Genomic DNA, 144,179 nt, shown 5'->3' with positions numbered 1-144,179 from the left:
GCTTCACGGGGCCCGGTAGACACGGCGTCCATATTTCATGCAACTCGACAGGAAAGGACCTCTTTGGGAAAGGGGTCCAGGTAAATGTGAGACGAGCTGACCTAATATATTGACCCTAATGAATCATTCCAGCGGTGCTGAGGGCACTCTTTCGGTGATTAGCAAGAATTAGGACTCTGCTTTAGCGAGTGGGATCGAGGATCCACCTTCTCCTAGTAAGGAAAAATAAATAAAAAGTCAAATGTTTCGCACCGCACTTAAATGTTACTGATAGTACTGTAAAGCACTATACATAAATGCATTACTTCTACGCTAAACTTTCATTTTGCAGGTGTCAAAGACGAGCTGACCTAATATATTGACCCTAATGAATCATTCCAGCGGTGCTGAGGGCACTCTTTCGGTGATTAGCAAGAATTAGGACTCTGCTTTAGCGAGTGGGATCGAGGATCCACCTTCTCCTAGTAAGGAAAAATAAATAAAAAGTCAAATGTTTCGCACCGCACTTAAATGTTACTGATAGTACTGTAAAGCACTATACATAAATGCATTACTTCTACGCTAAACTTTCATTTTGCAGGTGTCATTTATTGACTGATCCCTTTGTCATTGCCCGCATCTCGTGGTCGTGCGGTAGCGTTCTCGCTTCCCACGCCCGGGTTCCCGGGTTCGATTCCCGGCGGGGTCAGGGATTTTCTCTGCCTCGTGATGGCTGGGTGTTGTGTGCTGTCCTTAGGTTAGTTAGGTTTAAGTAGTTCTAAGTTCTAGGGGACTGATGACCATAGATGTTAAGTCCCATAGTGCTCAGAGCCATTTGAACCTTTGTCATTTCCCAAGAACACTTCCAATAGTTTACGTCACTTCCCATCTAAAATTACGTAATGTTCACTGCTCGTTTATGTGGTCTATGCACAATGGAACAATCTCGAATTACATAGCTGACAAGTTTGTAGTTGTGGCCATTTCCCGCAACATGTATATAAATAATCGTTTTACAGATTCAAAAGCCTTTTTTGCTGCAATATAATTTCAATTTTTCAGAAACGTTGCACCTTATATATGAAAGGTACCTGCAGTGTATTTTAACATGCAAAACTCCGCGTTTCTTCACATCAGATCAGAGGTGAGAGCAAACACCGATTTAGGAAAGACTGAAAAATAATAGTCACTGATCATTTTCTGAATATTAAAGACAAAACTCATTCACAAAGAATGTAATATATTGCAGCAAGAAAAAGGCGTCTGAATTTTAAAAGGAATGTAATGTTGTTAATATGTGTGGCCATTCTTACTCAGTTGCCATTTCGATGTTGTTTATATTCTAGAAAAATGTTAAGTATTATAGTGCATAGAATGTGAAACATTAATTTTTATGGAACTAGACTGATTGCTCAACACAACACTCGATTATCAGTTTCAAGAAACTTTCGTTGTGATCAGCTAGTGTCACTAGAATGAAGACAACATTAATAGGATGTAAGACCCAAGCCGAAGAAATTCACCCTAGGTGCAGTGCAAGGTATAACATTATACAGAATTTTTTGCCTGCCTAATTTCTTTGTTCTCTTTTTCATCAATTATAGCAATGGTTGATGTGTATAACTAGTATCTAACATTTGACACCTTCGGTCATTGTCATACGGCTTTTATGAGTTTCTACGACGTTCCTATGATGTTTATGCCATACCTATTCCCACTCACATACCAAAATTTTGCGCCTACGTCTTTAATATATTTCTTCGATTTTTTTTTTTTTTTTTTTTTTTTTGCTCACTTAACTTTGTCAAGTTGTTGCCAAATTCTGGCTCCGTGGGGGATATTTATATGCATTTTACTGTCAGTCCTGATCACGAGGGAAAATGAGAGGAAAAATTCGTGTAGTTGCAAATCTTTCTAGGTACAAGTAAATGCCAGGGGCAACACATTATAAACCATAACCGATGAGGTGTGAGCACTGGTGCGGGGAATGGGATGGGGCATTTGCAAGACAGTTTTTAAGTTGTTATTCAGTAACTTGAAAAAGACGGCTTCTAACGAAAATGTTTCCCAGTACAAAATTAAAATACCTGACATTTACTACAAAAATGTCCTGTTCGTGTTTTTCTCTAGGACTAACAGTTTCAACGTTGATTATTATTTTATCAGTACGAATTATTTAATGTTTATCTCTATATGGAGTGGGATACAGCAAATATTAAATGTGTGTACCACGTCTAAGTGCAATGTTAAGGGATAAATTGTGGTCCAAGGGAATAACAGGGTGAAGGGGGTGAGGGGTGGGGAGGGATGTGTGGCGTAGAAGTGCGAGGGAAGGTAGGTCTCAGATTGTGTTCGTACATTCTTTTCGTTTATAGGTCTGCGAACAGAGGATCGAGCACACAGTTCCCCACTAGGCCACGAGGAGCAACTACGGAATATGTATACAGTATGTAGGTGTAGATGTTTCAGAAAATTATAGGAACCTCTACTGCACGCACTGTGAATCATTAGCAACGCGGTGTGTAGTCATGCCCACTGGGGGATATTTTCCACAAAATGAGTTAACACAGCCGGCCGGGGTGGCCGAGAGGTTCTAGGCGCTACAGCCTGGAACCGCGCGACCGCTACAGTCGCAGGTTCGGATCCGGCCACGGGCATGGATGTGTATGATGTCCTTAGGTTAGTTATGTTTAAGTAAGTCTAAGTTCTATGGGACTGATGACCTCAGAAGTTAAGTCCCATACTGCTCAGAGCCATCTTGCGTTAATACTGGATGGAATGCAGATATAAGTTACTAACACCATTAAGGCAAGTTATGCTGTTCTACTCCGTGTGAGGGGTCCACTTGTACGTGGAGCCATATTTTGTATTGTTGTTGTTGTTGTGGTCTTCAGTCCTGATACCGGTTTGATGCAGCTCTCCATGCTACTCTATTCTGTGCAAGCTTCTTCATCTCCTAGTACCTATTGCAACTTACATCCTTCTGAATCTGCTTAGTGTATTCATCTCTTGGTCCCCCTCTATGATTTTTACCCTTCACGTGCCCTCCAATACTAAATTGATGATCCCTTGATGCCTCAGAACATGTCCTACCAACAGATCCCTTCTTTAAGTCAAGTTGTGCCACAAACTCCTCCCCAATTCTATTCAATACCTACTCATTGGTTATGTGCTCTACCCATCTAATCTTCAGCATTTTTCTGTAGCACCACATTTCGAAAGCTTCTATTCCCTTCTTGTCCAAACTATTTATCGTCCATGTCTCACTTCCATATATGGCTACACTCCATACAAATACTTTCAGAAACGACTTCCTGACACTTAAATCTATACTCGATGCAAACAAATTTCTCTTTTTCAGAAACGCTTTCCTTGCTATTGCCAGTCTACATTTTATATCCTCTCTACTTCGACCATAATCAGTTATTTTGCTCCCCAAATAGCAAAACTCCTTTACTACTTTAAGTGTCTAATTTCCTAACCTAATTCCCTCAGCATCACCCGGTGTAATTCGACTACATTCCATTATCCTCGTTTTGCTTTTGTTGATGTTCATCTTATATCCTCCTTTCAAGATGCTGTCCATTCCGTTCAGCTGCTCTTCCAGGTACTTTACTGTCTCTGACAGAATTACAATGTCATCGGCGAACCTCAAAGTTTTAAAGTTTTTATTTCGTCTTCATGGATTTTAATACCTAAGCCGAATTTTTCTTTTGTTTCCTTCACTGCTTGCTCAATATACGGATTGAATAACATCGGGGAGAGGCTACAACCCTTTCTCACTCCCTTCCCAACCACTGCTTCCCTTTCATGTCCCTCGACTCTTATAAATGCCATCTGGTTTCTGTACAAATTGTAAATAGCTTTGTAACCTCCCCTTTACGAATCGGCCTATTTTGTTTGCGATATAAAATATGACCGTGGATTGCGTGTATACCTGATGGAATTTTTCTAATTGGATAAGGCTATCTTTTGCGAAGAAGTAATACCGATAAGTAGGGTGAAAGTGTACAACCGATCATTCTGACAGAAAAGTCTACTAAAAATAAAAAAAGTAATTAAACGGAACAGGGTTACAGTTTGGAAAAACGAAAGTTATTTTGTGCTTTCACTCACGAACAACACTGCACAGAAAAGGGGTACCACTGATCATGAATCCAGAAGTTGGACGAAAAGGAAATAATTACGGTCGCCAGCCCACTAGGCCGGTCTACATCCAAAGTCATGTACAAGATGATGGGAAAGAAAAACATTTATTACTAAACACTGACGTGGCGACTGAAGTTTGTCAGGTTTTTTGACACTAATTTTAAGTGATTATGTAATGATAAAGAAAACTGAGAAGTGAATTTTACGTTAAGTTTGTCATTAAATTTTGAAAAAGGCAATAGGGTAATGATTTGAAAATATCCACTGAAACTGTATATTAGTATTGAACTTCGTTACGCGAACAATGACTTTCAGAGACCTCAACATAACGTCATCAAGGAAATTTAGAGAAAGGCAAACACTTTTTACTTTGCAGTTACTTAATTTTCAATTGAATTTCATATCATTGTCTGAACAACTGAGCCTTTTTTACTGACTTGAACAGAATTAAATTTGTACTAGAATACGTACCAAACCAAACAGCCAATGCTCCAAGCTATATGTAAAATAAATAAAACTTCCGCACTCGTAATTTATGCAGTGTCTTTAGATTTGGATTTTTTCCATTGATAGATTCTCAAACTTCGGTTAGCATATAAGGAAAAAAGGGTACAAGGACCTTGCTTGGTAACAATGTCTGAGGTCAATGAGGACGCAATCGCCCTGAATTTAACTGATTATTGTTTAAATAAAGTTCATTAATCAAATTATATTCAGTTGTGCTGCTGGGTTAGCCGTTAATACTTTCTACCAATGAACAATCTTACATCAGTGCTGTGCGTGCGACGAAACTCGCAGCCGACGAGAAATCTGTGTTGCTGGTACTGATGTTGTTGTTGAAGACGGTAGCATCTTGTGGGGCCACGGCTAATTACAGGAACGGGCAATCGTAATTAATACAGCCCCTTCCGCCCGTCCACTGTCCTTCCACCTGCTACTAGACATCTGGCCGGCGTGCGTACACGATGCCGCCGATATGGTACTCACTACTGCCAGAGCGTTAACACCACACTTCGGCACATTAAAAGCACTGGAACCCGTCTCCCCTCTCTTCGCGCGCTCTGCGCAACAACTCCCTGCCCAAAGATTTTACAACGTACAAGCACTGCTATTATCGTTGCTAGTCGATGCAAATAACAATTCCTTTGGCTTTTTCCCAGAGCTTATAAGTTTCACAGTAAAATGCAGATAAATACAATAAAACGTCAACAGACTTCTGCCTAAATGTAAACATACAGTGAAGCAATGCCCTTACTTATTAAAAGAAAGCATTTAAATTACAAATATTTACATAAAATTTTTAAAAAATTAATTTTCTGTGGTACAGCCTTATGCTTCCTATATTTTACCGCCGCCACCTTTAGAATTTGAAAGAGAGTATTCCAGTCAACATTGTCAAAAGCTTTCTCTAAGTCTACAAATGCTAGAAACGTAGGTTTGCCTTTCCTTAATCTATTTTGTAAGATAAGTCGTAGGGTCAGTATTGCCTCACGTGCTCGAATATTTCTTCCCCGAGGTCGACTTCTACCAGTTTTTCCATTCATCTGTAAAGAATTCGTGTTAGTCTTTTGCAGCTGTGACTAATTGAACTGGTAGTTCGGTAATTTTCACATATGTCAACACCTGCTTTCTTTGGGATTGGAATTATTACATTCTTCTTGAAGTCTGAGGGTATTTCGCCTGTCTCATACATCTTGTTCACCAGATGGTAGAGTTTTTTTCAGGACTGGCTATCCCAAGGCTGTCAGTAGTTCTAATGGAATATTGTCCACTCCCGGGGCCTTGCTTCGACTCAGGTCTTTCAGTGCCCTTTCAAACTCTTCATGCAGTATCATGTCTCCCATTTCGTCTTCATCTACACCCTCTTCCATTTCCATAATATTGTCCTCAAGTACATCGCCCTTGTATAGGCCCTCTATATACTCCTTCCACCTTTCTGCTTTCCCTTCTTTGCTTAGAACTGGGTTTCCATCTGAGCTCTTGATATTCATACAAGTGGTTCTCTTTTGTCCAAAGGTCTCTTTAAATTTCTTGTAGGCAGTATCTATCTTACCCCTAGTGAGATAAGCCTCTACATCCTTACATTTGTCCTCTAGCCATCCCTGCTTACCCATTTTGCAGTTCCTGTCGATCTCATTTTTGAGACGTTTGTATTCCTTTTTGCCTGCTTCGTTTACTGCATTTTTGCATTTTCTCCTTCCATCAATTAAATTCAATATTTCTTCTGTTATCCAAGTATTTCTACGAGCCCTCGTCTTTTTACCTACTTGATCCTCTGCTGCCTTCACTACTTCGTCCCTCAAAGCTTTGTAATATATTTCGTGAAAAATGACATGAAATGGTTATTCCATGTACAAGAGATCGTATCTTTGACACCACTGAACCAAAGATGTTGCCTGACTGGCAGAATCGAGTTTAAATAGGGGCACGCAGAGCGTAGTAGCAGTTGCCGTTGTGTTCTGTTGAAGGTAGGATGAAAGACTTTAAGCTATTGACTAGCTGTGAGAATTTTTACATGTTGGTCTATGGACGCAGCATAATAAAATTTTGTAAGGTAATGAAATTTTTGTGTATTTAGTTTTAAGTATGGAGCAACGCAAAGTGGAAAAGTAAATTGGTGGTAAGGTCATATGGGACCAATTTGCAGAGGTCATCGGTCCCAAAGCCTACACACTACTTAATCTAACTTAATAGACAACACACACAACCATGTCCGAGGGAGGACTCGAACCTCGTATGGGGGCAGCCGCACGGATCGCGACAAGGCGCCCTAGACCGACGCTGCTACGCCGAGCGGCTCGTAATGTGGATTTTGCTAATTCTAACAGTACTGACCCGTCAATGTAGGGACCAAGTATTTGCCATCAGATTTAATGTACAGGTTGATTAGGCATACCTGATTTGTAATATTTTGTTTGTTTTGTAATCCTGATACAGACTAGTTAAATTTTGGAATCTATTTTGTCAAACGATGACAGACCTTTTGTCATGTAACAACCCAAGTATTGCTAACTACGCCAGTAAGTGGGAATTGTAAAACAGTAAAGACGTTGACTGATTTTGAAGTTAATATAAAATGTTTCATATTAGATTTTGCAAAGGAGAAACATTTTTTGAATACAGTTTTCGAAATGAAGAATTCTGTTGTAACATATCTTGTTATCAGTACCTCATCCTCTACCATAACGTGTGACATTCTTTGTCTGAAGCTATTTTACGGCTGGCAATGAACTTCGCTGAGCCAAGATTGAATATTTTGTATGCCTGCTGTGGAGAGAACAGAATACCAAGATTACATCCGTTGCGACTCAAGAGCTAATGAACGTGTATTTCATTGCTTATTTCAATAGGGAATGTTGTCAGTTTATTGCACAGGGTTATGGAACTCGGTGCTCACGAGACTGAGTAAATTTCAGAGGGATTGATTTCATTTTAGGCAGTACATACTGATTTACGAGAACAAGTTGTTTAAATTTTCTTTGGATTACAGTAATACTGATTAGGCACACCATTTGCTGAACAACACATCACACAGTAGATTTGGATAACACAAAGTAATTTTTAAAGGACGTTACAACTGCTGTACGGGAAGAATATTCTTAGTCATCCTGTACAGCAGCAGCAGTAGTCTTCCGGCAAAAGCGACTTCCTCCACCAACAACGATACTCGAGTTTCAGTTTACAGGCAGACTACACCTCTCCAGCGTTTGCTTTTCTGTTCTCTTATCTGAATAGACAAAACAACTTAACTGAGCAACTGTTTATATAGTACAGTTACTTTCAGTTTACTGTTGAACTGGGAAACATTTTCACTAGAAGCCACAGTTTTTGAGTCATTCAAGAAAAACATAAAAAAGTAACCATTAAATGCCCGACCCCCACAACGGTCACAATCCATCGGTCATGACTTTTAGTATGTTGTTCAACGCGCTCCCACCCGTCGTTGCACAAAAATTTGTGGCTACACGATATTTTGCACCCCCCTCCCCCCCGGCCGACCCTTTTTATCCTACATTAAATCGGCAAGTAAGACTTCGATGAAATGAGATTGGTGATTTCTGAGGAATACATATGAGCAACTAAGTTAGAGGGCTGTTCTCGGACAGAGAGAGTCTACCTACTGTATCTTCGAATGAAATACTCCAACGTTTCAAGTGATTGGGATATTGCCAGAGCTGGTCTCGGTCAGTGACGTGACAGTGAAGTACCAGAGGGACAAGACGTGCCGTATCACCCCATTTCATAGCAGCCGGTTCGTGGGTGTCCGATTCATGGGACAACCCACCTCGGCATGTTGGCACCGGACCTTGGAAATGTCATTGTATCAAGTGCATAGGTGAGTACCTCGCTTGAGGGAAAAACTGCCACCACAAGGTTCCACTGCCAACACTATCTTGATGAAGTGGGTCGCTGTCTGTAACAGCGTGTAGACAGACAGTAGTGTAACGAAACACTCTGCAGTTCAACGCTGGACAACAATAAGGTATGTTCAGGGAAATGGAATGTAGTCGAATTAAGTTAGGGGATACTGAGGGAATTAGATTAGGAAATGAGACACTTAAAGTAGTAAAGGAGTTTTGCTATTTGGGGAGCAAAATAACTGATTATGGTCGAAGTAGAGAGGATATAAAATGTAGACTGGCAATGGCAAGGAAAGCGTTTCTGAAAAAGCGAAATTTGTTAGCATCGAGTATAGATTTAAGTGTCAGGAAGTCGTTTCTGAACGTATTTGTATGGAGTGTAGCCATATATGGAAGCGAGACATGGACGATAAATAGTTTGGACAAGAAGAGAATAGAAGCTTTCGAAATGTGGTGCTACAGAAAAATGCTGAAGATTAGATGGGTAGAGCACATAACCAATGAGTAGGTATTGAATAGAATTGGGGAGGAGTTTGTGGCACAACTTGACTTAAAGAAGGAATCTGTTGGTAGGACATGTTCTGAGGCATCAAGGGATCATCAGTTTAGTGTTTGAGGGCACGTGGAGGGTAAAAATCATAGAGGGAGACCAAGAGATGAATACGCTAAGCAGATTCAGAAGGATGTGGGTTTCAGTAGGTACTGGGAGATGAAGAAGCTTGCACAGAATAGAGTAGCATGGAGAGCTGCATCAAACCAGACTCAGGATTGAAGACGACCAGAACAACAACAACAGCGAAATCATTCGATGGCCCTCTCGCTATGGGTTGAGGAAGCCAACGCTCCACACATGTACGTGACGGGCCTCTGAAACACCACCAGTATATGTTGGAAGTGTGTTGACATGTTGATGGCTAAATACCACTTTAAATACCACACAGGGCGATGCATCACGCTTCACGACTCGTCAAGTTTACAACTACTGGCAGCAACAGCGTTCAAACAGATTCAGTGTAGCTGCTCGGTGAACGTGTGTTCGGTATTGAAGATTAAAGCATTTAGCCATGAACGACGGTGAAGATATTTCTGGTCTACCAGGATCATGTGCAATTACGACTTCCCGAAGAGTAAGGAAAAACAAATCACGATGTGACAGGGGACATGGAGTTAGATTTTTAATAAATGCTTTATGTGTCATTTGCCTTCTACTCATGGAGGTATATTGCTGCTGCACCGATTTAAGTTGATATTCATTACTACAGATAAGCAACACATTTAAAAATGAGCTCTCTATAATACGGACAAGGCTTAACTTATCTTGGTCTTACTATAGATCTCCAAGTTTGCTGATGTCCGAAACAAAAGACAATCAATAAGAATATGGAGATGGTATCCGTTCTTTCGGATATGTCCGAAAGGACAGATACCATCTCCATATAGTTGAGGCTAGCCTGCCATTGACCTTCTTCTTCTGTGCGGATGCACACGCATTGGCCGAACTCTTACGTGACTCGGTAAGATTGTCTGCCGCGAGTAATGAGTGTAGTGGACAGGGGCACTACGAATGTAGTGTGTGGACATTAAGATGAGAATGGGGAGCGAGCAGGGGATAAATCCCTGCAGTCGCACAATCCTTGTGCCCCCGGTGGCTCAGATAGACGCCGACACGGTAGCTCAGCGTGTTCGGTCGGAAGGTTAGCAGCCCTCTGTAAGTAAAAAAACTGAGTGAATGGAGCAACAACGAATTTCAACGGGTGTCATGGGACGTCCGCCTCGATCAAGGGAACTAACAAAATGAGACGAAAAAAAAAAAAACGGATAGAGCGTCTGCCATGTAAGCACGAGATCCGGAGTTAGAGTCCCGGTTGGGGCACACCTTTTCAACTGTCCCCATTGATGTATATCAACGCCTGTCGACAGCTTAAGGTATTGATTTAATGAACATTTCAGTCAGTAACAAGGTTAGCAATATGTACCAATCACAACTAAGGAACGAAGGCAAATTTTTATATTTACGTTGCGATTTAATACACTTGTATCGTTTTAAATCACCGGTTCCTACATCTTCAAGTGAAGTACAGGGTGCAATTCCACCACGTTCCGAGCGAAAATAAGCCCTGGGTGGTTCTACAAAAAAGACACACGTCAAGAAGGTTTCTGAAATATACGACCTGTGTCTTGTTTAAGAGTGGAATTAGGAGACGATACAGTCTTAATATTTTGTGGCGTATATCTTGTAATTCATGGGAACATTGAGTCTGGTCCTTGCCTGTGTTAAGATTCAGTGTCTGTGACTCTATAATGAATTCTGGGACTCGTCATTTCTTTTGTTTTCCTTCTTTCCCTTAGTCGCTTTCAATTCGGGAGGTATGTACCGTCTATGCAACTAATTGAAGGCAGTTTGTTTATCGCCATATGTGTTTGGCTTGTTCAATTGGGAAAGCATCATCAGTGGCGATTTCCAGCTCTGATAACTCATGTGTGTGGTCTTGGAGATGTATTCGTTAGTTTCCATACTCACGCTGGCCGATTTCTGACGTTCTTTCACTCGCACATGTGCAAATCGCCACTCGTGATGCTTCCCAAATAGAAGAAGCGAAACACGTATGGCAATTAGCTGCATAGACGGTACATACCTCCACGAATTCTGAGACAGTTTCTAGTCTTGAATAAACGGAACACCAAGAAAGAAAGCAAAATGAAATATAGGAATAAAAGAAGAAACTGGTGGACAGGGAGCACGTACACTATGAACATTCGTAGCTTTTAATGCAATCTCTCGAAGTCAACTACATACGGATGCGTGTGATCCCGAACAACACATATGAGACGAAAGCACAATAACAGGCCTCGTACCGTTCCTCGTCTACTGAAAGACCTTATTGAACATCATATATGTATTTCGCACCTTACAAGAACTCATTCATATACACTCCTGGAAATTGAAATAAGAACACCGTGAATTCATTGCCCCAGGAAGGGGAAACTTTATTGACACATTCCTGGGGTCAGATACATCACATGATCACACTGACAGAACCACAGGCACATAGACACAGGCAACAGAGCATGCACAATGTCGGCACTAGTACAGTGTATATCCACCTTTCGCAGCAATGCAGGCTGCTATTCTCCCATGGAGACGATCGTAGAGATGCTGGATGTAGTCCTGTGGAACGGCTTGCCATACCATTTCCACTTGGCGCCTCAGTTGGACCAGCGTTTGTGCTGGACGTGCAGACCGCGTGAGACGACGCTTCATCCAGTCCCAAACATGCTCAATGGGGACAGATCCGGAGATCTTGCTGGCCAGGGTAGTTGACTTACACCTTCTAGAGCACGTTGGGTGGCACGGGATACATGCGGACGTGCATTGTCCTGTTGGAACAGCAAGTTCCCTTGCCGGTCTAGGAATGGTAGAACGATGGGTTCGATGACGGTTTGGATGTACCGTGCACTATTCAGTGTCCCCTCGACGATCACCAGTGGTGTACGGCCAGTGTAGGAGATCGCTCCCCACACCATGATGCCGGGTGTTGGCCCTGTGTGCCTCGGTCGTATGCAGTCCTGATTGTGGCGCTCACCTGCATGGCGTCAAACACGCATACGACCATCATTGGCACCAAGGCAGAAGCGACTCTCATCGCTGAAGACGACACGTCTCCATTCGTCCCTCCATTCACGCCTGTCGCTGCACGATGTTGGGGCGTGAGCGGAAGACGGCCTAACGGTGTGCGGGACCGTAGCCCAGCTTCATGGAGACGGTTGCGAATGGTCCTCGCCGATACCCCAGGAGCAAGTGTCCCTAATTTGCTGGGAAGTGGCGGTGCGGTCCCCTACGGCACTGCGTAGGATCCTACGGTCTTGGCGTGCATCCGTGCGTCGCTGCGGTCCGGTCCCAGGTTGACAGGCACGTGCACCTTCCGCCGACCACTGGCGACAACATCGATGTACTGTGGAGACCTCACGCCCCACGTGTTAAGCAATTCGGCGGTACGTCCACCCGGCCTCCCGCATGCCCACTATACGTCCTCGCTCAAAGTCCGTCAACTGCACATACGGTTCACGTCCACGCTGTCGCGGCATGCTACCAGTGTTAAAGACTGCGATGGAGCTCCGTATGCCACGGCAAACTGGCTGACACTGACGGCGGCGGTGCACAAATGCTGCGCAGCTAGCGCCATTCGACGGCCAACACCGCGGTTCCTGGTGTGTCCTCTGTGCCGTGCGTGTGATCATTGCTTGTACAGCCCTCTCGCAGTGTCCGTATGGTGGGTCTGACACACTGGTGTCAATGTGTTCTTTTCTCCATTTCCAGGAGTGTACTTTGACGTGATCTACAAAAACAATTAGGTATCATGTAATACGTTGTACATCGTATACATGAATACATAAAGCAGACTGACATTGTCACGTACGTCTTGTTAACGCTTATTGCATGAAAGGTGACGGAGTGTCTTTAATACAAAAACGGCATAATGAATGATTGTCTATACTAGTAGAGGTGGGAGATGAAACAGCAGGCACAACTCAAGATCTGGTTGGAAGGCCCGCACAGGCGTTGGTCCTGCTTAAACACAGGAAGTAGCTTGACGGACGTCGTGGCATCTGAGCTCTGGTGCACAATAGAGTGACGGCTGGCCGCTATTGTAGTAGTAGCCGGAAGAATAACCGGATAATACTTCCGAACGCTGAAAGTCTTGGACGCAGGTGAGAGAACGAAGAAGCGGTACTTCGAAAACCACGCAGGCAGGGTTATTTCCAAGGATTTTTACTCAGAAGCGCACCATTGTACGAGTATAGGTTTTTCCTCGTAAACTTTCCGCACTGGATGACAAAAGACTAAAATATGGTTGGTCGGCGTTCGGAAGAATCTGTAGAGGGCGAGAATATTCCGTGGTCTCGGGAATATGATTTGTTTTCGGAATTACGATGGTGGGAAGCCGAGCCTTGCTGGGAAGCCAGCGCTGGAGAGACGTGGTCTTCCATTGTGAGCGCCAGTGTGTGACGGTCGCTTGACATCAGCTTTGTTGGTACAGACAGACTTGCTGTCTCTGCTCTCTAGAGGGTTTATAGTTAGAACAGTCAGGCAATGTACTGTTGCCAACCTATACGATTCTGGACCGTCACCTCCGGGTTGGAAGTCGTCGTTGAGTACCCAGCGTTCAGTAATTGAGAGCATTTCTTCTGCCTATACTTATGCTGAGACGTTATCTGAACTCCGTCTTTGTGGCTGGGAGTTCGCGTTTCTCGTCTGTAGAACACAGATAGGAGAAGACAGTATTAGAGTATACTAGTCAGAGGACCGCCTTCTGCCGTTCTAGTGTTTGAAAGAGTTCATTTGTGGCTGGAGTTCTTCCATCGTCGCAGATGAGTACGAGAACCATCCCTTCGACGCACCGACAGAGTACATACGGTGATATCGCAAGTTGCTTCGGCTTATTGGGGCTATAAAAGCTAAACAGCTGTGATCACGTTAATTTATTTCCACCGAGGCTCCATACCACAGTAGAGCATCTTTGAAAGTAGTGTCTTCTAGTGTTTGGTACGTAGATGATGCCATTCATATCGCGTTATTAATATTAGATCGCGCAGTCATAATAGCGGGCGGAGTTGGGCAATTGGTTAGTAATTTCACTTATGAAATATAAACTTTGAATTATAAAGGTTTTTTTTAATCTTCAATAAATATATAAGCAGGAACAATGTTTATCGTTTAGTAGGTTTAGTTGCCTTCATCATTCATTTACGTTTAGATTTAATTTATGGAGCTAAGAGATCCTAAGATCTGCCGCAGGGGGTAGTCAGACAGAGCCAAATCTTCATTTTAGAGTTTATTATTCCTCGTTGCGCACATTCGTTTTACACCCGCCTGGAGTAGCGTCTTGGATATGTCTTACCCTGCCTGGATCCTACATAGACTCTTGTGATAGTAATCATAAAGTGTTTTGAAACCTCGGAAATTTTCAAAAACTGTTTTTCCCATTTAATGTTTAGGTGTTATTGAGAGAGCTCACCAGCTTGCGTGTATAGTTTGCAGTGGTAAAGTCACGCGATAACATTAAAATTATATTTGTGTATTTATTGTATTTGTTTTCAGAGGCGTTGCGCTTCAGCACACTGGCTGCAATTTATTGATTTGTGTTATGTATGTGTCAGTGCATTTTGATGTATTGTAATGACACTGCTCGTTCACGACGTTGTCATTATTTTAGCTTCTTTGTTGTAGATATTTATCTTATGTGCCATTACGTAATAAATGTGGGGTTGTAAAGTGAGTGTATTTTAAGAGAGAATTGTTATCAGGCATCAGTCCATGTTAACTAGGGCGAAAGCGCGCTTAGTAGCACAATAGAGCACTAGTTGTTACAGTGTAGAAATGGCAGGTACACGGGTTAGTCAAGAAAGCCTATGGGATGAGAAAGGGTTAGCTTTGTTAGCAGTACAAAGCACTGGAGAGGAGAATACCGATCCAAGAGAATTTTTTGAGGATGATGGACACAGTCAAGCCCGTGGTGGGCAATCTGATAGCGAAGATGAGGAACAGCGACACACTGAGGCAATTGTAAAGATACGGGATTATAATGTAGGGAGTCCAAGTGAACGAAGAACAATTAAGAATTGTGGTAGATCGCCGTCAGACGCATCGTCACGAGGCAGCATATCAGGGGCACGCGGTGATGACTTTCTTGGCTACCAAGAAATGGAAAGGGGAAATAGGAGAAGATCACATAAGAGTAGAGGAATGGAAAGTCATAACAGGAGAGAAGATTTAGATAACACAGTGTGTTGGACATCCTCACATACCTAAAAGCAATGGGAAATGAAATGTGAAATAAAATTCAAAACGTTAGTGCTGAATTGCAGAAGGTCAGGTCTGAATTGGGAAAGCAAATAAAAAAGGGGAATGATGAAGTACGCTCTGAAATGGGAAGTAAAATTCAAAACTTTAGTGCTGAAATTCAGTCGATAAAACATGATACGAGGGAAGTGAAAATTGAGGTAGTGACGCTCCGAACAAAACTAGAACGAGAGGCTGCAGAGGTCAGAAGTACTGCGAACGATGCACGATAACTAGCAATGGGCGCAAAGCGGAATGAAATTGAAACATTAGAGAAGACAGAAAACACGACAAAGATAGGTAGAGGTGCATTAACGAAGTTTCAGAGGCGCGTGAGACAAGTATAAATAGCGCAGCTGCCAAGGACAGAAATTGCACCAAATATGGCATTGACCGCGAAGTTCTCCCAATTTAAACAGAATATAGAAAGCGAAATTAAGCAATTATCTAAGGAAGTCAGGTCGCAACCAAGGCAAAAGTCAACACTCACAAGCCGGCCGAAGTGGCCGTGCGGTTAAAGGCGCTGCAGTCTGGAACCGCAAGACCGCTACGGTCGCAGGTTCGAATCCTGCCTCGGGCATGGATGTTTGTGATGTCCTTAGGTTAGTTAGGTTTAACTAGTTCTAAGTTCTAGGGGACTAATGACCTCAGCAGTTGAGTCCCATAGTGCTCAGAGCCATTTGAACCAACCAACACTCACAAAAGAAGTAGTAAGCGATTTGGAAACAACAGAAGTGCCAGTTCAAACTCTACACGATCATGTCCAAGCCCAGACGACATTAGAATGTGCTCGAATGTAAGAGTTGCTCGTCAACTACAGACAGAAAACGTATCTGCAGAACAACGAAATATCGCTACAGATATGGACCCCGCGTCTACAAAGGACACGACTGGATCGCAAATTGCGAATACCGAGAACAACAATGAAATATTTTATATGCGTAACTGTTATCCGATAATGAGCACCACGGATAATTTTTCCAGTGAGGAAAACGTGACAGGTAATAGAAGAGGGGATGCCCAAGGTAACAGTAGACAGGGAACGTTAGCGCCAAGTGAGAATGTGATAGACCGAGCGAGGAGAAACTCTAATGAAATTTTCGATTTTAAGCATTTTATCTCTGTACGAAAATGTCAGCATTACAAAGACGAGGGTAATGTTTTACACCCGAAAACCTTTATTGGTCAATTTCATTTATCATTACCTCCCCACTGCCCTCTGATGTGCAAACCAGACTTCGTATGTTCACATATCGAGTGAACAAGGGCCGAATGCATGTGCAACATTGCAAAAACGAGAACGTCCTACGAAGAGTTTCATGACGCATTTTTAAACAAATACTGGTCCAAGGAGAGACAGGACAGGATCAAACAGGAAATAATGAATAGAGACTTGGAGAGTTCAGGGTTCCGTAGTCCGGTGTAGTTTTTCGAAAACTTGACCAAGAAGAATAAGTATTCGGACGACCCATCCACACCGGGTGATATCATAAATTGTGTTACATGAAGTTGCCAATTTCCTACTAGTAAAACTCATCGGCCGATGTGTAAGTGATGTAGAAGGATTTAAGAGTATCCTAAGAGAGTTAGAGTTCGCTTTCAACGAGCAGCAGCTACGAGAAAAACGTAGGCAGAGAGACGTGAAAGGTGAAAGAAGGGAGAACAACGGAGGGAATAATAGAGGCCATACTTGGCAAAACAATGTAAATCGTCCGCCTCACCAAAACGTGGAGCAGAGAGATCGTAGCGGGAATAATGGACAATGGAGGAACTATGGCAGAGAATATAGGCAGCAAAATGACCGGAGGTGGGAGCCACAAAATAATGGCGCATCGTGGGGAAAAATAGATAAACTCGTCACCGGTCTGACCAAGGATGGGGTGGAATGAACAACAACAGGAATGGTGAATAATCGATTGAAATTAGACCACCTAACCCTGGGAGAGTACGCCAAACTAAGGTGGAAAATGAACAGTGACTAGGCCACACGACGGGCACTTGAGTAAATGCACCCGTAAACCGTCTCGGACGTAATAATATAAATATTACAGAATATGAGGACATGAGTGAATTATTACTTGATGAAAAGGAAACGTTACCCAAGCAGGAGACCTATCCGGTGGTAAAAGTACAAATTGGAGGAATTAAGGGTAGTGAACTCTCAGCTATTTCAGATAGGCTGTTCGCTAAATGCAAAGACTCAGTTAATCCACCGGTGCTCACGCGACAAAAAATAAAGGTACGAGGTGCGTTAGTTGAAAAGGATATGGAAATATCGCAACAAACACGTCTAGACATTGATTGACAAGGACACCATATGGCTGCAAATCTGTTCGTAATACCGAAACTAACAGCTGATATAATAATCGGTGTAGATTTTCTTTCAGCGCAGAAAGCTACCATCGATCCAGGAAGAGGGGAGTTAACGTTAGGGAAAGAGAATAAAATAAAAATCACATTTGATGAGAAGGCAATAAAAGCTCAAATTCCGGCGAGCTGTTTAAAACAACTATCCACCGGCCAACATGCAGTTCAGAGGGAAGAGTGTAAAAAAGATAATTGACAATAGAGCAGAGTGCAAGTCAGAACGCGAACGTATTAATGAAATTAACAGTATGATTGATTAGAAACTTGAGAATCTTGATAACATAGATAATAAGGACAGAAAAGGGTTGGAGCTTCCATTCAAAAATAACGCAGAGGTCTTCGTACCCAAAACCGGAAGCATTAAGGGGTATCAGTATAAATTGGAGCTAAAGAAACGTAGACCATTTCGGGTACCTCCTTATGCCATCACATGATCATACCGGGAAAGGTCTCTAAGTGAACTACGAAGAATGAAGGATGAAGGTGTTATTGAGGACGCGAGATCTGAGTATAATAGTCCACTACGCATAGTAGACAAAACGGAAGGTAGTATTCGAGTTGTGTTAGACTAACGGCAAATAAATACCATTATTATGCCAGAGACGGATCGCCCTGAAATTCTTGAGATCTGCTTCAAAGATTTCAAGGAGATTCGGTGTTTTCCTCACTTGATTTGCGCTCCAGCTTTTGGCAGATAGAGCTCGATCCAGAATTCCGAAAATTCACGGCCTTTATTGCCTTCGGAGGGTGATTTCAATTCGAAAGGCTCCCATCTGGATTGAATATATCTTCAGCTGCATTTATCAGGGGTTTTATCAAAATGTTGAGAGAAGAGTTAAAAGAGAAGCTCACGTCTTATAGAGACGATATATTGATAGCAGAAAAGATCTGGGAGAGACATAACAAACTCTTAGAGGAAGTGTTAAGCAGTTTGAAAAGATATAGGGTGACCGCAAACATTGAGAAGTCTTGTTTTGGGAGCAGTAGGGTCAGCTTTCTGGAACACGTGATAACAGGAGAAGGGATTAGTCCCGACCCAGAGAGGATGGCAGAAATAACAAAGTTTACCACTCCTTCAACTAGAAAACAACTGAGAGGGTTTCTAGGAATAATAAATTTCTATAAGAAGTTCATCTACGTGGAAACATTAGCTAGTCACCGACTCTGCCAATTGACAGGAGAGGGAACACCCTGGGTGTGGGATGAGTGTGCGGACCGAGAATTCAATAATTTGAAGGCGGTACTCGTCAAAGCTCCTATTTTATCACATTCTGACTTATCACAAGATTCTTGTATGGCCACTGACAGCGCGAAGAACTGTCTGGGAGTTAAGGTGGTTCAGGAGTTTGAACAAGATGGCAAATTAGTACACAGAACAATCGCCTTTGGTAGCAGGGTACTATTCAAAAGTGAAAGAAATTATTCTGTTACCGAACTTGAAACCCTTGGAGTAGTATGGGGATTTAAAAAGTTCAGATACTTCCTGTTTGGTAGAAAAACAAAAGTCTATACGGACCATAGGTCCCTAGAGTTTCTCCTAACCACCAAACTTCCGCATGGAAGACTAGCGAGATGGGTAGCTGTGCTTCAGGAATACCAGTCTTCAACGGTCTACGTACCTGGTCAGACAAACGCCATCACTGACGCTCTGTCCCTCTCACCTATTGGCATAACAGAAGAGATAGCTGAAGCATTACAACAAGAACACTTTTCGTTGTTTTGCCTCAAAGGCGTGGCATTTGAAAACATTGTTACTGGGACGATGCGGAATATCCAGAATGAGCAGGACAAGGATCCAGATTTAGTCAGAATGAAAGAAAAATGGAAGGATCGGACGCAGGCGTGCATAAGACAGCACTATCTCTTGAGAAAAGGGATTCTGTTTTATAGGGCAAACGTTAATGATTCGTTGTGAGTGGTGTCCATACCAAATGAGTTAATAAATAAGCTTATATGGTATACACTCCTAAGTTACGCACATTTCTGTCCACGAAAATGTTTTATGAAAATGAGGAGTGTCTGCTACTTTAAAAACATGGAGAAACGCATACGGAAAGTAAAAACTGCCAAAAGGCGAAATACATAACGGTAGGAAGGCAGGCTCCTTTATATCAAATTATTACTGAGAAGCTAAGGCCTATGGGAGCGACGGGTTTAATGGGACCATTACCCAAGATACCAAGGGGCCACCAATATATATCGGTAGTATTAGAGCTGACTTAAAAAATTTTTGACGTTGACACCACTAAAAAGGGTGACTGGTGCAACTGTAAGTAGAGCCTTTTGTAGAGACTTCATACGCCCAGTGGGAACTGTAGACTGTATTATCTCAGTCTATGGACCTCAGTATAAATCTGCGGTATGGGAAAGAACACTAAGGAGGTATAAGATAAAGCCCCTATTTATTAGTAGGTTTCACCCGAATTCAAAACCCGCATGTAGAACGATGAAAGATTTGGGCAATTTATGTAGATTATATTATGGAACGAATCATGCTACCTGGGATGAGTTTCCTAATGATTTTCAGGATGTGATAAACGAGCTTCTCCGCAGCACTACACTGATGCCACCTATGATCGTTCTGAAGAATAGGGACCCTCCAGATAAATTTCGAGCACTGATCGATTTTCCACAAAGGACGCGCCGACAGCATAAAGTCATAGTGGAGGAGGCTTTGCGCAATATTCGGGTCGCTGGTGAGAAGCGCAAGCTACTCGCAGACCAAAAGGCGCACGTAAGGGAATTTATAGTTGGACAAAAAGTCTTACTTAAGTCTTACAGGTTGTTCAACAAACAAATGAAGCTGTGTCAACAGTTCTTCAGGAGATACAGAGGCCCTGTACGTATAAGAAGACTAGCGCACGCAAATGCGGTTGAAATTGAGTCTGTGAAAACAGGAAAATCTTTGGAACTCCATCATGTGAGCATCTCAAGGGAGAATTGAAAGGAGCTTTTATGGCAAAATTATAGTACTGTATACAGTTAGCAATTAAGTTAAGTATTACACTGAAGGGATCTGTAGATTTATAAAATTTGCTAAAATATTATCATGTTAAAAGAAGTAATACAGTACATAAAAGGGCAGGATACAGTAAGTAAGAAAATTAGGGTATATTTCGTTGTGTAGGCTATAACTATGTGCAAGCAAGCTGAGTGTACAATTTCAGAAGGAGTTTAGAGTTTAAGATGTGCTATCTGTCCATGAAGGAATAAAGTGAAATAGGGAAACGTGTGGTACTGCAAAAATGTTTAAAGATGTGGGAATAAAAAAATAAAAAAGTTATTGCTAAACAGTTGATGTGGAACGTATTAGGAGAGAATGTCAGTAGTTAAAATTTTTAAAAATGAGCGTCTATTTTACATGTTTAGCAATAGGATCATAATTGAGTGACTTGCTAGTAGGGTTTGTGGTGACACGTAGGTGTGTCGTCCAAGTATGATTTGTCTCCATTCAGAGAAACGGGAGTTCAATAGGTGGCCAGCTCCACGTGACTACGCGAGAGTGCACCGTTATTTGTATGGGACGGTTGTATTTATGCTGTCCAAAGAGACGGAATAATTCTGTACATGGTGGGCAGTTCTGCGGAATTCCATGTGAGCGCACCGAAATATTAACTGAGTGTTAGAGGGACATGAAATGGAAGTATAATAAGAGGATATAGACACGTAAAATGTAATAAAGGAAAAGTACGAAGCTGTACGTTCAAAGCACAGGACACAGAGAGTAATACATAAGGACATGGCAGTGATTTTTTATAATGTACTAAATCTTTATATTTCCAGGCACCACAAATAAAATAAAATGTAACTTTATTAGGATGAAAAGAACAGACCACCAGAGAAAGGTATCAGCAGCAGATCCGAAAAGGGGGACAGAGAATAGAAGGTATTACTGAGTAAAACCATGAGGAAAGGTATGTGCAAGCGTGATTAAAATAAAACATATCAGTAATTGCACTAAACTTGCTGTGCAGTACGACAGTCCACAGGAAGCACGCCAGAAGCATGAAATGAAGAAGAGCCCCACCTAATCATTCATTTGTGTATGTTTGTATGTGCAGACGTGCACTTTATTGTTCACAGACATACACGATGACATCCAAAATGTAAATCAAGAGCTATGAGATCAGACGATCTTGTGATACCCATGACAGTGTAGTAGTTAGACTTACGTGAACATCCTACTGGCCAGTAGTTAACGGTAGTTTAACAAGTAGTTTAACAAGTAGTATTTCCAACAGTTAACATTGGGTTTGGTGATGATTAATTGTATTGTATGAACAACTAATGCACATGTATTTTTGTAAGTATACAGGTGCCGACAGATATTTAATAATTCATTGACTTAGGTAGAGGCGTATTCATTTACAAGTAACATTAACTTTGTACATAAAAAAATTTATCAAATCAATAATAGTAAATATGTGCCTTGTCTAATAATAGAAATAGAACAATAATAAATGTAAAGGTAAATGACCTCACTAGTGAGTTCATCTTAAAATTTTATATTTCATAAATGTCAATAAATCGTGTTACTTATTGTATAGTATTTGTAGTAAATCGGAAACTAATTTAGGGCATTAGTGAGCATATGATGTGCAAAAAAACCTTGCGATACACACTGGAAGCAAAAACATGGTGGGCAGACGGAAAGGTCCAGAAGCAAGGGGCACTGTCAGTCATGTAGCGGCAGATCTGATGACGTGGGCTATTCATCGGCTGCCTGAAGACCTCGCCCGTGTGGCAGACAATGGTACCAGGTAACGTGGCCAGCACAGCAGAGGTGGTATTTAAACAGCCACTAATGACCTGTCTCCACTGTTGTACTACACGATGGAGACGAGATAAACCAGTTGCACACATAATTCAGTCAGTTAAGCCTACAGCAGAACTGCTAATAGCTGTACAGAACAGTGAGCTATATTTGCTTGTCTTCTGTGGTCCTCCACCAGACAGAGGTTGATAACATCATCAGCTGTAGCAGTCAGTCACCTGGCATTGACTTATGAGGAACATATGTCACACACGACTCAAGTTCCATGTATAGTATCACCAAACAAATAACCTACCAGTCCACAATTACCGATATACTTATCCAAAATACAATAGTTATATCAAGAGAAAGTAGCGACATGCAGAACAGAAGAATAGGAACACAAACATAGTAAAAGAAGAAACAGGAAGAACTGAAGACTAGGCACAATTACACTTCTCTTAACCGACACAGAAGAATTCTAGGTGATCTATAACGATCCTAGCTGACTGTACCTCCCTCATACTGTGCGCAAATTCGACGATAACTCGTCTGTTTCAAACATACACCCACGTACCTGGCTGTATAATCCGAGGGTCCTTCCACATCATCAATTCTGCGAGAGAGTGGTGACCTGACGGGACCAACAATCGGAAGAGGGTCCCAAGACTGACGTGTAAAGGCAACATGTCCAATCTCCAATGTTCTTTGCGTCCTAAACTTCACAAAAAAGCTGTAGTTTCCATCCCCATACACAAATGAAGATGAAAGTGTGTTGTGATATCCGAATCAGTGTGTGACTCTTGATAAAAAAAAGTGCATAATGTTGTGAATACTGAACAATTACACCCACAGACTAACAGTTTCCGATATCTACCACTGTGTAAACATTTTGTATTTATTTTTCAGAGTAGTCTTAAGAAAATATTTGTGTATGTATTCATGTAAAATAATGTTTGACATTTTCTTTGATAATGATGTGATGACCTTCGCTGTTTTTATATATTTGTGTATTTCCAGAATTTTACTGTGTATGTATTTATGTAAAATTATTGTTTGTCATTTTCTTTGTTAATGATGCTATGGGTTTGAATGTTTTTAATTTATTACATTTTACACACTGTGAACAAACACCTTAAATGAAATTGGTGGTTGATCTGAACTCTTATTGCAAATATTGTCACAGTAAACGTAAATGCAGTTTTCAAAGAACGCTTTAGAACATTAGATTTTGGTAAAGTTTAAAGGTTATACACGTCGAGGAAAAAACTAGTCTTGGTCAATCAGTTTGTAAAAGGCTGTTTTCTTTAGTAATGTAAGCCAAGAGCATAAATAAGACAAAGTGAAATTACTTAGGATGTTTCCAGGATTTTATATAATTGTATAATGACCAATAGATGACCTCTTGAATAATTGATGTAACTGCTTGTTTTGCATATCAATGGCTAAGTGAAGAACATGTAATTTATTAGACGACCACTTTGGAAACATTAGGATACTTTACTTTAATATTCCTTGCCTCAACCTATGTCTTAGGGATGGATGACTGACAGAGAGCGTGGTCCTTAAGTTTAAAGAAAGATGGGAACTGCCATTTTTGATTGCGAATAAAATTTTGTAATGTTATTTAAATTATTTTGATATTGTGTATTCCAACTGTCACGTCTTGGAACAATGTTCCTAACATAAGGGGTAGACAGAATACAATAAACATGTAATAAGTAAATTTATGGCAGTGAACCCATGAATGAATGGAGAATGACTATAGAATTACATATCATAATTCAAGTGTTCCTCTGCCCTCGTATTCTTATTAGTACGCATGTTCTGACAATTGATTAGGGTATGCAGATGATCTAAACATCATTAGCGATAGGAAAGAATCTGTAACAGCAAATGCGAATGCGTTTATCAAGGCAAGTGAAGATGTAGGTCTAAGGATAAGTGAAGACAAAACTAAATACCCGGTTACTACTAGAATGCCAACAGCAGTAGATCAGGAAATGTTAACAGTTGGAGACATGCAGTTTGAAAAAGTGGACACATTTAAGTATCTAGGCGTGGACATCACTTCGAGAAATGAGATTGAATCCGTACTGAAGAAGAAATTACGGGCGGGAAATGCGTGCTACTTCTCACTGAATAGATTACTTTCATCACTGATATTGTCTAGGAATTTAAAGATTAGAATGTACAAAACTAATATTCTACCAGTTACGCTGCATGGGTGTGAGACTTGGTCTCTCACTGTGCAAAATGAAAAGATGTTTCGAGTATTTGAAAACAAAATGTTGAGGAAAATTTTCGGAAGAAAAAGGGATGACATTAGCAGAGAGTGGCGAAAACCGCATAACGAAGAGGTTCACGAATTCTATTCAAACCCTGACATAATCAGTATTATTAAATCACGTAGGCTGCGATGGGCGTGTCACGTAGCTCGAATGGATGAGGGCAGGGCAGCGCGCAGAGTACTGGTAGGGTACTTAGAGGGAAAACGTCCTGTGGGGAGACCGAGAAGTAGATGGGAGGACACTGTGAAGGCTGATTTGAGAAGCCTAGGTATTGAAGGTGAATGGAAGGAAATAGCCTAAGACAGGGACAGATGGCGAAGATACGTTGCTGCGGTAATGGACTCTGGAGTCAGGTATGACCAGTGAGTGAGTGAGTGAGTGAGTTCTGACAATTCATGGTTATATGATTTTGTACTGGATGAGATAATACTGTAAGAATTACCCCATTCTAGTACTAAATAGTTCGTTAGGTGGGGTATTGTCAGTGGCTATAATTCCGCACCTTACAAGAACTCGTACCATTGTACGAGTATAGGTTTTTACTCGTAAACTTTCCGCGCTGGACGACAAAAGACTAAAATATGGTTGATCGGCGTTCGGAAGAATCTGTAGAGAGGGATTATATTCCATGGTTTCGGGAATATGATTCGTTTTCGGAATTACGATGGTGGGAAGCCGAGCCTTGCTGGGAAGCCAGCGCTGGAGAGATATGGTCTTCCATTGTGAGCGCCAGTGTGTGACGGTCGCTTGATATCAGCTTTGTTGGTACAGACGGACATGCTGTCTTTGCTCGCAGGAGAGATTATAGTTAGAAGAGTCAGGCACTGTACTGTTGCGAACCTATACGATTCTGGACGTCACCTCCGGGTTGGAAGTCGTCGTTGAGTACCCAGCGTTCAGTAATTGAGAGCATTTCTTCTGCCTATACTTATGCTGAGACGTTATCTGAACTTCGTCTTTGTGGCTGGGAGTTCGCGTTTCTCGTCTGTAGAACACAGAGGGGAGAAGACAGTATTAGAGTATATTAGTCAGAGGACCGTCTTCTGCCGTTCTAGTGTTTGAAAGAGTTCATTTGTGGCTGGAGTTCTTCCATCGTCGCAGATGAGCACGAGAACCATCCCTTCGACGCACCGGATAGAGTACATACGGTGATATCGCAAGTTGCTTCGGCTTATTGGGGCTATAAAAGCTAAACAGCAGTGATCACGTTAATTTATTTCCACCGAGGCTCCATACCACAGTAGAGCATCTTTGAAAGTAGTGCCTTCTAGTGTTTGGTACGTAGATGATATCATTCATTTCGCGTTATTAATATTAGATCGCGCAGTCATAATAACGAGCAGAGTTGGGCAATTGATTAGTAAGTTTAGTTATGAATATAAACTTTGAAATATAAAGGATTATTTTTAATCTACAATAAATATATAAGCAGGAACAATGTTTATTATTTAGTAGGATTAATTGCCGTCATCATTCATTTACATTTAGATTTAATTTATAGAATTAAGAGATCCTAAGATCTGCTTCAGGGGGTAGTCAGACAGGGCCAAATCTTCATTTCAGCGTTTATTATTCTCCGCTGCGCACATTCATGGAGTAGCATCTTGGACACATACATATTAAAGCCAAGGGCCCCCATCACTCATACCTTAAAAGTCCCTCTGTAAAATGTATTTGCCTGAAACACTAATTGTGATGGAAATGCACTAAATTTTTATGGACGAGTATCAAATTAATGTGTCCCACAAATCTTACTGCGAAATGTTCAATACTTTCAATATATCATTTGAATATCCTCGATTTGACACCTGTTCCACTCGTGACTTGTTGGTGAAGAGGGTAAAACCTGTTATTGTTGGTCTTATAGGAAACTGATTGTGCAAAAAGAACCCTTGAGAACAGTTAAGATAGTATGCTTTCGATGTTTGCGATCTTTCCAGTGATGAAGCCATAACGTATGCGTATAGTGAATTAACTGGCAAGAGAGAGCAGAACGAAGTGCCTTTTTACTATTTCATCGGTTTCAAAATACGTAACATTCGGAACGAAATTTAGTTTCAATTACAAACTGAAGCGCTGTTCGGAATAAAATTTTTGCTGAGGTCTACATTCTGTACACGCAGATGCATAACCTAAAAATGTTCACCAAATGTCTCTCTCATGATAGGCCTAACGATCATAATTTCTCCTCGGTTTCACACAGAAAACACAATCTGTTCATTGAGATTCCTGATGACTGAGATGCAGCCATTACTTCTTCTCGACTATATCCTGCTCCTTTCAGCATCTGAAGGTAGACCAGTAACTGATATTTAACTTGAAAGACGTTATTGATCACTACTTGAAACCATATGCAAAAACGAGGGGCAAACGGAAAGCGTTAAGAATGTATAAATTAGAGATATGCAATAGCTACATTTTTGTGTGGAAAAGTTACACAGGACCCAGTCAAAAGTGGTTCCAAGTCGAAACAAAGCGAAGATTCAACATGGAGTGACTTTCAGCCAGATTTACAAATATGTAGTAAAGATTGAGAACTAAAAAGATCAAAATCTCAGGGCTCGTTTTTCGTTCTTACTTACGTTTTAATCTGAGACCAGTGGCGGAGCGGACCAATGAAAGGTATGGGTTGTTCAATTCTGTGAATCTTTAATGTAAATCTTCCTTTCTTTAACACATTAACACACGCGGAAGTTAATAAAATACAATTTGTGGAACTCATTATACCATTCCTTCGTACTTCCAGCTAAATTAAAAACGGCCTGCGTCAGTGAGGAACGTAAAAAAAAATTCCTTTTAGCTAGGCTGAAAGATAAGTTACTGTAGAGAATGATTATGTGCGTCTAGCAAATGCTGTAAAATTTTATAGAGGATTAGATAATATAAAAGGATTTACAGCGTTTTATCGCGCCACTGAAAAAGGTAAATATTTTACAGTGGCTGTTTTATAATCAATTCTATGCTCGTATTTCTTCATGTCTTAGTTTGTTCCTTCAAAAAACTGTCTTGATTCTCATTTGGATCATATCTACAAAATAGAACAACATTAACGAAATAGCTTTGCCGACAGTGGACAGTTTTTGATTTTCGTCGAAATTCATTTGTTCTGCACTATAAATTCTTATTTTCAAAATCACCTATCGTAGCTTATCAAATTGTTAGATAAACTACTTTCAAGGAAATAATATTGACAAATTCTAATGATTCAAGACTAATTTAGAGCGGTGGTATCGTCTGAATTTTCTTCTTCTATGTAGTTGTCTTACAACAGTAGACCTACATTGGAGACAAAAGTAGACAGCATGGAACTTCGTGATTTTTTTGGTTGACTATAAGGCTAGAAATCAGTTTACGATTTATGTACATTGAACAAGAAATGAGGATTCATGTCCAGTTTAATTCAGCGATTTGACATGATGTTTAGTGAATAATAATGCCACTCATCTTACAAATTATATGAAATTTACGTTTCTTCAATAGAATTGTTCGCAAATTTAAAATATCTTCTTTATTTTTTGTCGTATGTTTAAAGTAACATTTGCACAAAAAATTTGCAGTTCCGCTTAGATAGGTCAGTGTTTTGACATTGAGCGCCACAAACAAAAGTTGTGAAAACACTGTGTAATAAGATAGGTCGTTGTGCGTCACTGAGCTATGTGAATAATAACACGAGACACTGAACATCAGAAAAGCTTTACAGATACGGAATCAATTCCGTACCGACACGGATGTTGCATATTGTTCCTTTGATCACCAGTATAGTTGTTGACGTCGCTACGATTTTCCTTGGAGCGAGCTTTGGGAAAAAAGTTACGTTTGTTTCCCGCCAATAGCACCCAAGATCTTTCTCGAAACAAGGCTGGCGCTTTGAGGTCAGAACTGGGCTCTCTCGTTTCCTTCTGTTGACATTGTAAACACGTTCGTGGCCAGACAAGTTGGAAAGACAGTAACGAGAATCGTGTGTGTGTGTGTGTGTGTGTGTGTGTGTGTGTGTGTGTGTGTGTGTGTATGTGTGTGTGTGTGTAGAAGAGATCGGTGTTGGCGGCCCTGGAAACAGGATCACATTCTCAAGTAGATGGAAAAATTTTGTTCGACTTGAGATTTTCCTTTCAGAAGAGCATGGTGAGGAATTTGACGAGACTATAGTGACCTTTTGCAAGTACAGGTCCACATCTTTCGTGTAGTTCTTCCAGGAAGTCATGTTGCTTTACCCGGATGCATGTGTAGAATATGTCATGATTTAATGATATATCTCAGTTTTTACTGCGGTCGTAAGGGAGCAAAGTTGGCTAATTTCTGAATTGTGACGTAAAATCCATTTCAGAATACAGCAACACCGTATAGAAAAAATGATGCCATCAGAAGACTATAGTGGAGTTTATACACGAGATATTCTCATAAAACCATAAGTGTTATGGCATTAAAATTATGCTGAATCATACATTCTAAATTTGATATTTTACAGCATATTGCTTACTACTCTCAATGTCAAGGAACTGCCATTTCGAATGTATCTAACAACAGTTCTTACGTTAAACAGCAGATTTTGTTTCGGCAGACATTAAGTCTTAATTTAGTATTACATTTTAAGTGCTTGGCTGTGTTACAGTAATATTTTATTAGTATGTTTTGATCGCTACACACTACAGTTTATTATCTAATTCAAGACATTGTTAAGCCGATCACTAGAATGAAAAGGCAGAATATTATAGCACTTTATCTATATAATATGCATAAGTCCCAATCTGACTGCTGGTATACTTACCTAAAACATAAATACACTGTCAAACTGTCAAATGTTTACAGATACACTTGCGAGCAGTCGCGTTAGCGACACCTTTCCTAGTAGCGAGCAACTCATCACTGCGTCCTCCTGCTCACAGAAAACTGCAGTGACATGGACAACATGAGACACAGAAAGCAGTTTGATGTCATCCTGATCCATTACCACCCATCCAAAACTCACAGAGATTGGTCGCTGTTACGTCGAATATGCTCAAGCTAGTTCGAACTGGAGCCTGTCCCAGAAGTGATGAATAGGATTCCGGGCCAATTGTCTTGTGGCGAAGGGGGCGAAAGGAGATAGGGAACGAGAGAGCCTCATACAGTTTTGGATCGACGGAATGGTACACTGCCTTGCTGAGAGTGCAATGTGCCTATGGTGTGTCATAGCTGCACTAACGGACGTACATAACAAGACCGTACATTGCTACGTAATTGTACTGAGAGAAATAATTGCAGACATTTCAGAACCCCTTTTCGTGCCACGTAAACTCCTCCTGCACAATGATACTTATACTAGATACCTAACTCCATGTCTCATGCCATATAGTGATTTGTTTATCCTATCTCTTAGGCAAGTTATAATTCTACGTGACCCCGATTGACCAGGAATATCTTCATATTCATTCATCTCTAAACCTTAATCGCTAGTACTAGATACACGTTCACCAAGCAGCTACAGTGAAACTCTTTGAACGTTGCGGCTGGTGACAGTTGAAAATTTGACGTCATTGTCATGAAGGCTACCGACTTGTGCTGATATGTATCGAGCAAAACTAGGGAGCAAAGCGACACTGCTACGGAAACATACGGTAGCACATGTTATTTGCACTAAATCTTGGGGTTTTATTGTTTTGATTATAACGAACTGATTTAAAGACTTGAATTTCAGAACGGTATTATGTAAAAAATGATTTCACTTTGTAAGTTTTATCACAAGTTTTCAAATATGATTCTTATGGTTGGAGGGGAGGAGTTGTATGTTTCCTGCACCTACAATTTAGCAAATTAAGCAATGAAACCACCGTATCTTTGCGCTGTAGTAATTCAGGACAAGGGCTAGTTCTGCCAGATTTGCTTCATGCCAGTGATGAATATTGGGCATGGTTTCCAAATGTGATGGCATCATAAAAATGAGGAAAACTGGTCTTTTCTTTTTTTCAGTGAAGTCTTAAACTGGTGGGCTCACTTCAGGGAAAGTCTCTCAGAAGTATTGTGAACCCGTATTCGCAGTATTATTTTTTAATTGATTTGGTGTAATATGTTTGTGACTAACAGTATCTAAAAATTTCTAGGATGACCAATTTTCGGCTTTTGTTTTGTATTTAAAGGATTTTAGGTATTTTTCATCGTCGTCAGAAGGATGGCCAATTTCGAGCAAATGGACAACTACTGCAGATTTATTTGGCTGTAAGATACGCATTATATTCTTTGAGTGCAATCGTGTTTCACAATTGTACGTTATCTCCTGTTACGCAGACTTCTAGGGACTGTAGAGGGTATTTGAAGATGGATTTTTGTCCAAGATCCTATGTCGTCTGGATATAAAATAAGCTTGAAGATCGAATCACTTTGAAACCTTACACTTCACGGTACTCGCACAACCTGACAGGATGGTGCAGTAGTCAGTCTCTGTTGCAATTATGAATTCACTTAGCACCTTCCTCCCACAACAACAACGCCTGCGAGAAATTCGTGCTTTCCAAACTGTGGGGGTTTACTGTGGTGTTCCACGGACACAATGCAATCTCGATTTTGAAGAGGACACACTTCGCCACATAGAAGAGGACCCGAAGACACTGCCGATGCCATGAACTCCTACAACACACAAGTCAGAGCTCATTGTCTCCGCTGTGTGCATATCGTGAAGCGGGAGGTTTGAAAGTGACCCTTTCCTCAATCACACATCAAACAGTCCACTTCTGGATGTGGGTTCCTTATCTGCTGGGCCCCTTCTACAACTCCGACAAGCCTCATTACAGAATCACAGTGTATATATGCAGCGAAAATGAAAAATCTTGAAGTATGTTCGCCACGGGCCACCACTGAAAAGGATTCTAGCAGTATGCAGGTATTTTATAGCGCTGTAGTTTATCCTCAGTAACGCTGATGATTTGACGTTTATGTGCATAACATCATTCCGGTGCGACTGCTTCACCAGGTCATGGAGAAATGCCTCATGCCATTATTGGAAACCCTTTCAACCCATGAAACATAAAAGATAATAACAAAGGTAACATTAAAATAATATCCAACATTAGGATGTCCGTCAACAAGCATACCCGTCAAACATTTATTACAATTTTACGTGTACTAATGTACAGTTTTTCAGTATTCCACTTGATAATGGCAACACGACCCAAGCTTCAGTAATGGGTTTTATAGACAAATAATTTTATAGCCAAAGGTGACCATGATGTCAATTACAGAATTTTAGATGACTGTGACCCCAGCCACTAGAAGTTAATCCATTATTAATAGGTCACTGGAATATGATGCAGAGGATAAGGAGCCTGGTCCTAGTGGATCTAACCAATAGCTGTTTTGACAGCTGTTGCTCACAATCCGATTGTTAGTTCCAGAAAAACTGCGAGTCCACTGGAATAAATCAGTCCAGCGTTGTTCACTTTTTGCGGCAAAAGACCTTCCATTCACATCATGTGACACTTCACCATCAGATTTAAGACACATGGAATACTGCCCGTCAGTTCTGATGCGTCACGTAGCACACGGACAATATTCAGCCACAAACGAACAAAGTAGGAAGTAGATTACAGTAGAGCCAGCCACAGGCGGATGTTATGCCTTACAAAACACGACAAAGCCATTGCACGCCGTGAGGCTAGCCGATCAGGTGTGGTGTGGAGGTAGCTGACACAGCAGCACCTAAGTCCTTTCCACACTAGCAACAGTGGAAGTGTTCAGTATACGTGCCACAAGTAAGCCCAAGTATCCTCCTGTGTTAGTATCGCAGCATAGGGCTAGGACATTTGAGGCGCCTTCGGGTATGCTGTGCAGGTCCACAGTTCGACCTCGCATCAGGGCAACCTACCCTGAGACACGACACGCAGAGCCACCGCCACTGCGAGTCAGCTGGGCGCTGAGATACAGAACACCCGGACACAGCGATTCTGCACGGTCGCTGCGTCACCTGTTGTCATTAGCTGGACAGCGCTGGAGCCTTAGTTTCTGAGTCTGAGGACATCGCCGACAGATGCAGTGGCATTACGCCACTGCATGTCCACAGTGTGCTCTGTCAGCATTGCTGAACATCACCCACACACATGTGTTAGGCAACTAGATGCCTCAACGGCACTGCCGCTGCTTCTAGTGAATCACGACTGAGAGCTGTGATAAAGGAATTTGAAAAGCACAAAACCGTCTCTCTGACCCCGGCTTTCGTCATTCATGAGGACAGTGGATTCTTTCTTCAAATAATCTTTTTTATGTAAGAAGCTGGCTTTACAAATGATTGAAGGCTAAATGGAAAAAATATGCATGTTGGACCATTTAAAATTCTCACTGGCTGAGATAGGCTGAATATCAGATGCAGTCGGTTGTGAAGGTTTGGAGATTATGTGACTGGTCCTTACGTCCCTGAAGAAGCATCGACAAACAGGTGATACACACACGAACACAATTTCTCACTGAAGTACTATCGATTTCCCAGAGGAAGTAGCACTTGAAATATATGTCCCCCGATGGATTTCCGGTTCACTACTTGCTTGAGGCTAGGAGGGCGCTCACCTACCTCCTTCCCGGTCGCTGCACTCGACGTGAAGGCGTTGTCAGTTCGGCTGTACATTCACTTGATTTGACACCAGTGACTCTTTTTCTCCGGGTACACTCAAAGATGAAATCTATACACGAGTTCCAATAACTCAGGAGGATTTAAGACATCGCATTGTTGTAGCATGTGCAATGTTACCAAAGGAGTCTCTTCAATTTGTCCTGAAGTCCTTGCACCAGCGACTGTAAATGTGTTTTGCAGTAGAAGGTGGGCATTTCGAACACTCCATCACATAAAGTGAATTTTAAAGAATTGTTTAAGATTATTTTCTTTTGTAATTTCCTTTTTGCTGATGTAATTTTGTTATAAAACTGTAAACGAGATGAATTTCCGTATTGCAGCCCACTGACTGATAGCCATGTCATCCCACGCCAATGCCATCACAGGGTACCATGTGGTTAGCGCACTGTCCTCCTGGACGTTGTCTGGTTTCTTGACTATGGAACCACTGCTAGTCGGTAAAGTAGTAGAGCCACGAGATTGAGTTCACCCAATACCAGTCCTGTCAAGAAGAGAAAACTCCTGGCAGCACCAGGGGTCGAACCCAGGTCCCCAACATGAAAGTCAGTCACGCTGGCCGCTCAGCTACAGAGGCGGAGAGTGTAAGTGTGCATCTTGACATTAAAGCCATGATGTTGAGCTGCTAATTATCTCTTTCTACCTCAATTCCCTGTTTTACAACTTCGTGCAATGTTATGCAGTTTTCTTTCAAGGTTCTGGCGGACCAAGAACAGAACTGTTACGCTAGTTAGCAAGTGAATCATCCTTAGATACTTCCGTTACTTATAGTGGGAGTATCGATACAAGCATCTCCTGAGACGAGTGATTAGCGCCGGTTAAAAATTTAACTTTTTCCATTGTTCCGCTTTCAGTCTGACGATGCAGATCCGTATCACAATACGAACTTCAGCTGAAGACAGCAATCGGTTTCATTTTCAAAACAGATCAGTCCTAAATTTTAAATATTGTAATTACTTCAAAACCACACCGTTCAGTTACGTTAATGTATACTTCGTTCGACGTCAACGGGCAATAAAGATTCACAGATGGCATGTGGCAGCACCAACAGTGCAGGGTATATGAAGTGTGTCGGGGACAGGGGTGGGGGGTACGGGAAGGGAGGCTCAGAAAACAAGGCAGTTTTGTTGTCATAAAGCGGAAACGGAGAGATCTGTCTGACATCACAGTGGTACGATATTTGGCTTTCGGAAGCGTTTTCGAAATGGCTAAGTTTCTAAACTGTTTGCGTGCTGCTGTGGTTGAAGTATACCGTCCATGGCAAAATGTGCTGTCCATACTGGCACCGAGGTAACTTTGGAGAATCATGGGCCGCAGATGACAGGGAAAACGATGGTTGTGGAGATGTTTATAGGTGAATATACATGCAACTGTTGAACAACTGTCTGCCCAGATGAACCAAGGGGCAACTAACATGTTTCCACAACGATCGCCCAGCAAATGTTGCTGCGTATTAGCCTCCTCAGTAGAAGCCTGGTTCAAGTACCCAAGCTGACTGCTGCTTATCGGCGACGAAGGCTGGAATTTGCACGGCAGTACACCAACTGAACGTACACTGAGAGCCGATGGGTGACCATTTCAGAAAACCCACGTTTTATGCTCCATCAGACCCATAGCCGTTTCAGTTTATAGCGAAAAACGTCTAAAATCACACACCCTGGATGTATTATGATCTGTAGAATGTTTTCGTGGCATTTTCTGTGTGATCTTGTCTTTCTGGAAGGCATAATGGATCAACACAAGTATGCACATACCTTTCGGGACCATGTCCACCCCTAGATGCAGTTTGCTTTCTCCTCAGCATCTTGGCATCTACAAGCAGTACAATGGAACGTATGACACAGCTCGCAGTTAATTGCGTGGTTCTAAGATCACAAGGATGAGTTTACCGTACTCCCCTGGGCACCAAACTACGCGGATTTAAACCCAATCTAGAATCTGTGAGACCACCTCGATCTGGTTGCTTGTGTCATGGATTCTGAACCAAGAAAGCTAGTGCAGTAGGCCACGGCGCAAGAAGCAGGCAGCATGTCTCCACATCCCTGTCAGTATCTTCCAGAAAGTTATAGGCTCTCTTCCTGCAAGTCTCACCTCGGTCTGCTCTTTATTCTGGTTTCTGACAGATGTGACTGTTCGGTGTAGTAATGGAGTTTGAAGAGACAAACGCAGTTGAATTTGTGTCTTTTTAAACTACGACTGTAGTATCAGTAAGTACTGTAGTTGCGTCTTTGTAATACAGCTATACAAAGAGACTCAACCTCATTTAGTGACTACTTTTTCAGAACTCATTTGTGTGAAAGAAGAATTAAGATATGATAAACGCTTTAGGAACAATCATCATCATCGCTGATATTCCCCACAAGATTTTGAAACGAATAAAATTTTGTCACTTACTACATTCTCGCTGTTCATGCAGTCAAAATTCAGCACCGGGCATGACGTTTTAATTTCTCACTTATTTACTGCGAATTCTAATCGGAACACAGTTGTCAGGCAGTATCCACGTAAACCACATAAACCACTGAATGTATCTGCAAAATTATATCATTGTGCTATTCGTAGGTCAAGAGATATGACGTCATAAACATTTAGAGGCATGAAAAATACCTTTTACCTAAAATGGCCCGCAGTGAAATTTAAAAATTAGGGATGACATTTTACGATATTACTTCTCCAATGCTAACTCTATTCGCAACACGTTCTGCATGTGGTATCACATAGCAAGAACAGTGACACAGCTCAAAAATGCAATACTTGAGAAAAAAGACTTAAAGAATTAATTCTATAAAACTTATATGAAAGTGGTATAAGCTTCCCTTAAATTTAAAGTCGGTATTGTTGGCAGTAATTTCCATTATATTTCTCACGTACGTTGTAGCAATTCACACGCATTGTTCTGTGAGGTAAACTTAAGATGAGCTTTTCCGATTTCTGTCTTTTTTCTTACCGGTGTGCGATATATCACTGAATGCACGTGAAAAAGTATTTCATTTTATGACACATAATTCAGAAGATATGACATCATAAACATTGAGATGCGTGAAAAATTAGCTTTTACTTAAAATGGAGCGCTGATTCCAGACTGGTTTCATCCAGTGTTTCATAATGACAAAACTTAGTGACGTCTAAAAAACTTTAACCATAATATCGAACATTTCCTAAACTTGTCGTCACTCCTATGCTCAAGATCAAATATTTAACACCTTTACTGATTTGTAAAGTAATCACATGTTTGAAGTTCTTTTATACACGAGAACCGGGCTTTAACAGCTTAGCTGAAACATCATATATAATTAGATGAAAAGTCACCTATAATGTGAGGTAGTGTATGAACATAAATCAGTATATCATTTTCGCTGGCACTTTTGTGTAACATAGTCATTCGTATCTATTAGAAATGCGCATATTTCGTAAATTTATATCTTGCAGAATGACAACCACACAAGGGTAAAACATACCGAAGCTAAATGAGTTGCTAATTATTGCACTTCATCCGGTTCGCATGCTCGTTAATGTGCACAAGAAAAAATTTATACTTTCTTTTCATTCACTTTGTCCTGTTCCATTATTACTATTGTAGACACTGTTCTTTTATTTGTTCAACAGAGATGAATATGATGTTTTATCTTAAAGCCATATAATTTTCAAGCACACAGCGAAGTAAGACAAAAATCGATATGGCACTAGAGCCTTCACGTTTTGCCTGAAACCGTTCCCGTCTTTCCATCCGGCACAGCAGCCAAGATTTGGATCGCGCCCTCCGTGTGCAACCGGCTGGAATCCTGAGCCAATCGTGGAACGAAAGACCCTCAGCGCAGCAGAAAGGCGGGTGCGGTGCGCCGGAATGCGAAGGATAAAGGGTAGGGGCGATGGCAGCGTGAGGGCGGCGCGGTGCGTCCAAGAGCCAGATATATCGACCGCGGTAGGCAGCAAGTAGGTGCGACCTCATCACCCAGTCTCTCACTGAGCTGTCGGCCGACGGCTAACAGGAGTGGGTCTCTAGCGGACCTTCGCTCCCCTGAGTGTATAGGCAGCCTGGTGTCACGTCTTCCTACTCTGTCGTACTTCCGTGACAATCTTGAGCCAATCTAGGGCACTCACAAGGGGGGGTCACGACGTTCGGAACGCGGATTTACCGCAAACTTCGTACAATCGTAGCATAACGACGACAAAATGTGTAAGCAGTAGCGCGTACTTCTCAAGCGTTATTGAGAAAATCGCAAGATCATTTCGATTGTCGAATATACACTCCTGGAAATGGAAAAAAGAACACATTGACACCGGTGTGTCAGACCCACCATACTTGCTCCGGACACTGCGAGAGGGCTGTACAAGCAATGATCACACGCACGGCACAGCGGACACACCAGGAACCGCGGTGTTGGCCGTCGAATGGCGCTAGCTGCGCAGCATTTGTGCATCGCCGCCGTCAGTGTCAGCCAGTTTGCCGTGGCATACGGAGCTCCATCGCAGTCTTTAACACTGGTAGCATGCCGCGACAGCGTGGACGTGAACCGTATGTGCAGTTGACGGACTTTGAGCGAGGGCGTATAGTGGGCATGCGGGAGGCCGGGTGGACGTACCGCCGAATTGCTCAACACGTGGGGCGTGAGGTATCCACAGTACATCGATGTTGTCGCCAGTGGTCGGCGGAAGGTGCACGTGCCCGTCGACCTGGGACCGGACCGCAGCGACGCACGGATGCACGCCAAGACCGTAGGATCCTACGCAGTGCCGTAGAGGACCGCACCGCCACTTCCCAGCAAATTAGGGGCACTGTTGCTCCTGGGGTATCGGCGAGGACCATTCGCAACCGTCTCCATGAAGCTGGGCTACGGTCCCGCACACCGTTAGGCCGTCTTCCGCTCTCGCCCCAACATCGTGCAGCCCGCCTCCAGTGGTGTCGCGACAGGCGTGAATGGAGGGACGAATGGAGACGTGTCGTCTTCAGCGATGAGAGTCGCTTCTGCCTTGGTGCCAATGATGGTCGTATGCGTGTTTGGCGCCGTGCAGGTGAGCGCCACAATCAGGACTGCATACGACCGAGGCACACAGGGCCAACACCCGGCATCATGGTGTGGGGAGCGATCTCCTACACTGGCCGTACACCACTGGTGATCGTCGAGGGGACACTGAATAGTGCACGGTACATCCAAACCGTCATCGAACCCATCGTTCTACCATTCCTAGACCGGCAAGGGAACTTGCTGTTCCAACAGGACAATGCACGTCCGCATGTATCCCGTGCCACCCAACGTGCTCTAGAAGGTGTAAGTCAACTACCCTGGCCATCAAGATCTCCGGATCTGTCCCCCATTGAGCATGTTTGGGACTGGATGAAGCGTCGTCTCACGCGGTCTGGACGTCCAGCACGAACGCTGGTCCAACTGAGGCGCCAGGTGGAAATGGCATGGCAAGCCGTTCCACAGGACTACATCCAGCATCTCTACGATCGTCTCCATGGGAGAATAGCAGCCTGCATTGCTGCGAAAGGTGGATATACACTGTACTAGTGCCGACATTGTGCATGCTCTGTTGCCTGTGTCTATGTGCCTGTGGTTCTGTCAGTGTGATCATGTGATGTATCTGACCCCAGGAATGTGTCAATAAAGTTTCCCCTTCCTGAGACAATGAATTCACGGTGTTCTTATTTCAATTTCCAGGAGTGTATATATATCTGTGCGTGGAGATTTTAACTATGAAGCGGCTGCAGCCCATTGGTGCCGGCACGGTAGCTCAGCGTGTTTGGTCAGAGCGTTAGCTTCCCTTTATAATTAAAAAACTGAGTGAACGGATCATCGACAAACTACGTGGGTTCATTGGACGTCCGCCCTGAACAAATTCGGCGAACAATATAGAAAAAATTTTGTTTTTTTTTTTTAAAAAAAAAGCGTTTGACGTTCAAGCCGCTGGATCGCTGGATCGAGTTGCCTTCGTCAGTTTATTTTCTTTCTAAACACAGTCATTTTCTTTATTATTTGTATTACAACTGATATGGGGAAAGTACGTGTAATCCGATGAAATTTTATTAAATTTACAATATTATTTGGCAATCTACTAATTTCTATTATCACAAATAATGTAATATTAATAACTATCGACTAGCAAACGACGAAATGCATAAAGTCATACTGGAAATGTATCCTTGTCCGTGATTTGAGAAATCCTGGAAGGAGCCCGAAACGACTTGTTACCTCCAAGTTTTGACCGGCACAGACGGCTTTCGAAAGATGTACAATTAATCGTCGCTTTCGATATTACGAGTGCAAGTTGCAGGAGGGTGGAGGGTATTTTTCGTAAAAAACATAAAGTTAAACGGCACCAGCTCCATTGAATAAATGCTATGTTTCCGAATACGCAAGGTCTTTTGACGTCTTCTGTGGAAAAACAAACCTTGTTAACATTTTCAAAAACCTCTCTTTCAGACGATAGTTTGGAAGCAAACCATGCATAACGCAGTATTTCCGTTGGGTGGCTTGCGGAGTATCAATGTAGATGTAGATGTAGATGTAGATGTAGTATTTCCTTAAAAATCGGCGTTGATAACTGGATATGCAGTATCGAGTGTATTTTAAAAGCGTCTTAAAAAAAACATTTTGTTCTGTATTGTTCGCTGAATTTGTTGAGGGCGGACGTCCGATGACACCCGTTCAGTTTGTTCGTTCATCTGTTCGCTCAACTTTCTTATTAAAAACGGAAGCTAACGCTCTGACCGAACACGCTTTTTTTTGTATTCCACAAAAACAGTAACAAAAATGGCTACAATGAAATGACATAAATAAGGTGACAGATAATTGCAGTCATAAATTACAGCATTCAAAGAATGAGTCTTTAGTAGTAGCACAATTTAGCACCTTCACTGTCGCCTTCAACTGGTGGCAGTTCAGCATGCACATTTTCTTTTACTGCAGCCGGTTCCTCATCATCATTTCCCAGACCAGAATTAATCATTCAGTAAATCCTTGATGTGTGTTCCTTCCAGGGTAAATTACGTGGACAGAAGTGTAGTCCCGAACAGCGATATGAGCTACCGCGCCGTCATCACTCGGCTGCAGTCGCTTAATGCTTAAAATGGCCACGCACAGATATATATTCGAACACCGAAATTATCTTGCGATTTTCTCAGTAACGCTTGAGAAGTACGCGATGCTGCTTACACATTTTGTTGTCCTCATGGAGTACTACGAGTGTACGAAGTTTACAGTAAATCCGCGTTCCAAACGTCGTGGCCTCCCCTTGTCAGTCATACTGCGGCGTAACCGTAAAATTTTATTATTTATTTAATTATTGTAGTACTTACGAGAGAATCTTGACATCTCTCTAAAACACTCACACATACTGCGGAGTAATTATAAAATTTTATTATTTACTTATTTAATCATGACTGGCCATATTAGGGCCTTAAGGCCTTCTCGTACGTCAGACCACGAATAGTGCATCACAAAAAATTTTATAAAACGTTCTCAGAGAGTACTTCTGGCTCAGTTACGCGCTTCAGTAAAACTGTTATGTGAAAACTTATAATTGCGAACACAAATATTAGCAGTGAATAATAACAGTAGAGATGCGAAAAGTGTTTCACCCGACGCTGCAAAAATGAAACATCAGAAAAGGCTAACAGCTGGGAAATCTATTTGTGCCAGATTGTAGCCGACAGGAATGAGTTCTTCCTGGCAGAAGAAATCAATCCAGCATAACAAAAAGGGTACAAAAAATGTTCGAATGTGTGTGAAATCTTATAGGACTTAACTGCTAAGGTCATCAGTCCCTAAGCTTACACACTACCTAACCTAAATTATCCTAAGGTCAAACACACACACCCATGCCCGAGGGAGGACTCGAACCTCCACCAGGATTAGCCGCACAGTCCGTGACAGCAGCGCTTTAGATCGCTCGGCTAATCCCGCATCCCGTAAGGCGAACAATTAAAAAAAAAAAAAAAAGCAGGCGCAACAGAGACCAGCCTCTGAACTACAAGACGGTTCTCGATAACTAAAAATTCCGGAAACGGTTCTGCTCGTATCGAGTAGTCGCACAATTAGAGCTTTGACTCGCTACCATACACTTTGCGGGGGGGGGGGGGTTAAATGTTGCATAATTGTTTGACCACTGTCTCTCGTCGTACTGTGCACTACACAAGTTCCACCTACCTCAAAATGGTTCAAATGGCTCTGAGCACTATGGGACTTAACTTCTGTGGTCATCAGTCCCCTAGAACTTAGAACTACTTAAACCTAACTAACCTAAGAACATCACACACATCCATGCCCGAGGCAGGATTCGAACCTGCGACCGTAGCAGTCGCGCCCACCTACCTCAGTACAGCGTATTATCACCAGCCCGTTTCTCTGCATACGTAGATACTGATCAGATGGCGTTAAAAGCACCGTTGAAGAAAAACACCGTCAATACTTACGTTTGCAAAGTCCGCTTAAACTCTGGTAGGAAACTACCCTGTAATATTTCATAACAATTTTCGAGTGGAAGGCGATTGTTTCAACTCTTTAGAAAAATGTCAAAACTCTGCAACAAGTTCTTTTATTTCTTTAGGTTCAAAATAAAACTTGCCATCAGCCCGTATGTAATTAACGAATAGTATCACTGTCCTCAGCTCACAGTTCAGACAACCCAGGACACACACGAGACAGCCAGGAATGTAATAAGTCCAACCCGAATTATCACGCGACTTACAGTCATTAATCTGCTACAATATACGACTTTCACATTCGGTCCTTTTTCAGTGGACATCTAATAAAGAAATTGCTCGTCAAATTTTCCATAGACGAATATGAAACATGCTGCGCGGAATTTTACTAAGGCCGAAAGTACACATGCGGTTCTCTTTCCAGCAAAACAATCAAAAAACTTCCAAACTTCACTAAACTGTCCGTAAATGCAACTGTTATTACGGCCACACAAGCTGGAAGCGAGAAGCCAATTACTTCTTCATTTTACACATAATAAAGACGCAAGCGTTCAACATGACCTGCACGTCCGATACCTGACTAGCAACTGACTAATGCCGTTCCTTCCAGAACCTATAACTACTTCCAATGCACGGGAAGTGCTTAATTCTGATTGGTAGTTCAAAATGACCAGCCAATCAAAACAGTCCTTCGAGATCATTTTCGCTCTAAAACTGTCCTACGTCAATCATTATTCACAGATGCATTTACATCACTTCACAAAACCAAATGTAAATAAAATTAATCTTAAAATAACCATAGAAAACTATTAGTCTGCAAACGACTATTCTGGTTGCCGCCTTACAAAAGCAGCTGCCCTTGGACATACGTCGTCAGTAAGGTGGGCAAAACACAGCTTTCCCATGACACTGTTACGTGATGCTGTACATGATATAATATTGAATCATTCGTATGTCCCACGTACACACGCTCACTCATTCTCATTTACTCACACAACAGTATATTAACTAAATAATAATTTTATATTACGAAAAATTAAAAGTAGTTAACCTCTTTTAATCATCAAAATCTAAATAAATTGTTCTGCCATTTTGTGAAGTTCAGTAATGATTCCAAACGGTACTAAAAGACCAGCCGTTATGAATCAATACTGACTTTAATCTTACAAGTGTCGGTTTGGGGTATTTTAGGTAATATTCCCTAACTCTGGAAGTATGCCAGCTAGAAAGCTGACATTTTTACACAATCTTCTTTTTAATAACATAGGGCAGTATATTGACTTTTAACTACATTGAATAATATTTATTATTGTTTATTTAGATTCTTAGTGGCTTGCATATTCTTTCCCTCGAACTGACACAGGTACCGCTTCCCACAGCTAGGCTAGCGACAGGTTCGAATTAGTCAGGCTGATACAAGCGGCTGTTTCTATCACCCCCAACGGCTCCAAAGCGACGAGCCATACTGCAAAGTAGTGCAGCAAATGCTATTGCATATTGACTCACGACGTTACACCTTGGATCACAAAGTACCTGGAAACCAACGGGGCCAGTAAAAATAACAATAAATATCGCAGACAGAACTATTTCTCCGAAAAGAAAGTTACGAACTAACTAACACTGACAGGGGCATTTTCCGGAGGGACTCGCAGCTCCCGCAGATGTTCATAGTCACCTTAATTCCAATGACATCCATCTTACAGGAACCAAATCTGAGCTAGTAAACAGCGAGAATTTCTCAGAAAATGCCCAGCCTGCTAATCATGCGTGACCTGAAATTTTATGGAAAACGAGAAACTGAAATACAGACGCTGAAAATACAAACTACATATTCAACAATGTCATCAGCATGGAATTCGGGTTAAAAGAGTGCACAAAACTAGCACTAAACAATGGAAAAGTCCGAAAAACTGAAGACATCGAAATGCTAAATAGGGAAGCCATCAATTGCCGCCGGACAGAAACCTAAAAATACGTATGTAGTTTGCAGCAGGATAACATCAAGCACTGGCATGTAACAAGTTGGTCAGCAAAGAGCACCCCTCAAAGAGTTAGAGAAATTTTGAAAAGCAAACTGAATGGAGACAGTAGTAACATACAGTCAATATATGGGCCGTCCCATCGTAAGATACACTGGAGGCGTCATGAACTGTACACAAGTACAAGTGGATAATCTGGACAGTAAATTCGCCATGCACTTCTCCCTCACAATGACATCGACAGGGTGCACTTGCCCAGAGAAAAGCAAACCAGAATCAGTACCGGTCAGTCACTGATTGACAGCCTGTGCAGTAAAGTACTGCATGGATAGCTTTTAGAGAATACTGAAAGCAAAAAGAATGTAGAAAAGACCTGGCATTGGTTGACTAATAGAATCCTAAAAAATGGAACAGAAGGACTGATGTTTGCTGAACAGGAAGAAGCCATTAAAACTAATGTCAAACAAGCAAGAATCGAGAAATCAAGGGAAGACCCAATGGACAATTCCGCAAAGAAGTTGGCGAAACAATAAATCATATCCTGAGCTGTTGCGAAAAGATCGATCAGAATTGTTACAAGCAGAGGCACAATGCTGTGTCGTGAATAAACCACCGGAAATTGTGTCCAAAATTACAATATGCCAGTGTATAAGGAACTGTGGGATCATAAGCCAGAAGAGGTTGTCGCAACCTAACATATGCAATTACTATGTGACTTTCGACTTCAGACAGATCGAGTGCTGGAACAATACACCAATCGTCACAACTGCAGAAAAAGATAAAGTGTAAATCATTGATATTACCAGCCGAAGTGATGGCAGAAACTATTTTATCGAATAGTAATTGTCCTACTGAGCTGACGATCGTAATTATTAATCATTTTAAGTCATTTCACTTGAGTTGTTGTAGCCTAGCCGATTCTTGTGATGCCCCTTTTCTTTTCGTAATTCACGTTAGCGATTGCACGAATTACCAAGTAAGTCAACATAAAGTGCTACAGCAGCAGAATAGTAGGAGAGGAATAAGTTATTTTTCGGAATAGCTTGTTTTATACACCTTCCCTCTAATCAGAGTCAGATTTCTTCGAAAACTTATTCAGGATTTAGTCATTTCTGTTGGCCACACGCGAAACGCGGTCAAAATTCCGCAGTAATCGTTTAGCGAGGGGAGACGTTACAGGGATTGGCGTGTGGCCCTCCAGTATTTGACACTGAGCCTGTCTCGGATTTGCTCGGCCTTTCTCAGAGTCTGTTTGCATAAAAAGAGCCGGTCTAACGATATATCTTCTCGTGCCTTTAAAACTTAGTAAGAATAACATTAGAGAGGGATGAAATTTCTCAATATATATTATGCTGTCGCACACTCAACGAGTACTCCAAATTGGCTATGAAATGATTTCACAATAATATGCAGAAACAATGTAAAGATTTACTTACCAACTAAAAGCAAAAAATTACGATGATCGACCGACGGGGTGCATTGTTCTGTACACCAAGAAGCACTGTGCACTGAATTTGCAACCATGGAGCAAGTGAAGAAATTGATGGTATGAAAAGTAAAATTTCTGAAGTCGCAAGCACTATCTCAGTGTCAGCAGCTACAGATTTCGATGAAATCGGACGAAAATTATAAAGGTTTTATGTAATGCTGCGAAGTACGTTGGTTAAGTAAAGGGACATGCCTGGAACGATTTTTCGATTTTAAAAACCGCTATTGTTGAATTAATAAAGGAAAAATTGGTGCAGGAATGAAAATTAGAACAGCCGGAATGGATTGCTTATCTTGCATTTTAAATTGACTTCACTGCGCACTGTCCATAGTAACACATTGCTACGTGCATTTGCAGGTCTTAAAAAAAACGCGAACTTTGAAAAAATTATTGAGGCCTTGAAGGAATTACAAAAATAGTTTTCTAAAAATTCTGAGGACACTGTCAGTCTGACATTTGTTTTCAAGCTGTTTTCGAAACGATTTGCTGTTTCACTTGAAATGCCGCTGTACATGTGTGGATGTAACTGATGGATCTGTGAAGCAATTTCCATTTAAAGACAAATCCTTTTAAGTTAAGATTTTCCTAGACGCGTAAATTGTTTTTCTCAGGCAGAGTTTCCATGTATCCGTAATGAGGTTGTAAAAGTGCCGTAATATTTCAATGAACGTAGTATGTGTAAGACTATTTATTTTTTGATTATGAAACTAAATAAACTGTGATTACGTGATAAAAATTTGTGCATAAATCTGTGAAATTCCCTGCATCTGTCTGGATGCAGACAGTTTGTACCAGACAAAAGTTATCTTATCGCTTCAGCGAGCCAAAGAGTGATGGAATAAATTTGTTTTGTTTGTGATCTATATTATTCAGAAACATGAAATACGAAACTAAGTCGCTTGCAAAGTGACTGCATTGTCATTTACATGCGCCGCATTCGCAGTTTCCCCCCCTTTCCCATCCTCACGCTCAGGCAGCGTGCCGTCGCGGTGGGGGAAATGTGAGCCAGGCTGAGAACTATGGCACTTGTGCCAGAGCACGGATCACGAGCAGAATTGTGGTCGCCCCTGTTCTACATCTTCAAACACAGTAAAAATCACCTCCATGTATTGGTAGCTCAATGTGCGACATCAGCTGGAAGTGCCATACTTAAAAGTTGTGGACTACCTTCATCATTATAGTGAGATCATTATCAATGTTAGATACCATGGTACATGCCGGCCGTAGTAGCCGAGCGGCTATAGGCGCTACAGTCTGGGACCGCGCGACCGCTACGGTCGCAGGTTCGAATCCTGCCTCGGGCATGGATGTGTGTGATGTCCTTAGGTTAGATAGGTTTAAGTAGTTCTAAGTTCTAGGGGACTGATGACCTCAGAAGTTAAGTCCCATAGCGCTCAGAGCTAACGGTGGTACATGGTATTAGCATGATGTCTCACAGGACTGACTAGTTTTCTGTCCAGCCTGCTCACGGTTTGCCTTAGGAGATAAGGAGATGGAAATTGTACATTAGTAAACAGATTGTATTGAGCTACGTTCTCACACACACATTTCTGAAATTGATCTACCAGTTAAGACAAACAGTGTAAGCTGTAACTCCTGCTCTCTACGGACTCTGCGCCAATGGGCGTTGTTTCACTGCATGGTGTGTCTTCACTTTCCTGTAAAGCCTATGTACATTTTTTTGTCAGATTATGCCTTTTCCTTTTCAGTATCCTCAATAGTCATATACCCCCATGCTACATGTAAGGAGAACCATTCACACAGACGTGTCTGTACGTAATCAAGTAATAATGGAACTAGGGCCTGCCAAAATGTGACCGCTTTTACAACCGACTTGGGCATGTTACGGTTACCAAGGATGCTGATCCACTTTTAAAATACGGGCCAAATAATGGCCACTAGTGAGAGCTATAGACGCTATAGGCATGGATTCAAAACTAGTGTCAGTTATCAGGGCTTAGCAAAATTAGGATTTCTACAAAACGCATCCGAAGTTTAACCACAAGGATACGAGGTGGACGAACATTTTATTTCTAAGCTTTACCCGGAGATACCCGTCCAGACATCAGAAATAAGAACTTGCCGCCTCAGAAGACGTAGCCCGTACCTCTGAAGGCAGAAGGAAGCAAAGAATCTCCAAGTGAGTTCGACACACACTCCACGGTAAACAGCCGCTAACCACAACGAGGGAAGCACACCTCCGTACTCAGTGAGCAAGCGCTCTCAGCAAGCGGAACAGCTAGCAAGACAAGTCACCAGAGAGACGCGTGTGATGTTTAAAATCCCTTCAACCTGCCTCAAGGGTGCCCCCCTATCCGGACATGAGTAAGGCCATTTATATGGAAAGAAACCAGAGAGGATGAGCCAGCAGCCGTAATCGGGATAAGCACATGCATAGCTCTATTACGTAGTGCAAAATAAGAGATCGATTCCGCATTACTAGGAAGCCTCAAGAATCAACTGAAAAGGTTCTAATTATCAACTTGGTCTTCTTTACTGGAGTATATGGGGCTGACAGCTGTCACCTTGTACAGGTATTGGATGATGCACTGGAGTAACGACAGTCCTTTTGCCCGGTGTACTGCAGGAACTCGACGTGCCATGGTCTCAACAAATTTTTGGAAGTCCCCTGCAGAAATACCGATCCATGCTGTCTCTATAGCCGTCCATATCTGCGAAAGTGTTGACGGTGTGGGATTCTGTGCACGAACTGACCTCTCGGTTATGTCCCATTATGTAAGATGTGATTCCTGTAGGGCGATCGTCAAATTGTCCAGAATATTACTCAAACAAATAGCGAACAATTGTGACGCAAAAAAATGGTTCAAATGACTCTGAGCACTATGGGACTTAACATCTGAGGTCTCAGTCCCCTAGAACCTAGAACTACTTAAACCTAACTAACATAAGGACATCACACACATCGATGCCCGAGGCAGGATTCGAACCTGTGACCGTAGCGGTCGCGCGGTTCCAGACTGTAGCGCCTAGAACCGCTCGGCCACCCCGGCTGGTGGGCTTTAATTATTGCCCCACAGGCAGCTTCCGTAAAGGCCTTCAGTGCTTCATATGGAACTGAAATACTTTTCACAGTATCTAGTGTTCTAAACCGTGTGTTACCTTATATGTAGGATTTATGACCTCACTAGAAGCATTGTGATCACATATTTGTAAAGGAGAAGTGGTTTTTCAGGTAAAATGCCTGAAAGAGCTTGGAAGTAGGAAGACAATCTGAATAATTTTTTTTTCTACTCCTCTTCAGATAACTGTACAACCCGTATTTGCTGCCCGTGTAAATTGGGAAACATCAGAGGTTTTATCACAGTAAACAGTTAATAAAACTGCGACCTACGAGTTAGACGCAAGTGTATCCTCGCAGCAGAAGGACACATACAAAGGGGTCCAAAAAATGTCTCCACTGTTTAAAAGTCCATAACTCGCAAACTAATAGACGGAGTTGCCTCATTTTTGGTGAAAGTGTAGCTTAAAGTCCAACTTAAAGATATCACTGTAAGTGTTCGAAATGGTCACCATTAACATCCACACACAAACGATGCCGCCGAACTGCAGCACGAACTACTGACTGCAACGTGTTCAGTTGGATATTTGCACATGAATGGACGATGGATTCTCGAAGTTCATCCAATGTGCGTGTCTTTTGTCGATAAACGACGTCCTTTAGTGTTCCCCACAGGTAAAAGTCCAGAGGAGTTAGGTCTGGGGAACGTGGTGGATACTCCACAGCGCCTCTACGGCCTATCTATCTTCCTCGTAGATTTTCGTCGTGATACGCCCTAACACGATTTTGGTAGTGGGCTGGAGCACCATCTTGTTGAAAGTAAACCCTTCCGTCTCCATACATATCTCGGATGGAAGGTAAAATGGATGTCTGAAGCTTCTGAAGGTACACCTCACCGATAATTGTGCCGTCAAAGAAGGCCCAATCGAGCCCCGGTAAGACAACTCACACCACACATTTACCCCTTGCAAATTCACGGCTATGTCTACATGGACGTTCGGATTTTCGGCGGACCAGTAGATACAATTGTGGCGATTTACTGTACCATTGAGCTTGGACGATGCCTCATCAGACCACACAATCATATCTGCAAACTCTTCATCGTTGCGCACCATGTTACTACACCACTCGCAGTACTCCATTCTACGATCTGGGTCGTCCTCGTTCATTGAATGCAGCAATCGTGGGATGTAGCACTTCCACTTTGCTGTCTTCAAAATTCGCCGAACACCAGAGCGACTCACTCCAATTCCACGGGCACCCTGTCTCACAGACTTCTGTGGTGAGCGAATGAATTGTTGTAACACACGACGGGAGTTAGCTGGACTTGTTACTGTTACAGATCGTCCAGATCGTTGTTTGTGTACATCTTCAACACAGCCTTCGGCTTCAAATTTGTCTCGAAAGCTACGAATCGTTAAACGTGTCGGTGGCTCTGTTTGATACTCATTTCGCCATTGCCGTTGAACCTCATTAATGTTTTCGTACTTAAAATACCACTTCAAAACTGACTTCCTTTCATCGAATGTAAGCCTTGCGCCAGCCATGTTTACTCGAGTAACTAGGTTCAACTAAGAACAAAACACTAACTATCTGGCGACTGTCAGCTGACAAAACAAATCAACGCAATACAACGCTTGTGTGGCGATTGCCGGAACTACAAACTATTACGCTACCAAAGATGAGACAACTCCGTCAATTAGTTTGCCAGTTATGGACTTTTAAACAGTGGACACTTTTTTTGGACCCCTATGTATAGTAACCACCATCGATTTCACATGGACAGATTCGCCGAATGCCTTATGTCTTTGTGAGACCTGCCTACCTTGATTATAAAAGACGATCCCACATGAGCATATTGTCTAATCCAGAAGTCCCGTGGACACACGTACTCGTACTTTGCGGTCGTTGGTCTGTCGAAGACTGCAGGTCTGTGAGTTAAAGTAATGTTTGGGATGATCTTATATGATTGTAAAACCAGCAAAAACTTTCCTCTGTCTTTGTTTACTATTGTTAAGCACAAAATGAAGAGGTGCTGCTTCCTTTCAAAACCGCTCAGTCAGCCATCACAGTGTATAATAGATTCGAATCTTCAGAGTCGCTCTGCTGGTAACTGGCCTAACAAACTGAACACACTCGTAAACCAACCACAATGACTACCAATCTTCACGTCATCACTCACTTATTATGGTGGCCTGTGACGTCATTCCTATGGCGTCAAACACGACCTACGTCATAATTACAAAGTGTCTTATGAATTCTAAGAATACAGTGTACATAATGTCCGGGAACACTTTCAATTAGTTATTCCACAAGAACTAAACACTGTACAGATGTCATACATATTGAATTTTGAAGAGAAACTCTGAAATACCCGTCCCAGCATGGCATAGTCGACTGTGGCAGTCGCTTCCCGTATTCTCTCCCGAAGCTCTGCTACATCACGTGCTAGAGACGGTACATACCCCAGATCTTTAATGTGTTCCCGCAGAAAAAATTTACACGGAGTGAGATCTGGTGTTTTTGTCGAACTCCAACACACAGAAAGCTCGCTACGCACTAGCGCTGACTATCGTCAAATTACCAAACTACGCTGTGGCGGTGTACATGAAAAAAAAAAAAAAAAAACTTTCAGGGTTTCTCTTCAAAATGACATGTGTATAATATCTGTTCAATGTTTGGTTCTTGTGCAATAAATAATTGAAAGTGTTCCTGGACTTTATGTACACCCTGTAATTTTGTAACTTACATTGACGCTACATCCATTGAGTGGATCAAAGTAGAATACAGTGAACCTCACTGATTGCCAGTTCTTCTTGAACACAAATCATTTTTATAATCGGCTGATTGAACGAGAATGACGTGGGGATAGAAGGGCTAAAATGAACAAAGCGTAGTATGACAGCAAATGGTCAACGTAAAAATTAAATAGAAGGTTGTTGTTATCTATATCAAAAATTTCAATCTATCGACAAATTACAATTATAGAACTTAAATTTTCCATGTCAAACTCTTTCGTATCCCGTAAGTTATCTATGTATTGTTATTAAGTTTTAAGTAATTTAGAGTAATTAAGAGTTTGAACCTCTCTGCCTTTGGTGTGAAAGGACACGGTTTCGATTCCCGGACCTCCTCAGATTCTTTTCTGAGGTAAGGAATCGGAAGCGGATTCCACTCAGCCTCATGTGGCTAGCTGTCGAGTTGCTTGAACAAAGCAGCAGTCGTAGAATCAGGATTCATCTACTGGCAACAACGCCTGGAAGCATTGACAACATGCCGATCACATGTCTTTTGATCATAAATCGCTTCTCATATCCCCTTGTAGGCAGAAGTCAGGCAGATGGAACACGCGCATGGCGTAATCCGTGAGTGGTGTTTAACATTGTCTTTTTTATGAAAGAATTACATGTATCGATATATTTCGACTTTGTACATTGAGTGCAATACTTCAATTACTTCAGAATGCATTTTAAAGAAAGTTTCGAAAAGTAAGCAGAGCAGTCTCCCATATCATGTCACTGCGGATAACAGATGGATGTGACTGTCAACAAATGTTACTAAAGCTGCGTATGATTTGTAAAAGAGAAACGAAACACGAAAACTTGAATAACACGAAGAAAATTGATACAATAATTACAAGTGAAAGATCGATATTAAAGGAGATAATGTGTTCCATCTGATAAAATCGAATAGCAGTAGATCGAGTACTCGCGATCGGTCTTTGATTTCCAAAACGATCTTACAATTAAAGAGAATTACATAAAACGTGTTAGGTGTCATAATTTTTCCAGAGTCTCTATTAGTTAGTCTAGTTTAAAGGGTCATTAACTTCTGGATGTGATCGTCCAAAAGACATGGTCAGTACAAACAATAGCTTCATCGAGCTAAATTACTAGTCTTTAGCATGATCATGGAACCATAGACGTTATAATAATCCTTAGCTCATTGTGAGACGTTCAATCTCTTTAAGCATCTCCAGAGCAATTATTCAGACTCATTTGTTAGGCACTGCGGAGGCTAAGGCGCAAGTTAATCACAGTAAATAATTGCTTGTCGGCTACGGGAGAGCCAGGTGTCGGAGAAAATAATCACCTCTCGCACATTTCCGTAGAGCTCTGCGTAAGGCAGAAGCTAGGCGGAAGCCGAATCTCCGGATCTTGGATCTCCGCTTACGGCCGTCTTCAACATCCAAAACAAATGGCCCCGGCGCGAAAACATTGCTGCGAAGGAGGCGCCATGTCCACAGACCGATTCCCAGCAATTTAAATAACGCTTTTAATTAGAGCTGACGGAGGAAGCGCAGCAAATGGTGGGATTCCTTGGATTTGAAGCTGAGCATTAGCTGATAAGTCTGTTGTCAGGTACGAGGGTAAGTCAATTATTATCCGCAAAGCAGTTATAAAATTTTATTGTAATCAAATAGGAAACTCATAAGAACATCATATTTCGACATAGTCTCCTTGCCTTTCAACGCACTTGGTCCAGCGTTGTACAAGCTTCCTGATGCCCTCATAAAAGAAGGTTCTCGGTTGAGCTGCGAGCCAGGAACGCACCGCTTCTTTCACTGCTTCGTCCGAGGCAAATCGACGGCCCCTTAACGACTCTTTGAGTGGACCAAACAAGCGATAGTCAGAAGGGACAGGATCGGGACTATATGGAGGATGATCCAGTACTTCAAATTTGAGTTTCTGGAGCGTTTCAGCAGTGTGGGTAGCAGTATAAGGACGGGCATTGTCGTGTAACAACACAACACCTTTTGACAGCAATCCTCGGCATTTGCTTCGAATTGCAGGCTTTAGTTTGGCAGTAAGCATCTCACTGTAACGTACACTGTTTACTGTTGTGCCCCTTTCCCAATAACGTTCCAGTACTGGACCTTGTGAGTCCCAAAAAACGTAACCACCAGTTTTCCTGCGGACAGTTCGGTCTTGAACTTTTTCTTGCATGGCGAATTTGGATGTTTCCATTCCATACTCTGCCGTTTACTCTCCGGCTCGTAATGATGAATCCATGTTTCGTCATCAGGAATGATACTGTCTAAGAAGTTGTACCGTTCTTTACCATAGCGATCCAAATGTTTTTTGCAATGTTCAAGCGCGTTTGTTTATGCAACTGTGTGAGTTGTTTTGGGACCCATCTTGCACAAACTTTATGGTGGTTCTGAGCACTATGGGACTTAACTTCTGAGGTCATCAGTCCCCTAGAACTTAGAACTATTTAAACCTAACCAACCTAAGGACATCACACACATCCATGCCCGAGGCAGGAGTCGAACCTGCGACCGTAGCGGTAGCGCGGTTCCAGACTGAAGCGCCTAGAACCGCTCGGCCACACCGGCCGGCCACAAACTTTATGAAACCCAAGTCTGTTGTGGATGATTTCGTAGGGAGAACCGTGACTAATTCGCATACGATGTGCCACTTACACAATAGTTAATCGTCTGTCAAAGAGAATCATTTCACGTGAAAGCTCAATGAATTCTTCATTTGTGGAGGTAAACTGTCGTCCGGCTCCTTCATCGTGCGTAACACTTGTGCGACAATTTCGGAATTTTTCAACCTATTTTTAGACATCCCGTTGTGGCAAAACACTGTTCCCGTACTGTACCGAAAGTCTTCGATGAATTTAACACAAAAAACAGAGATCTTCAACTTCAGTTTTCACCCTGTAACACTAACTTCATAATCTTCAAATCCGCCTGCGTACCGTAGCGGTAGCGTTACCACCTACCACTCAAGGGGCCTGGGTTCGATTTCCGGCAGGGAACTGGGTGTTGTGTGTCCTTCATCATCATTTTTGTTATCACTGACTCGCAAGTCGCCGATGTGGCGTCACCTAAAAAGGACTTGCAATACGGTGACCGAACTCCCCCGAATGGGGCCACCTGGCCAACAATGCCATACCATCAATTCAATTTTTTAGTGATAGGATCCTCCATTATATAACGATGTTTGAGCAGAGTTTCAAGGAAATTAGAATCAATGGGAGGATAGTGGTTTTTTTTGTAGGAGTTAACTACATCTCACTTTTCCTTTATTTACCTGTTTAATTTAATGCTTTGATTCTATGTGTCTTGAAACTGAAGAAGTCAAGATTTTTCAATCTACATCTACATCTACATGACTACATTGCAATTCACATTTAAGTGCTTGTCAGAGGGTTCATCGAACCACAATCATACCATCTCCCTACCATTCCACTCCCGAACAGCGCGCGGGAAAAACGAACACTTAAACCTTTCTAGCCGGCCGGTGTGGCCGTGCGGTTAAAGGCGCTTCAGTCTGGAACCGCGTGACCGCTACGGTCGCAGGTTCGAATCCTGCCTCGGGCATGGATGTGTGTGATGTCCTTAGGTTAGTTAGGTTTAATTAGTTCTAAGCTCTAGGCGACTGATGACCTCAGAAGTTAAATCGCATAGTGCTCAGAGCCATTTTTGAACTTAAACCTTTCTGTTCGAGCTCTGATTTCTCTTATTTTATTTTGATGATCATTCCTACCTATATAAGTTGGGCTCAACAAAATATTTTCGCATTCGGAAGAGAAAGTTGGTGACTGAAATTTCGTAAATAGATCTCGCCGCGACGAAAAACGTCTTTACTGTAATGACTTCCATCCCAATTCGCGTTTCATCTGCCACACTCTCTCCACTACTATGTGATAATACATAACGAGCTGCTCTTTTTTTGCACCCTTTGGATGTCCTCCGTCAATCCCACCTGGTAAGGATCCCACACCGCGCAGCAATATTCTAACAGAGGACGAACGAGTGTAGTGTAAGCTGTCTCTTTAGTGGACTTTTGCATCTTCTAAGTGTCCTACCAATGAAACGCAACCTTTGGCTCGCCTTCCCCACAATAGTATCTTTGTGGTCTTTCTAACTGAAGTTGTTCGTAATTTTAACACCCAGGTGCTTAGTTGAATTGACAGCTTTGAGAATTGTACTATTTATCGAGTAATCGAATTCCAGCGGACTTCTTTTGAAACTCATGTGGATCACCTCACACTTTTCGTTATTTAGCGCCAACTGCCACACCATACAGCAATCTTTTCTAAATCGCTTTGCAACTGATACTGGTCTTCGGATGACCTTACTAGACGGTAAATTACAGCATCATCTGCGAACAACCTAAGAGAACTGCTCAGATTGTCGCCGGCCGAAGTGGCCGTGCGGTTAAAGGCGCTGCAGTCTGGAACCGCAAGCCAAGACCGCTACGGTCGCAGGTTCGAATCCTGCCTCGGGCATGGATGTTTTTGATGTCCTTAGGTTAGTTAGGTTTAACTAGTTCTAAGTTCTAGGGGACTAATGACCTCAGCAGTTGAGTCCCATAGTGCTCAGAGCCATTTTTTGCTCAGATTGTCACCCAGGTCATTTACATGGATCAGGAACAGCAGAGGTCCCAGGACGCTTCCCTGGGGAACACTTGATATCGCTTCAGTTTTACTCGATGATTTGCCGTCTATTACTACGAACTGCGACCTTCCTGACAGGAAATCACGAATCCAGTCGCACAACTGAGACGATACGCCATAGGCCCGCAGCTTGATTAGAAGTCGCTTGTGAGGGAGGTGTCAAAAGCTTTCCGGAAATCTAGAAATACGGAATCAACTTGAGATCCCCTGTCGATAGCGGCCATACTTCGTGCGAATAAAGAGCTAGGTGCGTTGCACAAGAACGATGCTTTCTGAAACCATGCTGATTACGTATCAATAGATCGTTCCCTTCGAAGTGATTCATAATGTTTGAATACAGTATATGCGCCAAAACCCTACTGCAAACCGACGTCAATGATATAGGTCTGTAGTTAGATGGATTACTCCTACTACCCTTCTTAAACACTGGTGCGACCTGCGCAATTTTCCAATCTGTAGGTACAGATCTATCGGTGAGCGAGCGGTCTTGCCGCTTGTGTACTTTACATACGACCAGAATTTCTTCGGATTTTCTACCAAATTTCGAGACAGTGTTTCGTTGTGGAACCTATTAAAGGCATCTCGCATTGAAGTCCGTGCCAAATTTCGCGCGTCTGTAAATTTTAGCCAGTCTTCGGGATTTCGCGTTCTTCTGAACTTCGCATGCTTTTTCCGTTGTCTCTGCAACAGAGTTCGGACCTGTTTTGTGTACCACGGGGGAACAGTTCCATCTCTTACCAATTTATGAGGTATAAATCTCTCAATTGCTGTTGCTACTATATCTTTGAATTTGAGCCACATCTCGTCTACATTTGCTTAGTCAGTTCGGAAGGAATGGAGATTGTGTCTTAGGAAGGCTGCTAGTGACACTTTATCCGCTTTTTTAAATAAAATTATTTTGCGTTTGTTTCTGGTGGATTTGGAAGAAACGGTATTGAGCCTAGCTACAACGACCTTGTGATCACTAATCCCTGTATCAGTCATGATGCTCTTTATCGGCTCTGGATTGTTTGTGACTAAGAGGTCAAGTGTGTTTTCGCAACCATTTACATTTCGCGTGGGTTCGTGGACTAACTGCTCGAAATAATTTTCGGAGAAAGCATTTAGGACAATCTCGGAAGATGTTTTCTGCCTACCACCGGTTTTGAACAAGTATTTTTGCCAACATATCGAGGGAAGGTTGAAGTCCCCACCAACTATAACCGTATGAGTGGGGTATTTATTTGTTACGAGACTCAAATTTTCTCTGAACTGTTCCACAACTATATCATCGGAGTCTGGGGGTCGGTAGAAGGAGCCAATTATTAACTTAGTTCGGCTGTTAAGTATAACCTCCACCCATACCAATTCGCACGGAGTTTCTACTTCGACTTCACTACAAGATAAATCACTACTGACAGACACAAACACTCCACCACCAATTCTGCCTAATCTATCTTTCCTGAACACCGTCTGAGACATCGTAAAAATTTCTGCAGAACTTATTTCAGGCTTAAACCAGCTTTCTGTACCTATAACGATTTCAGCTCCTGTGCTTTCTATTAGCGCTTGAAGCTCAGGGACTTTCCCAGCACAACTACAACAATTTACAACTACAATTCCGACTGTTCCTTGATCCAAGCACGTCCTGTACTTGCCATGCACCCTTTGAGATTGCAGCCCACCCCGTACTTTCCCGAGGCCTTCTAACCTAAAAAAACGCCCAGTCCACGCCACACAGCCTCCGCTACCCGTGTAGCCGCCAGCTGAGTGTAGTGAACTCCTGACCTATTCAGCGGAACCCGAAACCCCACCACCCTATGGCGCAAGTCAAGGAATCTGCAGCCAACACGGTCGCAAAACCGTCTGAGCCTCTGATTCAGACCCTCCACCCGGCTCTGCACCAAAGGTCCGCAGTCGGTTCTGTCAACGATGCTGCAGATGGTGAGCTCTGCCTTCATCTCGTAAGCAAGACCGGCAGCCTTCACCAAATCAGATAGCCGCTGGAATCCAGAGAGAATTTCCTCAGATCCAAAGCGACACACGTCATTACTGCCGACATGTGCCACCACCTGCAGCTGGCTGCACCCTGTGCTCTTCATGGCATCCGGAAGGACGCTTTCCACATCAGGAATGACTCCACCCCAAATGCACACGGAGTGCACACTGGATTTCTTCCCCTCCTTAGCCGCCATATCCCTAAGGGGCCCCATTTCGCGCCTAGCATTGGAGCTCCCAACTACCAATAAGCCCACCCTCTGTGATTGCCCGGACCTTGAAGGCTGAGAATCATTCTCTGAAACAGGGCAGGCAGCTGCATCTTTCTCAGCCGGAGACAGTAACTGAAACCTGTTTGTTTGTCAGACGCACCGGGGAGGCTATCTGATCAGCCTCCGTGGACGTCTTTCGTTGCCTGCCACGCCTTGGAACGACCTCCCAATCAACCACAGGCGAGGGCTCAGCCCCACTGCGGGCAGCAACCGCGGCAACCACAGCGGCAGACCGATCTGGGGACAGACGGGACGAGGTTGACATCCCCGTAATACCCAAGTCCGGCTCCCCACAGTGGTGCCCATTGGCAACAGCCTCAAGCTGCGCGACCGAAGTCAACGCCGCTTGCAGCTGTGAGCGAAGGGATGCCAACTCAGCTCTCATCCGAACACAGCAATCACAGTCCCTGTCCATTCTAATCGATGTTGAACAACAGTTACTGAGACACGAGTCAGTGCCTAGATAACGCAAGGGAAACACGCAAAGAATGTATTAACTAACCTGTACAAATGCCTAACGATTGCGCTACAATCTGCCTGAATTTACGATTACAGTAACTAAAACTCGAAATTACACCTCCTATACGAAACTCACACGCAATTTAAGCAAGAATCTACGAAGTAAACACTAAAGCGCGATGCTACAACTCTCAAATACTATAGTACGCAAAGAAATTAAGAATTAAACTATGTAACAAATAAGTAAGCTAGGGGTATACGACGTGCAGCTGCAGCTGCTTATCCAACGGCGGCAGGGAGCACACTCTTTGTTTGATTTCTACATTTACTGCAGGAAATAAAAGGGGAAAAACTGAAAACCGGTTATTTCAGAATCAGTTATTTTAAACAGTGTAAAAGTCCGATTCCACTGGCGTTGAAAAAACCGGTATAACCTAATACCGTTTGTTTCAGCGATAACCGCCATCCCTAGCGGAAAGTAGGGCACACAGGTATGAGTGAAACTTTTTCACTTTTTGCTGATCTACATGTACATCTACACGTCGCAAGCCACATTTAGGTGTGTGTCGCAGGATAATTCTTGTGCCATTATCTGTTTTCCCTTCCCTGTAACTTCGCGAATGGGTGCGTGGGAAGAATGATGGTTGGTAAATTTCTGAAGACGAACTGATTTCCTGAATTTGTCGATGTGATCATTGTGTGAGACGCATTTCGGAGGAACTAATTTGTTGCCCGACAGTCTCGGAATTGCAACGATAAACCTCTCTGTGAGGCACAACTTCTCTCTTGTAGCTTCTACCAGCGGAAGCTCTTGTGCAGATTAAGCGACCGGGGGACGCGTTGTTCTTCATTGCATGTCTCTACTTCTTGTTTAATCTGACCTTGCAGGGTTCTCAGCCTGACAAGCAATACTCAGTAGTCGGTTTATTATGATTCCTTAATAAATCTCAGCCTGGCGCCTGCTTTTCGTGCAATTAGCTATGTACGGCCATTCCGCGGACATTCGATTCACAGTTGTTTGCAGAGTACTTGCGTAAATGTACGTCGCTACGGGTGTTTATACCTAGGTAATTTACTGTAGTTACGGTCTCCAGCTATTGATCAACAACAGTGTAACCGAACAGTGGCTGCCTACTTATGCACAATACGTCACTCTGATTCATGATTTCAAATGCAGGTGTCTGCACCACCATCCGTCCTCTGCAACTCGTAGTGAAGTTCACTGCAGTCTTCTGACGTTGCTATCTTCCGTGAACAGCCTGACGAAGCTGCCAGTGTTATCAGTTAGACAATGAGGTGACAAAACTCTTGAGATAACTCCTAATACACTCCTGGAAATGGAAAAAAGAACACATTGACACCGGTGTGTCAGACCCACCATACTTGCTCCGGACAATGCGAGAGGGCTGTACAAGCAATGATCACACGCACGGCACAGCGGACACACCAGGAACCGCGGTGTTGGCCGTCGAATGGCGCTAGCTGCGCAGCATTTGTGCACCGCCGCCGTCAGTGTCAGCCAGTTTGCCGTGGCATACGGAGCTCCGTCGCAGTCTTTAACACTGGTAGCATGCCGCGACAGCGTGGACGTGAACCGTATGTGCAGTTGACGGACTTTGAGCGAGGGCGTATAGTGGGCATGCGGGAGGCCGGGTGGACGTACCGCCGAATTGCTCAACACGTGGGGCGTGAGGTCTCCACAGTACATCGATGTTGTCGCCAGTGGTCGGCGGAAGGTGCACGTGCCCGTCGACCTGGGACCGGACCGCAGCGACGCACGGATGCACGCCAAGACCGTAGGATCCTACGCAGTGCCGTAGGGGACCGCACCGCCACTTCCCAGCAAATTAGGGACACTGTTGCTCCTGGGGTATCGGCGAGGACCATTCGCAACCGTCTCCATGAAGCTGGGCTACGGTCCCGCACACCGTTAGGCCGTCTTCCGCTCACGCCCCAACATCGTGCAGCCCGCCTCCAGTGGTGTCGCGACAGGCGTGAATGGAGGGACGAATGGAGACGTGTCGTCTTCAGCGATGAGAGTCGCTTCTGCCTTGGTGCCAATGATGGTCGTATGCGTGTTTGGCGCCGTGCAGGTGAGCGCCACAATCAGGACTGCATACGACCGAGGCACACTGGGCCAACACCCGGCATCATGGTGTGGGGAGCGATCTCCTACACTGGCCGTACACCACTGGTGATCGTCGAGGGGACACTGAATAGTGCACGGTACATCCAAACCGTCATCGAACCCATCGTTCTACCATTCCTAGACCGGCAAGGGAACTTGCTGTTCCAACAGGACAATGCACGTCCGCATGTATCCCGTGCCACCCAACGTGCTCTAGAAGGTGTAAGTCAACTACCCTGGCCAGCAAGATCTCCGGATCTGTCCCCCATTGAGCATGTTTGGGACTGGATGAAGCGTCGTCTCACGCGGTCTGCACGTCCAGCACGAACGCTGGTCCAACTGAGGCGCCAGGTGGAAATGGCATGGCAAGCCGTTCCACAGGACTACATCCAGCATCTCTACGATCGTCTCCATGGGAGAATAGCAGCCTGCATTGCTGCGAAAGGTGGATATACACTGTACTAGTGCCGACATTGTGCATGCTCTGTTGCCTGTGTCTATGTGCCTGTGGTTCTGTCAGTGTGATCATGTGATGTACCTGACCCCAGGAATGTGTCAATAAAGTTTCCCCTTCATGGGACAATGAATTCACGGTGTTCTTATTTCAATTTCCAGGAGTGTATAATGTTGGACCTCCTTTTGCCGCGTGTACTGCAGCAACTCGACTGAGCATGGACTCAACATGTCGCTGGAAGTCCCCTGCAGAAATGTTGAGCCATGCTGCCTCTATAGCCGTCCATTACTGTGTAGGAGTAGCCTGTGCAGGATTTTCAGCATGAACTGAACTCTCGATTACATCCCAAAAATGTTCGATACGATTCATGTCGGGCGATCTGGGTTGCCAAACCATTCGCAAAAATTGTCCAGAATGCTCTTCATACCGCGAACAGTTGTGGCCCGGTAACGTGCCGCATTGTGTAATATTTCTGGCTTATTCAGCCATCATATTAGGCTCCAGGAAGCTATTCCCAGGGCAGTGGAGATGCAAGAAGCATAGAGGTGACGCGATGTGGGATGAGGTAACGGTGACAGATGTTAGATTCGGTACCATTCCCGTGAGAAAGACCGCCTGCATGATGCTGCTGCTCTGTGATTGGCTGCTGTGTTCGGCGGTAGGGCGCCAAAACGTTAAACTTTAGTTGCTATTATTAATTAAACCTATCATCCAAATCATTTCATTTCTTTAAATAAAAATCTCTCAACAGCAACTATCAATCAGTCACTTCAAAATTATTAAAATCAAAGTATTACTAAAACAAAAGACTGATGATATTACTGACGATGCACTTCGGTGGCTTTCGGGTCACGCCTTGCTGGCTTGGCGCGCGAAGTGTCTCGGGCAGTCCGGCTCTCCAGTTAGAGCTGTTCCAGTAGACAACCATGTTGTCTGTTACAGCAGTATTTGCTTCATGCAATTTTATTCTCCATTTCTGACCGTTCCAGTAGACAGAAATGTTCTCTGTTATAGCAGTATTTGTTTCATGCAATTTCATTCTCTAGTTCCGACCGTTCGAGTAGACAGACATGTTGCCTGTTATAGCAGTATTTGTTTCATGCAATTTTATTTACTACTGTTCCGACCGTCTCTAGGTACAGACATGTTGTCTGTAATAGTAGTATTTTATTCATGTAATTTTATTCTCCAGTTCTGACGGTTCCAGTAGACACACATGTTGTCTGTGGCAGGATGTATTTCATGTTATTTTAGCCAGATATAATGACTGTGGAAAGATACGATCAATACGTTGTGATCAAGAATAGGCTATCGTGTCTACATCAATAAAAACGCGAGTGGCATCCCAAATGAGTTATAGTTTATTCGTAGCAGCAGTTCCTTGCGAAGTTAATTTCAGCCTCGAGAAAAAGAATCCACGGCCTGAGTGCTGTTTTCTGCGCTGCGGACATCATCATCATGAAGACAGCAGGTTAGTGAAGTGTACAAGAACTTGTGTATTCCACACAGGGCAGTGGAAACAACTAGGCACCTCACGTGTACTGCATGCACAGTACAAATGTGCTCGGTGACACATAGTCCAGTCAAATAGCAGATATACCTTGCGAAAGGTGGGGTAGAAGAGTTTATTTTTTCAGCTCGTTCATATGGTTGGAAAGATTAGAAAACCGAGTTTTGCCAACAAAATTTCGCTTGGGAAAACTTTCTGCAGTCAAAAAACTTCGAAAATTTCGGACGTTTTTCAGTTTTTTCAAAATATCTCAGTTTTTTGCTCCTATCGCTTTAACGTCTATTTTCTTTTTTAAAGAGCACAAAATTCTCTACAAATTTGATTCTTGCAATTTTTTTCTACTCCCAGTATCTATTGCGCTACAGCGCCTAAGAAAATACCAATTTTTCAAATTTTGAGCATAGTGGCAAGATACCATATTTTTGAACACTATTTTTTCATTTTCTGTTTGTGTAGTATAAATACATTATACATCATGTTATATGTTGGAATTTACCACCTCACTTTCAGGTATTCAATTTCTCTGTATGCAACATGAGGATTGCTGGGCACCCAACTATTGAGATTCTTACATCACTACCTGAAGTTCACTATGGGCCACCTCAGCCCTGGTATTTGTAAAACTATAAACATAAAAATTCATCATTAAGAGACACACACACACACACACACAAAATAAATTGTCTCAGGAAACTGAACTATTATTAGCTGCAATAGGAAACCTAATTAGGTAGGTAATTATTCTTGTGTATAAAAGCCACACAGTTGACATTAAAAATAAGTAGCTTTATAACAGTTAAAATGCATTGTCAGTGACTAAAAAATGTTGACAGTTCTGGGTGTGTAATACTTGTAATATCGCACTTTAGCGCACTTGAGACAGATATGAGCATCACTTCCAACGTTTTGATGGGCCAGGTTCCTCAGTGTCACCAGAAATACCTTGAGTTACGGATTCAGGGTCTGTACATAGAGTTGATCCCGATTGACCTCTTCTTTAAAGAGCGAGTCAGCCTCAGCAAGTTCGTTGATTTCGTCAGCGGTTTCTTCAACATCCTCCATAACATCTTCTTCATTGTCTTCATATAAAAATTGTGGCACGTTTTCACAGCGCTCGCACAGCCCTGGAATATGCATGTCCTGACAAAATCTTTTCAACGCTGTTTTTAGCGAATATTACACCAAATAAGTCCTTTAATCCACTTCCACCTATGATCATACCGATACATCCCATGAACGACATAAGGAAATGGAAACCTCCAAGTCGGACCTCCACATTATGAAATTCAGGAAGGTCAATCTCCACAATATCCCTTGCATTCCGATACAGAGGCTGATCAAATGTGACAAAGCATGTAGTCTGATTATGTCTTTTACATGCATCTCTAGCTATCATCAGAGCAGTATATATGGTGTCATAATGGGTTGATGATGAATTAAGAAATGGAAGACACTTCATTTTAGAACGTTCATATTCTTTGCCTGCCGTCAAGCGTTCCATGTAACCATTCCATCCTGAATCAACTGCATTCTGAGACCATTTACAATATAACCACGTAATTTCCGCTGTTGAGATGACGATCACACCTTTTGCAGGAGCAATTATGTCCAAATCTTCAATTTGTTTAGCCTTCAGCCCTCCAACTTGTGTTCTATGGAATGTCTATATGTGAAACTTTCCTGGCAGATTAGAACTGTGTGCCGGACCGAGACTCCAACTCGGGACCTTTGCCTTTCGCGGGCAAGTGCTCTACCGACTGAGCTACCCACGCACGACTTACGCCCCGTCCTCACAGCTTTACTTTTGCCATTATCTCGTCTCCTATCTTCCAAACTTTACAGAAGCTCTCCTGCGAACCTTGCAGAACTAGCACTCCTGAAAGAAAGGATATTGCGGAGACATGGCTTAGCCACAGCCTGGGGGATGTTTCTAGATGTCTATGTGTCATTTTTTCCGGCTTCAGTAACAAGTTGAGCTGAGGGACGATGGGTCAAATTTTTAATATTTTTCTGAGGAAGCAATGCATCATGAGGAGTAACACACATTATACCTCCCGTTGCATGAAAAGTACCAGTTCCATCTAGGGTGTTTACATTGAAATCTGCATTATCAAACACAAATTGGCAAAATGTGTCACTTCGTTGTCAAGCTGAAGGATCGAAGAGACTTCCAATAGGGCAGCTTCCGTATAAGATGCTGCAAAACTCTAGGGAAGACAAAACCTGGATGAGATGTTTTGAGCCAAACTTCCGGTACAAGTATGCACTAATAGCAGTCAAAAGTGATGAAATAAATGAACGTGGCCTCGGAGCACTTATGAGTGCATGAGCAAGAGAAACACATATTTTTCCCCATTTTCTGAAAGACCGCTTGCGTTTCAAAATTATAGTTTCAATGAGCAGTCTTACAGATTCTGGTACGACAGACTCTACATCACATAAAAAATTATCGGAGGGAGGGTACTGTTTTACATCGTACACTACTGATCTTACATCGTCTAATATGATATTTGCAGCTGCTTTGACGATTCGTAGTCTTTCTTGCTGAGGATCTGAATTTCTTTTGGTGTACCAATTTTCACTGAGTAGTTGGTGCCCAACATTCTTGAAACATACGTCTGCTGGCTTTGAAGCTGTTTCAGCTATCACCATATCGTCACCATATTTCTGGAAAAGGCGAGCCTTGACAGTTCGAATATCAGGACGAGGTGATGTGGGTATTTGCTCTAACAGATCGTCCATAGAAAACTGACATTCTGCCGTATTGGTTTCCAGGTAGGCAAATATACCCTCCATGCCTTCATCTACTTGTGTTGCAGGTCGGTAACCTCGTTTCTGTCCAGTAGCTGAAACACGGTGAAAGAACTTTCTGTAGCAAAATCTGTGGTACCACCCATCTGCAGCAACCAAATCATTTACATTTTGAATCTTCTCTATCACTTGTTGACCAAATTCATCACCTCATCGTTTAGCCTGTTCTAATACTGTCGATTTCACTTCCAATTTCATTACTTTGTAAACAAAATTTCGTTTGGCATATGGCAATCTTAACTGCTTGGTTAAAAAGTCATCAGAATTCCCTTTTGCACATAAGAAGCATTCTTCTTTGTAACTGAACTGACCTTCTTCCTGCGACCGAAGTAGCACGTCTGTTGGTTCCTGAGGATGTCGAAGGTTAGCTGCTATCATTCTCTCATTACTGTACTTCTTGTAGCATGCTTCATGCACCATCATTTCACTGAGCGTTTTCAAAAAACGGGTGTGAGCAGACTCCCTGCGTTTAGGACTACAATCGATAAGTGTGCTCAGTCCTTTCTTTTTCACATTGCGTCCACCATTCACCACAGTTTTTTCGCAAATGAAACACAAATTCATGTCAGACATACTCATTTTCAGCACAACAACATATACCGAATGAAAGCGACTCCAAACTGTAGGACCCTTATTGTTGTGTGCTAGTAGCTGTCAGCGCGCTGTGAACCATCACCAGAGATAATCGCCTTCCGCTCGCCAAAGAATAAATACGCTTTTGTGCGCTAAAGAACAATTCCTACATACTTTTTTCTTATAACTGATCATTAACGTGAATCAACTGTAGAAAATGAACGGTACCTGCATGCAATCGTATTACATATTGTAACACAAATAAACTTCACGCAATCCGACGTGAATGTGTTCGTAGTTACTGAATATGATGCTGTTTGTCCTGGCCCTGCAGCAGAGTGAGATGGTAAATTCCAATGAATAACGTGATGAGTAATATGTTTATACTACACAAATAGAAACTGAAATAACAGTGTTCAAAAATTAGGTAATTTGCCACTTTGCTCGAAATTTGAAAAATTGGTATTTTTTGACGCGCTGTAGCGCCTTAGATACTGGGAGTAGAAAAAAATGGTAAGAATCGAATTTGTATGTAATCTTGTGCTCTCTAAAAAAGAAAATAGACGTCAAAGCGATAGGAGCAAATGAAACTGAGATATTTTGAAAGAACTGAAAAAAGTCCGAGATTTTCGGAGTTTTTTGACTGCAGAAAGTTTTCCCAAGAGAAATTTTGTTGGCAAAACTTGGTTTTCTAACCTTTCCAACAATATGAACGAATTAAAAAAATAAAGTATTCTACCCCACCTTTTGCAAGGTACAGGCTTTTTTTCTGACAGTTTCGCTGAACTAACGTCATCTCCAGTAATGCAGAGGAGGTAAAGAAGGATGAAAGTATTAACACTATCTCACTTTTATTCCTTTTTTCTTGCGTAGTTGTCATCCATAAAAATTCAGTCGTTGTTTGCGAACACGACGTCCACAAATGGCATCAAATGGTCTAAGGATAGCTGAACATCCAGAGGACCCTGTCTATTTTATGTAAACACAGCCCGCACCGTTATGGAGCCACCACCAGCTTCCACAGTGCGCTGTTGACAACTAGGGTCCGTGGCTTCCGGGGACTACGCTATGCTCAAACCCTACCTTATCAATTGAAATCGAGACTCGTTGGGCAGGCCACAGTTTTCCAGTAGTCTAGAGCCCAACCGATATTGTCAGGAGCCCAGAAGAGGCGCTGCAGGCAGTAGCGTCGGTCGTCTGGTGCCATAGCCCATTAACGTCAAATTTCGCCGCACTGTCTGAACGGATACGTTCGTCGTAGATTCCACGTTGTTTTCTGCTGTTATTTCACATAGTGTTGCTTGTCTGTTAGCACTGATAACTTTACACAAGTGCGGCTGCTCTCCATCGTTAATTAATGACCGTTGACCACTATGCTGTCTGTGGTGAGAAATAATGCCGGGAGTTTGATATTCTCTGCACGCTCTTGTCACTGTGGATTTCGGAATATTGAATTCCCTAACGATTTCCGAAACTGAATGTCCCACGCGTCTAGCTCCAACTAATATTCCTCGTCAAAGTCTGTTAACCCCCGTTGTGCAACCATAATCACGTTGGAAACCTTTTCACACGATCCATCTGGGTACAAATGACAGCTCCGCCAATACATTGCCCTTTTATACCTTGTGTACGCGATACCATCGCAGTCTGTATGTGTGCATGTCGCTATCCCATGACTTTTGTCACCTCTCTCTCTATATATATATAAGGTTCCGAGAATGGATTAATAAAACAGTAGACAGAAGTTAAGATAGTGGTTTTAATCCTTCGAGTGTTTCACATAGTCCCTTCATTACTTGAGTATAACGCACAGAATACTCATTGAACCATTTGAAATCGACGGATAAGTACTTCTTTAGGATGTTGTTCAACACACGCGTGACACTGGCTTGAATGTCACAGTGTTGGCCTTCATCGTGAATTTATGAATATCGTCATTTTGTTGGAGGTTCCTATCGATAACAGTAAATCTCGTGATGAGTGATGATTCTTTCCAGAGAAGAAATGTCCGCGTTTTGCATTGCAGTTAAGTAATTGCGGTAGGAGTCAGCTGTAAAAGAAGGGAAGCGAAGCGTTTGAGGTGTGGTGCTTATAGAAGAATGTTGAAATTATGTGGACTGATAAGGTAAGGAGTTCTCCAGAATACTGAAATTAGGTGGACTGATAAGATAAGGAGTTCTCCCCAGAATCAGTAAAGAAAGAAACATATGGAAAACACTGACAAGAAGAAGGGACAAAATGATAGAGCGTGTGTTGAGGCATCACAGAATAACCTTTATGGTACTAGAGTGAGCTGGAGAACGCAAAACCTGTATAGAAATACAGAGATTTGAATTCTCCTTTAAAACATTCTGGAGAATGAGATGGTGCTGCATTGCGATTTGTGTTACACCAACGTTGACGCATTACGGCCGCACTTTCATTCCTTAATACTGCCTTCTCACAAGTGAGTGACTGGCGCACATTTTTTGTTTACAGTGATTTGTTCAAGCTGCTATCGATTTAGGCTGAAGTCACTTGTAAATTGGTTCAAATAGCTCTAAGCACTATGGTACTTAACATCTGAGGTCATCAGTCGCCTAGACTTAGTACTACTTAAACCTAACTAACCTGAGGACATCACACCCATTCATGCCCGAGGCAGGATTCGAACCTGCGACCGTAGGAGCAGTGCGTTTCCGGACTGAAGGGCCTAGAACCGTTCGGCCACAGCGGCCCGCTTAAGTCGCTTACACAGCAGGAATAAAATCAGTGTCCGAACTTTTTGAACAGATGGTGTTCAAATGGTTCTAATCGCTCTGAGCACTATGGGACTTGACTTCTAAGGTCATCAGTCTCCTATAACTTAGAACTACTTAAACCCAACTAACCTAAGGACATCACACACATCCATGCCCGACGCAGGATTCGAACCTGTGACCGTAGCGGTCACGCGGTTCCAGACTGTAGCGCATGGCCGAACGGATGGTGTATTGTCAACAGAAATCGCTCTATCACATTTCCTCGGTGTACTCATGAAATTATCTTCACATGTATCTCTTTTGTTCTGTAAAGTGTTACGCATTATGGTCTCTCTGCAACAAAATCCTGTGGTACTTTGACATATAACCTCTTTGGTGCTTCTTTTTGACAGAGACGTTAACTGTTTTCTTTGCTTCAATACAGATAATTCTCCAACTCAAAGAGTGGAGTGGGCCGATAGGCAACCCATTGGAGTTATCAGTTGTTTACATTCAAATCCCCGTGTTCAGAGTGTGGGAGGAGTTACCGAACTGGAAGTTCCATTCCATTTCCAGTTTCGAAATTTGCCTTGTGGTCAAGGAAAATCTCCCGGAAACCATGGTCGGAGACAAGAGACTGAAGTTCCTTTTACTGTTTTTCTTATGTTATACGTTTCAGTAAGGGCGTATTCAGCGAGGCCTAGTGGAGGACAGGATGCGGAATTTAGTACATAGAGCTGCGACATCTGTCGGCAACGACTGCTCCAACCCCTTTGGACACCGAGTCTTCCCACATTTGGAAGCCGATTACGGATACGTCAATTTAGTCTTTTGGCAACCCATGACCAACCCACAATGATGTGTCTACATGCTGAAAGCATGAATAACCATCTTCTGCAACTCGGACCGCTGTGAGAAGGGCAGGAAGAGAGTCGACGAGGTTTTCGAAGATACCGACAGGAATGCAAAGCCATGGTGACTCCAGTGCCACGGTCAGCTGCGCTGGGCTCCTTGGTTGAGGATAGATGGCGTGATCAGCCCGTTCCAGATGGCCCACAAATTCTCGTTTGGGTTTAAAGCTTGACGTTTTGGTGCCCAGGGGATTACGGTAAATTCATCCTGGTGCTCATCGAAGCACGCACATACATTTCAAGGTGTGTGACACGTTGCATTGTCCTACTGGAAGATTCCATTGTGACGAGGAAGAAACAACTGCATGTAGGGTTGGAAATGGTCTACAAGGATATTTGAGTACTTGTGATGACCCATCGTACGTTCCAGAATGACGAAGTCAAACAGGGAGTGCTACGAAAACATTCCCCAGGCCATAACTATCCATCCTCCGACATGGACCATTCCGACGATTGTTGAAGGGTGTTTGCTTACAGACGTTTTACGCCGTACCTGCAAACGGCCTTGTGCCAGAAGAAGCCTAGCACGTCATTCATCGGAAAAGGCCATCTGTCGCCAGTCAGCGGACGTCCAATTGCCGTATTCACGTGCAAAGTTCAGCCTTTGACACCGATGAACAGCAGTCAGCATGGATTCATTAACCAGTCGTCTGCTGCAGAGACCCGTACACAACGAAGTTCACTGAACTGTCGTTGAGGAGACACTGTTGGTAGCTCCTTGGAGCATCAGAGCGGTTAGTTGCTCAACAGTTACACGTTTTTTTCGCTTGTATTCATTACCGCAGGCGTCGTTCACCCTTAACATCTATGGCCCGTCGTGGACAACAGTTGCCACTACGCCGGTTTTCAACAGCGCCATTTTGTCATGCACGGTGTACGTTAACGATAACGGCAGGTGAGCAGTTCACAACCTTAGCCGTTTCGGAAAAGTTTCTAACTTTGGCCCGAAAGCCAATAATCATGCCCTTTCGGACATCAAATAAATCGTTCCGTTTCCGCATTACGACAAATCCCTGTGTTCAGGATGTCGGATGAGTTACCGAACTGGAGGCTTCATTCCAGCTCCAGTTTCCGCATCCCCCCCCCCCTACCCCCCCACCCCCATTGATAGCGCTGCCACCTGCCATCTGTGAGTGGTTACTGAACGTTGATGTCGAACATAGGTGGCGTGTAGTTAGTGAATGAAAGATCTGGAGCATGTTCGCACCAGCTCAACTGTCGCACACACTCCATACAGAGCTACGTCGGGAGAGCATGGACAGTATGTGTTATCTTGTTAAAAGATACCATCATGGTCACTTCGAAGGCAGGGCACGGTCGCTGGCCATAACAGGTCAGAAACGTAAAGACCACTGTCCAGTAACAACTGTCAGCCCAGAGGTGATGGTGTCGTGTACCAACTGCAACCCCATACGGCCACCTCCAGGTGCTGGGAACTCTATGAGGATGACAAATGCAATCGGACAACGTTCATTCACTTCCACGCAAAGACACATCCTTAATCATACCGCACTCAGAACCAGGACTCGTCTGAAAAGGAAATGTGCCCAGTATTTGTTCACATTCTCCATGCTGCTAGCGTGCAACATCCGACAGATTAAATTTGACAGTAAATGTTGTTTCCAATGCGCACATTAATTTCGTTTACTGGCTTTATAGGTTTCGACTCTTCAGTCATTTCCAGTAGCCTATATTGCTTCTGGATGAGACATTCATTCCCACTACATTTTAATGCAGCCCAAGACTCAGAAACATTATACTCAGTATCGTAGCTAGGCACACCTTCGTCGGCATACCTCTCTTTACAATCTCGTCATTGCATGTCGCAACTATGTGTGCTATGCTTACGGTACATAGTGATCCAGACGTCCTTGCACTCTCTGTGCAGTAAATACAGTCTTTCACATCATAGGGAACAATCAACTATTGTATCGCTGTCTTAATCGACATTGCAGGCGCCGTCGACAGCATTTGGTGGCCTGCATAGTCTGCTCGACCTCGTTACCTTTAGATATTGGCGTCTCTCTGCAACAGTTTCTTCGATTATTGCACAAACAGAATCGCAGATTGGTAGGCGGTAAATCGGAATTCAGTCAAAAAGATTACAAAAGGATGCCCTCAAGTCTCAATCTGCGGACGCATCTTTTTGGACATCGCAAGAGGGTTCCTATTGCATCTCAGAGTCAAGGACCTACTTCCGCATCAACGGGGTCATGGCATACACTGGTGAATTGTTATTAATGGCTTCCCCTGACAATACAGAAAACCCAGTGATACGTTAAACACTATTCTCCAACACAAACAAACAGTCGCAGCACACAATACAGTATATATAGTATTGAGAAGCTCACCACAGCCGCATCTATGGATCAAAATACAGAACATATTCATTAAAAGTGCAAAAGCCACAAGATACCTGGGAGTACACATTGACGAAAATACATGCGCATAACTCCTGGTAAAACAGATAAAATACTCTACAAAATCTCACACTTAAGCACTACATAGCAAACACTATAAATCACACACATCAGAGTATACCACTGAATCGATATGGGCACACAGGTTTGCTCTAGTGACCAACAAGACGGCGGTGAGGTGTGCACAAAGAAGTGTACATCTCAGGCTGCCGGAGTCATTCCACATTACCTTATCAGAGGCACAACGTCTGGTGTTGGGTGTCTTCAAGATCGACTTAACGATGATATATCGGGCCCCAAGCTACCAGCTTAAGAGGGGAAGGCACATCAAGATTATGGAAATAACAGAGTAGCACATCGAGCACGAACGTCAACTAAGCACTTGGCATTTGGATGTCTGACAACGGAAGTATGACCAAAGCAATAAATGCCGTAGGGTGTACACCTTCTTTCGGCACATCAGGGAGCATTTATGGATGATTCATACCAATTCTGGACATGGCAGAACAGCTACTACCAATGTGGCGAACTGAATCCCCTGAGTGCTCATGCTATACTATGAGCAGTGCTCACACACACACAGCAAAACATAATAGGCATCACAACCGAAATACTACAATGCGTACTCAGGGACTCATAGATGTGGAGACAACTAAATGAACTAACAGAGTACATCTCCAAGAAAGGATACACCCGCCGGAAGTAGTGGCCGAGCGATTCTAGGCGCTGCAGTCTGGAACCGAGCGACCGCTACGGTCGCAGGTTCGAATCCTGCCTCGGGCATGGATGTGTGCGATGTCCTTAGGTTTAAGTAGTTCTAAGTACTAGGGGACTGATGCCCTCAGAAGTTAAGTCCCATAGCGCTCAGAGCCATTTGAACCCAGGATACACCATCTATAAACAAACTAAACCATACAAGCATCGCAGCAGACATCAAAAAGGCAACTGAGTTAGATCAGATGAGGACTTCAGGACAATGGACTTCTCCAGCACCGAAACATGTGACATAACACATGAAGAAGAACATGTAGACGCCCAAATATAGGAACATTAAGCACACAGAAGAACAGAGAGACATATGTTGTCACACATGGTGATCCGGCTGCCCCTACTGCTGGGTTTTATGCAACCTTAAAAAACAAGGTGTATGATTTCCATACCCTATAGCTCTCTACTCACAACTTATTAACCCTACAGAAAAAAACGAGTAAGACCTTTTTGAAGTAAATATAATGTAGTTAAATTTTGTACTGGAATGTCACCACAATTTTCGACTTATTCAAGAAAAACGCATTAGTATTTCACTTTTAAGATTTATCGTGAATAATTCGAAAACCACAGCCTGTAATGGAAACGTACCCCGACAGAGAATTTGTCGTTGTTGTTGTGTTGATGCAGCTCTCCATGCTACTCTATCCTGTGCAAGCTTCTTCATCTCCCAGTACTTACTGCAACCTACATCCTTCTGAATCTGCTTAGTGTATTCATCTCTTGGTCTCCCTCTACGATTTTTACCCTCCACGCTGCCCTCCAATGCTAAATTTGTGATCCCCTGATGGCTCAGAACATGTCCTACCAACCGGTCCCTCCTTCTTGTCAAGTTGTGCCACAAACTCCTCTTCTCCCCAATTCTATTCAATACCTTCTCATTAGTTACGTGATCTACCCATCTAATCTTCAGCGTTCTTCTGTAGCACCACATTTCGAAAGCTTCTATTCTCTTCTTGTCCAGACTACTTATCGTCCATGTTTCACTTCCATACATGGCTACACTCCATACAGATACTTTCAGAAACGACTTCCTGACACTTAAATCTATACTCGATGTCAACAAACTTTTCTTCTTCAGAAACGCTTTCCTTGCCATTGCCAGTCTACATTTTATATCCTCTCTACTTCGGCCATCATCAGTTATTTTGCTCCCCAAAGAGCAAAACTCATTTACGTCTTTAAGTGTCTCATTTCCTAATCTAATACCCTCAGCATCACCCGACTTAATTCGATTACATTCCATTATCCTCGTTTTGCTTTTGTTGATGTTCATCTTACAGCCTCCTTTCAAGACACTGTCCATTCCATTCAACTGTTCTTCCAAGTCCTTTTGCTCTCTCTGACAGAATTACAATGTCATCGGCGAACCTCAAAGTTTGTATTTCTTCTACATGGATTTTAATACCTACTCGGAATTTTTCTTTTGTTTCCTTTACTGCTTGCTCAATATACATATTGAATAACATTGGGGAGGGGTTACATCCCTGTCTCACGACTTTAACAACCACTGCTTCCCTTTCGTGTCCCTCGACTCTTATAACTGCCCTCTGGGTTCTCTACAAATTGTAAATAGCCTTTCGCTCCCTGTATCTTACCCCTGCCACCTTTAGAATTTGAAAGAGAATATTCCATTCAACATTGTCAAAAGCTTTCTCTAAGTCTACAAAAATGTTAGAAATGTAGGTTTGCCTTTCCTTAATCTTTCTTCTAAGATAAGTCGTAAGGTCAGTATTGCCGCACGTGTTCCAACATTTCTACGGAATCCAAACTGATCTTCCTCGAGGTCGGATTCTACCAGTTTTTCCATTCGTCTGTAAAGAATTCGCGTTAGTATTTTGCAGCTCTGACTTACAACACTGATAGTTGGGTAATTTTCACATCTGTCAACACCTGCTTTCTTTGGGATTGAAATTACTATATTCTTCTTGAAGTCTGAGGGTATTTCGCCTGTCTCCTACATCTTGCTCACCAGTTGGTAGAGTTTTGTGAGGACTGGCTCTCCCAAGGCCGTCAGTAGTTCTAATGGTATGCTGTCTACTCCCGGGGCCTTGTTTCGACTCAGGTCTTTCAGTGCTCTGTCAAACTCTTCACGCAGTATCGTATCTCCCATTTCATCTTCATCTACCTCCTCTTCCATTTCCACAATATTGTCTTCAAGTACATCGCCCTTGTATAGACCCTCTATATACTCCTTCCACCTTTCTCCTTTCCCTTCTTTGCTTAGATCTGGGTTTCCGTCTGAGCTCTTGATATTCATACAAATGGCTCTCTTTTCTCCAAAGGTTTCTTTAATTTTCCTGTAGGCAGTATCTATCTTGCCCCTAGTGAGATAAGCCTCTACATCCTTACATCTGTCCTCTAGCCATCCCTGCTTTGCCATTTTGCACTTCCTGTCGATCTCATTTATGAGACGTTCGTATTCGGTTTTGCCTGCTTCTTTTACTGCATTTTTATATTTTCTCATTTCATCAATTAAATTCAGTATTTCTTCTGTTACCCAAGGATTTCTACCAGCTCTCGTTTTTTTACCTACATGATTCTCAGCTGCCTTCACTACTTCAGCCCTCAGAGCTACCCATTCTTCTTCTACTGTATTTCTATCCCCCATTCCTGTCAATCGTTCCCTTATGCTCTCCCTGAAACTCTGTGGAACCTCTGGTTTAGTCAGTTAATCCAGGTCCCATCTCCTTAAATTCCCACCTTTTTGCAGTTTCTTCAGTTTTAATCTACAGTTCATAACCAGTAGATTGTGGTCAGAGTCCACATCTGCCCCTGGAAATGTCTTACAATTTAAAACCTGGTTCCTAAATCTCTGTCTTATCATTATATAATCTATCTGATATCTTCTAGTATCTCCTGGATTCTTCCATGTGTACAATCTTCTATCATGTTTCTTGAACCATGTGTTAGCTATGATTAAGTTATGCTCTGTGCAAAATTCTACCAGACGGCTTCCACTTTCATTTCTTTCTCCCAATCCATATTCACCTACTATGTTTCCTTCTCTCCGTTTTCCTACTCTCGAATTCCAGTCACCCATGACTATTAAATTTTCATCTCCCTTCACTACCTGAATAATTCCTTATATCTCATCATACGTTTCATCAATTTCTTCATCACCTGCAGAGCTAGTTGGCATATGGACTTGTACTACTGTAGTAGGCATGGGCTTCGTGTCTATCTTGGCCACAATAATGCGTTCACGATGCTGTTTGTAGTAGCTTACCCACACTCCTATTTTTTATTCATTATTAAACCTACTCCTGCATAACCCCTATTTGATTTGGTATTTATAACCCTGTATTCACCTGACCAAAAGTCTTTTTCCTCCTGCCACCGAACTTCACTAATTCCCACTATATCTAACTTTAACCTATCCATTTCCCTTTTTAAATTTTCTAACCTACCTCTCCGATTAAGGGATCTGACATTTCACGCTCCGATCCGTAGAACGCCAGTTTTCTTTCCCCTGATAACGACGTCCTCTTGAGTAGTCCCCGCCCGGAGATCCGAATGGGGGACTATTTTACCTCCGGAATATTTTACCCGAGAGGACGCCATCATCATTTAACCATACAGTAAAGCTGCATGCAGAGAATTTAGCTACGTTAAATTTCCTACGAAGAGATCCTGCTCATTCTTTCTGTTGGACTAATATTTTTTGCATACCGAGCGAGAGATTATAAAAATCTGGCACATTGCATTGGAAGGCGTTGTGGATTGCCTAACCTAGCACTAGAGGCAAATTAATCAATCCGTATATTCGTGGCCGTTCATCGTACCAGACGCCATGTTAAGCCTGTAGGTTTTTATCTCACAGCGTTTGTTAGATTAAGAGTAAATGCAGCATTCCTAAACACACATCAATAGTAATCCTTTATCACATAGAACTCAAATACCATTTAGAACCCAGACTTAAGTAGACTACCATATCAACATACTTTAGTAAATAACCTCGAGTGGCACTGCACATGGATGTCGGGCTCAAGGTCACGTCCCCCCCCCCCCCCAGTGCAGTTTACAGGACATCCACTATTCGCATCTATGCAACAGATGGTTGCAGGACCTCGGCTGTTCGATATAAAACTTCGAATCAAAACACCTTCAGCTGTCTACATTTCCACTTACTTTGTTTGAGCCACCAGTTTCAGAGCTACTTTACGCCCCTCACCGACGTGTAGGAAGAATCCCATCTCTGGTGCAGTCAAATTTCGGACCAGCATTAAGCGAGTGGCATCTGTAGATTTTTCAGTCAGTGATCCCTTCTATCATCATCACATATATATATATATATAGTTTGTGTGTGTGTGTGTCAGCTAGGCTGATTTTGTTTGTGTTTGTTCCACTGAACACCACTCACATCTTAATCGTCCTTTTGGTCGCTACTGTAATATTTCAAACGTAGGTGCTATGGACGTCAGTAATAAAAAAACTCAACGTTCCTACATAAAGCTATTTATGCTGAGCGAGTTTGTACAGTGGTAACAGAGAACGGCAGTTCAAGTTCCCGTCTTGCCATCCAGAAAATTACTTGCGGACTCACTAAAGTGCTTAGCCAAACATCTGGATGATTCCTTTGAAAGGGCTCAGCTCATTTCCAACCCCGTACGAATTCCAAATTTGTGCGTCGTTTCTAACGACCTTGTTTTTCAATTGTACATTAAACTCTAATCTTATCTGAGCTGTTTATGTCAAAATTGATTTATTATTGACATACTACAGTTTGAAGTAAATGCACATTTTTCAAACTGAGTAGCTCCCAACTTCGATAGGCCTTCTAATGAGCGCATTAGCTTTTTATTGGACATTTTTCAGCAAGAAATTTCTTTAATAACAGGCGAGGGTATCTGAATCAAGGATCACATATTTCCTCACCGCCAAATAATGGGTGGGTGCACGGTCGTAATGAGAATATTTTTCTTCTGAAATCCCTAGCTCGTTTCTTCTAATGTTTTGTCCAGTGTGTCCAAAAAGATCGGCAAGTCATTTATTGCACTATGTAGAATGATTAGTTAGAATTCCCTTTGAATACCAGAAAATACTGACTGCTATCTTCCCGTGAACTGACTTCGTCTTTTTTGTGTAGGACCACAGCCTCCTTCACTGACTGTATATTAGCTGTCTCATATCTGGCGTGTCGTGGGAAACCCACGTATTATGCACAATAGTAAATCAGCGCACACACCCTGCTTGAAACGGTCAAATAAATCAATTTGGATTCATTTATACTAACACTCAACATATGGTGCGCTCATAATCCACAAAGGCTGTTCTTGTAACATGTAGCATACTGTATCTTTCTTTCACCTTTAATCGCAGATTTTAGAATACCACGCTGTCCACATTCTGGATATTTTCGATCCACATCTGCAGGTATCGAAAGCTCTACGTGCAGATTGTCTTGAAGTGTTGTAAGACAACCTTTCAATTCAGTCGCTCATTTCTTGTCTATTGAAGGCTAACGTGAGGACCCACTACTAGAATTCATCCACTTGGATGAATTTCCGTTTGCGATACACCGTCCTAAACAAAGAATTTTTTGAGGACACGATATTTCAGTTTTATCATTTGAAAGATAAGTGCTCAGAAGGATTGTATTTCGAAGTTTGTTCGAACCAAATTGACTTATGTTACTGAGCAATTTGTAAGGACATTGAAAAACTAAATTTCATAAATACAATTTCCGGGCCGAGTTAATAGCCATTCCCTTCGCTCATCTTATTCCACTCGAAAAACAAGAAGTTATAATATTAGGAATTTTAATAATAATCCAAAGGTTGTAAATTATTAATGTTGATAATCAACAGTAATAATGCGTAATAATAGGTAAAACATACATAACAACAGAATATAATGTGTGGTAAGAATTAATATTAAAGGATGTTAGGAAAGGACAACGAGAAGTATACGAAATTTATTTCTAAAACGAATCCCCGATCTTGAAGTATTCTGGAATGCACCGTAGCGGAAGTCCTATAGGGGAATATATTTGGCTTTTCTCTCGTTCGACCTTCGGTGTATGCTACTCAATGAGGTATATATATATATCCGGAGTGCCACTGATGCAGAGAGAAGAGGAGCTTGGAATCAGGACTGTGGAAGAGATAAGAGATACGACCCGAGACGTCGGTCGCACATCACAATACAGAAGGGCCGTCTGAAGCAACTCTCCAGGATTACTTTGTGGAACTCTCTTTCTTCTGTCCGTTCAACTCCCACTAGACGTCATCCGTCTACGAACGCTGTCAGCTACCCTTGTTAAAGTGTATAGCGAAATTATAGTTATGTTAATTATTTCCTATATTATCTTCTATTGTTCGGGCGTTAGTACGTACTTTTACTCTTCACCAACTTAAAAGAAACTTCGACATTTCCTTGCAATGTAAGAAGTAAGAGGTCGAAAATTGTATCATTTTAGAGAAGAAGTGCAAAAGAAGAATAGCTGCATGAAACCGAGGATTAGCAAATCGAGGCTATTGATGAAGATTTTTTTTCGTAGAATAAGCCTTGTCTGCAGTATATAGTCACATAAGTTCAGTCAGGACTTAGTTCATGGTAAGAAAATTTATTCATCTGTTGGTTGTCGAGAGCCCCAGGAATAATGAAGTTAACTGCTGCTAAACGTCTATTCTTAGCTGGTGTGCTGTTACCGAGCGAGGTGGCGCAGTGGTTAGCACACTGGACTCGCATTCGGGAGGACGACGGTTCGCCGCGCGGCACTAGCCGAGCGGTCTAAGGCGTTGCAGTCATGGACTGTGCGGCTGATCCCGGCGGAGGTTCGAGTCCTTCCTTGGGAATGGGTGTGTGTGTTTGTCCACAGGATAATTTAGGTTAAGTAGTGTGTAAGCTTAGGGACTGATGACTTTAGCAGTTAACTCCCATAAGATTTCACACACATTTTAAACATTTTGACGACGGTTCAATCCCACGTCCGGCCGTCCTGATTTAGTTTCCCGTGATTTCCCTAAATCGCTCCAGGATAATGCCGGAATTGTTCCTTTGAAAAGGCACGGCCGACTTCCTTCCCCGTCTTTCCCTAATCCGATAGACCGATGATGTCACTTTTTGGTCTCTTCTCCCAAACAACCCAACCCAACCCTAATTCACTCTCTCTCTCTGGTGTGCTGCAGACTTATTGGGAGTAGACTCGACTATTCGATCTTGACACCGGACAGATGACTTTAAGTGCCTCTTCTACTTGAGGTACGTATCGTTCTACGGACAATTTGGTTGTGATTGTCCACTCTACAAATTTCAGCTATATCCTTTCAGTGAAAGAAGCAGTAAACAATTGCACCGTGATTGAGTTTTTTGGAGTTCGATGAGAGCGTCCTCCCTGTGTATACATAATTCTTGTATTGTAAATTGTTGGAATATTGCAGTAATGAAAACATACGATGAGATGTCAGATTACCAGCTGACTGCATGTGATCAGATCGCGAAGTTGGCATCGAATGATGATTGCACACTGTTAATTTGTTGCGACAAGTATTTTTATTTTTTGCTTTATTTATTTCTCTATAAGGTTCCGTGGGACCATGTGAGCCAGAACTGCAGGGATTATGCACAATTTGCAAACACCAAAAACACTACTCATTAGCATGCCTAATACCGTGCAGGAAACACATTAGCATTGAAAAGGGGCCGGCCGTTGTGGCCGAGCGGTTCTAGGCGCTACAGTCTGGAACCGCGCGACCGCTACGGTCGCAGGTTCGAATCCTGCCTCGGGCATGGGTGTCTGTGATGTCCTTAGGTTAGTTAGGTTTAAGTAGTTCTGAGTTCTAGGGGACTGATGACCTCAGAAGTTAAGTCCCATAGTGCTCAGAGCTATTTGAACCATTAAAAAGAGCTTCCAGTCATCTCTGAATGGGTAGATGCAAGTTCAGGTAACGCTGGTGCAGTTGGATAGCGATCACCTAGCCACAAACGCTGAACACAATTGAAATATGGTGACTGTGGAAGTCAGGGTAGACGTGATAATTCGTTCTCGTGCTCGCAAAACCAGTCCTGGACGATCCGAGTTGTGTAGACACCTATCATCTTCGAAAATTGTTACTTGTGGATAACAGATACTTTCATTACGTAATGTAGACAGTTATTATACCATATCTACTTAACAGAGTTCTTTCTCACTTCAGATATCACACTGGCCAGGCGACGTGATCGGTTCATCACCCCAAGACAGATAGATACTTGATCTGTGCGTTTTGACGGCCAAACCCTTACCAAACAACCGTCATTACATTTTGGGTTATGGTGGCATCGAAACAACTACATTAACTTCGTTTTTACATCGCTTACGAGAGATAATTTATGTATTTGTACATTAGTTACGTGAAATAACTGGAAACGAACTGCCATCTACCCGAAAATGTTGACATTTTTATTTTATGATTTCATCGTGTCATTTTCAAGCAGTATGCCTTTTTGTTTCGCTTCTTACAGTACACGTCGCACACTCAATGTTCCTTGACCTCGTCTCTCAACTGGCTTAAACTTCTTACCTGGAGATGCAATCTTTCTCCATTTCTTCGAAATTTTAGTTCCAGTTTCTCATGTTTTCTTGTATTTTATTTCTTACATTAGATACATTCATTTGTTCCCTAATTTCTGAATTTCCAAATCCATTTGTCATTGTGCATTACTTTGCTGTTCTTAGAAATCTTTTCTCTTTTTGTACTCGAATTTGTTTGCGTCCATTTGTAAACCACGATTCAGTTTCTTAAACAGCAACAAAAACTTTAACCGAGATTGTCTTATAAAATCCAATCTTATTTCTTTCCTCGTTTTTTTATTAAGAGCCCTTTCCTGTCGCATACACACTGTTGTGACAAAAATCAGGGAATACCGATATGAACATATACAGATGGAGGTAATATTATGTACACAAGCTGTAAGGGGCCAGTTCACTGACGGAACTAAAGGGCCTCCGATGTGATTATTGCCGCGCGACGGGAATTAACAGAATCTGAATGAGGAGTGGTAATTGGAGCTAGACGCATGGGATATTCCAGTTCGGAAATTGTTAGGGAATTCTATATTGCGAGGTGCACAATCTCAAGAGTTTGCCGAGAGTACAAAAGTTCAGGCGTTATCTCTCACAATGGACGACGCAGTGGCCGACGGCCTTCACTTGCGACTGAGAGCAGCGTAGAGTAGACAGTGCTAACAGACAAGCAACACTGCGCAAAGTAACCGTAGAAATCAGTATGGGACGTACAATGAACGTATCTGTTACAACAGTGCGGTGAAATGAGGTATTAATGGGCTATGGAAGCCGACGACCGATGCCAATACCTTTGCTAACAGTACATCGCCAGCAGATGACTGGAAAACCGTTGGCTGGTCAGATAAGTCCCGGTTTCGGTTGGTAAGAGCTGATGGTAGGGTTAGAGTGTGGCGCCGATCCCTCGAACACATAGACCCAAGTTGTCAACGAGGCACTCTGTAGGCTGGTGGTGGTTCCGTAATGGTGCGGGATGTTTTACATGTAACGGACTGGGTCTTCTGGTACAACTGAGCCGATCATTGTCTGGAAATGGTTAAGTTATGCTACCATTTGCAGCTATTCATGGACCTCGTATTCCCAAAAAACGGTGGAATTTTTATTGATAACAATGCGCCTTGTCATCGGGCTACAATTGTTCTGAACATTCGAGTGAATGATATCACCACCCAGATCGCTCAACATGAATCCCATCGAACATTTATGGGTCATAAAGCAGAGGTCAGTTTCTGCACAAAGTCCGGCACCGGCAACAGTGCGACAATTATGGACGGATATAGAGGCAGCATGGTTCATTACTGCTGCAGGGGACTTCCATCGACTTGTTGTATGCATGCCTCATCCAGTTGCCGTGCATAAACAGGTCCAACACGATAATAGGAGTTATGCTATTACTTTTTTCACCACAGTGTACATTCCTAACCATTGTTAGTCTCTTCTCTAAGTCTTTGTCATAGTCATACGTGACTTGACACCTTAAATAGTTAAGATGTTCTACCAGTTCAATTATTCCGTTGTTATTCTCAACTTTTTAGTGTAGACTGGCTTCCTTTAAAACTCAATGATTTTGTCTTTCTTTCCGAAAACCCAAAATGGAACTTTCACAAGTACTACGTAATGAATGCATTCCCGTTTATTGATCATCTTCATTCACAGATAGCACTATCTTTCCATATGGGTATAAAACATAATTCAAGCAAAAATTTCTGTTAATCTGTATTCTCCCGTTAAAAATATCCTTGCAATTCTTTTATGTCCTTCGTTGTAAGGTCTCACGCAAATAATTGGTTATCCATGAGCGATGGATTAGTGCAGTATATTTATGGTCTATAAATAAAAGTTTAACCTTTTATTGGAAATATCCAAATGGAAACATGATCAAATTCGTCGCTACAGTCTGTAAGTATACTTTATTAAACCACCACACAAGAAGCATTGTTCAGCATAAAAAATGTTCAAATGTGTGTGAAATCTTACGGGACTTAACTGCCAAGGTCATCAGTCCCTAAGCTTATACACTATTTAACCTAAATTATCCTAAGGACAAACACGCACAACCATGCCCGAGGGAGGACTCGAACCTCCGCCGGGACCAGCCGCACACTCGTGACTGCAGCGCCCCAGACCGTTCGGCCAATCCCGCGCGGCTGTTCAGCATAATGTAGATTTAGAAATAAAGTTACATAAAAGATAATGATGGTCAGATATGAGTAATACACAATAAAAACTTCATAGTGTTATTGGTAGCGATAGTCACCAGTAGGAGCAAATCTCAAAAGCCAATTTCCATCATTGGTGACTGTGAGAATGATGTCACGGTGCGGTGCAGATGAGGTCCACAGGCTAGGTGTTGGCTGGCGCAACTCATGAGTTATAGATAATGGGGCTGTGTGAGATGACTGGCATGGGCTTGGCAGAAACCTGTCATGAGCTTGGCAGCAGATTGGTGAAAGCTCTGATAGACAGATTTTGGAAAACAGCCAGCATGAGCTCATCAGCAGTCTGGCATGAGCTCTGTAGGAGCTCGTTGAGAGCTCTAACACAGCACAGCCTTGACAGGAGCCCATCGTGAACTTAGCATGAGCTTGTTGAGAGCTCCAACATAGAGGCCAGAGGATATTGCCAGCACAGCCTTGCCAGGAGCCCAGCAGGAGCTCGGCATGAGCTTGGTGAGAGCTCTGACAGATGGACCACAGGACATGGCTGGCAAGAGCTTGGCAGGAGCTCTGACAGACGGACTGCACGACACATCTATCATAAGCTCGGGAGGAGCTCGCCATTGGCTCAGCAGGAGATGAGTGAGAGCTCCGACAGATGGGCTGCTGTGAAGCGGCCAGTGTGAAGCCTAGAGCTGCAGAGCGAATACCTGCTGGAGGTTGGGGCACAACTTAAAATACAGTGGCTGAAGAGTATCTGTGGGTGCTTGGTGGGCATGTGAACCTCTGATATAAACTGATTCCCCCAACTGCAATGCTGCTGGTGCAGATGTACGTGCTGCTTGTGAGCGATGATGGCGCCTCTGGTGGCGCCTGCCAACGATCAGCATGCCAACAGGTTTTTTTGAGAGGGCTACAGTTTCGATTACACGTGACGCACTTGCGATTCTCGTAAATAGTCTCTAGAAGGAGAAGTTCCTGTGGCACTCAAGCAAATTGGCCACTGGCAGTGCGCGTGGTACTACCTACATTGCTGGGTATAATAATTTCCAGATTGCGGCATCTAAATGAATGTTAAACATATGGGTGCGATCGTGCACTCCTTTATTTAACCTGTGTTAGAGTACCATTTATATCTAAATTATAGTCTTTCTTTTGTAGAGACTCTTTAATACGTTTCTTAGGTATTGTAGATGTCTACTTTTCCTCGTACAGCACCACATTATCTCTCTAATAACTTTATCGTATGCTTTAATGAGATCTATGAACCTTAAAGATATTTCCTAATTATACTATTCTAATTTTCTGTTATTTTTTAATTGTAAATACTGCATCTGTTGTCGACCTGCCCATCCGAAATCCTATTTAATCTTTTCCTAGTAAACTTGTATATGCAGATTAAATGTCTTTCGAAGGGCCACACTATCTGTGAAGGAACTGACGATTTATTGGCAAAATGCGCAAATCCAAAAACAGGATCTGAGAAGTTAGATATCAGAAGCTTTCCATCAACAGTGGGAATAACTACAAATACGTGCTAGAAGGTTGACTGTAAATCATAAGCTAAAATCAAGAGATGTTCTTAAAAAGTCGAGGACGTACCACATGTTGATGCTTTGAAAATAATTAATACTGAAGATGGTAGTTATTCCTGAATCAACTGTCGAAACAATAGAAAATGTTGATCCAGAAATGGGTCTCTAGTTATTAATGAAAGAATTAATAGATTGTAAGCGAGCAAATGGTTCAAATGGCTCTGAGCACTATGGGACTTAACATCTGAGGTCAACAGTCCCCTAGAACTTAGAACTACTTAAACCTAACTAACCTAAGGACATCACACACATCCATGCCCGAGGCAGGATTCGAACCTGCGACCGTAGCAGTCACGCGGTTCCGGACTGAAGCGCCTAGAACCCCTCGGCCACCGCGGCCGAAGAGCCGAGAAGGGAGCTAACATGATAATCAAAAATTCAATAAGTTATGTAAACGTATTTCAAAGTAATGGAATAACCCATCACTTATTCAACACTAACAAATTCCTTGACTTCAGCTGTGTTAGGTACAGATATGCTACCCAACAGTGACAGAAGAAAATTTTTGTTCGACTGGAATTTGAAAGCGGATTTCCCACTTAACGAGAGCGTCAGCCTTAACCACTTCACCTATCCATGTGCACTCAACTGACCTACTTAAACTTCCATATGTGACACTGTCTACATCCTTGCATCGTAGTCCTCTAAGTTCATCACCTAATGCTCACAACATTACTTCGATTCCATACAACATGGATATTGAGACAACGAGAAACTGAGCCACTGTCGTTATAATCATGCGCTCACCTTTGTTCCTAATAGATACATGCATGTGTGGTAGATCAGACCCTGTTGATGATCAACCGTTGCACGAAATATTTTTGTAATATTTATGAAATATAATTGTACACAGTGTGAGATATGATATGGATCGGTTCGGTAAGCGTGCACTGATAGGGGGGCAAATGCCGAAGTGATTAAGGAATCCGAGTCCGAGTACATGTCCGGCACAAGTTTTCATGGAAAAACTGGTAGAAGCCGACCTCGGGGAAGATCAGTTTGGATTCCGTAGAAATGTTGGAACACGTGCGGCAATACTGACCTTACGACTTATCTTAGAAGAAAGATTAACGAAAGGCAAACTTACGTTTCTAGCATTTGTAGACTTAGAGAAAGCTTTTGACAATGTTGACTGGGATACTCTGTTTCAAATTCTGAAGGTGGCAGGGGTAAAATACAGGGAGCGAAAGGCTATTTATAATTTGTAGAGACCCCAGGGGGCAGTTATAAGAGTCGATGGGCATGAATGGGAAGCAGAGGTAGGGAAGGGAGTGAGACAGGGTTGCAGCCCATCCCCGATGATATTCAGTCTGTATATTGAGCAAGCAGTAAAGGAAGCAAAAGAAAAATTCGGAGTAGGAATTAAAATCCATGGAGAAGAAATAAAAACTTTGAGGTTCGCCGATGACGTTGTAATTCTGTCAGAGACAGCAAAGGACCTGGAGGAGCAGATGAACGGAATGGACAGTTTCTTGAAAGTAGGATATAAGATGAACATCAATAAAAGCAAAACGAGGATAATGGAATGTAGTCGAATTAAATCGGGTGATACTGCGGGAATTAGATTGGGAAATAAGACGCTTAAAGTAGTAAATGAGTATTGCTATTTGGGGAGCAAAATAACTGATGATGGTCAAGTAGAGAGGATATAAAATGTAGACTGGCAATGGAAAGGAAAAAATTTCTGAAGAAGAGAAATCTGTTAACATCGAGTATAGATTTAAGTGTCAGGAAGTCGTTTCTGCAAGTATTTGTATGGAGTGTAGCCATGTATGGAAGTGAAACGTGGACGATAAATAGTTTGGACAAGAAGTGAATAGAAGCTTTCGAAATGTGGTACTACAGAAGAATGCTGAAGATTAGATGGGTAGATCACATAACTAATGAGGAGGTTATGAATAGGATTGGGGAGAAGAGAAGATTGTGGCACAACTTGACTAGAAGAAGGGATCGGTTGGTAGGACATGTTATGAGGCATCAAGGGATCACCAGTTTAGTATTGGGGGGGGGGGGGGGGGAGCGTGGAGGACAAAAACTGCAGAGGGAGACCAAGAGATGAATACACTAAACAGATTCAGAAGGATGTATGTTGCAGTAGGTACTGCGAGTTGAAGAAGCTTGCACAGGATAGAGTAGCATGGAGAGTTGCATCAAACCAGTCTTTAGACTGAAGACCACAACAACAACAGGTTACTTTGCTTCTGGAAATTTCTACTTTGAAGACCGGAGGAAACATTTCCCCTTATCTTACTGGGTCTAATTTGACGCAGTTTTTTTTTACATGGGATCGAACGAAACTGTAGTGAATTCCAAGAGATATTATACATTTTTCTAAAGTGCCATATGAGAATTACCTACGGAAACTTCTTTGTGACGAATGTAAACGAATTTAATCTTTGTAGCTCAAAGTTAACCCGTAAGCCCTCTTGTATTTATTACCTAGGAAGGAAACGAATGACAAGTCGAACAGTGGGCGAGCGGTTCTAGGCACTTCAGTCCCGAAACGCGAATCGTGCCTCGGGCATGGATGTGTGTGATGTATTTAAGTTAGTTAGGTTTAAGTAGTTGTAAGTCTAGGACACTGATGACCTCAGATGTTAAGTCCCATAATGCTTAGAGCTATTTTTTGGCAAGTCTAAACTGAACTGGCATTGATTATGGACCGCCTGCGCGAATTGGCGACAGCCGCCAGCTTGTCGTAGCATGACTAAACAGAGCCAACATAATATTGGGACAAACGTTTATTTTTAACAATCACTGGCTTTTGCGTTTAGTCGGCTTTTTCAGTTGAATGAAAAAATCGAATGAAACTAGTCTCTGAGACCACGTAAGCCATATGAACGTCTTTCACCCTGTTTCCGGATTTGAGTGGTTTCACTCAGTATGGCGCAACCGGCTGACACAACTCTCTGACGGTTACGTCGCCTTTATGAATGTTTGCTTGTCAAATTTTTAGATACAAGTAACTTACCTTATTTAAACTAAAAGTAAAGAATCCATGTTTATGAATATGAAGTATTTTCAGAATTGTTGTATTTAGTTAGATAAATAAATTTGTAAATTTTTTATACGCTGCTGCTATAATCGCTGGAGAAGAATTTTAGTCAGTTGATCTACAGCAACTCAACTTTATTCACGTGTTTCGAGTATAGTTATCTTCATAATACTTCGATGTTTGTTGCTCGTACATAACACCACACCATGTGTATGAAGTTCCCTACTGCCTTTGATACTCTCAAGATGAATTTACTGGAAATGCGTCAATACAGTTGAGTTTCTGAACATCAAGTGACTAAAAATTTTCTCCACCGATCATAAAAGTAGTGCACAAAAAATTTCGAGATCTATAAAATGGTCGCAAGCCTCTTACGTGGCTGTGTTTCGTACCTCAAAATCATAAATAACAGTTTTTCGGTCTTCTGGAATCAAATATTAATTCTTGGTGGGGGTGCGACATCTGTTTCGAATCTTTAGACTGTTGGCTAGGCAGTGTTTCTCAATGGCAGTGTCGCGGCACTTTGGTAGGTCGAGAGACTTAAATGTATTCTAATCTTCTCCAAACAAAATGTCTGTAACATAAAAAAAATTTGCCATATTGTTTCTTGGAGTATCCCGGTTTGCAAGAAATTGCCTATCACTGTACGTAGGTATATGCTTAACGACAAAGAAAAAATCGTATTTTATGTACTCGACATGATTGCTTTTTAGCATCGACGAAAAAAATCGTACGTAGGTGGGTGGCGAAAGTTTGAAACGTCCTTTCGTGTGCCCCAAATGCAAAAAGATTGAGAAACACGGAACTATACATAGGATGAACTGTGAAATTGAAGTACTGATGTGTAAATGTGAACAGCACTTCTTCACATCCGTGGAAACAGTACCTGCTACTTTTCACAGGCTGTGAGTTGTAACATGTTTGCATGTATAGATGAGAACAGCCGAATCAAAACAGTCGAATCATTTTCTTGTACTATTATGTATCGGCTGAATAAATGTTAGAGGCTGGATTCAAATTATTTTTAATTTGTGTAGAGCACGACATGCTTTCATTAAAACGGATGCAAATTGTCACAAAAATCTGGATATACTTCTCTCTTCTTGAAATACTCCTTAAGGAACTTTTGCACCCAACTTTCTACCCCCACCGATACATGAGCGTAATTAGTTACATGATAACTCATCTGGAAGAACTTAATCCAGAGATATATATTAATCAGTTCTAAATGATGAAAAGAAAACCTAATATTCTCAATACATAATTAATTGAACATGTATTATGCTTATTTTGAGTTTGGAGTACCGCCAGAGATGTCTCCACGTATACCTGGGAGTACGCTTACCTCATTTATCTACCACTTCTTCAGTTTAACCACTGAATGTACTGCATACTGGTTTCACTCAGAAGAATAAATGGATAGCTCAGTCAACTGGAACACTTAAAAAGTACTTTCAGTTGAAAGAACGAATAATATTTTAATCTACAGTACAACTACATACCAGAATGAGATTTTCACTCTGCAGCGGAGTGTGCGCTGAAATGAAACTTCCTGGCAGATTAAAACTGTGTGCCCGACCGAGACTCGAACTCGGGACCTTTGCCTTTCGCGGGCAAGTGCTCTACCAACTGAGCTACCGAAGCACGACTCACGCCCGGTACTCAGAGGAGACGAGGTACTGGCAGAAGTAAAGCTGTGAGTACCGGGCGTGAGTCGTGCTTCGGTAGCTCAGCTGGTAGAGCACTTGCCCGCGAAAGGCAAAGGTCCCGAGTTCGAGTCTCGGTCGGGCACACAGTTTTAATCTGCCAGGAAGTTTCAACTACATACCAGTTTGTCCTCAAAACAAACCATGAATGCTACACTCAATGAGCAAAATTACAACGGAATGTGTCACCTATTTCCATTGAATTCCCCCCACGGACTGATTTCACCCGAAAGCAATGACGGAATTATAGCCCGACCCATACCTAAAATTACTACTGACTCAATCATTACATTCATTCAGTTGTTCCCAGACGTTGGTTTCACTGAAGAGAGTGAATGAATAATTCAGTTAAAATTAGATCCGAATGGGTCAACGATTTTCCAACAGTCCACTAATTTGACAGTTTTCATTCGGTTGTTCACACCACGAAGCCGGCGGGAGTCCGCTTATGTAGCCACCTAGTGCCTCATGCTCACTGCGACCGATGACAGCCAAACTCAAGAGGAAGCCCTCTGCAAAGAGCGTATACATAGGTTTGTCATCACAAGAGGGAGATTCTTTACTGCAGCAAACTTCAGTACTTGCAACTACGGTCCCTAGAGGACTAACGCGGCCGCTGGAAATTTCTGTGCCCGTGTGGCAAACGGCACGGAAGTAAAGGGAACCACAGCGGAATTGCACCAGGAACAGTGACAGGAAGGAAGATACAGTCACTGATGGCTGTTAGTCTGTATAGCAGATGTTTTCTTAGGGAATTTGGCTGCTCCGCTAGATAATGCCTTACTTATAGCCATCTTCAACAGGATGATGAATTGTATGAGCAATTTCATCGTATCGCAATGGATAACAAACCTTTCTATGAAAAACTTCGACGATTCACCTCTAGTAAAATGAAATACCGAGCCACTTCGATGGCACCAGTTCCTGAACGATACACTTCTGGTCTGGTCACATGGTAAAACAGCAGCGGATAAATTCTTTCGTTAAGCAAGTAATATAAATCAAAAAATCCACTTTAGTACGGAAACAGAAAGTGACAACGGAACATAGTTTCTGGATGTTTTGGTTATGAGACAGACTGATGACAGATTGGAAGATAAAATCTTTCGAGAAGTCACGCTGACAGACAGATATTTAGATATGAACTACAACCGTCATCCACAGAAAAGAGGCGTATAACTAACCCACTAACCACGGGAGTTTTTCCGATTTTTTATATGCAGGCAGGTACCAGTTTTATTCAATAATTATCAGAGAAACACGGCGTTGACCAGGTTTTTATTTACAGGTGTGCGTTAACGCCCGTACTCTTAATGTTCATGACGTAATACGTCTTGAACTATGTAGCGTACTATAATATAATTTGCGAGCACACTCAGCAGCATATGTGGACACTGTCGGCAAAATGTGTTGTGAATGGAGTTAGTGACAACGAAGTAATAAATTTAAACGCCATGCATGATGGGGCAATTTTCGAGCATCTCATTGTTTATGACACCATGTCTGCTGAACTACGCGGCACACAATCATATGATTTTCCATTTATGTTCAGTTCCATATGTGCATACTATGTGCAAAATGTATCAAAAATTCAGTCAGAAATAAAGAAGTAAAAAGCATAACGCCATGCCTCATGCAGCACTTTTACTGCAGCAATAGCGGAAAAGTAGTAAGTGGCAGTTTTTCTTTCCTTTAATCATTAACTGGAGATTGTCACCAAGAAAAAGTTTCGTGAAGTTCGAAATTATGTGTAAAGTTTGTTGCAAGTCTCTGAGTGCTGCTATTCTCAGATACTGGATGAATAAATTCTCGGAATTCAGGCGTCTAGGGTTATGCCTACTTTTTCACCCCTACCCCTATCCATCTGATAGTCCTTGCCCCACCGGCCCCACGGGGTTTGTTCCCTGACAGTAAGGTATATGTGTACCAAGTTTGGTTGCAATTGGTCCCGAAGTTTAAGAGGAGATGTAGAATATGCATACACACACATTCATTCATGTAATGTATTTATAGTATGTATGTAATAGAATATTTATAAGGATTATATTAAAGAATTGCAATTACAATTCGTTAATATAATAGATATAATTTTAATCCTATTTTAATCATATGTATTTTTAGGCTGGCGGGGTATGAGTGCAAGGCGTCATAACGGTCGGCTTACGGCGAACCCTACGTCATGCAACCTCGTGTGTGTGGTATTAGCACTTAAGGGATGTTGCATAGAAGCAAGGCAGTTAGCTGAAAGGTCAGTATCGTTGCCGTTCGATCTGACTGCGAGTGGTGGACAACCCGTCGGTCCTCCTTCCTTGTGGTACATATCGGACCTCCCGATCCCACATGTCGCGAATATATGCCTTCCTGTATTCGTTGCCAACAATGGGCAGTGGTGGTGTCCCGTGTGGCGAACAGTACCACGATAGGACACCCAACTTCCCGCAGACCCACGATGCGGCCCTGCTCAAACTACTCTGTCTGGACAACCCGTTGAAGAACGTGTCGCCTGGGCATTGTGCGCTCATTTAGGTGATGTTACTAGGCCGTTAGGGGCCTTGTTACATCACGCCATAGGCACGATGTTACGGGCACGTGCACATCCCCGAGTGTGCGGCTGACAGTACAGTGTATGCAATACACCACAAAATTTGCAATGGATCGGTTGTAGGCTTCTGAGTCCTTTTGAAGACAATCAGTGTACTTAATATGACTTATAGTGTGTTGTAACCCTCATGTTGCCCGTATCGTTATACTTGGCAGACCTGCGCATTCGTATTTCAAATGGCTCTGAGCACTACGGGACTTAACATCTCTGGTCATCAGTCCCCCAGAACTTAGAACTACTTAAACCTAACTAATCTAAGGACATCACACACATCCATGCCTGAGGCAGGATTCGAACCTGCGACCGTAGCGGTCACGCGGTTCCGCCGCGAGAGATTAGCCGAGCGGTCTAAGGCGCTGCAGTCATAGACTGTGCGGCTGGTTCCGGCGGAGGTTCGAGTCCTCCCTCGGGCATGGGTGTGTGTGTTTGTCCTTAGGATAATTTAGGTTAAGTAGTGTGTAAGCTTAGGGACTGATGACCTTAGCAGTTAAGTCCCATAAGATTTCACACACATTTGAACAACACGCGGTTCCAGACTGAAGCGCCTAGAACCGCACGGCCACACCGACCAGCATTCGTATTTCGATATTACTGGGCAAGAGTAGTATTCCGTTACAACAAGAGAGAGCTTAGAAATAATCTTACATATAGAGCAGGCTTCTTCAAGTACTGCACACCCTTTTAAATTAGTACCTGCCGCACAGGTGGTTAATGAAGTGTGCCGTCTCATTTTTTCCCTCCCTTTTAGTGAAGGTAGGTAGCTTCCTTATAATAATTGGGAACTGACCTTGTGTCTGCAGGTTTCACCTGAAAGTAGACTATTTTCTTCCTCTTCTCGTGTATCATAGAATTTCACTCTCCCTTTTATGTGCACAGCAGCGTGAGAAATGATTTTTGCCGTACTTCGTTAACTGTCTCGAATCTCGCTGCTTAAGTTCGCTTAGGACGCAAAGACATTTTAAATGTTCGCCGAATTTCGAGTAAACAACATTTCTATAGTGCGTTTCATAACACCATTCTCCACTTAATGAGTACGAAAATGTACCTCATTTTCGTCAGCTTAGTGGAATTATGAGCTTCTTTATATTACCGCTTTTTATGCCTTTTTTTAATATTCTTCCCTACGTGGATTGATTTCTGATGTCGTAGCCATCATTTAGGACATATCCTTTCCTTTCTGGCGTAATACTAATGAACATTATTCTGATCTATGAAGATAGGGTGGCTTTTCAATAGTTTCACTGTAGGTCGCACTGTGTAATCAGTATTTTGAATCTCATCATCACCGAATGTTCCTTACCATGAACATGTGAACCCACAATGCGACAATCTTCCAAAGAAGAAGGACCACTAGCCTTCACCCATAAGTGAATATTACAATCGGAATTTATCTTACAACGTCTGCGACAAGACAAAGACAAACTCCCGTGAGGAAAAAGGTAGGAACCCTCACTAACAATAATAATCTCAGAAACAGGTATAGTACGGTAAGCCAAGATTTCACGAGTTTCAAAGGATTCCAAACCGGCTCTCCCTGCATTGTTACAAGCAACGAAAGCAACTGTTATCCATCCGTTACCCAAACTGGAAGAAGAAGAAACTTTCATTAAAGAAAAATTTAACTTCGCACCACAAAATAAAGTAGGTCCATGAACAAGAACAAATTGAGTAGTTTTACCTACTCCCCTTACTTCGTTCTTTTTACCCTTACCAGAAGATGTCGAAGCACCAAGAGTGCCGTCCACATTGACAAGTGATTTGTAAACCAGCATTCGCCGGCGACGACGAAAACACTCTGTGTACATATTAAGAGTACAAATGAAAAAATGTGTGTAATAGATTGTAAGAGCTTTTCAGCTCCACGAGATAACCACAACGTGCCAGTGTCCCAAGCAACATACTCGTATGTTTCATTGAATCTTGTTATTAATAACGGTAATAGTGTAATAAATTTGCGTTATAGATAATTTAGTAGATAACCATTACCCCCCAAATCACTTTCAAAAACAAGTCCTATCATATTTAAATGTCCCTGTTACATCATTAGTAATGTTGGGACATTGTTGATCTTCATACGATGCCTTATTACCTGCTTCTTTTGCGGTAGCGTTTTCCATTACACAGTAGTTTTCCAAAATGTCGGACCTGATTCTGCTAATATGATTGCCCTGTAGAAGGAAACAGGTCTCTGAATCACATTTTAACGAATGTAATAAAGCTGCACCCCTTCGCTATTATGCACGGCTTTATAGAGAAGTCGTAGAAATATATAAACATAGGGACAATTTTAGAAGAAGGGAAGAAGCCTCGTAACATACAAGTACATAAATTTTATTTTTGACAGATGGAACATGCCTCCGACTAGATTGTATCTGCCGATCACGTGTAAGCTTGTACACATTTTGGTATTGGTATTGATGTTACTTGGGAAAGTTTTTATTTTATTCGGCGCCACGGGAACAACACTATCATACAGACTGCCAAAACATGAAGATGAACAGATGCAACTCGTTGTGGTTGCGTAATGAAACTGGATTCAACAGGTAATGACTTGATTGGATGAAATATGTAGTCCTCCCAGCTTCAGAGCGATGTTAGTACGTGCAGCGTAGATTAATACACGCGCTATGGAGGGACTCAAGTGTAAACTTGATTACATTGTAGCACCTGAAGCTCCCCGAGCATCTATTGTCCGCTTCGCAAACGGAGGAAATTACTCCGCAGCTTATCAGTGAAATACGCCGTCCCATCGAGTCAAGTAACTAGTGTGACAGACTAGCTGACAGTTACTGTGCACGTACTCTCCAGATGTAAGTTTCCAAGCAAAAGGACATCTGCTTGGATTCACGCTGCGGAAGAAGGTCGTCTCAGAAATGAAAGACATTAGACATTTCGAATATCTCCAGTATGATTCAGTATACAAGTTGATACATCTAAACAGAAACAGATGATGAGTACATGTAGACAGAATGCTTGAAAATAGACTTCCAAACCAAATTTCTTAACTCCGAACATGAAGGAACAAGACAGATGTGAAGACTATGGAAGAGACAGCTGGACCAGGTTGACTGGAACGGGTGAAATCATCTAATCCATAAAAGAAGAAGGAGATTTTATTCGTACAGTGGACACGAACCTGCCGCTTCATCTTGTGATTCCTTGCCCTCGCTTTCTTTGAATGTAACATGGCCCTGTCCCTTGTATTCTAAGCTTCTCTTTTTACTCAGCAGAGTATCACATCCGAAAGCACGACGTACTTGCATAAAATCGGTGGTTTATGCAGGGACTGACAGCCGATGTTTGACACAATCAGATGTCGATGCCGCATAAAGACACATTATCACACATTCCAGTTTGAAAGGAAAGAAGGTTAGGGTTTGACGAACGATCAACGACTAGGTCTCTGACTGTAGAGCACATGTTCGGACTGACGAAAGAGGGAGAAAGAATTTGGCAGTGTTATTTTCCAGAGAAACCCACTACCACTGCAGCCCCTTACTCGTTGCTATATTTTATTCAGTACTGCATTTTAGTATCTTCCCAGACAAACAAGAGTGAAAGCAGATAAAATTGAAATAAGGCTGCATGTTTTATCATGGATTCGACTCGTAAGGCTGAAAACTGAGGTGTTTCCTCCGATTCTATCAACGAGACGGCTCAGCTAAATTTATCTCAAGGGGCGGTATAAGTTGGCATTCTCACGTAGATGAATTGCCGCGACATGGAAGTATCCCACACTGACGGCGACGTTTAACTATGTGAAGGTGACTTACGGCACAGTTTACTTTTTGCACATTACCTGTATGAGTCCATCATCATTTATTTTCTTTCGCAGTAAAGGCTGTAACAGGTCTTTGCGTAGGCCCGAAGAGGGAAAAGATCGGATAAAATATCTCAGGGGTTCTCGTTTCGGAAAGCAAAGCACTTAACGAATGAAACTGGATAGTGATCGGTCGCTGGCCTACGAACAATCCACCTCCAACCTCTCCTATGTGGCTGCTGTAAAACATTAAAGTACAATTCAGATCATGTATCTAATGAGGGGATATGATGGTTGTTCTCATTAAATAATGAACTCGATAAAGTACAGAGATATAAATAATTATTTAGCCAGAAATGGTATTAGGTGACATCTGCTCAACACAAGATCACAATTTTTAAAAAAATAACAAAATATAGAAAAGGCAAGATATGGCAGGAAGATGACAAAATGAGAGACCTCTATCCTTTATTTCAGCATCATTACAAAATGTTCAAATGTGTGCGAAATCTTATGGGGCTTAACTGCTGAGGTTATCAGTCCCTAAGCTTACACACTACTTAACCTAAATTATCATAAGGACGAACACACACACCCATGCCCGAGGGAGGACTCGAACCTCCGCCGGGACCAGCCGCACAGTCCATGACTGCAGAGCCTAAGACCGCTCGGTTAATTCCGCGCGGCTGCATCATTACATTCATAGCCTATAGCTTCTGGGAATTTCGATGCATTCACGCTACTAAAAAATGTTTTTTGGCCTTTGACGAGCAATTACTTTCATCTGAAGATTTTTTATTATCATGTATTATTTCAGCATCAGTTAAATAAGGAGAAACTAAAGCAAAAAAAGTGAAAGGACAGATCAGAATGTCACTGAAATTGTCTCGTAACTCCAGTGACGGACGCTACAGCAGAGGAATTGTGCACCGTGGAGAAGTTTGTTATTGAAATTTAGAGAGAGCGCTGCGACGTATTTACTCTTTCTTTACATTCTCTCGTCGTGTGAAATGGCTTGAATATGTGCTTGAGAGACTCTTAATGTTTGTTGGCTTTTGGAGTGTCTATTGGATGGTCAAACATTTATTACCCTGTTGACATTTCTGTTAAATTCATACAACTTGACTAGATTGCTGACAGGTTTCTGACTGGTGGAAAAAAATGGGACATGGCTGTCGTAGCCTGGGTGGGTAAAGTGACCGGTCTACTTTATTCTCGTAAGCATGCTGCAGCCTAGCGGCGAACATTTAAAACTATAGCCTAGTGGTGGACGTTTAAAACTATTCGAACGGGCTTCTTTGCTTTTGTCACCGACTTTCGTGGTGACAGTTGCTTTCCCTCGCCTGTAGTAAAACGTTTTGGAATTCCTCTATGCCTGATGTAATGCAAATGAAAAATTCATTTGCATTTATTAAAAAAATGTATATTGTGACAGTGAATTGCTACAATGCTGGTAATACTTTAAATTCCAGGCTTCGATACCATGTGTTTATAAATTTCCTAGGTTATGTAATTTCGTATCAGGCAACGTGTAGCCTAATTGCGTCCAGTCGGGCATAGCGGCCAGACACCTGCCAAGACAATGTGGCCACTTTTTAATGTATTTATCTTGTTTCTAGAGAACGTAATTGATAATAAGAAGGGAACATTTCATAAAATAAGTATACTAAGTCGCTATTGTCGTAACAACTTGGGGAAAAGCTATGTTCTCTTATTACTGGTGTATGTTAACATGCCATCAAATTATTTAATGGAGATATTTTAATCGCTACTACTATCGTTGGATATCCAAGCTACGAGCGCTATTCGGAAAGTAAAAAAATGGTTCAAATTACTCTGAGCACTATGGGACTTAACTGCTGAGGTCATCAGTCCCCTAGAACTTAGAACTACTTAAACCTAACTAACCTAAGGACATCACACACATCCATGCCCGAGGCAGGATTCGAACCTGCGACCGTAGCGGTCTCACGGTTCCAGACTGTAGCGCCTAGAACCGCACGGCCACTCCGGCCGGCTCGGAAAGTAAGTTCAGACCGCGCGCGACATGGGAACCACAGTGAAAATCTGATGAAGCTTTGCACAGGTGTGTTGGGCAGTGTCTCTATACGGCTGTCGATTCCGTCACGTCACTCTTTTCAGTTCTAATTGGACAGTGAGCACATATGGGTACCCAGAAAATAGTGTCTCCCACCACGTATGAGGGCCTGGTGAGAGATTTCGCCTGATATCGTGCAGCCCACATAATGTAACTGACATGCGTTTCCTTCATCTAAAGAATTCTCAGCCGCACTCTGCAGGAGCAATGAAAATGCTGCTACAGCGTTTTCGATGAGAAGTGTTCAATCACCCATAATTCAGCCCGTAATTGGCTCCCTCTGAGTTTCATCTCTGCTTAAATGAACCGCTGTATATGAAGACAACATTTTGCTATAGACGACGAGCTGTAGACTTGAGAATTGGCGGAAAGCACTGGCGGCTGTGTTCTATGACGAGGGTATTGGAAAGTTGGTTCAACGCTACAACAAGTGTCTAAGTCGGAGCGTCGATTACGTAGATAAGTAACTGGAAGTTGTAGCTAACTGTTGCAAATAAAAAATTTTTAATGTTCACAGTGGTTTCCATTTCGCGGCCTATCTGATCTTATTTTCCGAATACCCTTTGTGTACAACAGGCACTGGATGCTGTAAGGCAAAAAAAAAGGTTCCGTCGCTACAGAAGCCATATTATTCATTGTCTCAAGAAACACACTGAAAATAAGAATTCTTTTAAACAACCGTGATGCTACTGATGACAAGAATATGCTTGAGAACTTCAGACGTGCTTCCAACCAAGAAGGAGAGGGAGAGCTCCTTGACCATATTTCTGAAATGGAATGAAGATATTATGGCATCTCAGTAACTGACCTGCGACACTTGGCTTGTTAGCTTGCTGAGCAGAAAACTCTATCAGGCCCTGTCAACAAAAATTGGGAGGCACAGTTTAGAAGGAGACATCTAAACATAAGCCTTAGGAAGCCACATTCCACTTGACCTGAGTCTTAATTTTCTATCCCTCTATCTCTGGCAATAAAAAGAGGACTTAAATAATAATAGAAGCATTTATAATCACGAAATATGTACAGTTAATACATATATATTTCATACGCATTGCTCTGACATGCTCTCATAGAAAAATAACACCAGCGGAAAACTGCTCCTATGGGAACACTAAAAAAGCGAATATGCTCCTATTTAAGTAAAAGAGTGACTGTAAAGTGGAGTTCCAGCTGCCTCATTCTACCTTTCTCATCACCTTTAAAACTTTTCTCAAAAATTTTGACATTCGAACTTACACTCCTGGAAATTGAAATAAGAACACCGTGAATTCATTGTCACAGGAAGGGGAAACTTTATTGACACATTCCTGGGGTCAGATACATCACATGATCACACTGACAGAACCACAGGCACATAGACACAGGCAACAGAGCATGCACAATCTCGGCACTAGTACAGTGTATATCCACCTTTCGCAGCAATGCAGGCTGCTATTCTCCCATGGAGACGATCGTAGAGATGCTGGATGTAGTCCTGTGGAACGGCTTGCCATGCCATTTCCACCTGGCGCCTCAGTTGGACCAGCGTTCGTGCTGGACGTGCAGACCGCGTGAGACGACGCTTCATCCAGTCCCAAACATGCTCAATGGGGGACAGATCCGGAGATCTTGCTGGCCAGGGTAGTTGACTTACACCTTCTAGAGCACGTTGGGTGGCACGGGATACATGCGGACGTGCATTGTCCTGTTGGAACAGCAAGTTCCCTTGCCGGTCTAGGAATGGTAGAACGATGGGTTCGATGACGGTTTGGATGTACCGTGCACTATTCAGTGTCCCCTCGACGATCACCAGTGGTGTATGGCCAGTGTAGGAGATCGCTCCCCACACCATGATGCCTGGTGTTGGCCATGTGTGCCTCGGTCGTATGCAGTCCTGATTGTGGCGCTCACCTGCACGGCGCCAAACACGCATACGACCATCATTGGCACCAAGGGAGAAGCGACTCTCATCGCTGAAGACGACACGTCTCCATTCGTCCCTCCATTCACGCCTGTCGCGACACCACTGGAGGCGGGCTGCACGATGTTGGGGCGTGAGCGGAAGACGGCCTAACGGTGTGCGGGACCGTAGCCCAGCTTCATGGAGACGGTTGCGAATGGTCCTCGCCGATACCCCAGGAGCAACAGTGTCCCTAATTTGCTGGGAAGTGGCGGTGCGGTCCCCTACGGCACTGCGTAGGATCCTACGGTCTTGGCGTGCATCCGTGCGTCGCTGCGGTCCGGTCCCAGGTCGACGGGCACGTGCACCTTCCGCCGACCGCTGGCGACAACATCGATGTACTGTGGAGACCTCACGCCCCACGTGTTGAGCAATTCGGCGGTACGTCCACCCGGCCTCCCGCATGCCCACTATACGCCCTCGCTCAAAGTCCGTCAACTGCACATACGGTTCACGTCTACGCTGTCGCGGCATGCTACCAGTGTTAAAGACTGCGATGGAGGTCCGTATGCCACGGCAAACTGGCTGACACTGACGGCGGCGGTGCACAAATGCTGCGCAGCTAGCGCCATTCGACGGCCAACACCGCGGTTCCTGGTGTGTCCGCTGTGCCATGCGTGTGATCATTACTTGTACAGCCCTCTCGCAGTGTCCGGAGCAAGTATGGTGGGTCTGACACACCGGTGTCAATGTGTTCTTTTTTCCATTTCCAGGAGTGTATTTGCGCTCTTTTTAACATGCAACACACCTATCACTCCCACAAGCTCCCCTAACTGTTACTCGTTCAAACCCACTAGCCTTTCGCTGTAAGTCGCTCATACCTACTCACTCGAACATGCCTACCCTCACTCACTCATTCAGCCCAAATAATTTTTATTACCTCCTTGTGTCTTTCTAACTGTCACGTATCCTATATTCCTGTCTCACAGCCACAATCTCCTTCGTTCTGTCTAATTTCTGTCTCCTCTAACTGTCACTGTCTTTCTCTTGCTCTCAATTACTGCAACTGTCTGATTAATTCCTTCCCATTCCTGTGGTCTGTTCTCACTGTCACTAACTCTCTCTTCCTTGATGTCAATGTCATAGAGTGCATTTCTCATTACCACTGGCTCTCATCCACTTCCACATTCTCCTTCCGTTATTCCTTCCCCCATAAGGCACTGTCTCATTCACTCTTTTCCTAGCTCTGTTCCGTCACTGTCGACTAAGTTTCACTGCCATTGTCTCCCACACTTTGTCTCACACTGTCATTGTCTACTTCACTATTTATGTTCCAAAGCCGAAGTCTTCTATCTTCCAGCTTTTATTACTTTCCCGCCTCTTTCCTGCTGACACATTTTCCTTCTCTCTCAATATAAAAATGTGCAAATATGTTCGCATTCCAAACTCTTTGGAAAACTTTTAGAAATTCTGAAGAAGGCAGAATGAGACAGCTGGTACTCCACTTTTCAGTCCGAGTCTTTTAATAAATAGAAGCATACTAGCGTTTTTTGTGCTTCGTTAGAAGCAACTTTTCGCTGGTTCCCTTCCCTTCTTTCCCTGCTACAGCAGAGCATGCCACTAATACGAAAATAATTTCATTGTCAGTAAAATGTTAATAGCTTACGTATGTAAAATTAAAATAAGATAAAATCAAATTTACACCTCAGACCGGAATTCAAGTGCACAAAAATTTTGCATAGGCTTCAGCTCTGCAACATGGTTTTCCCAGAACTATTCCACTGATAACGGAGACAGTTTACAGCTCATTTCTCTGTCCTAAGTCAGCTTTACAAACTATATTTGCGTCTCATAGCGAATTTTCTGTGCGCATTTTATACGTTTAAGTAGGGTCTGTTTTAACCTCTGCATCTCGGAAACGAATACAGATATCAAAAGAATTTTCAAGATGGTTCGTGATTCGAATCTTAGGAAAATATGGTAAAAATTATAATCATTCGCTGTGCATAGCCGCGTCGGAAACCGCGGCTGTGTTTTGACATCTTTTTGGGGCATTTCTAGATAATGGATACATATTTTTGAAGACAGGAAAACGGTACCTCTATACGAATGCTTAGAGAATATACTATTAAAATTCGAGCAATTTGCTGCGATTAGTGACTTACGAGCGTCGTTCAAAAAGTAATGCCTCACCTTTTTTTCTCAGAACATATTTATTGTTAAGAGTCAGAATTTGGTGACAATATACATCAATATGTCTTGTCCATATCCTATTTTCTACGTAGTCTCCATTACGTTCTATGGCCGCACGCCAACTTTATGGAAGAACATGTATCCCCTGCTGGTAAATGCTCTTCTCCTGTAGGCGTAACCATGTATTCAAAATGGTTCAAATGGCTCTGAGCACTATGCGACTTAACTTCTGAGGTCATCAGTCGCCTAGAACTTAGAACTAATTAAACCTAACTAACCTAAGGACATCACACACATCCATGCCCGAGGCACGATTCGAACCTGCGACCGTAGCGGTCGCTCGGTTCCAGACTGCAGCGCCTAGAACCGCACGGCCGCTTCGGCCGGCCCATGTTTTCACTGCATGAGCGACGGTGTCATCATCTTCAAAGTGTGTTCCCCGAAAGAATCTTTAAGCTCCAAGAACTCAGATGAATTGGCCTTTCTCTGAATCTTATGGTCCGCTGTGAGCATTGGTGGAACCCATCGTGAGCACCTCTTTGAATATCCGAGAGTCTCGACCATTGCAGACGCACTTCCAATGCTGACTGACAACTGTAGAGCCAATTTCGAGTTGTGATGCGCCGGTCGGCATGAGTAATGGCATACGCACGATTCAGCATGTCTGGAGCAGTGGCTGTTACAGGACGTCTCGAGCATAGCTGATCATGGAGCTCTGTTCTGCATTTCCTGAGGCTGTAGCTTTCTTTACACATCGCCCAACTGTACTCCTATCAATTTCAGCACCACCAAACACTGCACACAAACTTTTATGGATGTTCACCTCGGTTTCTTTTTCTGCACACAAAAATTCAATAACAGTACGCTGCTTGTAGCGTGAGTAGTATGTAGACGCCATTTTGACGCTGTACTACGGCTCTGCCATCTGCCAGAACGGTTCAAAATTCAGCGGCGCACAGAAAAAATATAAAATGTCAAGCACCAACAAGGACATTCGTGTATGCATACTAATGGCTTTTTATTGAACGACCCTCGTAAGTATCCGGTACTGATGGAGAGAAAATGGTGAAAAACGCTTTTTCGGGTTTCGCAGGAGTCGTAGATGAACTAAATGGTACCTCCTTGAGCCCCATAAGGTACAGCCGTAGACCACATCTAATTGAAAAAGAACCGATTTGCTCTCTCTGTCTAAGCTGGAGGAAGTATGTAATACTCAATTTTTGCCCCTGGACTGTAAGAAAGTTATAGCAAGACGACCCTTCTGTTGTGGATGCAAATGGCCCCTAGTCCAAGGGCTATCCAGGACGCTTGACCTACCTCTCTATCACCAATAGTACCCGTTACATGAACCCTGGAAAATACCGTTTTACTGCTCAGCGTTCTGGATCACCGCATGCGTACCCGTTTTCCCTCGGGTGGCCGCTTTACCCAGCTGTTCCCGCACTGTCTTTAACGCAAGCTGGATACTGTTGAATAATACTGTGAGTGCAACGACTGATTCGCAAGCTCGATCAAGAATGCACTAAGTCCGACTCTCCACGACGAGCGGTACCGGGAAGGATATCAGGCTACACTGTACAACTACCATCGCCTAAGAACAACTGTGTGCGACAAATCTCAAAGTGCTGGTGGTAGACTGAACGTGTGAAGAGCAGTCAACATCTTAAACATGGCTGTAAAACGGTGATTAGTGTCCCACGATTCAGCTGAAATAAGTAGGAACGAGATAAACCTGTAACAACGATATGGGTCCATACCTTTTCTTTTTTCCCATAAAGATCTTTAACTTTATTACACGTCCTTAGCTTTCGTAACGCGCGTGGTGGAGCAGTGGTTAGCCCGCTGGACTTGCATTCTAGAAGACGACGGTTCAAACCCGCGTCCGGCCAACCTGATTTAGGTTTTCCGTGATTTCCCTAAATCACTCCAGGCAAATGCCGGGATGGTCCTTTGAAAGGGCACGGCCGACTTCCTTCCCCATCCTTCCCTTATCCGATGGGACCGATGCCCTCGCTGTCTGGTCTCTTCCCCGAAACAACCCCCGCCCTCCCAACCCCCCCCCCCTTCCCTTACCTTTCGTTTTGGCCATACACTGAGGTGACAAAGGTAATGGGACAGTGATAAGGACATCTACAGATAGCGTACACGAGCTATAAAAGGCTGTTGCATTGGTGCAACTGTCGTTTCTACTCAGGAGATTCGTATGAAAAGGTTTCCGACATAGCTCTGGCCGCAAGATGGGAATTAGCAGACTTTGGACTCAGAATAATAGTTGTACGTATGGGACATTCTATTTCGGAAATCGTTAGGGAACACAATTTTCCGAGCTCCACAATGTCAAGAGTGTTCTGGAAATACCAAATTTCAGGCATTACCTCTCACGACGGACAACGCAATGGTAAAAAAATTGGTTCAAATGGCTCTGATCGCTATGGGACTTAACATCTGAGGTCATCAGGCCCCTAGAACTTAGAACTACTTAAACCTAACTAACCTAAGGACATCACATACATTCATGCCCGAGGCAGGATTCGAACCTGCGACAGTAGCGGTCGCGCGGTTCCAGACAGAAGCGCCTAGAACCGCTCAGCCACAGCGGCCGGCAGCAATGGTCGACGGCCTTCACTTATCGACCGAGAGCAGCGACGTTCGTGTTAGACAAGTCGCACTGCGTGAAATAACCGCAGAAATCAAAGTCGGAAGTACGACGAACGTTTCCGTTAGGACACTGCGACGACATTTGGCGTTAATGGGCTATGGCAGCAGAAAACCGACGCGAGTGTCTCTGTTAACAGCACGACATTGCCGCTCGTGGGCTTATGGGCATATCGGTTTGACCCTGACGACTGTAAAACTATTGCCTGGTCAGATGACCCCTGACTTCAGCTGCTAACAGCTGATGGTGGAATTTGAGTCTGGCGAAGAACCCACGAATTCATGTACCCAAGTTGCCTAGTATGCACTGTGCAAGATGGTGGTGGCTCCATAACGGTAAGGACTGTGTTTATATGTAGTGTACTGGGTCTTCTGGCCGAACTGAACCGATCACTCAGTGAAAATAGTTACGTTCAGCTAATTGGTGACCATTTGCAGTCATTCATGGACGTCATATTCTCGAGCAACGATGGAATTTTTATGGATGACAATGCGCCACGTCACCGGGCCACAGTTGTTTGTGATTATTTTGAAGAGCATTCTGAGCAGTACGAGTGAATTACTTGGCCGCACAGATCGCCCAACATGGTTCCCATCTAACATTTATTGGACATAATAGAGAGGTCAGTTCGTTCATGAAAGCCTGCACCTACAACAATTTCGCAATTGTTTCGGCTATAGAAACAGCACGTCCCAGTAATTTTGCAGGGGATTTCCAACGACTTATTCGGTCTGTGCCACCTCCGAGCAAAATGAGGTCCGACACGACATTATAGGTATCCTACAAGTGTCACCTCACTGTAAATGGAACACGTTTGGCAGTTTTTTTATTAACTTCCACCTCACCTGCTTTCACGTTCTGTGCCTGTTTCTACTTTGTTTTGTTGACTTATCTTCTAATCTTCAACTTAGGACTTTTTTTTCTTTTTTACTGGCTTTGCTCCAGTCTCCTGGAAATCTCTTAGCTAATTCACATACTGTGTACACTTACTTCTGTGCAATACGTTCTACTCTTCTGTTTCCAACCTTGAGAGACCAGGGTTCACTTCTATAAACGATTTAACATTCATACCTTTACTAAGGATTTAGAAGCATATATCACTAGGGGAAGATAGATACCGCCTATAGGAAAATCAGAGAGGCCTTCGGATAAAAGAAAAGAAGCTGTACGAATAGTAAGAGCTAAAATGGCAAATCAGTACAAAGCAAGACGGGAAAGCCATAAGGTGATAGGAGCGTATAGACGATCTATATAAGCGACGTGAATTTGCACGGAATATTCCAGATAGGGAAGAAGATTTAAATAAAGATGAGATGGGAGATACTGCGAGAAGAATTTGACAGATCACTGAAAGACCTAAGTCGAAACAAGGCCCCTGGAATAGACGAACATCTATCAGAACTACTGAAAGCCTTTAGAGAGCCAGCTATGTTAGAACCATTCCATCTGTGGGTAAGATGCGTGAGACAGGCGAAATACCCTCAGAAGTCAAGAAAAATATATTAATTACAATTCCAATGAAATCTGATGCTAACACTTCAATAATACATTTCTGTAAGCTGCCAACAAAAATTCTTTACAGTAGATCTGAATAATTAGTAGAAGCCGACCTCGGGGAAGATTAGTTTGTATTCCGGAAAATGTAGGAGCGTACGAGGCAATACTAACCTTACCACATCTCTTAGAAGATAGGTTAAGGAAAGGCAAACCAGCGTTTATAGTATCTGTAGACTTAGAGAAAATTTTTGACAATGTTGACTGAAATACTCTCTTTGGATTCTGAAAGAAGTAGGTGTAAAATACAGGGAGAGGGGGGCTGTATACAACATGTACAAAAACCAGATGGCACTTGTGAGAGTCGAAAGGAATGAAAGGGGAGCAGGGATTGAGAAGAGAGAGTTACAGGGTTGTAGCCTATCCCCGATGTGATGCAATCTCTCAATTGAGGTTGTAGTAAAGGCAACCAAAGAAAAGTTGGGATTAGGAATTAAAGTCCTTGGAGAAGAAACAAGACTTTGACTTTGGCTGATGACATTTTAATTCTGTCAGAGACAGAAAAGAACTTGGAGGAGCAGCTGAAAAGAATGGACGGTGTCTTGAAAGGAGGATATAAGGCGAACATCAACAAAATCAAAACAAGGGTAATGAAATGTAGTCGAATTAAACTACATGATGCTGAGGGAATTAGATTAGGAAACGAGATACTAAAACCAGTAGATGAGCTTTGCTACTTGGGCCGCAAAATAACTGATGATGGCCAAAATAGAGAGGATATAAAATGTAGATTGGAAATGGCGAGAAAAGCGTTTCCGAAGAAAAGAAATTTATTAACATCGAATATAGACTTAATTGTTAGGAAGTCTTTTCTGAGGTTATTTGTCTGGAGTGTAGCGATGCGTGGAAGTGAAACGTGAACAATAAACAGTTTGGATAAGAAGAGAGTAGAAACTTTTGGAGCATGGTGTTACAGAACAATTCCGAAAATTAGATTGGTAGATCGCGTAGCTGATGAGAAAGGACTGAATAGCATTGGGGAGAAAAGAAATTTGCGGCAAAACCTAACTATAAGAAGGGATCGGTTGTTAGGATACATTCTGGGACATCAAGGGATCACTAATTTAGTACTGGAGGGTAGTGTGGGGGACGGGAGGGGGAGAGGGACAAAAGTCTAGAGGGAGCCCAATGGATCAATATAGTAACCAGATTCAGAAGGATAGAGGTTGAAGTAATTATTTGGAGAAGAAATGGCTTACATAGTATAGAGCAGCATGGAGAGCTTCATAAAACCAGTCTTCTAACCGAAGACCACAACAAGCTTTAGTTAAAGAAGCTGAAAATTCTTCTGCTTAAAAAAGAAGAAAGGTTTTTCACTTAGTCTGTCATCATTACGACTATTAAAATTAGCCACGCAGGATAACAGTATCTTGCTATACGTGTTCATAGATAAATCGAGCGAACCGGGCAGTTTTAAGGCAGTAGACTTATACTCGGCATGTCCTTGGTTCACTTCACATCCCTGTTCTGCCATTAAAATACGGATGTTCCCTGCTTGCCTCAAATAGTACAGGCGAGTATAGATATAGTCCTTCAGAGAAAGGACATATTCCACTCGAAATCTGAAGCTGGATGTGAGCATCGCTGGTACAAGAAATGTCGAGTGACCGTGCAGGATAAGATGACACCTGCCCTATGTAGATCACGAACCAAGTGCTCTGCATCATAGAAATCCCTGCATGTGTTCTACATTTTCGTTTATTATCAGTATGTGTACAGGGTGTTTGACTGCTATAGGTACAAAAGAAAGAGCTAAGTAGAAAACAGTGGAACAAGAAAATAATCCTGATAAAACTAGGTCCGAAGACCAGTGGTTTCCCCGATACGGCCACATTTGCTGTCGGGCCGACTTGCAGACACTTCTTGAAAGACAAACTAATCGACTGTTAGGTTATTTCCCTATGGGAAATGGCGCTTGTGTGATACACTCTCACGTGGCTGTGTGGGAATACATATGTGTTCCAGCCCTGCTGATAGTTCTACGAACTCAGCGAAAGAATTTTGGATGATTGTCAATGCATTCGGAAGACGCTGGGATTTTAAAACGTGTACAGGCGTCAACTCGGAGGCTTGCTGAAGCCGACCTTCACGTGAAAGGCGGCCATGTAGAACACTTGTTCTTATGTGTCTGTCCTCAAGTACCTATCTATGGTTTCTGATGCTCAGCGACTCTGTTATAAGATGTTCAAGTAATACTTCGTATCGGGGCGAGAGGTGGCACATCACTCTCTCACTTTAACAAGACTGTCAGTCAGATTAATATCCATATTTTAGGTCATGATCTCGGTGTTCCTCAGTGTTACATTTTGTATGTGTGGTTTATGACCTTTACATGAGGAAATTGTGAGCATAATATTAATAAAACTGCATATCTAGCCTGTAGAGATCTTGTACCCAAGGGAGTTTAGTGGAGGCGATGGAGAACAGGGAGAAAGATGGATAGCGGGCCATAAATGCTGTGTCCAGCGACCTGGCTGTGCGAGTGATTCTGGAAAGCAGTGCTCTGTGGATTGTATCTTCGCAGGGACTCGGACCGTGGCACTCTCCTCTCCCCACTTTGGGTCTAAGCAGCAGTGCACCAGCTCGTAGAACATTTTACTTGGGCCAGGTGGCAGACCGTCGTGAAAGTGGCTAATTGGTGGAGAGTGGGAGGAGGATGCCATTTAAGAGAGACTGCTGGAATCTGGGCTTTTGTGCAAACGGTGGAATGGTCCTAAAACTCAAGAATTCTCATATTAGAAGCTGGGACGATACGGACAGAGCAGCTGATGCATGTGTTTACTGGAGGCAAGACTGTAACTGTCCTGACACTAGTAAGTAGCCAGGTTCTTTTAGTGAGCGGCAAAAACGTATATTTCACGGGCATTACTGTCTGGGAAGTTTAATAGCCTTCTTTCAGAAATTGGAAATGACCGACCTGAAAAGATTATATCCCTCCGTAAATGAGGAACTGTATTCCCGTCTAGGTAGACGATTTTTGACGAAACATGGGCACCCTTACCGTGAGAACGACGCCTCTTAGTCTGAAATCTTTTTTCAGACAGGAGAGATTTTGAGTCACTGTTTGGCCCCTCTCAGGATATGCAAAGCAGAGGTTTGCTCCTGCAGTGCGGGAATCCCGGTGCTGTTTCAGGATTGGCACCCACGTCAATAGATCAGCCAAAGTAAAAGATTCAATGAGTACGGGATAGTTCGAATGGTTTTGATAACGTAGAGGCAGTTTTTTTTTGCTAATTCGGCTCCCATACCTAGGCTTGGTGAAAAGTTGTTATGATGCTTTTCTGCTTCGTCTTCTGGTCCTTCCCTGTTGGAGAACTTCAGGTGAGACGTGATATGCAACTTGTGGTGGACGAAAAGCCAGTGGCAGTTTCCAACTGTAGCGACTGTGAAACTGCATATCATCTCAGAGATGTCCTGTGCCACGAGGGTGAACTTATTCGACCAGAGACGGCCGTCTGACGTTTAACAAATTCGGCGTGCACTGTCGTGCCTGTGAGTTTTGGAAACTTGTGGTAAGGTTCTATGGGACCAAACAACTTAGGTAATCGGTCCCTAGGCTTACACACTAATTAAACTAACTTACGCTAAGGGCAACACACACCCATAACCGAGAGAGGACTCGAACCTCCGACGGGAGGAAGCCGCGCGAACCGTGGTAAGGCGCCTCAGGCTCCTGTGAGTCAAACTGGTTTGGCCAGACGATTGAACGGGCGCACCTCACACTGAATTCTAATTCAGGCTCTGATAGGGAAGTTTCCCTCATTCTAATAACCAGAACCCCAGCCCGTGTAGTTTGCAAATTTTCGTGGACGCGTCGGAACATTACAGCTGCTTCAACGCCCCGCTCTTCGCCCACAGTGTGCCGTTTTCTGCTGCCGCGTCAATCAAGGTGAAAGGGTAAGTATTGCTGCACCGGCGTAGGGTTGTTAAAAGATATTCACAGCTCTCTCTTCTCCGGTGAACCATAGTTTGTTGTGTACTTGGTCGTAGTTGATTCCTTTTGAATAGAATTAGGTGTCACAGTGGATTCATGTAAGCAAGTTGTAAAAAGGATTAATTCAGGGGAGAATTTGTATCGTTTCTAACGAAATGAATGCTTTGCCAACCCAGCACCATCCCTTTTCTGACCTCGCCATTATCTTTCTAAACTTAAATACGCCACTGTTCTCATTCATACTTCCTCAACTATACACCGTTTTTATTTTTTATGGTAATACGTGGGTACACCAGCGATTCAAGATTCAGTCTTATTAAATTAGTTAATTTGATTATTAATTAGAGTTCTCAAAATGACCACAGACATAGGCAACAAAAGTGCCATGAGTAAATTCACCAATTTAATAAATAAAAAATTAAGAATATAGTTCACAATTTGAAAGTTATTGAGAAAATAATACTTTTCTTTACGTACAGATAATAACATTGAGCATCAGTCAGACATACATTTATGATTAAATCAAGCAACAACTAGTAGGGTAAACCATTGGTTTCTGGACCTGTGTTCATTCGGATTCCTTGCTGTATTTATTGTCCTATACTCGTCTTTTCGTTTTTTACATATAATAGTCAAACGTCCAATAGACATAAAGTAAAAATGAATTCTTATACACTAGGTATCAAATTCTACAATAAAGTGATGTAAATTCTTTCTTAGGTCTTTAGTCATATTGTTCACGTAGAAAGATTCCTTTTATTCAGTATTACAAATCCTCTTCATCATCCGCTCCTGCCAGTCTCCTTCTTGTAGCCCTCTGCCACCCATCGCATCCTAGGCCTCTCGACTCCAGCCCCTCTTAGTTCGACCACGCTTTTCTCTTTACGCTGGGGTAACGTGTCAAACTTTCTTTGGCCGTGGCCTATCGTCCATCCTTTCCAGATGTCCATACCATTTTAGGCGTTTCATCGCTGTCGTGTCTAATACTGATTTATCGACATCTATAGCCTTTCTTATGTTCGTATTTGCTAGACGATCCAGCTTAGCGGCGTCACAACTTCGTCCCCAACAGTCCACCTCTATTGCAAGCAACTCGTTTCGCTGACTTGTTTATTGCCCACATTTATGCTCCATGCGAAGCGACGTATTCGACAATTGGTTGATGATTTGTGGCCTGTTTGGTCTTTTTTGTTGTTTTCCTTTTTTTTAAGCCAAAGGACCGAGTTCAATTATCGTACGATCCTCCGGCCCGGCCCTCATTTATTATTTATGTCATTTTCACTTTCTCCGTTTGATGACATCACAACCCCTAGATACTTCAGAGACCTACATTCCCTGATCTTACTGGCTCCTGCCTCCAGATACTGTATGGTACTGTCACCAAACTTCAAAAATTCGGTTTTTCTCATGCTTATTGTGAGGTCTCATCTTTCGCACCTCTCTTTTAACTTCCGATGTATGTACTCAGAATCGTCCTGGTCTCCAGCTGTGATGTGATCAGCAGCGATGAGAATGTGTACACGATTTAATCACCCACGGGGACTCTCGTTCCTCCACATTGCTTCCTGCAGGCAGTAAGTACTTCCTCTGCGTGGATTTTAAATAGCATCGGTGCTATAGCACACCCTTAGCTCAGCCCTTTTGTAACAGCAAATTCCAGTGACACTGCATTTCCTAAAACTTATAACTTATTGGACCTTACTATATGCTAACTACTTTCGGACTTACTAAGTTTTTACACCAAAGACACACCTTACGCATGGCCTTTGTGGTTTACACAACGCGCTAGTGAATGAACAACCACTTCCTCTTACGTCATGAGGCTACTGCATCTTAACCGTTTTAAAATTTTAAAAATGTCATATTTCCGCAATGATCCACTGGTAAAGTCTGTATTTACAGTATGAGTTTCAGTCGTACGACCGTCATCAGTTATATACCAAATAAAATAATACATAAGTAGCATTACAGGCTTAAATTATCACGAATCTCTTCACTCATGCAAATGTTAATAAAACACACACACATAATAAAATGTTATGAACTCACATAAATGTATTGGTTCTAATGGCTCTGAGCACTATGGGACTTAACTGCTGAGGTCATCAGTCCCCTAGAACTACTTAAACCTAACTAACCTAAGGACATCACACACATCCATGCCCGAGGCAGGATCCGAACCTGCGACCGTAGCAGTCGCGCGGTTCCAGACTGTAGCGCCTAGAACCGCTCGGCCACTCGGTAGGCCATAAATGTATTCACGTCATCATGAGAACACGTGTCATTTTATTACCTCTGTGTTGTTGTTAGCATTTACATCGGTTAACAGATTCGTGACCGTTTAAGCTTTTAATACTACTTATGTATTACTTTATTTGGTTTCTAGGAACCCACTTGATGGTCAGACGATTGCAACTGGTTGTGTAAATAAGGAATTTTACCACCAGCCCAAGGCGGTACAATGACATTTCCCAAATGTCCACCCCCTGAATATACAGGGTGCGTCAATAAAATGTATACACACTTTGAAGCGTCATAGAAAATTTATTTCTCGTTCTACAATGTTAAATTTCTGGAAATGGAAAGCTTAAAGTCCAATTGGAAAAATAAATGTACTTTACAAATGTGATTAACGCTCCAACTGGTGGCCTTCAGCATCAATACATTTCTGAGTACGGGTCACCACTGATTCCGTACATCTCGCTTCCCACGCCCGGGTTCCCGGGTTCGATTCCCGGCGGGGTCAGGGATTTTCTCTGCCTCGTGATGGCTGGGTGTTGTGTGCTGTCCTTAGGTTAGTTAGGTTTAAGTAGTTCTAAGTTCTAGGGGACTTATGACCACAGCAGTTGAGTCCCATAGTGCTCAGAGCCATTTGAGCCATTTTGATTCCGTACATCGTACGAAAGTGTCCAATGAGGTTTCTGCGCACACCACCCGAATCTCGTTCCAAAGTATGTCCAGGTTACGTGCTTTACGTTTGTACACCTAATCTTTTACTGTGCCCCATAAGAAGAAATCCAGCGGCGTGAGGTCTGGAGAGCGTGCAGGAAACTCGATTGGTCCCCTGCGTCCTATTCACTAGCCTGGCACATTGTGATCCAGGTATGCTCGTACGTCCCTATGATAGTGCGGCGGGGCGCCATCATGTTGGAAATAAAACTCATAATTGCCATATGATGCACGAATGGCAGGGAACACGGAGTCAGCAAGCATTGTTAGGTACGTTTCTCCAGTAACAGTACCTTCAAAGCGGAAAGGCCCAATGAGTCCCCTTGCAGACAAACCACACCACACATTTACACCAGGAAGATTCACAGCCTTTTCAGCTGTAATGTGAGGATTATCTTCAGCCCAGTACACACAATTGTGCCGATTGACAGTTCCATTGAGTTTAAATTGCCCTTCATCCGACCAAATTATGCTACCCATAAATCCCGGTTCACGTCTCACCATCTCCTGAACCCATTCACAAAATTTTAACCTTCGATCTGGATCGTCGTCACTTAAGTGTTGCACTAGCCTTGGAATGTACACACGGAACTTGCCTTTCTTCAGAATGCATAGCACACTACTAGCACTTACATTACTCTCACGTGCCGCTTGCCTTGAAGATTGTTGAGGCGAACGCTGAAACGTACCGCAGTTGTGGAATCATCACTTGTAGCTGTACGAGGTCGCCCTGGTCGACCTTTATGCACATCACACACTGCACCATGAATTTCGAATTTGTCTCGTAGACGTGTAATTGTTAACCTTGAAGGTGGTTCTGTACCATACTCACTTCTCCACTGTCTTCGAACTGCAGCTACATTCTCAAACTTCCAACACCACATAATTATCTGCTTCCGCGCTTCAAAGCTCAAACGCACGTCCGCCATGTTGCAGTTACTTCCTTGCCACTGCTGCCACCTATTGAAGAAACATAACATTACTTTCTCACAGATATTTAAACTTGTAGAACGGTAAATAAATTGTCTATGACAGTTCAAAGTGTGTATACATTTTTTGACGCACCCTGTATATTAAGCGTTTTGATTTTGACGTAAGAGTTATGACTTCTTTCTTAACTTCTTTTCAGTTCTGTTTTTTATCTTGTAGATCTGAATCTGGTGGATGATGGTCTAAATCGGTAATTTCCCTTTGAAATTTTACATGATTTTGACGGACAGTAACTATAAAAGGAAATCAAAGATATCTGCATTGCGCCTGAAATGCTGTGCTTTTTGGGAAGGTTATTCCGAATTAGGTTTTTCCTATTTGAGTCTAAGTCACACAATTTCGAGTGTTCGTACTGTTCTGTGCTCATTGTGTGCTTGTCCAGGTGTATATTAGAAGTATGTACAGTACAGGATAAGCGTTCTCACGTAAATTTCTGCATTTGCTTACACGAAAATTTGATAAGTAACAAAGGAAGAATTTGTTAAAGAGATGTTAGACATGAAATGCTATCAATGTTTTCTATTAATTTCAGAATGCAGTTAATCTCGCATCGGGCAAAGATGGGGAACAAAACGGTCAAAACTTTGCCTTCCAACTGTGAGTCATTTCCTCGACCGTAGGACCACAGTACTCAACATTATTATCTGAAATTTATGGATGCTCTCAGTTTGTCCCTGTTGCCTGCATTGGTTCGCGAAGTATTTTATAAGTTTCGATTTACAAATAGGATTTGTGCAATGTGTATAGGTGTAAATTTTACCGAATTTTGTTGAGAGCATCCTCTTCAATTATACTGTCAAACTGATATTCTTATTCGCCACAAAATTTGTGTACGACACTTACCTTCCTTTACGAATTTTAATGAAATATTCTTCGCATTATACTTCAGAAACGAACACCTTCGTAATTTTTTTCATTAATCTATATGCAAAATTATTTTCTTGGCATTTCGCTCGTTATTCTCTCGACCCGAAATTACTTCAGCAAAGATGATGTAACGTAGTTAATTGCCGTGCGAGCTGTCTGTGCACGTTTAATACAGGAAACCAACAGAAAAAATTTAGAGCACAAGAATTTTCCAAAAAAGAGAAATAGATCGTTAGTAATGAAGCATCAGCCGCTGGGAAGATGGCAGAGAGAAACAAGAAATTCGAGAGGAAGAAGGGAAAGTGGAGAGATGGGACAGAGAGAGAGAGAGAGACATTACGAGAGGAAAAGAGGAACTTTGCGGCGGTCTGTTGGGCAGGTACAGGATTTGGATAATCGACCCCCCCCCCTCACCATGCCACCATTCCATGACGCACCTGTCACGTTCTGAGTCACTTGTCACTTGCAGTAAATCCTAAGGTACGTACTTAAATAAGGCGACTAATGTTAGGTCCCCCGCGCCAGCGCTACATGACATGAAACCTCATCTCTAATGACCACTCCAATTAGACAGAATAAATGGGGGTGCCATTAGGATTTGTTAGCATTTAAATGCACGTGTCTCTCCTGTAACGGACATTTTCAGCCAGAGCTGTTTGTGCAGTATTTCATAAATTCCACGTAATTTTATTTGTCTATATATTACAGTCTCGTGATTTAAAAACTCATCAAACAAGATTAAATACGTATAGTAATTAAGATTTTGTACATTAGTGCAGTGTCTGTATTTGACAGTGTCTGTGAAGTTAGATACAATGTTCCTTCGCATATGCATGCATGCGTGTCGAACTTTACAGCTCAAATACAGACACTGCATCAATGTATTTCGTGTCGAAGCCAACGCAGTCTGACGAGAAAGCTAAATAAGTCTCTTCCTGTGCAGGAATTACGTAACTGTACGAGCACTGCGGGTAAGACCCCGGGACATTTGGAAGTTCGAGTTTGTCCTTGAAGGGTCCTCAGATAGCAGAAAATAGGGTTCGAGTCCTGGTCCAGCACAAATTTTCATTTGTTTCCAGTAAAATGTATAACTCTGTTGTTACCGTATTCGCAATTTGCGAATATACTCCACAATAAGATCTTATGACTTGTTTAGCTTTTGAGGTCGAGCGGTAAGATTAACTGCTGACCTGTATCTATATTCTCCACTTACATGTATGCCAAGAGACGCGAATGGACAGGCAAAGTTTTGTTAAAATGAAGGTATCCTGTACTCCTGCGAAGTTCCAAAACGTATCCGAAGCGACACCGAGAAATTAGCGAAACTTCTTAAGAAACTCTGGGAAAATATACTGTGCTTAAAATATTGAAGATGCCTCAAAAATACGTCATTTAAGGATTAAACATCGAGAAGGCGTGTTTCAGCAATGTACAGAAATTCCAGGTCGCGACAGCAAGAAAATGTAACTCTTTTGACATACTGATTTGAAATAACTGGCCTACTGCTCTTTCCTATTCTTTCGCCTTTTAGTTTAGCTGCACACAGAGCCGAGCAGACACAGTGTGCATCTAGTTACTACTCAAAATTTTATTGTAATTCCATCGTGAACATGTGTCATTTATGGAAACTTTTGTGGGAAATGTGATTGGAAAGTATGTCAAATGATATAATTTACTATTGAAGTATAGTTTTTATTTAAATGTAGTTTGATTTACCAGCCTCTAATGGGAAGTACATGTAAATTTTGACCGAAAATACAAGTAGTTGCTTAACAGTTTCATGCGAACGTCAGGATTTAGTTTCGTTTTATCATTAAATAAATTTGTCTTTTCTTCTTCATTCGTTTGAGTCATCTAACGATGCTTCTTTCTTTGTTGTTCTTCCTTTTTCCTCCAGTAGTCTTTCATATTTTCACTATGTATCCTTTTCCTCTCCTCGGATCATTTTGATCCTGTCTTCTTCTCCCTCTTGCCTTGGAATCGTTCCATTTTTAACACCTTCCTCTTGAAAATCTCTCTTTCTGTTGCCTATTTTTCATTTGTTTCTTTCTAAATCTTTCCTAACTTCTTGACTCCAGGCTAATGTTGACTTCTTGTCCCAAAGATATTTAAAAATCTGTTTGGTTAACTTGTTGCTGTTCATTCTGTATAACTGCCCAAAAAATAGCAGTCGCCTCTTTCATAGTGCTTCATTTATGTTTTATATGTTACGATAAACTTCTAAATTGCGTATTAATTTCCATATCTCTGTAATTTTTGGTGGCTCAAGTATTTTAAGAATGACTTTTCATTCTAGGACTTAAAGTTTGTGTAATTTGTAGTTCATTACTAAACAACCACTTGCATAAAGACATTCTGGATTTACTAGTGTGTTGTAGTGCTGTATCATCAAATTTTTAGACAGACACCATTTGTTGTAGACATTCCCAGTTATTCCATAAACTCTCTCCATTTTATGTACTGTCTCTTCTACAGCGAATTTTCCTAAGCTATTTTCTTGAAATATTTCTCCCAAATATTTAAATTTATTTACTGTCTTTATCTGGCCAATATCTGTTGCTAGGGATTCCGGAGCATTTTTTATATTTTTCATAAATTCTGTTTTTTCTACAGATATTCTTAAACCTGCTTTGTTGGCTGTTTCTTCTAAGAGATTGATTTGTATTCCAGAATTTGTTAGTTCTCAGAAAGGATGGCAAAATAATCCGAAAATCCTAAACAGTGAATTTCAATACCTTTGTTTTTAGTTCCCTGTTTTATTTGTGATAGTTTCTGTTCTCTTAGTGTTTGTTTCCATTCTCTTACTATTTTCTCTAGTATGCAGTTAAAGAGAAGTGGAGACAGGCCATTGCCTTGCCTTACACCTGTTTTTATGTTGAGTGCATTCGATATTTCACCCTGAAACTTTACTTTTGATTTGGTGTCTGTGAGAGTTTCACAAATAAGTTTTGCTAATTTAGATTTGATGCCAAATTCTCTGATCGCTTGCTCTAGTGTTTCCTTATCAACTGAGTCAAATGCCTTTTTAAAATGTGTAAATGTTACGACTACATCTTCTCACTTTTTAAGTCTGTGACGAATTATGGACTTTAGTTTGAAATTCTGTTCTGAGCAAGATCTGCCCTTTCTAAATCCAGTCTGATATTCTCCCAAATGGCTATCAAGTGTTGCTTCTACCTTGTTTAGTAGTATTGTTGAAAATATTTTATAACCCACTGCCAACAAAGATATACATTTTGCTTATCACCTTTCTTGTGCAATGGATGGATGAGAGCCACTTTCCAGTCTTCTGGTATGTTTTCAGTTTCCCATATTTCCTCAAACATGAGCTGTAGGTTAGTTATAATTTTTGGTTGATATCATTTAATAAGTTCAGCTGTAATACAGTCTTCTCCACTGTTTTTTTTTCAAGGTACTTATTGCTTTTTTAAATTTATTCAGCTGTAAGTGGTGAATGTGCTTCTGTATTTTCATGGAGATGTGGAAATTCTAGCTTATAGTTTGGTCCTTCACAGTTCAATAATTTTTCAAAGTACTTTCTTAGAATTTCACAATTCTGGCTCTTGCTTAGGCCTACTTTACCATTTTCATCTATGAAGCAAATATTTGGAGCTTGGTACCCCTTTAGATGACTTTTAGACGTCTGACAAAAATTCTGGGAGTTATTTCTTACAAAGTTGTTTTGTATGCAGGAAGTTGTGATTTATCAAAAGATCTTTTAGCACTCGTTATTATTCTTGTCGTTTCTTTCCTTTGCATCCTAAATCCATCAAGGCGTTCAGGCTTCCCAGAACATTTCAATTTCTTCCACTGTTTTGTTCTTTCTGTAGCTGCTTCTTCACAGATTTCGTTCCATCAGACTTTTTTCTTCATTTTTGTTGTTCCAAATACATTTCTCGCTGCCCTGTTGGTTTCTTTCGATATTTCTTCCCATTTCCCTGATGTACTTACTTTAATTTCTTCCTGTAAATTTTTTATTGCCTCTTTGGTGATGTTGAGCCTGTCTGTATTATATTTAATTGATTTTTGCTGTCTTTTTTGGTTTTTATTGGGAAGAAGTTTGAGTTTAATTTTAGTCAGGTAATGCCCACAATCTAATTACCTGTTTTTTTTCGCTTTTATATTCATGATTTCTTTAAAACTGAATGTAGAAATAGCCATCTTACCTAACTGGAACCCCCCTAGTATTAGATTCGAAGAGATCCATGTTTTTGCCTTTCTTGGTAATTTTTTGACGAAGGTTGGCACTACCTTCAACTGAAATTTTCTACAAAGACTGATTAGACTCGTGCCATTTTTGTTTGTTCTTTTATGCGCTGGATAACGATTTTTCCCTCCCTATTTGTGCATTAGAATCCCCATTAGCATAATAACATTCCCAGAATGCTTCTTCTTTACTGGAATTTTTCTTATGGTCATCATTGATCGGAGCATGACAATTAAAAAAGGTATGCTGTTTATTTTTGCATTTAACTGTGAGAAGAGATAGTCTTTCTGAACTGGATTTGAATTCTGTAATGTTATCTACTAAATTTTTATGATCACAGAAAGCAGTACCAAGTATTGTCATGCCTTTCATGCTTTTTATTGCTGGTTGACACTTAAAAATTCAGTGGATTTTGGTTTCTGTAACATTTTCGTGCAAAAATCTTGTTTCTGAACTGCTAAAATGTGTATCTCATGATAATCTAAGAGAATTTCAAGTTCTTTTTGTTTAGCAATTTTTAGTAATGAGTTTACGTTCAAGGTGCCCACAAAGAATTTTCATCTGAACTTGAGTTTGGAAGGATACCAACGATTCCCTGACTTATCCTTAATGCTGATGTTGGGACTCCCCAGAGTCCTAGCTACCGATGCATTGCATAAAGCAATGGTGGATTCCTCTTCCGAGTTAGCTCCTGGGGTAGTGCTTTCTTCTAGCGGACTTTCCATTCTGCAATTGAAATTGTACATTGTACATGGTGGGCAATAACTTCCAAGGTAAGATCGGATTGTTAGTCCAAAATGATTATTTTTCATGGTTTTCTCCATTACGTTCTTCTGCTCTCTCTGTCGTTGGAAGTTAGGATTCCTCTTCCGCCATTCAGACCGTTGACTGAGCTTCACCTGTAACCCCAGGCAGAGGCCCTCACAGGGTGCTACCATTCGGAGCCAGATGGACCCAGATTTTTTTACGAGGTGTTACTCCTCCCCCTCCTCCTTCCTCATCGCTTACGAGATGAGGCTCCGGTCGAGGGCTCGGCAGTGGCGGAGTTAATTTTGTCTTTTCATATTAATTTTTTTCTTAATTTATAATTCCCAATACTTCAATTGAATTTTAAGGGAAATGTTTGTAAATTAAAGCGTATGTGTTTTAGAATACTCCATTGGTAGCCGTCATATTTACTGTTCTCTTTATTTGTGGACTGCAAAGCTGTCAGAGATAGTTTGCGCTGAAATTTGGCATTTAATGAATACCAAGTACTTAGTGTTGCATACTTCATAGCTCTCAGTTGAAAAACTACAAGCAAATTTAAAAGTTTGGCATTAATGTCATACAAATTAAAGTGGAACTTTACTGTTGGTTTTGTGGGAACCTTTGGATATTATATTTTCCTTAATCAGTAGTTTCAACATTTCACAGTGTGTGTACTTATACACACACTTTGCACTCGTTGTGACTAGATAATTATTGTGAAGCTATGTTGGGAAAAAATCTACGCTGTTAACCATACTGAAAGTGACAAACCTTACTAGAACAGGCAACATTTTTTGTAGTTTAGAAACATTGCTGATATCAGTATCGATAGCTGGAAAATGATTTCTTATCGTTGTAAGCTGACTTTCCGCGAATGCTAATCATTGCAAGTTGCCGCCAATGCACTCGCATGTCAATGTTAACTGGACTGGAAAATCATTGTGTCTCAGAACAGACTGAGAAGTTGTGTAAAGCAGAAAGATTGTAGTGGTTTTCACTTACTGGATATAATATCAGTGCATTTTGTAAGCAATCTCAATATACAGAGCACAACTACACAGGGCACATTTCTTGTATCTGCCGCCATTACATTCATAGATCATCACCATTCTTACTACAATCACAATATATTTAATTACAGACTTTTATTAAGCTTCCGATAATTCTATTGTATGGACCATACTTTCCATTTATAAACTTCTAGCTGTATTCTGTTTCTGTTAGTAGCGGATTATAATTCTTGAAGAAAATTTTCTTCATCTGTATTATTCCTCCTCTGCTGTCCACGTTGATTCGGCTAATACTTTCCATCACATTTGTTTTTGTTTTGTCCATCCTTATCCACAGTTATATGGTAGACAACTTATCTATTCGACATGCGGGTTCGCGTCTTCCACATTCCCTCGACGTTAAATAGTTTTGGCAATAGGCTGCTTAATTAGTTTATCAGACAATCTTGCTGCTTTCGTTTTGATACTTGTATTATCCTAACTTGCTTACTTAAAAGATATCACAAATTTTCAATTCATCTTATGCATTATTCATTTATGAACGGAATGCTTTCTCTCTGCTGGAGTAACAGTATTTAATTTTCCAGACACCGTTCGCTTTCCACGTAGAAGTCACTTTCATTGGATATTTCGGAATAGCTCGCAGTTTTTACATAGATTTAAAACTATTCGTGTCCTAATTTTTAGCTACATATGTGGGAGTTACAAGAACGTTGTGCCTGCCCTGATAATCTCTGCGTTTCCTCTCATTACGTAACATGTTGCAGAACGCAGTTCTACTTCATTTAGGAAAGGTCGACACATACTTACTTCAAAATTCTTCACGTTCTTGCTTTTTCAGTCCTTTCTCTTTGACAAGCGCATGATGTGTACATTTCACTGATGATTTAGCAACCGGTTACAGCCGGCCGTTGTGGCCGAGCGGTTCTAGGCGCTTCAGTCTGGAACCGCGCGACCGCTACGGTAGCAGGTTTGAATCCTGCCACGGGCATGGATGTCTGTGATGTCCTTAGGTTAGTTAAGTTTAAGTAGTTTTAAGTTATAGGAGACTGATGACCTCAGATGTTAAGTCCCATAGTGCTCAGAGCCATTTGAACCAGTTACAATGTTTAGCACCAAAACCGAGTAACCTTTGGAATCGAAGCCGTGAGCTGGTGATTAGTACGACAGCCAAATATCCTGACGATATCTTTCAGGAAGACAAATTTGTTACACATGGAGTGAGATGGGAATCAATGAAGCCCATGTCTCCTCCTAACGACACGTTAGAAGATGTTATTATGATCGTCCCACGAGACATCCGTTCTCAGAGGGGCCAGAGGTAGGATGAGACAGTAGTGCCCTGTGTGTATGTGCACAAGGAATGGCGGTGTCCTAGCAGTAAACATAAGCCTTCTCATTGTTAGCGTGGTTAAGTGGGCCAATGTTGGTAGTTCAGATAGTAGCGTCGTCGCCAACAGACATGTGTGATATTCCTGGCTGTGACCGCCAGTATTTTATTATGCTAGAAGCTCGCCTTGATGCAGCTTGTTACACGAGAAGTAGCGTAAGGTACAAAAGTAGAGTAAGATACAAGGGACAGGTGGTACAGTATGTACCAGTCCTGTGGGACAGACCGCCAATTGCACTGAACTTGCTTCCGATTGGTCGGCACGTTTGGGTGCTTATCAATTATTTATATATTTAACCGAGTTTTTAGTATGACAGTCTCTCATGGCTACCCTATGAGTCTATCGTTTTTGTAACGATATTTGCAACCGAAATGCTTTGGACACCTTCGGGTCGATTCTGGCGCGCCTCGCCCCTGGGAGAAGAAGTACTTTGGCTGTGCTAGTCACTCTGTTTCAGGCGTTCTGGAGGGCCGGACCCGCATCTCAGTATCGTGCGTTACTTAGATGTGAACATGTAACTCTGTTTCGGGTGTTCTTCAGAGACAGTCAATTGTACTCCACATCGGCTGTAAGTTAGTTGTGAACATGTAATATTCACTCTGTCTACTGCATACTGGAGAGCTGGACAAGTGTATCATATTTCGGAAGTTGGGTGGAAAAGTGACCATAAAATTAAGAAAGCTATGTCGAGTGTTGTGAAAGACAGTGTAAAAGTGTGAGTATTTGAATAATAACGAAAGAGGATACATTAATGAGAAGAGTCACCTATCATCATTGTCACTACTACAGACTTTGCTTCTGTAGATAAAGAGACTTGTCTGGGCAAGTGGCATCCCACAAAAAGCACAATCACGGGTCTGAGCGTGTGTGGGGTTGATCTGTTATTCTGCTATTCTGCACAACGGATTAATCTGAGATGTACCCTTTACCCTGTGGCTCCTGCAAGATGCAATTTCGACCCCCACACTACTACAGACATCAGACAGACGCTCCTAACGTTCTAAAGAGAAATACCTGAAATACTTTCAGCAATAAATATTTTCTGGAGTCGTCCACTGTAAGGAAATGACACAAAAATTCACAAAATTTCTTACGTAACTAGTGGGATACTTGGGTACTGGAGTAGTGCCAGTTAGTGTAAGAAAAACATGAAACTAACGAAAGTTATTATTTGTTTTGCAAAAACTCTGAGGAATCACAATGACACTTTTAGTTATGAATTGAACAAATTATATCCTGGTTCTTTTCGGAATGTGAAGTTATCTTTCAAGGATAAGATTCGCTAAAGAAATTTCTATACAAAGTTTAAGATGCTTGTTGCCTTGGCAGAATGGCTGAGAGGCGCGCCTACTCAGCTTGAATAATTATGCTTTAGAATGTTGCTAGGTACAGTCGAGGCTGTCGCATGTTAAATGCAGTGAAGTGTACTGTTGTGGAGGAAATATGGGGCTCGCAATAGCTGTAGCGCACAATACCGTAAGCTGTGATGACTGCTGTCTGCGCCACTCGCTGCTGACAAATAAGATAACTCTCGTTCTATCTGGATTGACCTTCGCCAATCAAACTCTCCCTATGCCTTGATGAAGTCAAGGATTCCTATTCGCCCCTAGTCTAACTACTGGCGTGGTACACTGGTCAGATAACCAGTCCACCATGATGCCACTCAAAATTTGTTCGCAGGCGTTTAACTATAACTGTGTCCATTCATACCGCACAATAAGTGTGTCAGCCAACACATTGAACAATGCTTAATCGCAAGGACTCAATATAGAGTCGCCCTTCGATTCGCTCTCGACAGAGGTGCACTCCCAGTGAAGTACTGAGGAGAGACTTGTTCCCCGCTCTTTCGAGTACACGTACGAGCGTGCGCGCTCTCGTTGTGTGATCTCGCTCCAAGAACGATAACGAAATTTTGCCTCTCCACGCCAGACGTGAAGGGGTATATCATTCAGTCTCTTCCATTATTCCTTCAGCTCAAGGCGTCAGAAATATCGTCTGCTAATCAGCATTGCTCTTCTAAAACAGGAGAATGACGTTTCGTTTAAGGCGACCAATCCGGAAGCTTGTAGATTTGGCGTTCGGCGTTTGCTGTCTCCCTGTGAAAATCTCTGAAACTGCGTGCTATGTGTAAAGAATGCGTAGGCTGGCCGCTCCCACACAATGTAGTGGAATTTTGCTTTTAAGCCAAACACAGGGTTGTTCACCCTTTTCACTGTCTGCTACGGGCGGTCACCAGCCGACATGGGTCGTCCTCTGAAGGGCCTGGCGTCCCACTGTGCGGCCTCTCTCTCGAACTAAAAGCCTCTGTGACCGTCGTGTCTGGAATGTATGTGTGCACGCCAGCCTCGAGTATTTCAACCATGATGCGCTCACTTGTCAATTGCATATCGTTTACACATTGACTTTATCTTATACAACATTGACTTTATGTTATCGAGTTTGGATTCGAATGAAGCGTCTTGATGTGCGGAACATGACTGTGAGGACGGAACATGTAAGCAATGAAGGTCAGGAGACCGTGACGTCTTACACAGGTTATAACTGACAGTGCAGCGGCCTCTGCCAAAGAAGATCCCACAACTGACGAGCTGACTTCTGCGCAGGGGACACAGCTTTAGAAGATGACAGGTTGATGGAAAGAACAGCCAGAGACTCTTACTCAATCTCTCAGATCTCTCCAGCTTCCAGATAACTCCAAACGGCACCTAATTTGTACATACCTACTAGCTACTGCGACTTGCCAAGACGTCTGTATCCTCTAATCCAAATCAAAGAGAATCATTAAAGAGTACAGTGAATTTAATATCGCTGACGAACTGAGAAGGAAGCAGAAGCCCGCCGCTCCACTTAAGCATGAACACATCACTGGGTGCTGAATGTCTTTGTCACTGGATACCCCTATATCCTGCAAATATGGACGTTGGTGCACACAGTGTGCATTGACCCTTTCTTGAGTGGTAACTAATTAAGGGCGGTATGTGAATGAGTTGAGTTCCACTAACGTCGCATATTGCTGCCGATCTGGATGATAGCATCTCGCCGATCGGAACAGATGACCACGAGATGAGTTAATTCTTGAATTCCCTTTTACTGTTTGGGTTCTATGAAAACTGTAACAATCCGTTGTACTGGTCTTTTATTCAAGTAGATTATTAAAATAATATACGGTAAACTGGAAAAGTAACTCGACGTTCAGTGAGCTGAAAAATGGTTCAAATGGCTCTGAGCACTATGGGACTCAACTGCTGAGGTCATTAGTCCCCTAGAACTTAGAACTAGTTAAACCTAACTAACCGAAGGACATCACAAACATCCATGCCCGAGGCAGGATTCGAACCTGCGACCGTAGCGGTCTTGCAGTTCCAGACTGCAGCGCCTTTAACCACACGGCCACTTCGGCCGGCCTCAGTGAGCTGACGTTCAGCTCTCGTCCAGTAGCAGACAGATAGTGCTAACATTATCCTTCATAGTGGAAGCAAGATTTAAGAAAAAAATGGATTTCAGACTTAGAAAGGACGATCTCGATGTAAAATGCAGCATGACAATTGATATTGTCAGACAAGTAAGATGGGTAATATACACTACTGGCTATTAAAATTGCTACACCAAGACGAAATGCCGATGATAAACGGGTATTCGTTGGACAAATATATTAAACTAGAACTGACATGTGAATACATTTTCACGCTATTTGGGTGCATAGATCCTGAGAAATCAGTACCCAGAACAACCACCTCTGGCCGTAATAACGGCCTTGATAAGCCTCGGCATTGAGTTAATCAGAGCTTGGATGGCGCGTACAGGTACAGCTGCCCATACAGCTTCAACACGATACCACAGTTCATCAAGAGAAGTGACTGGCGTATTGTGACGAGCCAGTTGCTCGTCCACCATTGATCAGATATATTCAGTTGGTGAGAGATCTGGAGAATGTGCTGGCCAGGGCAGCAGTCGAACATTTTCTGTATCCAGAAACGCCCGTACAGGACCTACAACATGCGGTCGTGCATTATCCAGCTGAAATGTAGGGTTTCGCAGGGATCGAATGGAGGGTAGAGCCACGGGTCGTAACACATCTGAAATGTAACGTCCACTGTTCAAAGTGCCGTCAATGATATGCCAGTATAGCGATGACGAAAACACGCTTCCAATGTGCGTTCACCGCGATGTCGCCAAACATGGGTGCGACCATCATGATGCTGTAAAAAGAACCTGGATTCATGCGAAAAAATGACGTTTTGCCATTCGTGCATCCAGTTTCGTCGTTGAGTACACCATCGCAGGCGCTCCTGTCTGTGATACAGCGTCGAGGGTAACCGCAGCCATGGTCTCCCAGCTGATAGTCAATGCTGCAGCAAACGTCGTCGAACTGTTCGTGCAGATGGTTGTTGTCTTGCAAACGGCCCCATGTGTTGACTCAGGGATCGAGACGTTGCTGCACGATCCGTTACAGCCATGCGGATAAGATGCCTGTCATCTCGACTGCGGCCGGCCGCTGGTGGCCGAGCGGTTCTGGCGCTACAGTCTGGAACCGCGCGACCGCTGCGGTCGCAGGTTCGAATCCTGCCTCGGGCATGGATGTTTGTGTTGTCCTTAGGTTAGTTAGGTTTAAGTAGTTCTAAGTTCTAGGGGACTTATGACCTCAGCAGTTGAGTCCCATAGTGCTCAGAGCCATCTCGACTGCTAGTGATACGAGGCCGTTGGGATTCAGCACAGCGTTCCGTATTACCCTCCTGAACCCACCGATTGCATATTCTGCTAACAGTCATTGGATCTCGACCAACGCGAGCAGCAATGTCGCGATACGATAAACCGCAATCGCGATAGGCTACAATCCGACCTTTATCAAAGTCGGAAACGTGATGGTACGCATTTCTCCTCCTTACACGAGGCATCGCAAGAACGTTTCACCAGGCAACGCCGGTCAATTCCTGTTTGTGTATGAGAAATTTGTTGGAAACTTTCCTCATGTCAGCACGTTGTAGGTGTCGCCAGCGGCGTCAACCTTGTGTGAATTCTCTGAAAAGCTAATCATTTGCATATCACAGCATCTTCTTCCAGTTGGTTAAATTTCGCGTCTGTAGCACGTCATCTTCGTGGAGTAGCAATTTTAATGGCCAGTACTGTAGATGATGTGCAGGAGCCAACAGGGAACAACAAGAATGGAAGATTTGGGAAGAAAATAGAGTGAAGCATGGGCACTATACTTCTACACTACTGTTCAGTATCTATAACGAAGAAACAAAGAAGCAAATAAATGTCTCAGAAGTTCGTTTAAAATTTCAGGTGAAAGGATATCAGTGATGAGATTCACTACCTATTTGCATGCTCTGAGAGAGTTAGGAAGACTAACGGGACTTATTTAATTGTATGAACGGCCTACTGAATATAAATATGGACTGAGAGCAAACGAAGACGAAAGTAACGAAAAGTAGTAGAAATGAGATTAGCTGTAAAACTGACACCAAAATTAGGTCCTGATAGGAGGCGACGTAGAAGAATTCTGAAAATGTACTGGAGACGAAAAGAGTAGGATGTAACAAGCATATTGACGGAAGTAAAGAGGGCATTCCTTACTAAAAGAAGAGTATTACGAACAAATATATCCTTTAATTTACGGAAAACATCTATGAGATCGTATGTCTCGAGCACGGGATTGTAGGTAAGTGAATCAGGGACTGTAGGAGACCCGGAAAAGAGGCGACTCGTACTGTTTTAGATGTTGTGCTGAATATCAAATGAACTGAAAAAATAAGAATTGGTTGGGAAATACGTGGATAACAGTGACTGGAAGAAAGGGAAGTATTGTAGAGCTAAAAGTTATCAAAGAATAACTTCCATGGTACTGGAGGGAACAATTTATCTCTTATGTAGTCTTTCTATAGTTCTTCTTCCAGTCCATTTATAACTGAGAGCCTTTACCGGGAATCTTTCGCTGCCCCATATGCTCTCCATGTTCCCTCCATGTTTTCCTACTTTCCTTTACTTTTTCGTTTAGATTATATATTCCCAAATATTTCCTTACATTTACATTTATTTTTCTATCTTCCCTGGTACATCCTTGTATTATTCTTAGAAATCTTATATCTTGAGCCTGTATTCTAGTTTCTTGGTGTCTTGTTGTTGCTCATGCTTCACTTCCGTAAGTAAGGGATGGTACTGGTATTGTTTTATAAAACTTCAGCTAGATCCCGTTCCTGGTTTTGTTCTGTAAACTTTTTACGATGGTTCCATGTATGAAAGTATATTTATTTAATTTTTGATTGATATCATGGATTTATTCCTAAGTGATGTCGCATACTAAATATTTAAAATGTTTTACTTGATCGAAGGTTTCATTATGCAAGACTATTTTAGGTCCTACTGGTTCTCTGCTCTGAAATGCATCACTTTCGTTTTATCAGCCGACAATGTCAGACTATAATCGAATGCTACCTACTGCAGCTTATGGATTCCCATCTGAAGGTCGCCTTCATCCTCTGTAAAGAGATTTAGATCATCTGCATATAAAATTACACTTAATGTAGTGTCGCGATCTAAGAAAACTCCTTTTATGTTCAATATTTTCCATTTGTTGATAACTTCATCTATACATAGGTTTATATACTGAAGAGTGTCGGAGGAGTACAGTAATCTTATCGTACCCCTTTGTTCGTGTTCACTGGATTTGCTGTTAGATGTCACACAGCCACAATAATTTCGGTGTTTGTGCAGAGACTCTTCGTTGCATTTAGGAAGTGAGATGGATAGCCTCGTTTAGCAACGAAATTCCATACCATTTATCTATTCTCATTATCAAATACCTTTTCAAAATCCATAAAAGCAAGACTGATTTCTCTGTTGGCTTCTCGTCTCTGTTCTGTAACTTTCGGTAGTGCAAAACGTGATTGTTTGTCAAATATTAGTTTTTGCGTGATATTTCTAAGTCTTGCATTCAGTATTTTGGCATATAATTTATAATCTGAATCCTGGAAGCTTATACCTCTGCAGTTGCTACATTTATTTTTATCGCCTTTAAACAGGTATTACATTGGCTCTTATTTTTACATTATTGATTAAAGATGTGAAGAAGCCTTAGATGTTAGAATAAACCACCACATTTCCATAGTTCCAGATAAATAGCGTCTAAACCAACGGGTATCGAATTTTTGTAGGTTTTAGAGCTTCTGTCAGGTCTCTCATGTCAGTGTCGGCAAGGTTGGCTCTGAGAACTATGGGACTTAACAGCTGTGGTCATCAGCCCCCTAGAACTTAGAACTACTTAAACCTAACAAACCTAAGGACATCACACACATCCATGCCCGAGGCAGGATTCGAACCTGCGACCGTAGCAGTCGCACGGTTCCGGACTGCGCGCCTAGAACCGCGAAACCACCGCGGCCGGCGTCGGCAAGGTCTTTTGTATCATTCAGTTCAGATAAAGTCTGAAGTAAAGTATCACCATGTCATAATGTTTTGTAATTAGCTACCAGTCTTTCTCTCCTATATTATTGTCATGCATTGATCTTTCTCTTGTCTGTTGATTGATTTCATCACTGTATAAGCGATGGCAACAATGGAAGGCGAAAACTGCAAGACAGAAATTGAATGACGGGCGATTGAGAGATTAGTGTCCCGTCGACGACGAGCTTAACAGAGACGGAGAACCCGCTTAGATTAGTGAAATGGGGGAGGGGGAAGGGGAGAGTAATCGACCGTGCCCTTTCCAAAGGAACATCCTGGAGTTTAGTTGAAGAGAATTAGCGCAATCTCGGAAAACCTGAATCTGGAAGGCCGGACTGCGATCCGAACGGTCGTCCTCGCGAATGCTGTGTGCTGACCTCTACCTTCTTGCACTTGCGTCACAAACATGGGCCACATTCAACAAATAATCGAATATGTGTGGCGTAAGTGCTATGGTGAGACGAAGAGGTCTGTAGACGAGACCAATCAGATGAATGATAATCCGAAAAAAGAAAAAAAAATGCTACCTGTAGAGGAAATCACAGTAGTAAATACTATTCGCATTCCACATCTTGTTCACCTATACAAATTTGTACCCTTACAATAGACAACGGTAACAAGGCACCTTTTGTTAGTTAGTTAGTTACGTGTTCCATTGATCAATGGCACGGAAAACAGTTATGATGTGGAACGTGTCAAATGCACAAGAAATAAGCACAGGAAACAAGGTTTTTTTCTTTTTTGTTTACATTGCAGCGTTATACCTAAATATTTCTGTTATCCATCCCATTCCCTTAAATGGCACAGAGTGCATATATTATATCTTCATATTTATTTACTCATATTCAAGAATTCATCTATGGTATAGAAGGAGTTGTCAAGAAGGTATGATTTCAATTTGTTTTTGAAACTATTACTGCTGTGTGTCAGACATTTTATTTCATCTGGTAAATTATCAAAACGTTTTATAGCAGCATTTTTAACCCCTTCCTGTGCCAAATATAGGTTAAGTAAAGGATAATGTACGTCTTTCTTTCTTCTGTTATTGTAATCATGAATGTCGCTGTTGATTTTAAACTGGTTCATTTTGTTGACAAAAAATTTCATTACTGAGTAAATGTACTGTGAAGCAGTTGTAAGAATTCCTAACCTTTTAAACAGATTCCTACAAGATATGTGACTATAAACCCCACACATTATTCTGACTACTTTCTTTTGAGCCGTGAATACCTTTTGCCTAAGTGTTGAGTTGCCCGAGAATATTATCCTGTATGACATCAGAGAGTGGAAGTATGCAAAGTATGTTAGCTTACTAATTTCTACATCCTCAAAATTGGCAATTATTCTAATTTCAAAAGCTGCTGAACCTAGTCGTTTTAGGAGATCCAAAATACGAATTTTACAATTAAGATTCTCATCTATATGTACACCCAAAAACTTAGTATGCACTACCCTGGCTACTGACTTCTTTTGATGTGTTATGTTTATTGAAGGTATTGTACTTTTTACAGCAGAAAATTGGATGTGCTGTTTTCTTCCAAAGTTCAGAGCAAGCCCATTCACAGAAAACCAATTAATATCTTTTCCAAACACCTTATTTGTATCATTTTCTATTGGATTTTCTTTTTCTGGATTAATAACTATGCTTGTATCATCAGCAGAAAGTGTCAGTTCAGCTTCTTTTTTCACATAAGAATGGAGGTCATTCACATATATCAAGAGCAGGAGGGGACCCATGATCGAACCTTGTGGAACACCTAATGTAATTTCACCCCAGTTAGATGAAGTGGCATACTCCATTGAATCACTTGAAGCATATAAACAGACTTTTTGCTTCCTGTTCTGTAGATATGACTTAAACCACTCATATGCTGTTCCATTTATACCATAGAATTGTAATTTCTCTAACATAATTTCATGGTTCACACAATCAAATGCTTTGGATAAGTCACAGAAAATTCCTGCTGGTGACATTTTACTATTTAAAGACTCTATTATTTGGACTGTGAAATTGTATATTGCTGTCTCAGTGGAACAGCATTTCTGAAATCTGAACTGTGATTTACTGAGTATCCCATTACTGTTGAGATGGCTAACCACTCTTGAGTACATTACTTTCTCAAAGGTTTTTGAAAATGCTGTAAGCAAGGGTACTGGCCAGTAATTATTGACAGCTGTGGTTTCCCCCTTTTTGTAAAGAGGCCTGACAGTGGGATGTCGTCTACTCCAACAGAACACTTATTTTTCAAAGATTTAATAATTTTCCTTATTTCACAAGACGTTGTAAGATGAAACTTAATCTGACTAAAATTTTTCAAGACTGACTCTTGTATCTACTGCCTGGCTTTTTCTTTTGAACTATTCTAACCACTTTTTCTCCTACACTTAAGAAGTGATTGTTAAATACATTGGCTACCTGTGTACTGATGGTTAAGATCGTCTCATTCTCTTTAACAGTAATACTACCTACCCCAGTGGCTACTTTTCCTGTCTCCCTTCTAACAACATTCCATATCAATTTGATTTGATTGCTGTAGTTGTTAATTTCTTCTCTAACATACATATTTCTTGATTTCCTTACAACTTTTCTCAGTATGTTACAATAATTTTTATAGTGTAAAACTACTTCTGGATCTTTACTTGTTCTTGCTGTCTCATACAGTTTTCTTTTTCTTTCTAAAGACATTTTAATACCTGTAGCAATCCAAAGTTTGTTTGGAAAGTTTGTGATGTTATATTTAGTAATTTTCTTTGGAAAACAATGTTCAAAAAGGGATATAAATTTATCAAGAAATATGCTTCATTTATCATTAGCATTTGGCTCATTATATACATCTTCCCAGTTTACTTATCCTAAACTTTCTCTGAAGTGATCTATAGATACTGAGTTGAGCACCCTCACCCTTTTACTTAATGGTTTCTGAAGTGTACACCCTGTTAGGTTTTGTAAGTTAATCAGTTGTGCATCATGGTCAGATAATCCATTTCCAACAGGGAAAGCATGTGTTTGTTCTACATCTTCTTGCTGTACCAATACATTATCTATTAGAGTACTACTGTCCTGAGCTATACATGTAGGGAAACTGGTCACTGATTCTAAGTTATATGTTGTTAACAACATTTCTAGCTCACTTTTGCTATCAGAATTGCTTAGAAAGTTAACATTGAGATCACCACAGATTAATAACTTCTTCTGTTTGTCTGACAGACAGCAGAATAGGGAGACAAACTTTTTTATGAGTAGCTCCCAATCTCCTAGTGGAGACCTGTACACTGTTGCTAATATCAATACAACATAATTTACCTAATGTTCACATGCACAAACTTCAAAGTGCTGATCAATACAAAATTTGCTTACTTCAACAGTTCTGTATTTATACCCTTGTTTTATGAAAATGGCAACTCCTCCTTTATCCATACTAGATCTACAAGTGTAAGAAGCTAAATTATACCCATTTATATTGACATTTTCCATCCCCACTGTTGCATGGTGCTCAGACAGACAAAGTAACCAATCTCATTCTTATTTTTGAGATCATCTAAACACATTATCAGCTCATCTACTTTATTTTTTATTCCCCTGATATTTTGGTGAAGAAAGCTGATACCACCCTTAGCTTTACCCCTATTTTCTGTGCATGAAGTTTCTTTTCTTCTATTTTCCGTGGTTGTTGTCTGTCTGGAATTTGTCTTTAACGTAAAAAAACCTGTCTGCCTGGTCCCAATAACCACAGGGATCCATCCTTGTGTGACTGTGGCCCCCCTTACAGTATCTGCTAATAGAGAAGCTAACTTATCTTCCCCCTTCCTATTACGGTGCAGGCTATGTGTAGTGTAACCCCACCTGCCAATAGCATCAACTGGAACAACACTCACGTGAGACTTTGCCGGTGCCTGGAACATCCCGTTCAGCTCAGTGTTAATACGCCTTACAGCAGTGTTTACCCTGGGCTGATCATGGCGCTGAAAGACCTCCACAAACCCCACATTCGTGTGCCCAGTATCTGCTTCTATTTTATCCAGATCACTCCTAATACTATATCTTGGACTCATAGCCAGGCTGTTTCCTGCTCCCCCAACTATGATTACCTGATCTTCCTTCTCAAAGTCCTTGCATAGCTGACCTAAGTTTTCTGTCACCTGGCTAAGGATAGCAGTTGGTTTCACAAAACTTGTGACCTGGTACTCTGTCCCTAATTTCTCCTGAAGCTGTTGGCCCACACACCTCCCATGACTGCTACCGATAAGCAGAATTCTTCTTTTCCTATTCTGGTTCGATCCCGACCTGTCTTTTTTCTTTAAGCTAGTATTCTGCTTTAACCTACATTCGACTACATCTGAATGAGTCCCTTCCTCCACTACTTCAGATAGCAAGCCAAACTGATTTGCTAACTGAATTTTAGAAGTTTTTTCGCCCTTTCCTTGCTACCTTTTTCAGCGCCCAGAGTCCTTTTCCTCCCTTAGCTTACATAATTCCAAATTCGCGATTTCTAACTCAGCCTTAAGGGCAGAAATCTTTGCCTCGTGTTCCGCGATTGTTCTGTCCTTTCTACATAACCCACACTGCCATGGAACAGTCTCATTATTTACCCTCGTTTCCTCTGCGCTGCACTCGCCCCATTGAAACCACAACTTACAGTCTATACAGAACACCCACTCTTTCAAATTTCTATGGCAACCACCACACTTGTCACACATGGTTTGATAGTAAAACGTGACACAAAAGCAGAAAATAACTTCAACAACACAATAGTTTCGTAACCTGTAATAATACGTAACTAAACACTAACGTAAACAAATTTATAAACTTGCTTCAGAAACTTTTAATTTACCACACAAATTCTGGATGAGGGACACTAGTTAATTTAACTCTGAAGCGCTAAGTTTAGTCAAAAACAAATATATACGCTCGTACGAAATTCACGCCTAAGTATGTAAACAAACTCGTGACTGCCGGCCGTTACGAAATACTTACTTTTCGATGTAATTACGTTTAGAAAAGCGAAACCTTCAATAGATAGATTAGATAAGAAGTAAATGCACTAGCCTAAAATGTAATATTAATTAAGTTAGCTCTTATTTCAATATTAATTGCTTAACTTAGTGAGAGCTTCGTACACGCGCGTCCGCCTGGCTGACGGGCTGCCAACCAAGGTACCTTGCATGATATTCCCATTCCGAATGACATTTTGTGAATTCAAAATAGCCCATTCCATTAACATAAAATTAGATCTACAGTATCGATTCGAAAATGAAGTAGCGCCATATTTCTTTTCTCTAATTCTTTTTGTAATGAAAAGTATGATTCAGAAACGAAATCACGTATATTCGGTGAGTAATACGGTGAATATTGGTATGCAGATTGACTGCCCAACCTAGGGGCTCAGACGTCAGCAATGAATGATAATCATTTTGGTTTCATTACTCATCAATGCATACGAATGCGTTGAGAGACCTTTTCAGCTGACGCATTCAGCTCAGCTCGTCCCGAAAATTGCTACCTCGTATTAGGGTTCCCTCTATGTAATTAAGACGATCCTTCGCCGCCGGCGGTTCATCAGGTTTCCGTGAAGCGTCATCCACGAGCGCACGTGCGGTGGAGGAACCGCGACTCCCCCGGTGGACGCAGAGACGCGTCGAAATGAGCTGTCCGTGCGAGGGAACGATTGATCGGACTCGCAGCGCCAGAGGTAATCTGTTGGCCGAATTGGCGCCGGACTGGACCCGGGGCCGCGAGGCGGAGGTCAGGGGGGTCCAATCAGGCCCACTTTCACAGCTGGTGCGCCGCCTCGCAGCGACCAGCCGACTCTCCCAGCTGCCACGTGGTGGCGCGACGTGCATCGATTTCCAGCACTCCACCTCCGAAGTTGTCTCGTAGCCTGCCACTGTGTGCCTGGGGAGGCGCGCGGGCACGTCGTTCAACGATCATGATGTTTAATGTATGGTTCTACAGAACTGCGGCGTTGGACTCACCTGTAGCAGATATCGTGAAAAGGTGTAGGATGCATCTACGTAGAGGTAAACAAACGAAATAAGGCGATGATCCATGCTCCACCTTCAGCTCAGCTCACACTAAATACGCCGCTGTAGGTACTCCAATTAAACCCCGAAGCAGTCTGTCATATAAAGCATTCTATGGATATTGTAAACACATTAATTCCGTGGATAGAGTAGGACTGAATAATGCACATAGTTTATATATTGTCTGGACAAAGATCATGGGAAGACACTGGATCCAGTAGCGGGCTACTAAACACTATGCGATGTATTTGTCCAAGTTCAGCAACAAACAAAAATTTTAACGAATGCTGGATAATTTGGTAGCGAGCTTCGTCGTGAAGATCTGCATTTTGGCTGTTCAATAAACGTTCCATCGCGAAAATCATATCGACGTCTGTAAATGCATGACACACAAGGGTCTTTTCAACTGAGGAAAATTGATGAATTCACTGGGTGCCATCCCAGGATAATAGGGGATGGGGCTAAAGGAAACACAAAAGAGTAGCATACACTATCCGATCAAAAGTATCTGGACAACTGTTAGTGAACATTAACGTGAGAAATATCTATCCTTTGACTTTATGATGGCTTGAACTCTGTTGCGAAAACTTTTAGTGAGGTATCTGAATTGTCTGTGGCGGAATAGTCGCCCATTCTTCCTCAAGAGCCGAGATCAGAGAAGGTAATGATGTTGGACGTTGGAGTCTGGAACGAAGTCGACGCTACCACTCATCCCAATGGTGCTCCATTCGGTCCAGGTTGCGATTTTTCGCGTATCAGACCATTCCAGGAATGTTATTGTTCACAATCCACTGCCATGCTGCTTTATGGAGGTGTTCTCTGTCATGTTGGCACAATTATCGTCTCCAAAATGTTCCTCTAGTGTACGCAGCTGTTGTTTTTGATGTGGACTTCAGTCCAAAGACTGCTTTGATACAGCTCTCCATGCTGCTCTTTCTTGTGCGCCTCTCTTCATATCGAAATAACTATTGCAGGGTACATCGTTCTGAAACTGTTTACTGTATTTATCTCTTGGACTCCCTGTACGAAATTTACCCACTTCCACCCCTCCCACCTCTACACACCTTGCTCATATTACTAAATTGATGATTCATCGATGTCTGAGAACGTGTCCTATCAACCGATCTCTCCTTTTGGTGAACCTGCGCCACAAATTTCTTGTCCACACAATTTTATTCAAACCCTCGCCATTAGTTACATGAAATTTGGAAATTTGTGGTAAGGTCCTATGGGACGAAAGTGCTGAGATCATCGGTCCCTAAGCTTACGCTCTACTTAATCTAACTTAAACTAACTTACGCTAAGGACGACACACGACACCCACCCATGCCCGAGGGAGAACTCGAACCTCCGACGGGGGAAGCCGCGCGGACCGTTCAAATGGTTCAAATGACTCTGAGCACTATGGGACTTAACATCTGAGCTCATCAGTCCCCTAGAACTTAGAACTACTTAAACCTAACTGACCTATGGACATCACACACATCCATGCCTGAGGCAGGATTCGAACCTGCGACCGTAGCAGTCGCGCTGTTTCGGACTGAAGCGCCTAGAACTGCTCTTCCAACGCGGCCGGCCGCGCGGACCGTGCAAGACGCCCTAGACTGCGCGGCTACCAACGTAGTTACATGATCTACCCACCTAATCTCCTACGTTTTTCTGTAGGACCACATTTCGAAAGTTTTTATTCTGTTTTTGTCCAAGTTTCACTTCCACACATGGCTACATTCCATACAAATACCTTCAGAAAAGGCTTCCTAAGACTTAAATCTATTTTACATGTTAGCAAATTTCTCGTCTTTCTAAATGCATTTCCTGTCATTTCCAGTCTACATTTTATACCCTCTCTAGATCGTATGGTTGGTTGATTTGGGGGAGAGGACCAAAGAGAGAGGTCATCAGTCCCATAGGTTTAGGTAAGGATGGGGAAGGAAGTCCAAAAAAATGGCTCTAAGCACTGTGGGACTTAACATCTGTAGTCATCAGTCCCCTAGAACTTAGAACTACTTAAACCTAACTAACCTAAGGACATCACACACATCCATGCCCGAGGCTGGATTCGAACCTGCGACCGTAGGGGTCACACGGTTCCAGACTGAAGCGCCTAGAACCGCACGGCCACACCGGCTGGTGGAAGGAAGTCGGCCGTGTCCTTTGAAAGAAACCATCTGGGCTTTGCCTCTAGCGATTTAGGGAAATCATGAAAAACCTAAATCAGGATGGCCGGACGCAGGTTTGAACTGTCGTCCTCACGAATGTGAGTTCATTATGCTAACTCTCTAGTTCCCAGGCCGTCATCAGTTAGTTTGCTGCCCAAATAGCAAAACGTATCTACTGCTTTAAGTGCCTCGTTTCCAAATCTATTTACCTCAGCGTCATCTGGTTTCATTAGACTACATTTCATTTAGCTTTGTTTTGATTTTGTTGATACTGGCATTTATTTTGTGTCCTCCTTGTGAGACTCCGTCCGTTAGCTTCAACTGCTCCTCCAAGTCGTTTGTTGTCTCTTGACAAAATTGCAATGTCATCGGCAAACCTCAAAGATTTTATTTCTTCTCCCTGAACTTTAATTCCTACTCCAAATTTTTCTTTGGTTTCCTTTATTGCAAATTCAGTGTACAGACTGAATAACATCAGAGATAGGCTACAACCCTGTCTCACTCCATTCTCAACCACTGCTTCGTTTTCGTGCCCCACGACTCTTATAACTGCCGTGTGGTTTCTATACAAGTTGTAACTAGCCTTCCGCACCCTGAATGTTACCCCTGCAACCTCCAGTACACAGTAGACAGGGCTGTGAAATGTAATTATATCCTTCCGGAAATTGGCATTTTCTTAATTGCAATAAGGAGACACCAAAGAAACTAGCAAAAAGACTCTCATACCATTATATCACCTACACCTTACTTTACTGTTGACACTACAAATGACGACAGGTAAGGTTCTCCACTCCTACACCAAATCCAAAACCCTTCCACCGGACTGACATAGAGTACAGCGTTATTCATAACTATAAATTACACGTCTCCAGTTATCCACTGTCCAATTGTGTAGCTCTTTGTTTTACCTAAAGAGTCGCTTAGTAGCGAATGCAGTAATGGTTGGTCTATTATTCCCCCTGACTGCCTACCTCCAGTCAATGTGTTAGCTGGACTGTTGGTAACACTTACTAACTCGCGAGTTGTTCTTTCTCTTGAATTCATGAGATTTTTAATAACCACCGTTCGCAGTGGTTGACTGTCCCTGTCCGTCAGTAATGTGATCTGCGTCGTCTTGATTTAGCTGTGGTAGTTTCTCCGCGCTTCATTTTCTCTATCATTTCACACTCAATAGATTTGAGAGGCTTTAGAAAGATTGAAATGTCTCTGATGTATCTCTTACTGGGGTGATATCCAAAAATTCCCGCTCAAATGCAAAATGTTGGAAGCACAGCTTCACAGTCCCCAAAAGTGCTCACAATCATCTTGCCATTTTGGCAGACTGTGAGTCCACATGTTTCCACTGTTTGATTTGCCCCTTTCAGTCGGGGCCTCAGCTACACACACAGCAGCCGTCCATTGTGATCAGATAGCTGAGAAGTCACCGGCTCAGCCTGACACAGCTGCAACTTTTCGACTGCTGCGTCATAGGCGGCGGGCATTTTGAACCGCTGTGAAAAGCCGCAGAACCCAGCAGGTAGTGACGTGTGCTATTATCAAAATGTTGGGCAACATGTTGAAAACTAATCCAGGGCGGATTTCGTTGCGTACTCGCAAGCCACAAAACATTGATTACTTAATTTTATCACCTTAATCACTAGTCCTTGTACACTTCACACCATTACCCACATCTAGTAGATTATTACACAGCCTAGCATACGTAACGACTGTTCGAAAGGATAAGGAATACAGACAAATGCAATGAATTAATATTTGTACCAAGACTAGTATTCGAACCCAGGTCTCCTGCTCACTTCGCAGATGCACTAACCACTCTGCCGTCCATCTTAAATCGTATCAGTATTGCAGAAGTGTTCTAGCACTGGAATAGCACACTAGCATTGAAAGAAACGGGGATAATGCTTTCTGTACCTGAGGCGTAGGTGATATATTAATCGGGTAAATAATACGTTCAACATTAGTGTGCCATTCCAATGTTACAAGTTTCTTTTTCGGTTCTAAACACTGCTAACTACATAATGGAAGTCAAAGTACTCGACTCAAGTGACTAAGCTTTGAGTTAAGAGGTAGATTTGTCGATGCTGAGAAACATCTGTAACTCATTAGTACATAAAATTGATGGAAACATTAAAGAAATGATTTACCTCAAGTACATTTGTATTAGTTTCACTTTACTTAAATGTAATAAACCTTCGATGAGAAACTTACAACAGTGACGAAGTATTCCCCATTTATTCCTCCAGCTCCTAACTAGATCAATTAATACTTCCGTCGCAGCTTTGCGAGGAACACTTCATATTCACAAATAAAAAACACGAAATGTGAATGTTCTATGGTATACTGATAGCCAAGATTAACAAACAGTACACTAAGAGAACTCAACAAATAGTTCAGGCAGAGTGTTTTCAAGCAAGACCTCTTAAATTGTGCGCTTCTTACCACCACAACCAAGATTTGAGTAACAGGCAGTTTCGGTGAAATGGTATCAAGAGTGATACTCACCTGCACATTACAAAATGTAGGACATGATTCTTAACATGGTATGTGATTACCACGGGTGGCAGTGCAAATTCTGCAACGTGCTTCCATGCTGGTCACTAAGTTGGTAAGCTATTCTTGTTGTAGCGCGCTCCTTTCCTCCACCAAAGCAACTGACAACTCCTGGATGGTCTTACGTGCATGTGGACGTGCTGCAGTAAGCCTCCCCATCATATCCCACAAGTGATAGATGGGATTTAAGTCGATGGGAACGGGCAGGCCAGACCATATACCGAATATCCTCTCGATCCCAGAGCTCTTCCACCTGGGCAGTTCGATGCGGTGCAGCATTCTCACCAATAAAAATGACGTCATGGCTGAAAACACCCCTGAATGCTGCAGGAGGTCAGGGCTTGTGTTCAAAGATTTCGAGGTCAGTACTCCAGTTGTGGCGTAACCACAGGCCCTGGAACGAAGACGAAGAACGCAACACCAGAGAAGGTGGTGAACCGAAGTCTGCCAATGGTGCGCTGGTTAGGACCGCACCCCAACAGCAGCGCCCCCTGCAAGAAGTGAATATAAGCGCCGCTCCTCTCAGCCTCGGCCGCTCATATCAGCTCAGTATACGGACATCAGTGGACAGACTTGTTGACCCTTGTGTATAGCCATGAGTATTACTGTTTGCACGTCGCCGCTCGTTTGCAACTACTCCTTGTGAATCCCCAAGTTAGGTATTGTCATTCTGCTCTATAGACATAAAACTACTAATGTTATTTGCTTGAATTGTTGTATAGCATTCCGAGAATGCAACATTCCTTAGGCACCCTATATGAGATGAGTGGGTAAGCCCCAACAACTCACATGTAACACTCTGTCTCTCCACACCATAATACGGGGGACGTTTTAAAAGTCCGAGAAAAAATAATACTTACGTTTTTGGGTAAACCTTTTTATTTTTTGACATAGTCTCCTATTAGATTCATACACTTCGTCCAACGCTGTTCTAATTTATTGATCCCTTCCGAATAATGAGAATTGTCCAAGTCTGTAAAATAGCTAGTAGTTGCTGCAATCACCTCCTTATTTGAAAAAAATCTTTGTCCCACCAGCCAATTCTTCAAATTGGGAAGCAAATAGTAGTCCGGATGAGCCAATTCTGGAGGATAGGGGGCATCGGAAACGAGTTGGAATCCTATTTCCATTAATTTTGCGACTAAAACTGCTGAGGTGTGTGCTGGTGCATCGTCGTGTTGGAAAAGGTCATTTTTGCGGAGCAATCGCCGGCGTTTTTCTTGCAACTCAGTTTCCAAACGGTCCAATAACGATGAATAATATTCACCTGTAATATTTTTACCCTTCTCCAGATAGTCGTTGAGGATTTTCCCTTGCGAATCCCAAAAGACAGTCGCTATAACCTTTCCGGCCGAAGGAATGGTCTTCGCCTTTTTTGGTACAGATTCTCCATTGGTAACCCATCGTTTAGTTTGTTGGTTGGGTCAGGAGTTTAGTAATGTATCCAGGTCTCATCCACAGTGACGAAACGACGCTTAAAGTCCTGCGGATTCTTCCCGAACAGCTGCAAACCATCCTTACAACACTTCACACGATTCCGCTTTTGGCGAAGCGTGAGCAATGCGGAACCCATTTTTCGGATAGCTATCTCATGTCCAAATATTTATGCAAAATATTATGTACCCGTTCATTCGAGGTGCCCACAGCACTAGAAATCCCACGCGCCTTACCCTTCTGTCGTCCATCACCATATCATGGATTTTATCAATGATTTATGGAGTCGCAACCTCGGCAGGGCGTCCAGAAAGTTCAGCATCACTTGTGCCCATATGGCCCCTCCGAAAATGTTGAAACCACTTATAAACTATTCTAATCGAAGGTGCAGAGTCACCGTAATGTTTATCAAGCTTCTCTTTAGTCTCCTGAGGCATTTTGCCTTTCATAAAGTAATGCTTAATCACCACACGAAATTCTGTTCGTCCATTTTTTGACAATCACTCGACTTCCTTGATTCACGCGAATACCAAACACAAAGCAATAGACCAATATGGCTGAAACGTGGTGTGCGTTCTTTGCAAAGATGCTACTAACTAAACATGACCTCGATACGCTCCGGTGGTGCCATCTCTCGGACTTTGTACCAACTTTTCAAACGCCCCTCTTACCAGTGGCACCAAAACAATCATGTTCGGCATTGCTGGAAATATCCACATATGGTGAGACATGGGAACATGTAATGCACCCAGGAACCTTGTTGGACATGACTGTTTTGGTGGTCGAGGTGTCATAGTATGGGAAGGCATATTGCTGCGTGGGTATACTGACCTCCAAATATTCGAACACAGTACATTCACTAGTCAGCGTCACTGTGAAACTGTACTCCCTCCGCATGTGCGTCTTTTCAGTGATGCATTCGGCCCCCATTTCATTTTTATGCGTGACAATGCGAGACCACATAGAGTAGCGCAGGTGGAGGAGCTGTTGGAAGAAGACAATGTCTCGAATGGTCTGGTCGGCCCCTTCCCCCAGCTTTAATTCCATCAAGAATGTGTATAATGTGTTTGGAAGAGGTATTTCAACACCTCGGCCACCCAGCAATTATCAGTCTCACTGGTGGTGGAATGGAACGCCCTACTACAAGAACACATTGCTATCTTCGTGCCCGCCATGGTCTCATGTTGCAGAGCAAGCATTGCCATCCGTGGTGGTGAGACACCCTACAAAGAACGTTGTATCGCCTTTTGTAATGTCGAGGGGACCATCATAAACTGCAGTGAGTTCAGTTCTAATTATTGTCAGAGTATAAGTGTCATCTCGACTCAGTGCGTATTTCTTTCAATTACCTTCTGTACTGTGCCGTGACAGTTCTTCCTGTGTACGGTGCAAGTTTCCTCAAGCTGTTTTACTTGGCAGCGACACGTCACGCAAAAGCTAATTTCTTTCCTAAGTTTCGGAGTCCAGTACATTTTAAATGATATCATCGTCACCTTCAACTACTAAAATTATTTAATTTAAATTTGCTGTGGCAATTCCTCCCATAGCGAAAATTTCTTATTTTAGCACATGCTAACACTTCAAACTGCGTCAAGGTCGAAAATGTAGTGGGTTTTGCAGATAAATAACTTCAACAGTATAAGGCGCCCATGATTACTCTAAAATAATCACAGTGAGAATGCGAACCATACAACAACTGATCGTACGTTTTCTACTTTCTAACAAACTAAAACGTTCCACGACGATTCAGCAAGTTACCATGCCATCTTGTTAAGGGAATTAAAGCATTTTTTGAATTATGCTCGATGCCCGGAGTCCTATCAGACTGTAGAAGTGATTACACTTCGGAAGTACAGTGTCGTTAAGAATAATTATTGGTAATGGAAAACCTTGCGATCAAATCAGTCCTAAGTCATACACAATATTCCATCAATAGCTCTAAATCAACAAGGGAAATTTTCAGCCAAACGACGAGGGTGAGTGGAATGAAAACCTTAAATATTTTTTTAAATATTATTTATTGTGCAGAAGTGATACAAAACTGTATCACTTTTCAACATAATCCACCCCATGCTCAATGTAAGTCCTCCAGCGCTTACAAAGTGCATAAATTCC

This window comes from Schistocerca americana, chromosome 8, assembly GCF_021461395.2.
Source record: "Schistocerca americana isolate TAMUIC-IGC-003095 chromosome 8, iqSchAmer2.1, whole genome shotgun sequence".
Classification (NCBI taxonomy): Eukaryota; Metazoa; Arthropoda; class Insecta; order Orthoptera; family Acrididae; genus Schistocerca; species Schistocerca americana.
Note: the sequence above shows the minus strand (reverse complement) of the source record.